This window comes from Anomalospiza imberbis, chromosome 1 (genome assembly GCF_031753505.1).
Source record: "Anomalospiza imberbis isolate Cuckoo-Finch-1a 21T00152 chromosome 1, ASM3175350v1, whole genome shotgun sequence".
In the NCBI taxonomy this organism is placed as follows: domain Eukaryota; kingdom Metazoa; phylum Chordata; class Aves; order Passeriformes; family Viduidae; genus Anomalospiza; species Anomalospiza imberbis.
The window spans coordinates 147,969,369-148,113,547 of NC_089681.1; the positions used below are offsets into that span (position 1 = coordinate 147,969,369).

Below are 144,179 nucleotides of genomic sequence, written 5' to 3' on the forward strand. Positions count from 1 at the left end.
TTGGGGAACAGAGGGATTGGGAACTGCAGGGACACAGGGATTGGGGAACAGAGGGATTGGGAACTGCAGGGACACAGGGATTGGGGAACAAAGGGATTGGGAACTGCAGGGACACAGGGATTGGGGAACAGAGGGATTGGGAACTGCAGGGACACAGGGATTGGGGAACTGCAGGGACACAGGGATTGGGGAACAGAGGGATTGGGAACTGCAGGGACACAGGGATTGGGGAACAGAGGGATTGGGAACTGCAAGGACACAGGGATTGGGGAACAAAGGGATTGGGAACTGCAGGGACACAGGGACTGGGGAACAGAGGGATTGGGAACTGCAGGGACACAGGGATTGGGGAACAGAGGGATTGGGAACTGCAGGGACACAGGGACTGGGGAACAGAGGGATTGGGAACTGCAGGGACACAGGGATTGGGGAACTGCAGGGACACAGGGATTGGGGAACAGAGGGATTGGGAACTGCAGGGACACAGGGATTGGGGAACAGAGGGATTGGGAACTGCAGGGACACAGGGATTGGGGAACAGAGGGATTGGGAACTGCAGGGACACAGGGATTGGGGAACAGAGGGATTGGGGAACTGCAGGGACACAGGGATTGGGGAACAAAGGGACACAGGGATTGGGGAACAAAGGGATTGGGAACTGCAGGGACACAGGGATTGGGGAACAAAGGGATTGGGAACTGCAGGGACACAGGGATTGGGGAACAGAGGGACACAGGGATTGGGGAACAGAGGGATTGGGAACTGCAGGGACACAGGGATTGGGGAACAGAGGGATTGGGAACTGCAGGGACACAGGGATTGGGGAACAGAGGGATTGGGAACTGCAGGGACACAGGGATTGGGGAACAGAGGGATTGGGAACTGCAGGGACACAGGGATTGGGGAACAGAGGGATTGGGAACTGCAGGGACACAGGGATTGGGGAACAGAGGGATTGGGAACTGCAGGGACACAGGGATTGGGGAACAAAGGGACACAGGGATTGGGGAACAGAGGGATTGGGAACTGCAGGGACACAGGGATTGGGGAACTGCAGGGGACACAGGGATTGGGGAACAGAGGGATTGGGAACTGCAGGGACACAGGGATTGGGGAACAAAGGGATTGGGAACTGCAGGGACACAGGGATTGGGGAACAAAGGGATTGGGGAACTGCAGGGACACAGGGATTGGGGAACAGAGGGATTGGGAACTGCAGGGACACAGGGATTGGGGAACAGAGGGATTGGGGAACTGCAGGGACACAGGGATTGGGGAACAGAGGGATTGGGAACTGCAGGGACACAGGGATTGGGGAACAGAGGGATTGGGAACTGCAGGGACACGGGGGTTGGGGAACTGCAGGGACACAGGGATTGGGGAAAAAAGGGACACAGGGATTGGGGAAAAAAGGGATTGGGGAACTGCAGGGACACAGGGATTGGGGAACTCAGGGACACAGGGATTGGGGAACAAAGGGATTGGGAACTGCAGGGACACAGGGATTGGGGAACTGCAGGGACACAGGGATTGGGGAACAAAGGGACACAGGGATTGGAGAACAAAGGGATTGGGGAACTGCAGGGACACAGGGATTGGGGAACTGCAGGGGACACAGGGATTGGGGAACTGCAGGGGACAGGGATTGGGAACTGCAGGGACACAGGGATTGGGGAACTCGGGGGACACAGGGATTGGGGAACTGCAGGGGACACAGGGATTGGAGAACTCGGGGGACACAGGGATTGGGGAACTGCAGGGGACAGGGATTGGAGAACTCGGGGGACCCAGGGATTGCTGCTGCCCGGGGAGCAAAGGACCTGAGGTTTCTAAAGGACCACGCTTTACATGCAGGAAATGTGTGGTCTGAACAACCGAAAGCCCAGAGGTTTCTCAGGAACATTTTTGCACTTTACACAGAAAATGGTGATTATTCAATAAAAGCCCACGCCCCAGCTCTCAGCTCTTTCAGCCAAAATCCCAACCACTTCAAATCTCCAATGACGCAGGCTTGAAGTTATTTCCTTACATCCCCTTTCTTCTCTCCTAAATCAGCCTTCCCAGCTGGATTACACTTCCCAAAGCCTCTCACCCTCTCCAGGGCTGCTTTGCACCTCACACTCCCTGCCAGCAGAGCAGCAGCAGGTAACTCCTTCCTGGCTGCTGGGAGCTCCCACAACATTTGCTTTTGAAGATGAGTCCAGATGCATTTGTGCCAGAAAATTCCAGCTGCAGATGCTCTTGTGGCCCCAGGGATGCAGGGGTGGCCAGAAGCCTCAGCTGCAGCACGGTGACAGTGACGGGGTGTGTGCTTGTCCAGATCAGGGGTGTCCCCACTTAGACAAGGGAAATGGGGAGAGTCAGGAGGACACACAGCTCCTGCCCAGCCGTGTTTGGAGTCTGCAGAGCTGTGTGCTAAAAGGAGCTCACAGGTGCTACAGGTGTCTTGCTTTGGCATTCATGTTGGAGAGAGGAGAGGAGAAAAGAGGCAGGGAAGAGGTGGAAGTAAAGTGAAAAGAAGAGGAGAGGAGAGGAGAGGAGAGGAGAGGAGAGGAGAGGAGAGGAGAGGAGAGGAGAGGAGAGGAGAGGAGAGGAGAGGAGAGGAGAGGAGAGGAGAGGAGAGGAGAGGAGAGGAGAGGAGAGGAGAGGAGAGGAGAGGAGAGGAGAGGAGAGGAGAGGAGAGGAGAGGAGAGGAGAGGAGAGGAGAGGAGAGGAGAGGAGAGGAGAGGAGAGGAGAGGAGAGGAGAGGAGAGGAGAGGAGAGGAGAGGAGAGGAGAGGAGAGGAGAGGAGAGGAGAGGAGAGGAGAGGAGAGGAGAGGAGAGGAGAGGAGAGGAGAGGAGAGGAGAGGAGAGGAGAGGAGAGGAGAGGAGAGGAGAGGAGAGGAGAGGAGAGGGAAGAGAAGGGAAGAGAAGAGAAGAGAAGAGAAGAGAAGAGAAGAGAAGAGAAGAGAAGAGAAGAGAAGAGAAGAGAAGAGAAGAGAGAAGAGAAGAGAGAGAAGAGAAGAGAAGAGATAAGAGTTTTCAATTGGAAAGGATCTACAGGAATCATCCAGTCCAACAGCAGTGTGTGCCCTTGCAGCAAAGATGTAGCTGTATGGTTGTCCTTACACATTGCTGAAATCTCATTTTTGTGTTGAGAATTAATCCTTCTTTTTGATGTGACGCAAATCAGACATCCCTGCTGAAAGCCAGGCATTTATCCTGATAACAACTTTCTCCTCCTTCCAGAATCCTGGGGTGGTTTGGGTTGGAAGGGACCTTAAAGATTGTCTATTTCCAACCCCCTGTCATGGGCAGGGACACCAGAGGAGAAAAGAGAACATGTCTCTGTGATGTTTTTCTTCCCCTGTGCTTTCCACACTCCATTCTGTGGCACTCCCAGCCCACTTTATCTCTGATTTCTGCCCTAGGGCCCACTGGCACTGACCACAGCTCCGATGGAATCTCTCTGGCATCCAGCAGAGCAGCAGCACTTATTTCCCAGTTTTTACATAACTCCCCTTTTGAAAATCCCCATTCCTCGAATGAGATGGGGGTTTTCTGGGCAATGGTTTGTTGTTTTAAACTCGTGGTTGTTTTTCCTTCTGGAGCATGGCATAGGTAATCCAGCCAGACCTTGTCACTCATTGCACAGGATCATTCAATCTTTAAATTTGGAGAAGACCTCTATGAATCAGGAGTCCAGTCTTTAACCCAGCACTGCCAAGCCCACCACTAAACCCTGTCCCCAAGTGCCACATCTACACATTTTTTGACACTTCCAGGGATGGTGACTCCACCACTGCCCTGGGCAGCCTGTGCTAATGCCTGACCACCCTTGTGGTGAAGAAATTTTCCTTAAGATCCAAATTAAACCTCCCCTGGCACAACTTGGGGACATTTCCTCTTGTCCTGTGGCTTGTTACTCCCACTTCATTACCACCTCCTTTTATCTCCCTGCTCTCTATTCATGTGTTTGATCCGCTCGGATGTGTCACTCAAGGAGATCTCCCTGCTCACATCTCTGATTTCAGTCATTCCCAAGGAAAACTCTCTTCTGCTCCTCCTGGAGTTTCAGCTGCAGATTGTTCCTCCATGGCTTCAGAGAGCCATCCCTGACACCCTTCCCTGGTTTGGCTGGGGGACCATCAGTCAGGTGTGGTCTATCCACAGATCCACTGACAAAGGAAGTGATTTGGCAGGGAGCTTCCCTAAGAAAGCAGCAGTGTTTAGCACAGTGCCTTGTTTTCATCTCCCTCCAGCTCCACAGTTCAGTTCACACAAGGCAGTCACCAAATCCTTGTGGGAAAGGGCTCTCCCTGGGGAAGCTGCTTCAGGAAATGATGCTTGGAAAGCCCCTCCAAGCCCACCCAACTTAAGTAGCTGAGCTGGAGACAGGAGGGTTTAGTTCTTTCCAGGGGGCTTTTTGGCATGACTAAAGCATTTTTTCCCCAGATTTTCTGTAAGCAGCACTGGAGCTGAAGGATGAGCAAAGCTGCATTTCAAACCTCTGGTGGAGACAGACATCAGCTGGAGCAGGTAGCAGCAAGGGAAACACTGACCTCAACCTGTCTAGTGGGAGGTGTCCCTGCCCATGGCAGGGCGTTGGGACTGGGTGAGCTTTAAGGTCCCTTCCAGCCCAAACCATTCCACGATTCTGTGAATGACTTTTTGGCCATTCCCACCCTGGGCTGATATGAGATGAGAGAGGCTTCTCCCACCACTGTTTTTCCCAGGGAGGTCATTCTTCCCCTGTACTGGGCACAGGTGAGGGCACACCTCGAGTGCTGTGCCCAGCTCTGGCCCCTCAGTTTGGGAAGGACCTTGGGACGCTCGAGCACGTCCAGAGGAGGCAACGAGGCTGGAGAGGGGCTGGGAACACAAACCCTGTGAGGAACAGCTGAGGGAGCTGGGGGTGCTCAGCCTGGAGAAAAGGAGACTCAGGGGTGACCTCATCACTCTCCACAGCTCCTGAAAGGTGGCTGTGCTCAGGTGGGCTTGGGCTCCTTCTCCAGGAGCTGACAGAACCAGAGGACATGGCCTCAAGTTGCACCAAGGGAAATACAGCTTGGATATCAGGAAAAAGTTTTTCACAGAAAGGGTGATCAAGTTCTGGAATGGCTGCCCGGGGAGGTGGTGGAGTCACCATCCCTGGATGTGTTTAACAAAGCCTGGATGTGGCACTGGGTGCCAGGTTTGAGTTGAGGTGCTGGGGCTGGGTTGGACTCGATGATCTTGAAGGTCTCTTCCAACCTGGTCATTCTGGGAATTGTGTGAAACAGGCACCTGGTGTTATTTTCCCCACTCCTGCATGATTTCCAGCTCAGACAGCCGAGGTTTGATGCAGTGCTTTGAAGCTGCTGCCTCGGCTGGAGATCTGAGGGCAGCTCCAGTACATGACAGCTTGTGTTTCCCATCCTCCCTCCTACCTCAGCCTGACACAGTCATTGTCCCTCCCACCCTGCACTGTGCAATTTTAAATAGAGCATCAGGATAAGCCATGAACTCTTAGGAAAACAGGGCTGTGCTTTCACACAGTTTACAGAGCTGGACTGGGACCATTTAGAATTCAGTCTCTCTCTCCCCTTCCCTTCCTTGAATAGTGGTTTAGGCTACCTGCAAGCTAAAATTGAATGTTCGGAGGCCACATAGAGCTCACTGGTACAGTAGCAAGCTCATTTTCCCATCTCTGTGTTTCTTTCATTACAGCAGTGCAGCTCTTTTATAACAGCCTCAAGGCTGTTGGTTGATAAAAGCAGTAAAGCTGTAGCTGCTGCTCATTTAAAGAAAAAAAAAAGGAAATAAAATAGTAATGACAGAGTTGTTATGCGCTTTGAAAATGCTGTTGAAAAAATGACCTTTTTTTTTCCATTGTTCCAGAGCTCCCTAAGAATAGAGGAGGGGAGCCGAAAGTTTGTAGGAATCGAAACATTGAAGTTTGTTTTGATAAAATATTGGCATTTAAAGAGGCAACTCAGAGCACTTTGACCCATCTCTAATTGCTGCCATTCTCAGCAGGGCTGTGGGAGGTGAGATCTCTTAGAATCCAGAATGGCTTGGGTTGGAAGGGACATTAAAACTCATCCAGTTCCACCTTCCACTACCCCAGGCTGCTCCAAGCCCCATCCATCCTGGCCTTGGACACTTCCAGGGATCCAGTGGCAGCCACAGCTTCTCTGGGCACGCTGTGCCAGGCCTCAGCACCCTCACAGGGAAGAGTTTCTTTCTAATATCTAATCTAAATCTTCTCTCTTTCAGTCTAAAGCCACTGCCCCTTGTCCTGTCCCTCCAGCCCTTGTCCCCAGCCCCTCTCCAGCTCTCCTGGAGCTCCTTCAGGCCCTGGCAGGGGCTCTGAGCTCTCCCTGGAGCCTTCTCTTCTCCAGGTGAGCACCCCCAGCTCTCCCAGCCTGGTTCCATCCCTTGGAATATCTCCGTGGCCTCCTCTGGAGTTGCTCCAGCAGCTCCACATTTTTGGTGTGTTGGGAGCCCCGGAGCTGGTCCCAGCACTGCAGGAAGAGTCTCACAAGGGCAGAGCACAGGGGGAATCACCTCCCTCGACCTGCTGGTGCCAGTTCTTGTGATGCAGCCCAGGATGTGCTCCACTTGCTGGAGGATGAGCTGCTGCTCTCTTTTTTTTGCCCAGGTTCTTAATGATCCAATTTCTGCTTCACTGATAATCACACATCAGTTCTCAGGAGGTACCTGCTCTAAAGCTCAAAATTATATCAGGGAAAAGAACCCACCATTATGACTAATTAGTGGCTCTGCTTCAGCATTTCTGACTGTCTCCAGGATGGAGCTGATACCTATTTTGGTAGTGAGATCCCTAAAAATGGGTGACAGCATACAAACCCAGTGCCTGTGTGATCCAGCCTGTCAGCAAGCACATCAAATTCATTATTTTAAAAAACATCACAACAAAGTGTCACAGCTGACAACCTGGTTATGAAAAAGTTAAAAGAAGAACTTGATTTTTCTGTAAAGATGAAATTCAGAAAATCTGGCTCCCTTTGCTGCCTTGTGGCTGACTCATCGCAGGCAGATAAAAAAACATTTATCCCCCATCACCCAAAGGCTTTCAGGAGAACAAGAGTGATGTGGAATCAAATGAGATAAGGCCACAACCTTTACAGAATAGAAAAGAAAATGTATTATTTGTGGAATGGTTTTACCCCCTGGACAATGAGGTATAGATCATTTCCTTCCCTTTCATACCAGTGAAGGTGAGAAGTGCCTGTGCCCCAACAGCATCCAAGGAACTGAAAGAATTTGAGGAGAAACTGGATCTTGGAGAGACCCAGGTTTAACATCAAATCATTAACTAGAGCCTGACCTTCTCCCTGGCACACTGCAAATGTTAAGAAATGCCTGTCAAGGAATTCTTCTCCTTTTAATTTACATTTTCCATATTGGCTGGGTAACATTCATCAAGTTACACCTTCATCCTGCATCCCATGGGGAACATGGATTTGCAGATAATCTGATTTTTGCAGCTGAGAACGTCTTTGTTTTGCTATCAGAGATGCAGGAGTTCCTTGCAGCAGCTTCCCTTCAGCTCCAACACCCCCAGGGCCCCGTGTGGCTGCAGCTGCCTGGGATGGGCAAAGCTGTCTCCTGGAAAAGCCAGGAACCTGGGATCCCAGATGGGATTTCACTTTTAGGGGAGTCTTGCCCTCATGAATTAAAGGAGAGGCAAAAGAAGAGGGGCCATCCAAGCCAGAAGGAAATAGCCAAGGTTGGGTGGCTCCTCCTCAGCTGCTGGAGCTGCAGAGCACCCCTGCTTTACCATGGTCACCCCATTCCTGGGCACGCCCAGCCAGGAGCGGGAGGATGATAAATGGGAATCACAGAATCAAAGAACAGCCCAGGCTGAAAGAGATCTTGATCATCTGCTCCAGCCTCTCATGGAAAGGGAGCCTAGGGAGAGGCTTTCCATCATTGTCCTGCCTCACCTTGAAATCCTCCAGCCATGGGGACTCCACCACACCCCTGGGGAAGTTGTTCCCATGATTCTCACTGTCAAGATTTCTTGTGTCAAGATAAAACCTTTTCTGGGGCAACTTGTAGCCATTCCTTGTTGTCTTCTCCATGGCTCTGCGGGAAGAGAGAGCCTCCATCCTCTTTGTGGCACCTTTCAGCCCTGGGGCGCTGTGAAGAGGGGCCCCCTGAGCCTCCTCATCTCCAGGCAGCAGGCACCCAACTGCTCCAGTCTTTCCTCACAGGGCAGGTGCTTCCAGCTGGGAAGGAGCCTGCCAGGAGAGCAGAAAGCCACGGAGGTGGCTGAAAGGGGTGGCTAATGGCTTGGAAAACCTTCCCTTCTCCAAAAAAAACCCCAAAAGCAGATGCTGCAGTCACTAACAGGGAGAGGCAGCCGTGCAGGTGTGGGGTCCATTCCTTGGAAAGGTCCAACCCTTTTGGTCCAGCCTGGCCCCCTGTCCCCTGTGCCCCTGGCTGCCCTGTCCCCTCGCCCCCGCACGCCGGACACGGGCAGGGAGCGGAACCGGCACAGGGAATGTGCCTTGTCGCACACCTGCCAGCTTGGCACCACTTCCATTTCTTCTTCTTTTTCCTCCCCCTCCTGGAGATGCAACATTTGTCCACAGTTCTATCTCCTCGTGTACTTGAGCCAAAGCTCAATTTAAAATGATGTTGCTTGAAAAAAGAAGGCGAGCAGCAAAGCTTTTGGAGGAAAAAACGGTTCAGCACAACAGGGGAGGTGTAAGGACATAATTTAGAACTCAACTATTTGAGAAATGCTGATTCCCCTCTTTTATTTTCCTGCGCTGATCACATATTTCTGCATTTTCATGGAAGAAAAAATAATCAGTGACTAGAATTATCATGAATACTTATCCTGTATTCAGGTGTGGAGCCGCCGGTTCCTTTCTCAAAGAAAACTCGGGAATAATCGGGCAATGAGGAAATTGCTTGTGAAGCACCAAAAGAGATTGTTTTTTTACCTGAAGGAAGGCGTTATCCATGGACCTGTGGAGCACAATCCTGGCAGGGGACTCGGACGTCCAGAGCTGTGGTGATGCTCTTCCTTGAGATAATAATGTCATTTAAATTTCCTCTACGGCGCCTTTAAAGGGCAGCACTGCACGGCTGCACCATCTCGTGGTGTGACCGGGCCCTGCATGGCCAGAGCCTTTCAAACACTGTTCTTTTCCAAGACTTTTCCAAGACTGACTCATCAAAGCCAAACGCTGCCACTGCCAGACCACATCAAAGCCAAACGCTGCCACTGCCAGACCATGGCACGGCTTGGAGCACCACAATCCCGAGCCACGAAAGCCCTCCAGACCTTCCTCCCTCATGCTCCTCTTTGGGATGCAACAGTCCAATTGTTTTCCAAGTTGCCTGACCCCTCTGGTTGTCATTCCAAGACCTTTCCAAGATCCAGGTCAGCGATCACCCAGTGGGTGGTTGCTCATCTGAACCTGCTCGGGGTGACTGAGATCTGTTACAGAGGATTCCAGTGAGAGCACGGCTCCGGTCACTAGGGAGAGGAAAAGCCAGAAGGAAAGTAAAGAGTCACAGAGCTCCAGCCCTGTGATGCAGAGCCAAGGGCAGGACCTGTACGTGCTCAGCCTCAGCCCTACTCCTACACAGCACCTGGTCCCTCAGCTGTGACTCTTTTGCAACCAAAATGATTCTGTAATTCTGTCATTAAATGGGTTCTTTAGGTCTTGAGAAAAATCTTCCCTTCTTCTTCTAGATGTACTTGCTTGTGAAGGAAAAAGAAGCACTAAACCCCCCAGAGATCAATTTTATACAAATCTCTGGTTCTCAGTCTTTGAGGGTACAGCAGGCATTATCCAGGGGACTGGGTAGACACTAGAAAGAAAGAAACCTAACAGCATTTATAAAATAATTTTCCTATTAAAAACACACATGAAAATGCCAGGCTTTCACCTTTCTGTGGGTTTGCCTTGCAGCAAATGCTAAACTTGCAAGCACCTTCAGCCTGATCCTTCCACGCAGACCCAACTCGAGACATGTGCCAGGTGAGAAACTGCTTCCCGTGGGCACCTTGACCCCACACAGCTCCAGCAGAAGGCAGCTCCCCCAGCTTCCCCTTTCCCTCGGGGGATGAATGTTTGGCTGCAGACTGGGTGACCCAAGACCTGTGCCTGGTCAGCTGCCCAACATCAGCACTCACAGCAGGCACTGTCACCACAGCCTGGGAGAGGCAGCGAGCCTGATCCACTCTCAGCCCCATTTATCCCTAAAACCCGGGACAGGCAGGTGAGGAAGCAAACTGCTTCAGGGACGCTGTGAATGTCATCATCCAAGGGGTGCTGCATGCAGGGACTGGGAGGGGTTTGTACAGAAACCCCACCAGACACCATCAGGTTTCCTCCTGCCCCCTTACTCTCTCCCACAATCCAGGATCTTTGCTCCTGTTCTCAGCTCCATCTTACAGGCTTCAGTGGCTTTGGGAAAGCAGCCAGGTGGATTTCTCCAAACCTCAGCAGGTTAACCAAAAGGACCAGGAGCTGAGCCTTTCTGCCAAATCTGCTGGCAGAGGAAGAAGGCCTTGGTGCTCAGCAGTCAAGGCTTTAATCTTTACTAAAGCCCACCAGCTCCCAAGAGTTGAGAAGAATGGAATGAGAACTTTCTGGTCTGATTCTCTCAAGTCCTTGCTTCCCCCCACAATGTTTTCCCCAAGGAGAATGGCATGTGGACAGAGAAAGGGGGATTTCTGGGAACAGACTTGAACTATTTGCATTATCAGACATGAAGAGAATGAAAAAAAGAACAGAGTTTATTGTCAAACTGAATCAAAGCATTAAAAAAAAAATTTACAAGCTTACACTGTAAAGAAATTTGGTTTTCATCACAAAAGCTTATTAAAATCAAGGAAAACAACCCATTGTCAAGCCAGCGACTCCCCAGCAACCCAGCCCCGAGCTTTTGAGTGCAACATTTATTGCAAGGCTGGGAATTCAGAGGTGGTGACATCACATTTGTAGGGACAAAAGGATCACCCCTCATTATCTGGAGGGACAGAGGCTCTCCAAGGGGGTGACACGTGTCTGGCTGAGCGGTGACTCCTCTGTTCCCTTTGAGCAGCGGCAGCCTTGTCCTTGCTGGGGTGCAGCCCGAGGGTGAGGAGGCTGGCGAGTGTCAGCTGTGCTCGTGTCCAGCCTTTCCTGCCTTTCCATCCCCACCAGGTCATCAAATCAAAGCCTGGGTGCAAAACGAGCGATGCTGGTTGGGGAGAGCAGCGGGAGGCACCATGGGGGGACACAGACACAGCCTCCACCTCCCAAACTCCTCCTGATCCCATTTGAGCCATGGCCAAACCTCACCTTCGGATGCACTGCCCCGTGCAGTGGGAACTCTGCCCCGTGGAGCCACACTGATCCCTGTGTGTCCCTGCCTCAGAAATGCCCCTGAACACGGCTTCAACCATGGCCAGCCCGCTCCCAGCACAGCTCCTTCCCAACAAAACTCCTGCAGCCTTCCAGGGCTGCCAACCTGTCCAAAGCAATGGGTTACCCACGGATCATTCCTTCTCCAGCAGAGTCAGAACTTTCCTGGGCTCCTGCCAGCATGGCTGGGCTGGTGGGAAATCTGGATGGCAAAGGTTGCTTGCCAGGGAAAACTGCTGGAGGCTGCATCCCACCTGGAACAGCCCTATCCCATCCTGCAGGGAAATTTAGAGAGGCTGGCTTTCCTTCTGAGGCAGAGACAACAAAAAGGCAGGGGAAAAACCATTGGAAAGCCTTCAGGTGCACAGACTGTTGTGTATTCAGTTCTGCAGACACTTGGTTTCTGTCAGCACAGAACAACAGGATTTTTCTCACCACTATAAATGAGCTGTTTTATGAATTTTGAAACACTTGCTTTACCGAATGGGAAAAAAAAAAAAGGCATCTTTATCCTAAGTAGCAGTTAAGGAGATTGGTAAAATTAAAAACAAAAAGAAAACAAAACCAAACCAAACAAAAAAAAAAATCAAAAACCTGACCAACCAGTACAAAGTAAAGGCAGGCCAGGTCATCCAACCATTCACAGGACTAACTAAAAAATATTTTTAATTGCAACTAATGTGCTATCTTGAGCCAGCTGCTAATTCCAACAGGCCTGAGGTTTTCTGCTCATAAAGCATCAATAATATGTGCCTTTTCCTAGAAAGGAAGGCTCTGCCTAAGTCTTACTGTGTCAGATACAAAGTCCCAAAATAGATTTTTCCAACCAAAATAAAGTGTTTTATTCAGATATTCATGTGGATATGGCAGTGATGTTAAGAACAGCTATTCAAGTAGCTGAAGTAAGCCCTTCAAAAGAAGTCACACAGCTTTGAGACTTGAAAAAATTATTGTATGATCTCATCCAAGAGATCTAAATAGCTGGAACATCTGCAAGAGTCGCCACCAATTTATTTAGCAGAGTTCATCAGTAGTTCATCAGCTCTGTTTGCACAAGCAGGTGCCAGGGCAGCCACTGAGGAGTCCCGCACGTGACTGAGAGAGGAGAGGGGGAGGGAGGGTGGGACAGGGATGGGGGATTTTACCCTCCAACAGGGATGTGCAGGAGTGAAGTCCCTGCTGAATCAGGGCAGTGCCTGTTACTGAAAGAGAAGTGCAGAAATGCTTTTTCCCAGAGAAGTATTACATGCACAAGTAACTATATTGTTAAAATTTTTTATTTGTGACAGTAAAGAAACCATTCAATACCTGATAGACAACACTTCTCTCTCCTGCAAACACTCATATGGTTATCTGTAGTGTTTCTCAAGTATTGCTGGATTGTTCATTGCATCAAAGTGTAAACAGCTCCATCATAAGGAAAAAAAAGGGAAAGAAAAAGAGAAAAAGAGAAAGAAAGAGAAAGGAAGGAAGGAAGGAAGGAAGGAAGGAAGGAAGGAAGGAAGGAAGGAAGGAAGAAGGAAGGAAGGAAGGAAGGAAGGAAGGAAGGAAGGAAGGAAGGAAGGAAGGAAGGAAGGAAGGAAGGAAGGAAGGAAGGAAGGAAGGAAGGAAGGAAGGAAGGAAGGAAGGAAGGAAGGAAGGAAGGAAGGAAGGAAGGAAGGAAGGAAGGAAGGAAGGAAGGAAGGAAGGAAGGAAGGAAGGAAGGAAGGAAGGAAGGAAGGAAGGAAGGAAGGAAGGAAGGAAGGAAGGAAGGAAGGAAGGAAGGAAGGAAGGAAGGAAGGAAGGAAGGAAGGAAGGAAGGAAGGAAGGAAGGAAGGAAGGAAGGAAGGAAGGAAGGAAGGAAGAAGAAAGAAAGAAAGAAAGAAAGAAAGAAAGAGAATTTCCATTGCTTACTCCTCTGTTGAGGAGCTCCCAATAGAGCTTTAACAAGAAATAAGAGAGACTCAGCTGGGATTTTACAACATCATGTGAAACAGAAAACTGACAGCTGGTTTTGCATAGTTAGCGCAGAGATTCTGAAGCAATTGCCCCACGCCAGTCTCACCTGCCCCTCCTCGCCCCAAAAAGGCAAAAAAACATCACAGCACCTTGGAATCAGAGGCACAAACTTGTTTTTGTTTTACAAATAGGGCTGTGCGGAACTGTGGTTTATTAGGTTAAAAACAATCTGTCCAACAGAGGGTTACGCCTTCGGAAGTCACAGAGCTACAGATTCTTTTTCTTTTCTTTTTTTTTTTTTTTTTTTTTTTAACATTGAAATTTCAAAAGCTGCAACATCAGCACACACCAGTGTCATTTAGATACTTTATTGTCCCCAACCAGTCTAATCAAAATCATGCTGTAAGAAAAGTGATTGCAAACACTGACAACCAAAAACGTCTCCAGGTGTCGAGTTTCTTCCACGTGTAACTTTTGCTGTTTTAATAAAGATCAAAAGGGCGAAACAAAGAGACAAATTGTTCTTCCAAAGCTACCTAGATGAACACAGCAATATTGTACATTTGCCACCATCTCCCCATGCCCAGCCTGCCACGCCTCCTGGTGTGAACAAGGATTCTGCGCACAGCCCTAAGGTTACAAATGGCAACTTCATTGTTAATGCTTCCGTTGGGTTTCAAAAGGGTCTAAGGCATTCTGCCTTACAGCTTAGTTTAAAAATACCCATACAGGCAAAAAACCGTTTTTTAACCCAACACAGAAAGGACAACAGAACTTCAGGCCAGGCAGCATGTCTTTAGAACGACCAACTGGGAAAAGACTTTTCAATATTTCTATAATATCCAGAAATAGAACTGAAACCCAGGGTTTAGAACAGCCCTGGTGACCTGCATGCAGTAACTGCATTTCAAAATATGCAAGAGATTTAGGAAACAAGGTTTTTTTTTTTTCCCCTATTTGAATTTTTTGTTTAAATCTTGTATTTAAAATACAATCAAATACCCGTATTGCAAATTTTACAAACATTCCACTTGTTCTCTGACTTTATGGACAGAACTCTATTGCTTTTTTAGAATCTAGAAACTCTAAATATATAGCGTATGCATATCCACGCAAACTCAACACTTGAAATTTCAAGTATGATGACAGTGTCAAAATAAACAACTGTGACAGTTGTTGGCCAAATCTGAATACCCAGGGGAGTCCAAACCTGATTGCAGAGCACTCTCAGTTCTACTCCCATATGAACTGGGTGGGTTAAAAAAAATAGGACTGATCAGAACTTACAGAAAATACTCTTAATACTAACAGAGATCAAAGCTGTGCTACGTTTTTTGTCTTTGTATTGTCACCAAGTGTCATTTTAATGCTGTACTAAGTTACAGTAAGTTGGGTTTTTTAAAATTTGGGGGTTTTAAGAGCCAAAATAATACAGTACAAGTATGGTTGTACAGAGCATCATCAGAACCGTTCCTCCAGAGGCTGGTGCAGAAGTTCAGTTGCCCATTCTATGTGGATTTGAAAACAATACAAGACACTTTAATAATATAATCAACATTCATTCACAGACTTAAGGCAACTGGTTCATGAAATCGCTGCTTCCAGAGATGCAAACGGGTGACATGGTTTGTCTCACGTCCAACAGGTCACAACTGTCAAACGGCCCTGTCTCGTGGGTTATTTATTTATTCATTGTCTGTTTGGTCTAATGCTAACGAGAAAAAGTCTTTGAATTTCTTCAGCCATTCCTCTCATACCTGCACGACTAACTACAACCTGAATACTTCCCTGCAAACTGCACTGGGGCCCAGGAGCCACAGGCACAGTTGAAAATACTGCTCAGAGAACAACTCTTTTTTTTTTTTTGGCAGCTTATAGTTTCATTACTCTGGAGTCAAATACAAAATTAAACCATCTTCAACTGAAAGTAAACGTTAATGGACTAACCAGAATCCATACGTCCTTTTTTTGTTTGATTATTTTTTTTTTTGTATTTTAAACAAAGTAGGCTTTTTTTTTTTTTTTTCCTTTTTCATTTTTAAACTCCACCTTTTGTCTTTTTGCTGTGGCACAGATTTTATACAGTACTAAGGTGATGCCAGCTGGTTAAGAAACAAAAGGGTGATGCCCTACAGACTCACGGCTGCGACGGGACTGCCTCCAGCACCGCTGGGCCCAGCCACAGCTGGAGCACAGCTGGGGCACAGCTGCACTGCAAGGGGGCTCAGTTTGATACTGCACCCACCACAACCCACTCGCTGCCTGTGTAGACTGGCCTGCCCCTCTCAGATGGATTTGTTAAGCTGCTTCACCAATGTTTTTGAGACAAGGATCACAAGCCCCAAGTCCATCGCAAAGAAATTTGTTTTTTTTTTTTTCCCCCAAGTCATCGGGACTTCTTGAGGAAAAGAGAAAAGGCAAAGGGGGTCTACAATTCAGAATTTAGCACGAGGCTAATCAGAAGCACCAAATAATCCATTTAGTCTTCTCTGATGACAGCCAAACACAGCTGCACTTTTTATGTTTGCAGATTTCTGCTGTGGACAATAACTGAAAGGTGACACTGGAAAGGGGGAGGGAAAAAAACGTGTGCCTTGTTCTTCAAAGGCATAAAATATTTAAACATCATTCATCTGAAATACCTATGGCACTGCAGAAGATGTTAAGCAGGCTCTCAGATTCAGAGATGAGTCTAACTCAACTCCAAAGCCAGAGGACCAATTTTAGTCTAGGCTAGTAACTTCTGCCCTTCCATCAAGACTTGATACAGCTCATAATCTGCATCTTACACCTTGGGGAAAAAGAAATATAAATCCAAGGTGTGGGCAACAAGCTTCCTGCATTTTCATGTATGAAAGAAAGGAGAGGGCTTAATCTTAATTGAAAAAAAAAATGGAAAAAAAAGAAAAATCCTTTACAGGTCACCTTTAACTGGTATATCAGATGCCAATGGATTAATCCATGGGGGTGGGTTATGAAGCCTGCATTTTATTTATTGCCCAAGTTTGCAGCTTACAGAAAATGTCTCATAGCACAGGCACAGTGGCAAAAACAGTATAACAGCCGATGGTCAACTCCATTTGGTGAGTATACAGTAGCAGCAATTAAAAGAAAAAAGTACTCCAAACAGCTCAATGTAGATCCAGCTTACCCAGATGGGTTGTTTTGAGAAAAGAATCTTAAGCTAATAAATAGATCTCCTCGCCGTTCTCCCAAGAGAATGGTTTTCCAAAAAAGAAGAGGCATGGCAGTTGTGCGTGAGCAGAGACAGCAGAACTTCATCTGTCTGGAATTAAAGGTGCTTTAGGTCTATCAGCCACCTAATTTCCTCAACTCCATCACTCCCTAAATACTCAAACAACTGCAGATATGTTTGAAAACTGTGCCCAAAATCCTCATCAGTGAAACAACCATGTTAATGACCCCAGTTCACCCCTCTCACAACCGCCTGAACCTTCTGAGCATGACAAAGAGTAACACAACTTATTGTCATCGTGGAGACAGGAACCCAGCATCTTGGTTTCAACTTTTTCCTTTGTTATATATTACAGTGCTCTATAAATTTTTTTTTCCTTTTTCCTTTTAAAGCATTTAGACAATACAAGACTAAAAGATGTCTGGAAATACGTCTTATACAAAAATGAATTTTTATCTTAAAATAACATTCAAAAAGGCACTTCATTCTGTAAGAAAAAATTCAGAGTCAGGTCAACTGCTCTAAGCAGGGGGGTAAAATTGTCTGCATAGTGGGAGGGGAAGAAAGGGAGAGAAATTCAACTGCTGAAATACAAGCTTCTTTTTTTGGCATGTTTTAAGAAAAGCTGATCCAGTAAAAGATGTCCGTTTATGAAATTAATTAAAAGAGTCCCATTTAAAATAGCTTTTTTTTTTTTTTCCTTTAAAAAAGTAGTCTGAACACATGACCTTAGGAGTCAGGCTTCTGAAGGCTTAATAGCATCACTCATGATTGTCCTTCGTGTCCAATGTAACAGGAAGATCAAGAGTAGCACTTCTGACAGGGGTGACCTCCCCAAAGCTTACACTTGAAAGAGCTGAAAGAGATGGAGACAGCCTCTAGCAACTGCAATCTAGGAGCAGGAGTCACTCAGAGTTAAGGGCTACCTGTTGCAGAGTTTATGAAGCATACTGTAAACTTCTTCCTCTTTGCTTAGTCCTTCAAAGAAAGGAATAAGATCTAGCAGCTCTGTGTCTGTCATGTCATCAAACCAGGACTGCACAGGCACCTGAAACAAAGCAACCAACAAACACTGAGAGGGTTTCATGATGTAAACGACATGCGAGTTTTGTCTGTGTAGGTGTTCTGTAACCATCATCATCATCCTGCTGCAATAATCATGGCAATTATCTACTCATTAGCATTCAGGTGGTGCAGCAGGTTCAACCCCAAGCCCCAGCAGGACAGCTGACCTTCACCTGCATGTCCAGGTGACCCACATGACCCCACACTGGGCAGCTCTCCTTGCTTTGCCTCCTTGGCATCCAGAACAGACTGGAAGGCAGACACAGGTCATGAAGCTGCACTGACACTTTATTTACAAGCAATTTTTCCCCCCCCCACCTAAGAATTATCAGAGTGAGTCACCAGGCACAGGCAGGCAGCAACAACCCCTTCCAGCATGGGGTTTGGAGGAAATGTTTAACTGCAAGGGCAGAACATTGTTCAGGTAAAAATGTTAGATCTAGTGAGTGGGTTCAGAAAACAACACAGATAATAACCCTTAAATATGCAGGCTGGATTTGGGGGAAGGTGCTCGATGTATCTTCACTATGAGAGCACACTGAGGTCTTTCCAAGACTATCCTGGATCTTGTTACAAGCTCTGGTTTCTGCAGAGACTCCAGCATCAGTCAGCCAGCAGCACTTTTCTATACATGATTAAACCACTCTGACAAGGCCTTTAATTTCAGCTCCCGAATTTCTGCAGCTCATTATTTCCTTGGCACTGATTTTCGAGATACCAAATGATGATCTTGGATCAGGTTTTTAATTTTAACCATGAACATAAATTAGAGCTACAGGTCCTGGTTATTATAAATGGCAGCTTTAAACCATGTGTGGCACCAACCAGAAAAATGTTTTCAGCCCATCACTTAGGGCATCACAATATTAGGATCTGAACCTGAAAGCTGACTGCTGGAAGATAAATAGCTCATGCTACAAAAAAGAAAAAAAAAAAAAAAAAAAAAAAAAGCTATTCTGGAGAGGCAGGACTGTGCAAAGCAGTGCTCTTAATAAAAGATTCCCTACACTGATTTTTAACAGTGCACAAGGAAGGCAGCCTAAAAACATCAAAGCAAACAGTGCACAGCCTGGTTGTCTAAAAGTCAGCAGATCTAAGAGCTCCAGCTTCTCTCCTGGCAGCTAAAGCAGATGTGAGCAGCTGTACTGGCTGCAGCCATGGAAGGAGCACCCCAGACCTCTCCATCAGAGCTCCTGGAGCCAATACAAACACACAGTGAAAATGCACATTGCTCCTCACTGTTCTCCCCTACAGAACTGCTGCCTGCCCTTTAGCCTTATTCCTAAACCTTGATTAACTTGTTGACTAACAGTTCTAATTATGGAGCTATGACAAAAATAATAGAGAGAGGAGTATAACAACACAAGAGGATCTTGATTTTTTTTTCTTTCCCTTATCCACAAATGCAGATCTCAGTAGCAACCAGTAAATCCTTAATTATGTTGTCTAATAAAATATTATTCACACAACGAAAAAAGATGAGAGTACCTAAAGAAGTTCAAGCAAACCATTCTTTTTGCAATCACTACTCCAAAGAACAAAATCTGTGCTGCAGGGCAGCTTTATTTCTTAGAGCTAGGTTGGTTTTTCAGGTTCCACACCACTTGGTATTTCTCCAAACTGCTGGACCTCAAGCCAACAGCCAAAGCTCAGAGCACACGAGCAGTCACGGCTGTGACATTCTGCCAAGATCACTTTGCCCATGTCCTTCACCACTTGGCAGTGAACCCCAGCACCCACTGCAGCCTAAGAAAACACAGAATCTGACACAGGCCAGGGCTCTGAAAAGTCTATTTTCTGAATCACAAAACCTGGGCAAGGGCCAGAGAGATGAAGTTACACCCGAGTACTCGGAATACTTACTGCATTTTCAGGATGGAAGATGTAAGATGCAGGAGAATTATCTACTATAATGACTTTACTCAGCTCACGGCCCAGTCGACTCAGATCCTTCACATAATTCCCTCGGTGGAAAACACAGGATTCTCTAAAGAGCCTTGCCCTGAACACACCCCAGCGATCCAGTAAGTCAGCTACTGGGTCTGCATACTTAAAAATACAAGTCAGAAACATCAAGTCAGCAACGTGCAGATAAGGCTGATTCACAGAGCCAGACAAAGAAGGGACACGAAATAATTTCAGATAAAACACCCTTTTTCTCCATTTTCTTCCCTGCTCCTTGTTAATTAACTCAATTGCCTGCAAACCTGAAGTGATTAATAAAGAGATAAAGCAAAAGTAGGACAATCATCTTTCTAGAGAAGACTAACTTGCACTCTAAATGTTTTCTTTGATTTATTGATTAGGTTTTATTCTCAAGGCCAACTTAGAGTTAACCTGAGAGGTTGATGGATCCAGAGATCTCACCTACCATTACCATAAAACCAGCCAATGCTAATAGAGAATCAATATGAAGCTTTTCCCCAGCTGATTTGTTTCCATGTGCCTCTGAAGATAAACTGCAGTGAACAAATCTGAGCCTGATGTGGGCTCTGCCAAATGATGCCCTTGGAGCAACTGGGTCAGCAAGACTCTTAAGATTACCAAATTGCATAATTAGGCCAAAAAAGATCAGCCAAAGATGTTATTAATAAAAATACTCATGTACAACACCAGGGAAATGCTCATTTTATACATTAGATGATACTTAAGTGAGGCACAGCTTAAAATCCAACAATTTATATTAACTGACCAAGAAGAAGTATCCAAATAAACTTGAACATGATTTAACCACATAGTTGAAAATGGTAGTTATATCTTATCATTGCACAAGAGGAGTTATCATTTTCCTATAATTTAAACCAAGAAAAAAAATGATGTTGAAATCAATAATCTTTTGATTGTGAAATAAGGCACATAATTTCAGTATGAAATTGGGGCAGTATTTAGTATTCTTTCAACGTGACTGAACAGTATGTGGTAAAGAGAATGCAGGGAAAAAGGCTTTATAGAAGATCAAGGTCCTGTCCCCTCCCACTATCTCTACATTAGGCTGGAGGAAAAGCTTGCCATGCTAGAGCACTATTTAGAAATAACCAATATCATTTTACAAACAAGACACCACAAATACAATACACTGAAGGAAGTGAAGAATTCCAGACCACTCTACTACTGTAACATCTACCACAAAAACTACCTACGAGCCACTACTGCTACTGCAGGACCAGAGGGCACAAAATATTCCTGGGGACGTTTCAAGCTTTCCAAAAAGGCCTCATTTTCTAACTCCAGGCTGAAATTGCACCTCAAGAGAGCAGGAACCTTGGTTCCCAATTTCCAGTGAGTTTCTGAGTCACTGGTTGATGGTGCAGACAGGGTTTAATTCGGTGTTTTATTTCATGCCCAGCTTTAATGTGCTGCTTCACTGGCAAGCTATTTGTTCTAATTTCTCACTATAACCATGGTAACTTGTGAGCCTTTCATATTGGCATCATGAGCAATGCATGGAGGCTACATTATGAGACAAGCCCATATGTGATGGTGTTACCATGGAAACACTTACCCACACACTAGCAGACAAAGTACACACTGTCAGACAAAGAAGCAGAAAAGAAGGGGAAAAATTAAGATAGTACCAACTGTGGAAACAATTATCCATAGAAAACCCAACCAAAAGTCCACTGACCAGCACCATAAGGGTTAAAGAGATGAAGGGAGAACAAACCTTGGCTAGACTGGCTGTGAAGAGTACACATTCAAAGAGCTCTCCCATCCTCTGAAGAAACTCGTCCACATGTGGTCGTTTCAATACATAAACCTGGAATGATAACAGCATTTAGGTCAGATGGTGCTCAGGGAAAGAAAAAAAAACCCAAAAAACCAAAACCACTCCTGCAATCCCAGCACTTGAAACAAAAGTTAACAGGGAAGCAGTTCAAGTGAGATGCTGGGGAAAAAGAGAAGTATGCAAGATAAAAGTAGAGATCCAATAATGAGAGACTGGCACGCACGGGCTGCCAAGCCCCTGCTGGTTATGGAACTGCAAACACCGAGCAGCATCAGGAGTGGTGCTCCTCAAAACATCTCATCAAAGGCACAGGGAGACAGGAGGGCTTCTCAAGAATTGAGGATTCAGATCTCTCCACCAAACCCTTTCTGGTGCTGGAAAGCTGAGGAGCTCCACAGAAGGAATAAATCTGATGAAGCCTCTCTGACAGCAGGAATTGCACAACAGGGACCTGTTTTTGTTCTCGGGCTGATTCTTTCATTTCTGAAATTCCAGGTGCTAAGTGCCATAGCTCACTGTGGAGAGTGTTCCAGCCCTCCAGGGAACTTTTTTTCACCGAAAATCTTCCCAGCACCACGCAGAACGTCTAAAAATGCTGGGTTTGAAATTTGACAAAGCCTACAGCATCTTCTAAAGAGGACTTGCCAAAAGATGGCGAATTCCCAGGATTTCTCTCCTCTTCAGCATCCTGCCTTCAGCACTGCCTTTTATCACTGCCTTGGCTGCCTGCTGTCAACAACCTGATTAGCAGAGTATTAAAACCTCCCTGCTTCTCCTTGCACAGCACACAAGATGATTTTGTGCTCACAGAAGATACCAAAACAAGGAAAGTGCTGCTCAGAAAGCTTGGAAACAGCTCACAATATGCTGGGAAGCTGAAGAGGGGAGTCTGCTTGAAAAATATTTATCTGTCTTGTTTGCAGTTAGATTAAAAGTTTGGGAGAAAACATTGGCAGCATTTTATCTTCTTTTGTTTGGCAAATAATCCCTAATACTGGAAATTTCAAGTGGAGAAGTCTGGCATAGAGCTGAATTCAGGAAGAATTGCAAGACGGATGCTATTTCAGGAATTTCATTCTTTGATATGTAAAACTAGATTAATTGTATGTATTTTACTAGATTCCTATTAATAAGAGGTTAAAAAAAATCAAGGTACTCAGAGAAAAAGCCTGAAGGAGAAAAATATGGAAACAGCAGCTTGAACTCAAGTGTAACAATTAAAGCCTTCAGCAAAAGAAGAAGAAAAAGAAGCTGTGTAATTGAAATTGAAAACCTAAAGTTGAAAGTAAAGTTTTTTTAAAAACACATATGATGGAGCTGTACCTTAATGACTAAATCAGAAATGCTAATTTTCCCCTTTATGCAGCATACAGATCATACCATGAAGTCTTTACATCTTTTAAGTTATGTCTATGAAATTTATCTAAACTATTTCTCACCCCATAAACATTACATTCAAACTTTGATATAGATAACAATTTATATCCTAGATTTTTTTTAAACAACCACAGCAGCACCTAACACATCAAGTAATTGTGACATTTTATGGATTAAAGACAGTTAACAGATGTACTTCACCACCACTCTCTTTCCAGATGATTACAGCAATGTTTCCTGTATTTCACCAGGCATAAACCAAGTAATTTCCTCTCTTATAACAATGCAATTAATTTTTCATTTAATTCTTTCTACACAAAGTTGTGCTGTAGTATTTCCTCTCCAAGATTCTACTTTTGAATTTTTTTTAAAGACAGCTGCAGTCCCTCTGCTTTTGGGTATCCTGAATTTCCAACTACCCAGATGGGAGAGGAAAGACAGCAGGAGCCAAGTTAATAATGAAGTTCTTTATTCTTTAGCATTAATTTTATTCCTACACTTATTTTTGAAGGCACAAAAGCCCCCCCCCCCCACCCCCCAGAGTCTTAACATCATTCTTGGAAAGTAAGTGCTGGAATTTAATATTAATTTCCCTTTTAAAGCCCAGTGCTTCCAGCCTCAGCAGAAGAAGTCTCCTCTTTGCTCTCCATCCCTATCTCTGCCCCTGTCAGTGAAGTATTTGCACTTGGAATGTAATTACAAACTCCCTGCCAGGGATCTGAACTTTGCTGCTTGCAACACAACCCACCTCCTCCATCAGGAGCACTCCGTAAATCAAGCCCAGAGCTCTGAGCCACAGCCTGGGCTGCACTGGCCAGCCCTGGCAATGAACACTCCTTTGGCTGTTTTTAGGGCTCCCAATTCTGCCCCTAATTCAGGATTAGCTGTGAATACACAGCATTTTTAGCTGGATGGTCTCCCTTCTGCAGTTGAGGGCTCCTGATCCACCACAGAGCACTCACAGCCTCCTCTGCTTGAGTTTCTCCTGCTGCTTTGCCTTAAATCTTTCCCTGCTGGGATCTGGCCAACAGATTTGCTTCTCATGTTAAATGCCTAATTAATAATAAATGTCATCTCTTAAGATGAAGTCTCACCAAATTTTTCCCTTAATTATTTCCCTCTGTAAAAAGCCCAAATTCCTTCAATTTTTTTTTTTTTTTTTGGCAGAACAACATATCTTAATACTCTGGATAGTTACTCTCCAGAGCTGAAGTTTAAGTTTTCTTTGAGAAGTCCTGCTTTGAGCCTGGAAGCAACTCCAAAATGTGCTGGTATCCTGGGCTACAAAATCTCTTTGGTTTACTTCACATAGAAAGCTTTCTTCAGCTGACAGTGCAGCTCTTTTCTCCTCTTCCTTCTCATTTGGAATTTTTCCCCCTTTACTTTGTTAGTGGCTGGACTTGAATCTCAATGCTGCACGGTTATTTGTGGCTTGGCTTTTTCCTCCATTGCCTGATGTCTTCAGTTGGAATCTCTAGACTAACTGGCTCCTGGCATTTTTCTGAGATTTATACACTGTCTTCAGGGCATTAAAAACTAAAATCCTTTTTTTTTTTTTTTTGTATGTTCACTAATTTTTTTCCTTATCGCAGCAAGAATTCAGAGGAATATAGTATTTTTTTATTATTATTTAAAATGAACCCTACTCAACATTTTAAGCACAAATCAGGCACTAGGCATGTTTCCACAGGATTCTTACAGCTGCTAATGGCAGAACAAGCAATTATCTTTAATTGTTTTCAAGCATTTCATACTTCCACATGAATTTTCTATACCTCAAAGCAGCCTCAACCTACAGAGACTCAGTATTTGTGAAACCCAAAGACAAACCCAGCTCATTTTCAACAAATTTAACAGGACACATAAAATTGCCTTTCAAAACCAGCTTTACAATGAGGAAATCTGCACGTAATGACCAAAAAATCTGCCCATGACAACTCCAGCTCCTGTAACCTCCTGTTTCATGCCTCTTCTGAGCAGTGAGCAGAAAATCCCATGTGTCCCTTGTGGTCCTGGGTCACACAGTTGTGGCCCTGTCCCAGTGCAAGTAACCAAGAATAGGCCAGTTAGAATGGATACAGCCTATCCTGGATTACTTGAACCAGGCCACAGCCTCCTGCAAGAAAATCCATGAATTCTGTGCTTTACAGGAAGGAAATTTATTATTCAAACAGCCTTTCCCCACATCAGAAAAAAAAAAAAAAAAAAAAAAAAAAAAAAAAAAAAAAAAAAATTGCATATTATGTCCAAAGTATATACGCCAAATGTTTTTTCAACTTTCAACAATTAAAAATAAGCAATTAATTTAATTAAATCCCCCCCCCCAAACAAACACTTAAAAATTAGTTTCACACAATAAACAAATTGTATTTAAAAAAAAAATTCAAAATTACACCAAATCAAACTCTTCCTAGCTGCCCTCTTTACTTTTAGACAACAAAAGCAAGGCACAAAGCCACTGGAATTCAATTTTGATGAAACATGAAGGACAGACATTCCCTAAAAACCTTCACCCATTGGAGATTAAAGCTGTATTTGATGCAGTTTGTGGTCTGGGGGCTGTGGTCACTCTGCTCTTGGTCAGTGGAGAAGAGTTAAATCCAAATCCAGAGGAGAGGACGTGTTCCTGCAGAGTTAAATCCAGGTGCCCAACAGGTGGAACATCTCCAGCCACCACTTCCATCCCCAGCAAGCCTCCTCTCAGCTCCAACACACTCCACTGGATTTCCCATTGTCATCTGGCACAGCAGGACCAGCTCTGATCTCCTTTCACCCAGAGCACCAGAGTGGAAGGAGAGGAGTGGCCAGAAGGGTCAGCCGGCACCAGAGCCCCCCTTCTGTACCTGGGCCATCACTCCCAGCACAAAGCAGAGTGCCCTGGTGGCCAAAAGGCCAGTGGCTCCTGGCCTGGATCACGAACGGTGTGGCCAGCAGGAGCAGGGAGGTCATTCTGCCCCTGTACCTGGCACAGGTGAGGGCACACCTCGAGTGCAGTGCCCAGCTCTGGCCCCTCAGTTTGGGAAGGACCTTGGGACGCTCGAGCACGTCCAGAGGAGGCAACGAGGCTGGAGAGGGGCTGGGAACACAAACCCTGTGAGGAACGGCTGAGGGAGCTGGGGGTGCTCAGCTTGGAGAAAAGGAGACTCAGGGGTGACCTCAGCACTCTCCACAGCTCCTGAAAGGTGGCTGTGCTCAGGTGGGCTTGGGCTCCTTCTCCAGGAACTGACAGAACCAGAGGACACAGCCTCAAGCTGCACCAAGGGAAATACAGCTTGGATATCAGGAAAAAGATCTTTATGGAAAGAATGATAAAGTTCTGGAATGGCTGCCCGGGGAGGTGGTGGAGTCATCATCCCTGGATGTGTTTGTTAACAAAGCCTGGATGTGGCACTGGGTGCCAGGGTTGAGTTGAGGTGCTGGGGCTGGGTTGGACTCAATGATCTTGAAGGTCTCTTCCAACCCAATAATTCTGTGGAAGCACGGGATTCCCCCTGGAACTTCATCTGCCCCAGGATGGGCAGCTCTGCAGGGATCCAGAGACCCACAGCAGAAAGAAAGGGAGGTTCCTTCACACTTGATATATTTCCTTCTTAAAATAAAATGACAAATCCTTTCAAAAGATGAAGTAATTTAGGCTGGAGAAAGACTGATGGGAAAGGGAAAAGGGATGTTAGGAAAAGCTGTTTTTTAATATAGGGAAGCTCATTTACCCAAGCACCCTTTAAGATGATAAACTGTCCTCCTCCCTATAAAAAAAACCCAAGAGTCTTTCTGACCTTTGGATTATAAATTATATAAGGGAAAGCAAATTCCCCAAACTAAAGACATCATTTTTTAAGACCTCTGTTGAACTGCAAAAAAAAAACACCAAACAAAACAAAAAACCAAACACAAAACCCAACGAGCATTTACCGTGAAAAAAACTTGTTAGATAAGTCAATCTCAAAACTCTTGCAGGAGTACAGCAATTCCTTTTGCCACAACTTGTATTTTTTGGTGTATGAGATCTGAACAATCTCATATAATTCCACGTTTCTATAGGAATGGGCACCTCTGAAATGGTTTCTCAGTTTGCTTCCACTGGGGTTCTGCCTAAGGCAGAGGTCAAGGACAATGAAAATCTACCTTATCCTGCCTGATAAGGTACCAGGCTCACTGGTAAAATAGGGATATGCATTATGGACACTGTGGTTCCACAATATTTCCCATCTCCTGGGATATTTTGCACAGGTGGAAATATTTCTCAATGTCAGTGATTAATCTTGGAGTTTATAAACTGCTTAAGAAAATGGACACGCATTATACAGATGACAAATCCTGATAAATGACAGAAATTGCTCAGATCAGTTCATTTATGCTCTAAGTGACTACAGAATTACAGGTTTGAAGTGGGAACAGGTTGTCAGAGCTCTACAATGCACATCACACTCAGCCAGAACATCCATTTTTGCCCTTTATCACAGTGCAAAACATAGAAAAAAAAATTCCTGAATGTCAGCAATATTACCAGAGGTATTACACACTCAGGCTTTGCCTATTCTGTGTGCCACATAAATTACATTTATTTTGAGAATTCCTTACAATTACCTTCACTTTTACCATCCAAACGTGCCTGAGGTATTTACCTATTTTAGGGGATAAGAACTTGAAATACAAAGAGTGAAGCAATTTCCTTGAAAATCATGAAGGGACTTTCCAGCAAAGCACAGAGACCAATTTCACCTGACCATCTCTGTCAAAGGAGAAGGAGATGCATAAATCCACACCCTTTGGACCCAGTTGTGGGTTTTTGTTTGTTTGGAGGTTTTTTTGTTGCTATTTTCTCTTTTCCCTCACATGGAGTCATCTCCAAGTGCCAAACTGCACCATTTTTGGTGAAGAATCTCAGAGTTTGCAACAGGGAATGGAAAATAACAGGCTTTTGAAATGTTTGACTATAAAGCCCAAACCTTTTATTGGGATTTGTTTCCAAATGTAAATATGTCACCCTGACAAGCTAAGTGATCACAACTCCAAGGCATTAAAAAATTCACTTTCAAAAGCATTCTGTAAAGTTTTAGGAGAGAGAATTTGTCTGTTCCACAGCACCAAACACAGCTAAAGCCCACATCAAATCAGGTCTGAAAATCACAAATTTCCAAAACATCACTTAAATGTCGTAAGCATCAGCTCTGGTGAAATTACAGGTGGAAGTAACCCAGATATGGATTTTTTCTACATAAAACAGGCACAGTGCGAAAACTGTCACAACAACTATTACTTTAAAGGAAGTTTCAGTCCACTGACTGATACTCAGTAATCATTTTAAGGGTGACAAATATATGGAGAGCTTCCATCACAGGAAATCAGAAAAAATTATGAACTGTCTTTATGACCCACCAATTAGTAAGAGATTAAAATATACAAACCTCTTTGTTCAAGTAGAAATAATCCATAAAGATAATATACAAACAACATTTCAGAATTTAAAGTACTTAAAATTTCTGTTAAATCACACGGAGGGAAGGTTTGCTAACTGTAACACCCAACAGAAGATGTTTCAAACAGTTTACAGAGTTCATGTATCAGAGAGGCTCAATTGACATTAACCTGTTTAATTCATCTCCAGCAAGAACTTCAATGTCTGCCTGAAGAGGGAAAGTAACAGCACTGTAATTTATTTTATTCAACCCTTCAGAAATGATCACTGATTAAGGACACCAATCCAAGATAGATGGAGGGGACTGATTTTCAAATTATGGGCGTTTTGCATTTACTCAAAACCATTTCTTAGAGCCTTAAGTGAAGTGCTTAAAGAGTAAGACAAAGAAATCAGTCTCCTCATGATTTTGTCCAGACCTTTCAAATATGCTGAAGTATATAATAACTCCTATCAGAGGAACTTGAATTACTTACAGGAATAAAAGGGGATAGAAACTGAACATGGATTGCCACAAAAACAGAATAAATGCCTATTCTTCCTTTATACTTTTATAAAATATAAATGACCTTTACCATATGAGCTACCAACATATATTAAAGCCAACCTATGTCCTATTTATGTTGGAGGGAATGAAAAATGCAGTGTTCAAGCAGCTTTTTGTGGGCCCATCCTTACATAATTTCCTGTTTGAAAATGTTTTAAAATTGACAAAGAGTTGAGTATTGAAGTCCTGAGAGAGAGACTCCACCTGAGCACACAGGGATGCCTGTGTGCATTCCAGAATACACAGCTTCCATGCTTTGCAAGAGAAATTATTGGATATAAAGCAGCAAATGGAGGAAGAGAACATTCTGGGACTCAGGACACAATGCTGAAGGAAGAAACAGCACTTACCTGATGTATGGTTCCATCAATTTCAACAGGAACGATGAAATCAGCATTGCTAATTGGCTAGAAAGAATGACAAGGAAATGATCAGCATTAAAAATAGGATGGTTAGATGGAAAATTTCAGGGGCATAAAAGGGAAGAGTACCAACTTCTGAGGAACAAATTAATAATCATTATTGACTACACATATCCACTCTGTGTGTGCTCTTACACGAGTCAGAAGCTCACAGTTATAATTCCAGATGCTGCACTTCCATTTTCTCTCCTATTTTTAAGCTTCATAAAATCTAGCACGCTTCACTGCTGAATAACCCCCACTACCACTGAGTGTGCTCATCAGGAAAACATCTCTTTGGATAAACTCTTCCATCCAGTCTTTAGGGATAAATGACCATCAAGAAAATCAACTGTGTACTGCACACATTTTTCTTGAGGTCATCAATCGGTGACTAAATTAAAAATAGTGGCAAAAGTAATACCTAATGGCCATATTTGAATCAGCAGCTGCAAGAAGACTAAAGGATTCTAAACATGCCAATACCAATCAACCTAATCACATAAAATTGCATTTTCATTCCAAAGAGAAGTGCAGGCACACTCTGCCCAAGTCCTTGAATCTGTTTTCCCAGCCTGTCGAACACAACTTAATTCTCAAGACTCACTATGAAAACTGCTGGTCAAGTAAAATTGCCTTGGAAAGCAGCAAAGTGGCCTTGTAGACAGCTCAGGAGTTCACAATCTAATCTTGGCGAGACAGCAGGGGTAGCTGGGATCAGGCTGCTGCCAATGTTTACTGGCTCAAGTGGACACCACACTTAGGTACAGCTCATGCTGTACTGTGTCCATTCTAAAAAAACAGTCATGTAAACAGGCCTGGAGCTCATTCCATCACCTGCAGCCTGGAAATGGCTGAGACAGAGCTGCCCAATACAGTTTTAACATGACTGGTTAACAGCCAGTACCTTGCATGGATGCTGCCCAGTCTGGAACTGGTGTTAGCAAGCTAAGGCTGGAAAGCATCTTCACTCAGCTCTGTGGGATTTGTACAGGGGATCCCACCTGCTTTTCTGGATCAGTCAGCAGGCTGATCTCAGGAACCACCAAGAAGATGCCCCGAGAGTACCTGTGGGACTGGAAGCAGACTTTAAACTCAGGGAGGCAAAGCTGTGCCAAGAAAGCAGAGAAGCAGCCGAGGTAAAGTGACTTAAGAAGCAGATCACAAACTGGGGAGTCTGAACAGGTGCTCTGTGAAAAAATGGTGGGAAAAGAGGATCCTGCAGTATTAACCTGCCAGCAGCACTTTGATCCCACTCCCTGGATAAACCAGATTCTAATTCCCCTGTCAGACAACCTCCCTGCCAGGAGAGCAAAATGACCACAAAGAATTTATGTGGAGGGAAACACCCTTTCTTAGGAGAAAAGAAACAAAGAAGATGGTTTGATCTGACACCTGCAAATGCTGGGTCTGAGGGCACATGAGAGGCTACGTGGAACCCTCTCATCCTGACCAGCCAGGACTGGCAACAGACGTGTTGCTGACCCCTGTGCTGATGTGATCTGAATAATTCCTCAAATACACACAGAACAATCTATATTTTTCTTATCTAACACTGAGCAATTTCCCCTTTCTGCTCTGGAGAAAGACAAAGGGGAGGCTCCCATCTGTTCCCTACACAAAGCCCCTCAGATAGAGAAGATACTGTGCAGCTCTAACAGCCACAGAGCAGCTACACAGAAGTTCTGATGCTTCACCTTAAAAAGAAACACAAATGAATTGCCAAGAAGCCTCAGCCACCAGTTTTCCAGTGGTTTCCCTTGCAGACTCTGAAGAGGCTTGCACACACTTGAAGGATTTATATATGCATGACTCCCTTCAGCAAGAGAAACACTCTGCAGCAGCAGCAGAAAAAGAATAGGTCACTGCAAGCTGCTGAGGTTTTGAAATCCACTGATAAAACTACAGCTTTTACAGAATTTAATCCCAACAGGAGCAACATCAACCCGATGCCAGAGAAAACCACATTCAGTGTGAGCAACTTTGGCTTTTTCTAACAAATAAAACTCAGCCTCAGACTTTGTCAAACTACTCCCAATTTACTTCTCCCACTTATACTTCAGGTATTGTCTTGCTTTCTTGTTGGCACTGGTGATAAGGAAAGGAGCACAGACTGGAGTTCTGTGCTCCTCAGGGAGGGAAAAGAGGAGAAAAGTCTGCAGCAATTTACTGGGTAAAGGCTTGTGGGCACGTGAAGCATGTCTGTGCCTCCAGTGGGAAGCACAGAGACAGACCCTGGAAGAAGGCAATGCATTTCCACTGAAAATCTTCAGCTCACTTAGAACCTCTTCTATTAAAAACCTCAAACTTTCAGCATTTTAAATGTTCTAAAGGTGTTTCACTGCCAGTTTTGAATAGGACTACATTCCAGGCTTGCATGTGGTCTAATACATTTTATACAAAACCGTGTTTACATCTCCTTGATTTAATTTTTTTTTTTTGCTTTTATTATTGTTTTATGATGGGAATGATAACTATCCTGTCTATCCATTCCTTTTTTACTCTTGCCAAAGAACCACAAACTTTATTCCTTTAATATGCACCTAACATGAAAGACCAGTACCTGCTTAAAGCTTCACAAATATGCAGGGGCATAAAAAGATGAGAATTACCCTCCCTCAGATGTTGCTGCTTTCATAAAGAGCACTTTAAATATTCTGCCTCTCTGGTTGTGTCAAAAAAACATGTAATCTGCATTTGAAATATGAAGCCTATTTCATAACAGAATTACAAATTCTGAAGTATCAGGTGTTTTAAATAAAGCCTTTTGTGCTGAAACTCTCAAATTTATGTATGCTTTTCCAGCTTTTAAGTGGGGACCTACCTAGTTAGAGCAGACATGTCTTAAAGGAAGAAAAATCCCCGAAATACCCCCAAACCCCTACAAAATAAAAAACTACAAAAGTAACTTGATTATCCAGGCAGAGCAGGGTGCACCCAGGTGTTCAAACCCTGCTCTGCTGGAATGCATCATTATTTTTGATGACAATTAATGGTCTTAATTCAGCTGAAGAATTTCCCTTCATGAAACAAAAGCCAAACAGCACCACTGGACAGTGTCAGCCACTAAACAACTGAATTAATTTTCTTCAGCACCTGGTTTTCTCTTTCACTGCCCCAATCACAGGGTTTCATATTGAAATAACACCACTGTCACCCTAAGACTCAAATTCTGCAGAAACTCCAACATCTGCCCAAATCTACTGACCTCACACAAAAAAAGGACCAGCTGTCTTTCCCTCACACAAATCATTATTTCGTGCTGATCATCAAGCAGAAAAATCTTTTGGTTTTTCTTAAATATCTACTCAACATCATTTAAATACCCATTAAATATCATTTGAATGTGGGAGGATTAAAGGGAGCCCTCTAAGAAACACTCTGCAAATCTCAGTCCTACAAGAGAGATTTGCAACTGTGTCAACCATTAAGCATGCATTTCTTTAAAATGATTTTAAAAAAAAAACAAACTAATAACCACCTAAACTGAATCTCATCTTGTTTCAAAACCAGGAAAAAAATCACAGTACAAAATTACCCACAGCACTCAGAAAGCAATCTTGTATTTTTACCTTTCAGGTAACAATAAGCCTCATGCTTCAATTTTATTATACACAATTAGACTTTTAAATTCAGCTTTCCCTTCTTGTTTTTGACTCTTGTTTAAATAGGAAGGCATGGCTCCTCCCTTCCCAATCCAGCTGTGGATTTTATCTCCCTGAAAAGTTCTCTAGAGCAAGCTCAGTCTGGCTACAGAAGACAAATATGGCATTGAGGCTTGGAGGTTCCTGTACACCACCAGAAATTATTCTGTACCATCAGGCACAGCAAAGACAGAGGACAAAATTCTTCATTCCAGTTTGAGGCACAGGAATATTTGTTCTAATATTTCCATATAAGGTTTTCTTCAAGTCAATAAAGAGAGGCTGCTGCCAAATTCTAACCACAACGTGAATTACAAGTTTGCATTTTAAATACTGGCAACGAACAAGTGAAGGATTAAAAAGTGGAGTTGATGCTTCCAGTGAAAAATGGAGAGCAAGCAGCTAGAAGACTGTAAGGGTGGTTAATCTGGTTTGGGAGTAGTAAGGTAACATTATTAATTCTTATAAATTCTCCAATCAGTGTATAAGACCAGCAGATGCTTTATCAGTATTAGATGTACTAATCAGAAATGCTATCAGCACCCTAAGCCAATCTAGACTCTTTGTATTTCTGAAGTCTCCTGATTTCAGCCCTACTTAAACAACAGAAAAAACACCAGTACCTTCATTATTCAGCACATGCTGATCTCTGAAGGGTTACAGAAGCTGCTTCCTGAAGATGACTGACTCACCATCAACAACTAAATGGTATTTGCTTCCCTGCTCTGAAAATGAAACACCTAAAAACCATTACTGTGATCAGGACAGAAGCCTGACCTGGAAAACAACATCCTCCAGCAAGAGAGAAGAGCCCAAAACCTCCTGGTTTAAGGTACATCCAACCCAGCATAAAGCTCTGCTGATTCTCCGTTCTCCTACACTATGGCACCATTTAAACTGCAAAAGCAAACCCCTATTTTCAAAGCAACAAATTTTGCCACCTGTCCAAAACACAGGTCTCTTTGGTGGAACACTTAAAGCCACGAAGTCAGTACCTATTCCAGGCCTTGTTGCAGTCAGGGTGATTTTCTCAAAAAAATAAAATAAATTCAAAAAAGCAATCTCTGTTGTTACTCCCCTGAGAGCTAAATTAGGATGAATAATCACAGGAGAGGCAATGAGGACTCCCAGGCAGAGGATGTAAGAGGAGTTCAAGTGTTAAGAGGCTTAACAGCTCCTGCAGCATTCACCGACAGATTCAAGCTGCAAGAGATCCCTTTTGAATTTACTTACCTTAAATGAACTGTGTACTAAAGTTTCATCTAAATCAATGACCACACACTTCTTCCCATAGTCTGATGCTGTCAGTTCTGGCAGGAGGTATTTAGCTGGTGGCTATACATAAAAAAGAAAAGAGGAAGACAACAAAAAAAAAAGTAAAACCTCTATGGAAGGGGCACCCATCTGTCAACATTACTATTCTAGTAATTACTGGGAGCTGGAATACATGACTTGAAATCCAGTGATTTTCTGGGCTCATCCCAAGTTCATGTATGGATATTAACGGCTCATGCAATTCCAATACCCATAACACACTTTTCTTTTTTAAATTAGAGACTTGTTTAGAACGACCTCCAAAGCACTGGAAATTAAAATGGTAAAACACCACCACTATCTTAAAAAATAATCACAAACCCAGGATATTTGATACAACATCTTTTTCCAGTGGCTCTTTTCCCAATGCCTGGTTTTGGTTGCTGTTGTTATCCTATTTCCAGTCAATGCCGTTTGCAGCCGTATCAGGCTGATGGACATTTACACAAATCATTATTTCTGTTTGACACGAAAAATGCTGAAAATGAGGAATCCACCCTGATGGAAGACAGCATTACTAATTTTATCTTCCAGGACATGTCTTCAATCTTGTTTTTACCACTTAGGAGGGTGGCGATCAACTTCCATGTGAATTATGCTCCCAGTCAAGGTATTAAAACTGCAGTGAAGAACCTCAACTGGGCTCTTCTACTAAAAATGACACCAATCCCACAAATTGACAATTTTTTCTGAAAGTAATGCAGACAGTCTCATATTCTTTGGATCATTTCCCACTTCAACACCCCAGTTTGCAATAGAAACATGTTGCTTTAGATTTTGGTACTGGATACTTTCTGAAATCACAGAAATGGGAGAGAATGATTCCACTTGGAGCTGAAACACTGCTGCCACTCGGGGTTTTTTTTGATGAAAGAAAAGGATTAGCTTTATAGAAAAGCATCAGTAGGGAGAAGCTTAAGACAGAGAGGAAATTAAATAAATTTAGACTTGGATACACAACTCTAACTCCATTATTTTCCTATTTTTTTATCTGTTCACTGTCGCTCTGGTAAGGATTCATTATTTATCATGGGTTTGTTCTTTTCAGTGGCCCTTTGCAGAGGTGCTGGCAGAGATCTGAGGCCACCCCTGTGCAGGCAGGGGTGACACAGGTGAGGCAGGGACACCCTCCAGCAGCCAGGACAGATCATCAACCACTGTCTGAATTCAAGCGTCACCTTGACAGATACTGGCCAATGATGCCTAATGAACTCTTAAATGAAGCACCTAACACATCAGATTCTGGACTTCAATTAAGTGGTTTTAGCTAAAGCAGGAGCTCTTGGGGGATTTTTAGGAGCATTCACTGAAATTTATTACGTTCCTTACAATTAACATTGACAACAGTCCCCTCAGCCACCAAACTGGAAGCTGCCCTGCCTACAAACCTCGTGTCTCAGTGCATTTCCTCTCAGCACACATTTGACAAGGACCTTCAAATGGAAACAGCTTCTGCCTAATGCCTGCAAAGGCTTCCCCCATTCACAGCCACCCAACCAGGCTGGAATTTATACAACACCCTGGCTAGGTTATGGACAGACCCACAGCTGCTTCAGTTCCACCTCTGCTTGTTGGCAGCTAGGACCAGACCTAAAGAATTTTCATTTCTCCCTCCTATTCAAAGCCTAAAAGATATTTAGCAACCCACTCCAGTTTTTCATATTAAGAAGGATCCAAACTTGCAACCTAAATAAAGTAAAAGCTTACTGCAAGAAAAATCCAACCCATTTAAAACCAGTAATCTTCAGAACCCATGTTCCAATACCTCTTGTCTTTGAAGATGAAAAAAGGTAGGAACATCCCAAGAAACCTTAAACATCTTTAAAAAAATAACAGTTCAGTTTATTGCTGTACTCAAAACTCTTATCTCCTTTGAGTTTTTGACTACATTAATCTGCACAGGCAGTTCAAGGCCAGAAATTCCTTCTGCTATGAGAATTCCCTCTCAAACTGAAAATAACTGTATCTGTGGAAAATATATGGAACTCTATATTCTTCCATATAAAAATGCATATATGAAAAATGAGAGCACTGTCTTACCACAGATAACTTTGTTTTTAGCTGCAAACTGTTGCATTTGTCATCAAGAAAAGGATGGACACACACCACGGACTACAAAATGCAAGAACCTTCATCTCTGAGAGCCCAAATTCCCTGAACGCACAGCGAGGTGAGCTGCAACTGTGTTTTTCACCCACCTGCACCTCTGCTTTCTCAAAAGCAGTGGCTGGGAGAGGCACAATTCTCCTGTGGTAGCCACACAGAGATTCTGGTTACTGCTGGAGTTCCTCTCCCTCTCCAGCACTGCTTTAGGAGACCATGTGCAGTCACTGACCTAACTGGATCTAACAAGGGCACAACCAGCTCTTCCACAAGCTTTGGCATCTTCAGTTCAACCTGATCTTGCTTCCTTAAGTTCACTCCTTTGAAGATCAGAATAAATGAATTTTCCATTTCACATATTGCAATTCTGTTGCCCTCAACTGTGAAAACATTCACCCTCTGATAATAGGGAGAAGGAAATTATTCTGAAGCTGAAGCCACTACAAGTTGTGAGGCTGCTAAATAGCTGGTCCAGGACTTGGGAGCAAGGGTGGCATTTTTGAGGCTTTTAGGAACTTGAAAGGATTTGTATGCAAAGTAGCAGCCCATTTGTTTTGCTGTTCAAGCTTTCTGATCTAAAGCAATTTCCACCTGTCAAGGGCAGCAAAGCTTTTAGTCAGAAACAAGAATTACTCAACACCATGTTTTAATTTTCTCACTAATGGAGACATACCCGAGAAGAGTTCTAAATACCAGATTTCCATCACAGTTAACAGTCAATAGTTATGGAGGTTTGACAATGTCTTTTTTTTTTTTTTTTTTTTTTTTACACACATCAGTTTAAAGACAACTGAGATGATTAAGAATATTTAACTGTGGCTAAAAGCAACTCAATATTTACTATGCAACACTCCCCGAAAGGCTGCAGCCTTCCACAGAACTCAGCAGAAAAATCACACTGGTTTGCTCTTCAATTTCAACAAGACACAAACTGTACACAAGTTAAACTAGTCACTGTTTGGGATTTATGCATTCCAGCCAGGTCTCGTGGCTGATCAGCTCAACAGACCTTGTAGTGAAACGACTGCTGCACTGCTTCAGTCCCGTGGAAATAGTATATTCCCTAAGAAAAAAACAAAAAACAAGGGGATGGTGGCGGCAAGAGAACAGGACTTTTGGTTGAAGCATAAACAGCTGGTCAACACAAATCTTGCAGAAATTCACTGTATAGAACAACCATCAGCTTTCCTCCCTGCAGGCCTGTATTTCCCACAGAGACAGGTATCAGAATTAATAAGCTCTTTTTTTCTCTCTCTCTGTACTGGCAGTGTTGTTCAGCCTAAGTGCAGCACATTAATTTACTGTTCCTGTCCTCTGCTCACACTCCGGGGCTAACAGCTTCTCCCAGCAGCTATGTGCAGAAATACTCTCACAGAAGAGAAATTATTCCTACTTAAAACACAGCTGCCAGAAGATGCCAGCTCCTCTTGCGGAGCAGGCAGCTCCCGAAGTTTCTTCTAGAAAAAGTTATGATAAGGATTTAGCTAATGTAGGTGAGGACAAGTGAAAAATATATCCCCGTGCTAAGATTTAACTTCTGCAGGGATTCTGAGGGATAATTTTGGTACCACTTGTTGACAGTGGAATTTTAAGCTGAACAAAGGGGACACTCCAACTCATTTAAGAGTTGTTTAAGAGAAGCTTGACAGCATCTCATTTAAGATGTTGCATAAGCATGGCTTTGTATTTCCACCTACATTCAAAAGAATTCCATCTTCATTCAAAAGAATATAAAATAGTGAAGCTGCTATGGGACTACTTTGATTTGGGGGTTGGAAGGAGATAATCTTTTAAAGTTCCTTCCAACCCAAACCATTGCATGGTTTTATGATTTCTCTACCATATCCTTTCCAAACAAAGCTGGATAAAATCTATGAAAACACAGGCATCCTAAGCTACATTTACATTTTTGATCAGGTCTATCAAAATGTGTCAACTGGGGATGTTTTGGGTTTGCCTTTTTAAAAATTTTGTGTTTATTTCAGCCCTAAAAATAATTAATTTTGCAGTATAAGGAAAAGAATCAATTATGCTGCTGTTTAACCTATGCTTTATCTGGAAACTGTTTTAAAATATGAGCTACAAACAAGGTGAAGTTCATTTCTTAAAAAACTCCAAAGTAATGCTGTTTCTATTTTCTGAAGCACCTAACTTGAAGCTGGAGTATTTCTTGTTTAGCAGTCATCTTTATCAATAACCAAGCAAAAATTCATATTAAGCCAAGCTTTTCAATTCAGTGCAATTAATACAGGACAAATCTGATTGAGCAGAAGATCCATTTCACTGAACCGCACACATAAATGCAAATAAAAGCAATGCAAAACGCACATAAAGCAATGGAAGCTTTCAAACAGGTGACCTCAGCACACTGCCAGGTTTAATACACAATAAAAAGCACAATAAAGCTCCAGAAGTCCTCATATTTTGACTGGAGGCTTCAATTTGGAAGTGGGGAGTGGGCAGAGCACTTTTTAGAGTCACTCAGGAAATCCCTGAACACTTGAACTGACGGCATTTGCAGCCAGCCCTGTAAAAAGTAAATATCCACTGAACTGTGACCAAGCTCTGTGGCTGTTTAGATCTTTCTCCTGGTCTGTACAAGACACTGCAGTTCACACAGCCCCAGTTCTCATCCCTAGGTAGCAGAGAATCAAGAATTAATGGGTCTGAAACACAAAATCAGAGCTGTCTCGGAGCAAACCTCGGGGCTCCAGCACTCAGGACCAACACCCCTCCTAAGACCAGCAGAGCAACACTTCAATTCCATGTGCTTTTCCTAACACAACCCTGCACTTTCCTTCCTAGAACTCCCTCCGTGTGCAGCTCCCTTGTGCCTTTATTTAGATGATGACACAGTGCTGCTGGCTGGTTCCCGAGAGCCAGCAGCACTTTGATACTGGGCAGTAAATGTCACACCAGGGCCACGGCTGCCTGGCACTCCCCTGTCCTGCTGCAAGAAGAAGCATCAGATGGCACTGGAGAAGGGGAAGGAGTGTTTAAAGTCACCTGCTTGCTCAGAACTCTACATCATCACTGCAGGGAAAAGTTGATTTTGCTGCCTTTTTAGTGCTGGGAATGTATGATTGCAAAATGACAGCTGAGCTAAAAAAAAAAAAAAGGAGGGAAAAAAAGATATCCCTTCTTGAATTATTCATTTTCCTACCACTGTCCAAATCTAACAGAGCACTGCTTTAACACTGAAAGACAGTGTTCTAACAAAGCATCTGATTTAATTTCTGTACCTGTCAAAGCTCTACTCATTTATCCTTCCAAAATTTTGTTCTGTTTGAATTCTTGTTCTGTTAGTACCTAGAGTCACTCTTGGGAAAGGTTTTTATTCCAGGTCAGAGCACAGCCAGAACATGTTTCATGTTCAAATAATTCCTAGTGGAGCCACTGCAGTCACCTAACAGAATTTGGCAGCTATGTAAAAAAGAAAAGTAGTTTGGAAATCAGTATTTTCTGATTTACATTTGAGGTTTTTTTCTATTCCTAGACCTGCAGAAATACAAATCACATGCATGTCCATGCCTGTCTGCATACACACCATGCATGAGCCATTCCAGAAATAACAGGTAAGCAATGAAGAGGAATTTCCAACAGCTCTCAAATGCAAGAGAAGCTGTTGGAAGTGGGAAGATGTGCACAGCCACAGGGATCTCCTGCAGCACAGACAGGGGGATTCTTACAGGAGGCTTTGGAATGCTGGGCTACGTGAGAAGGAAGGGAAAGAAGAAAAAGAATGGCATCCTGGGGAGTATCCAGGTCTTTAAAAGCTACCAAATATCTCAAACAAGAGGGCTGGGTCATTATCTCCACACATCAGCACTGCTGTTTTCTGGGAAACTCTGCAATGATTAAATATTGTAAAAAGCAAAGGAGCTCAAAAAAGAAAAGGAAAAAAAAAAGCATTTTCAGCTTTACAAAGCCTAAGCCTTCATCCTTGTAAAAAAAAAGAGCAGCTTTTTGACCAAAAAAGGTTAAAACTAATTAAATTAAAAGCTTCAGTTTGAAGGACTTGACTTGTTTTTTTTTTTCTTCCTTTTATTTAGCTTTGAAAAATAATTCAGATGCCAAACAGCATTCCAAGTTTAATCCAGGGAAGATAAACAGAAATATTAAGGCCCATAAAGCAGCAGCTGATACCAAGAGCATCATCTCAAACAAGTGCAGTAATGAGCAGCAGTCAGTGTGCTCTGTTTTCTTAACATGACTTATTTCAAATAAATTATGCAGTTGCCAACTCTTCTTTTCAACTGGAATACAGGGGAAAATGAGAGGAAAAGGTTTTTGTAATTGTGTCTCACATAATGATGATGAGTCACCTTTTGCCTCTATTAGAAGAAATCATTTTCAGACTACCTCATGTGTTTTCAAAATGCTAAAAATTCAGAAGAAACCCAGATAAAACCCAAACTCTTCTTTCAGTCCCTGCAGAAGACATGCAGCACAATTCACCTCTGGGGATACAACATTACAGACAGAACATAAAATCCCTTTGTTAACATGCAACACAAAACAGACCTGTTAGACGGCAACATAAAATGAATCAAAGCAAAAGTCATGAAAATTATTAAAAGAAAAAGGGATAAAAATACATACACTTGGTATAGGCATGACCTGCATCTGGTCACCCTGGGGAAAAAGAAAAAAAAAATCACTGTAAGGGTAATGGCTTTTAAAGGGAAGAACAAAGGTCTGGAGCAGTAAATGTAGCACTCAAACATTTTAAACCAAAAATTCAAAGTATTCGAGAAACCAGGGTAAAAAAAAAAAAATAAAAACAGGATTTTGCATTTTAGTTGCTGAAATGATCTGTTAGTATACTGGCATTTATGATTTTTAGGAGACTGGACTGATAAAACCCATGCTATGATTAATAAGAGGTGACAATAAGAAAGTACCTGTATTTACTGGAACTTTTTCAGCTTTAAGATCTACTAATGGGTATATTTGTCAATTTTCACTGCAGCAGCAAGAGGCTGAGCCAGAGCCTGGCAGAGGGCAGAACTCCACTCCTTGAACCCAACTTCACTTGAGACAACTGACTTGAAAAAACAGCATTTTCACTTAGGCAACAGCAAAATGTCAGAGAAGGACATGATGATGTTAAATTAATCCAAGGAATCCCACTTTCTCCATCCAGCAGTGCCAGTGCTGTTCCCATGGCCTCACTTCTGCACTGCACTTGGGAGAAGGCAGGAAATTCTTGGCCAACCTGATCTTTCCTTCTCATCCTTGGACATCCAGAAACAAGGACAGCTCCAAAATGGACAAAGCCTGGCTCAACTGGGTAACTCTCACTCAACTCAAACTCTCACTCAAATGTGTAAGATATTTTTGAAGCTGGAACTCTATTTTCTCATCTCTCTAATCCTTCAAAACCAACTTTATTTTCTGGTGGGCACAGGACATTAAAAAAAAAAAAGGAAGCTGATCCTTCTAGCATAGATGCTGCTTGGGTAGATGATTTTATTCTTTAATATTTGGACAACACAGGCTCTGATCTCCAGCAGAGAAACTATTGAAAGGGCTGTTTTCAAATCTAGAACAGCCTCTTCCAGCTGAAGAAGCCTCCTGCTTATTTGTTTTCAAGTCTACCAGTGTTGACACATCACTGACAAACAGAAATAACTCTGTATCATTTTTAAGCGCTCTTTTTTAGTGCTGCTCAGCGGAATTTTTTTACTGAAGTTTGCCCAAAATCCTGAGAAGCTGAAGGAGCAACTAGAGAGCAGCAACTACCATGAGCTATCAAAAACTTGGCACTAGTAAAAAGTACCTGATTTCTAGAAAAACACACACACAGAAGCTGCTAAGAATACAAGTTTTCCTCAGGGTAATAGCAATAAAAAGAAAAATATTATTCAGTACATTAATGTCCTATTAGTGGAACTGGCTTTCATGGGAACCCAAAACCAAAGTTGCTAAAAGACTTGCATTACTGTTTGCCTCATTTTTATCTAAGAATTTCTTAAATTAAATAAAAAAAAGTGGAAACAAGCAAATTTCTTAAGACGAACCCTGGAAATACCTATGCAAAAATCAAAATAGCAGTAAGAGAGATGAGAACAGGAAAAACAAGCGGAAAGAAGTGCAAGAGTCTGCTGGGAAAGCAAAAGTGTTCGTGAACAGGCAAAGGCTTCTTAGAAACAAGCCTGCTCTGGGAAACTTCTTACAAGGTCCTGCCTCATTTCCTAATGCCTTGGAACAGGAAGGGAAATGGGTCACAACAGCAGAGTTTGAAAGAGATGACAGATGACATTTGTTGAAGGCTTTCCACGAGCTCCTGATGTTGGTAACAGAACAAAGCTGTTCCTAGAATGCCAAAATTTCCCTATTGTATCCCTAAGACAACCCAGGAACTGATTTGTCCCCAGCCATTGAAATCAGGTTTTTTTCCATGGGTTTTATTTTTTTCCATGCTATATACAGATGGAATGATAAATCCTATCTTTTCCTTTAGCTGCATAATTTTTAGTTGGAAACAGTAATTTCCAGCACTGTGTTCCTCACTTACCCTGTCTATGGTCACGTGTGGCCTCAGTGAGCACCAACTGACAGACCACAATATTTTGCTTTTTTCCAGAACAGTCTGTACTCAAAGATAAAGAAGCTGTTTCACTTTAGAGAAGAAGCTGACCAAAATAACAGATTTATCCTGTTAGTTTCTTTAGCACAAAGCTTGCTCTGTAGACCATGACAAGTTCTTTTAAAAACAGTAGTACAGTTATCATTTGACACTTAAGTGATGTGACAAACTCTCAAGCTGTCTCTTAACAAAGAAGACTTTTTGGGAGGCAAAGAAGGTGAGAATGAGTGGGCAAAGAGAGGAACCTCATCACTCTCCACAGCTCCTGAAAGGTGGCTGTGCTCAGGTGAGCTTGGGCTCCTTCTCCAGGAACTGACAGAACCAGAGGACACGGTCTCAAGCTGCACCAAGGGAAGTTTAGGTTGGAGATCAGGAAAAAGATCTTTATGGAAAGAATGATCAAGTTCTGGAATGGCTGCCCGGGGAGGTGGTGGAGTCCCCATGCCTGGGTGTGTTTAACAAAGCCTGGATGTGGCACTGGGTGCCAGGGTCGAGTTGAGGTGTCGGGGGCTGGGCTGGACTCGATCTTGAATGTCCCTTCCGACCTGGTCATTCTGGGAATTGGCATGGAGAGGAGATCTTGTTTTCTAAACCCACCTTCTAAACACATCTTGATGGTGACCAACGGAACCAAACACGTGGAATTTTCTTGCTCTGATCAGTGAAGGTTAAGCAGGAGACAAAGCACAATGATTGACATCAATCACAGCTATCTGCCTCCACACTGGAGAGGGATTTCCACCTCTGCTCACAAAGCCTGTCATTAATGATGTCCTCATCACAGAGCCCACACTCCTGCTGCTCCTCGAGGTCTCCAGCATGAAGCAGATGCTACTTTGACCTCAAGAGCGTGCTCCCTACAAGCTGTTTTCCTCATTTTGCTGGGCCATATTCATGTGGGACAGAGAGAAGATCCTTTCCCCTGTACTGTGCTATAAATAGAGATCCCTGGAGCAGGGAAGAGTGTTGGAGACACGACCACAGGGCATCCAGACAGCTTTCCAACATCACCTGGGAGGTGATGGCATCATGCAGTGGGGAGAAGGAACCACAGCTTTTGGAGTGAGGTGGAAAATCAGTGACAGGAAAAGCAGAGGGAGCAGCTGCTGCCCCCAGAAAAATCCTCCTCCTAATTCTGTCTTCTTCCCTGGTGCGTGTGGATCAAGAGCTTCTCCTTTAACCCAGCAAGTATAAAAATCCCTTTCCTCATTCATGCTTCATCTCATTAACTGGAGCCATCTGCCTGATCTGGATCTTGCTGTGAAACAAAAGCAAGGATGACTCCAGTGGAAGTGGGTTGGGAGTGAAATGGCAAAGTGCCCACAGACTTGTCAGGGCTCCCTCACTCACCACAACTGAAAGTAAAAGGAAAAAAGAGTTTGTATCTTGCTTTTCTCACCTTTCTCTATGTGGACTCCCCCTTCAAGTCTGAATGAATGAAACCTGTATCCACAAACACCTCAAAAATCAGGTAACAAACTTACCCAGAAGAAAAAACTTACATGCAGAAAATACAAAAATTGAGTCAAGTTGCTAAATGAAGAACAGAAATTGAGATTTGAATTTATCCCAAAGAAAACAAAACACAATTCTCTCTCCCAGCACTCTAAAGAAAAAAAAAAAAAAAAAAGTGGCTGGAAGGTGTGGGGGAGTTGCCTGCTGCAGAGGAGGCAGGAAAAAAATTATAAAGGAGTTCATGGGGCTGAATATTTTGTGCTTCCAGTGTCACATCTGGCTCAGCATCCGAGCTGCAGGCAGGATGACATACCCACAGATATCACATCTTACAATGTATCTTCTGCTGTGCTGAATAGCTGCTGCATTTGGAGGAAAACAAATATGCCACAGTTTCAGTAAATACAAGTTATTATTGAAAAAAAATGTTGCATTGAAACTTTCAGAGACAGAATGGACCATTCATTACCAGTATTAGAGTCACACTTGGACAAGCAGCTGCTCTGTGAGTAGAAGGTTTCAAAGAGAACTCAATACTTTAAAGAAGTTTTTGGGCTTCTTTTTTCCCCACTTACAGAATAGAATTTATCACTGAAAGGAACTGTTTAATCAAAACCATGCTCAATTTGGTGTTCCTTCCAACCCCATGAAGAAGTGACAGAACACTTGACATGTCAAGCCCCATCAAGTCACATCTGAAGCACTGATTTCATTTTTTTTCCTACTAAAGCCAAATAATACGACAATAAGAATTGTCTCACACATCACACTTACTCTGAAGAAAATTTCAGTGCTGTGTTTTCAACTACTTCATAAAATACCCTTTTCCCACTTTCCCTCCTTTTGAACAGGGCAGCATTTACAAAAATCAAGATTTCGAATTAGAAGGAAGTTGGCTTATCACATCAGCCTTAGGATGTGCCAGAAGCAACACAGAACACCGAATTCCAGTGACACCAGCAGAAGTTTCCCCCATTCCTTTCCTTCCTCTGAAGTCTTTATCACCAGTTTTCATGTACCAACTCCACTGAATGGCAAAGACATAAGGAAAGTACCTCCAAGCCCTTTTATACTCATGTCTAGTGGTGACTGCTTGACATCGTTGTGCAATTTTCCTTGTTCATTTTTTAAGGAAAGGGTCACAGCACATGGATTGACTGGGCCCGGCCAGAAGTGAACAGTGATGTGATAAATAATTAATAAAACATAAAAGAGAGAGCAGATTTAACTAAGTGACCATCTGAGCAGCAGCTCAACAGAATTTAAACAATTCCTACCTGGCAGTGAAACTAACGCAAAAAGAAAAGAGCTCTAATAAAACAGCAGAGGAATTTAAGCAGTGGGTTGTCAGGTTTCATTTTCTTTCCTGACAGGCAATTTTGTCATTCCTGGACATTTCATTTCACCAATTTAGAATCCAAGGCCCACTAGTGCTTCCCCCACCTTACTTATTTTTGACTCTAAACAAGATGCTCAGTGTAACTCCACCAAATTCAAGCAGCCTGCACAGCTCTGAAACAGCTCTCCTGGTAAAAATCACCAGTCCAACAGTGTAACAATATTCAAAAGTCTTCAATGCTCTTTTGATTTCCTTAAAAGATTTTCCTACTTACACTGTGTTAGCATTCAAAATAAAAACAGTATGAACACATACAGAGCTTATTAATCTTAAACACAACATTTAAAATAGCAATGTCACAGACTTATTTTACCTCAAGAACCACCTGAAAGTTCAGCTATATTGATTTCTTCTAAAAAGATATGAATATCTGAGTGCCTTTCATTCAGTTGATGAAAACACTCTTTAATTGAATTATCTTCAATATATTCTTTGAATTTTTTTTTAATCTTGAACATTTTGATCTGGTCATTTTAGGAACGCTGTGATTTGTGTCCTGGTCTTGTGTTCAAGTATTGCACAACTCCAGAACTGCTCACTGAGGCAGCACAGAGTGAGGATGAAAACTTCTGTGGGCACCCATTCAATCTCTCAAGGCATAAGACATATTTAGAAAAGAATTGTTTTGCAAAATGCAATCTGGACACTACTGACTCCAGACCATTTAAACTCATGTTTTTCTACAGAAAAAAAAAAAAAAAAAAAAACCAAAAAAACTTGGTTTTATGTTTTACTTTCTACTGAAGTCCCATCTTCTCTCAGCTGTAGTTCTGCCAGTAAGCCTCACTTCTTCCTCCTTTCCATTCCCCAGCATAGTGGAAAGGAAATTTTAGTAGCTTCCCATCCCTTTTTTTCCTCAGATGAACGTGTGCATACACATTACACACTCCTCAGCCTTCCCTTCAGCACATCCAGGCTAGATTTCCCTCCTTTCACTCAAAATGTCCCTTGGCTAGCAGAAGAAGTCTAAAAATACATGTACAATCCCTCCTCTTGGCAGGCTTTTCAGTGCAATTTACCTCTGTGAGAGCAGTTTCAGCAGGAACTGTTACAGTTCAGACTTTACCTCCACACAGAAATCTCCATCGCTTTCATCTGCTCTCCTTCCCTCTCTGCCACCAAACAGTTCCTTGCTCTCACTCCTGAGCTTTTCAGAATTCAAACACAACCAGCAGAATTCAAGCCAGAATAAAATGGACTGGACAAGGGAAGGAAGGAAGGAAGGAATCAGCTGCATCAGACATGAAAAACTGTGTGAAAAGCAGAAGGATAAAGAACCCAGAGACATCTCCATTTCTGCCATTATTCTCCATCATGGATTCACCTGTATTTGCAATCTCAGAGGACTGGAAACTGTATGGAAAACTTGGCATTGCTATGTTTGCTATATTGAACTGAAATTCTTCAGATCGTAACACAAATGCTTTCAGTGTTATCAGATTTATAAAGAAGAAATTTGCGTTGCATTGTTTGTATTCTATCTGCATTTGCACCTAAAATCTCCATCCATTCATTTGACTCATTAAACAAAACTTATTAATCTGGAAAAATGGCCAAAAGCTGCTATCCCTGGACTCAGCATGTATTGACTGTAAGTGGACTGCTTAGGAAAAAAGTCTTTTGATTTGATTCTATGTCACTGAAAACCCTTTAAAATGATGTTCAGAAGGTTCCTCTATGTTCCAGTGGGACATATTTTAACATTCCTGTAACCAGGAAAGGGAACCAAAGCTGGGGACAACTCAGCCGCTGAAATTTTATGAGAAGTCTCCGTTTTTTTTGGTGTCTTAGTCAGGTTTTAAATGTTGGTTGTTTACAGAATGTGAAGTGCCAACATCCACAACAGAAATATTAGTTTTATATTACAGATGGACAGACAGTATTAGCAATCCACCCTCAAACCAGTAATTTTTTTCCTGTACCTCACAGCTGTTCCTCACGAGGGAAATTTGTTAGGACAAACCTTTGGAAGCAGAATTAATCCTTGCTTACAAAACACCCACATGACAGCAAAACAAGACAAAATCCTGACCTTCTGAAGTCCTCCATTCTCCTCCACCAAAGGAGGCAGAGCACTGGTGCTGTTGGTGGATGGTGGCTCGACATTGTAGTCACGAAAGCAGCAGAATAAGGTGCTAAAGATACTTCGACTCCTCTGCTTCTTCAAGCTGATATTACATTGGGACACTGGGAAAAAAAAACAGAACACACAGCAGAAATATAAATTCATGTGGTACAGACCTGGTTTTCCAGATTACAACAAATGAACTGAAGATGTAGGGCTTCTATACCTAGAAATCTTTATCAAGTCTTAAGATTGCTGAGATTTTCCAGCATATTGAGACCGCTTTTCTTCTTTTTATAACATTTCTTCCCTTGCCAGACTCATACAGTGACGTCCTGGAACTCTGCATAATCACACTGAGACAACACAGAGAGTTTTCCCAAACTCCCAGTAACATCCAAGGTGGATACTGTGGTTACACAAAATAACTCGCTGCTAAAATTCATCTCTGGGGCAAGGAAGCAAAGAGATCTAAAAACCAGAGATGGACTGAATGCCTGCTGTAGTGTTTCTACACAAGTGCACAATCATGTGTGGAGCATTTACAAGTCCTGCAAGGGTCAGGAAAATCTCTGAGATGTTTTTGAGTTTCCTCTGTTACTGTTTGACAGCATTGCTGCAGGACAGAAGACACAACACAGAGGCTGCAGGAACAAGGGTGGTACTAAAGAAACAGCAGCCTTGGCCTTGACTTTCAACTTGCTTATTGGTCTACCAGGATAAAAAGAACCTTAAAGTGGTAAAAAAAAATACATACAGCTGAAGGAAGGAAAGTGTAGCATTTTTAAATAATGAAAACTGCAGTTGAAAACAATTGTTTTGAGAAAAGAAATGTACATAAGGCATCTAGGGATTCCCCTAAGAAAAAAGCTCCTGAATACACATTAAAATAAAAAAAAGAATAAAATAGAAGACTTGGAGAAAAGTTTTAGAATGTTTTAAGTAATACTTCATTTGTTCACCAAGTATTTTAATGATCTATTATCATACTTGTAGTTAATGATTATTTAGAAGTATTTCTTTCCTACTTTGAGTAGGAAATCAACCCCCCAGATCCCAAAGTTAGAGGGTAGGTGAAATTCTTAGTAAGTCCCATCATTGCCATATTTGCCAAAATACTTTTCCACTTTAAGGCAGTGAGCACTGCCCAGGTTCAGCTATTAATTGCTATTAAGAGCAAAGTGTACCAACATCCAAAAGTAAATGGGTTTTATAGACTTTCACCAATTTAAAAAGTGCTCCCATAACAGGATGAAGTCAGAACTGTGCAGAGATTTGTGTGCTTAAGGAAGTGTTTCATTACTTTAAAAAACATCTGTAAACTGAAACCAATGCAGCACCACTTATCAATATTCCAGTCAAACAAGAAACACATGAAGAACTCTGGCCACCAGTGCTACATGTTATAGTAAAAGACTAATTCTCAAAATGTCATATTCTGTTTGCAACAATACAGTTTCAGAAATCCCCAAAGGATACCTGGGCAGTTGGGAAGGATATTTTCAAAGCACTCAGAAAAAATGGTATTGCAAGCACAAGCAAGTTAGTTGCAATATAATCCTGGCAAGGAGAACTCCTTTCCGACATTAAAAATTGAGATATGCTGAAATTAGAACGGGGAGAACAATGCTGCGTGTCCTGCTGCCTGCAGCTACTGCCACAGAAACCTTGCCAATAATTTCTGGTTTGTTTTCAGCCTCTGCTTAAAAATATGAGGGCAAATTATCTCATTTGAATGCAGGCATCAATTACAGCAGGGTGCTTAAATTCCTAACTCACCACCTCAGCTGCACAGCAGATCAATGGGAACGCCAAAACCACTCCAGAACTAATAGTTTATCATCTCTACTTACTACAGAAAGGGACAATAAATTGTCTAAATAGACATTCAAAAATCACTAAAAAAATACTGATTGGTCCAAACCTTCTAAGAATACTTGGATCAAATCATATATTTGAAATCTGGCCACTCCCTTTCACTTACTTACTTAAACATTTTACTAGGAAAAAAATCCTTCATGCTGGTTTTTAGTCTTGACAATTCTGCCATTCATAGCACAGTGCTGTTTCAAATAGGTCTTTCCACTAATTTAAATGTTATTTTAACAGGACTTTCTTTAATAAGCTGTTATAGAGGCTTTACAGTGACTTAACAAATGATAATTTTGGAGGCAGTAAGGAACAGAAGTTTTCAGGTGGCTTTATGTGCTGTGCTACGTTAAAATACAAGCACTGCACACAGAGAAAATGTTTGCACCCATACCTCATTTTTAGCAACTCTGACAGTGTTGTGCATCATGGAAAATAAAATAGTTCCTCCTTCCTCAGTTACCCTGAGCCAGCTGCAATCTGTGTGCTGTTTACTGGATTTGCTTTCCTTGAAGCAGTGACAGCACAAGTTTAACAACTACAAAGGTGCAAAGAAGCACGGATGTTGAATTACCAACACAAGTTCAGGCATTCTGGATGGCAGCACATTTTAAAGAGAAAAAACTGCTGAGCACAAAACCTGGCAATCCTTAAAAAGTTCCTAGGTGAGACCAGGTACTAACAATAATGGAAGGGTAAATTGAGTTATCCAAACTGCAGGTCTGAGCAGCATCCAGCATATGGAATTAAAAAAAAAAAAAATTAAGACTTTCTTCTCTCCCCCTCCATCTGTTAGAAGTTACAACCTCAGTTTCTGGAGCTGATTTCCTCCCCAGACACTCTGAACCATCACTACCCCACCACACTGAACACCGAGGACACTTCAGTGACATTTCCCATCTCAAACCCTGCACATGGAACACGTCAACACCATGTCCCAAAAAAGCCCAGGCTGAGAAACCCCACAATATGAAAATATGTTATCTGTGAAAGCAGAGAAGACTGAGAGCAGCAGTTGTCTGCAGGAGGGTTGAAGAAGGAGCAGGGTGAGGCTGGAGAGCTGCTCTCCCCTCCCACCACCCCAGGTTCACTCCAAGTGCAGTTTAAGATCCTCCTCACCTGAACACACCAAATGTGTGTGTGCAATAATCCTCAACAAATTCCCCTTTCATAGCGTTGCCCCATCACTTTTGGAACCTACACCAACTTTTAGAGCCCAAATCATCATATGGCAGGAAGGTCCACAGCTCAGGCAAGAGTTCAGCTGCTTCAGAACTCTGAGCATCCTTGTTCCTTACCTTTCTGCAGTCCCTAATTCGTATTTCTGAAGCAGGAAAAGAGGGACTGGAAGCACACACAATATCCAGGATGAAAGGAAGAAATTCTACCATGAATTTATACACCCACACACTTTGTTCTCTTGCTTTTCTAATAACTCCTAATATCTTGAGGTTTACAACAATTGAGCATTGGGCTAATGTGATTTTTCAGATCTGATTATAACACCAAGATCTCTTCATTAGAAGGGATTTCAGGCATCACTGCAAATATAAATCAAGAATTCTTATATCTTTCCATGCAGAAAATGTCACATGTATCTACACTTAATTGCATCTGCTATTTTAAAGGCCAGTCATTCAAAGTCATGCTGCCTTCCTACAACTTTTCACAGTTAAATTTTAAATCTCTATACAGATGCACATATAAAGACACACATCTATTTACGTGCACCAACAAATACATAACCTTTTCCCTCACTAACTCTGATCCCTTTATTTCCTTTTCCATGTGGTTTAAGGCCACACTGAAGAGCAGAGTGCACAGATCCAGCACTGCTTCACTCCTGGGGGTCTGCAAGAGCCTTCACTGAAGCACCTGGCCGAATTACCTGAGTTTGTAAAACATTATTTGCAGCCAGGGTCAGAAACAGGAGCACAGTTCTTCCTGTTTAGAAGGGAAGTAACTCTGGTGCAGACTGCCCCCAGTTTAGGGTCTCACCTGTAATTTCCAGATGCCGTTTCTAAGGACAAGCCTCACTGCCCAGGACCCCTGTGCCACCACTGTTTGGAGGGTATGTTAATCCCTGAATTGTCTGGAATCCAAAGACAGTCCCAGAACTGTGCTTAAGGAAGTCTTCTGGCAAGTCTTAACAGACCCACAGCACTGCTAAGGCTGGGGAGGGGCTCAAGGAAAGATAAAGGCAATTTTTAAAATAAATTACTGCAATCACATAAGCTCAAATGGAAGGTATGGAGCCATACTGGGTGGTTTCCAAGAGAACGGGGAGAAAAAGGCCACAACAAACCCCAAGTAATAACACACACAGGTAGAATAACTCAAATATTATAACAGAAGTTAATACAAGAGGTGCTAAGAGAAGTAATCTACAGCATCTTCTCCAAGCTCCTTTCACACACAGGACAGAGGAGGCAGAAGGGCTCTGCTGCTCTCCCACCAGGACACTTCCAGCAGCAGCACAAGTTACACAGCCAAGAAGAAGATTTTCCTCTCATGCACTGTACCCTGAAAAAGTTCAGTCGAGGGCTTCCCCCATCAGATTTTGCTGTAGTGGTGTGAAATTACAAAAGCAGATTCTTGTGCAGCCACAGTACCACAAAGCCCTCGCTGCTGCAGGAAGCCACCTCGGGATGACTGGAAGGCTCCAAGGCCACCCCTCTGCAGCCAGGAGTGAGCTAATTAGAGCTGAATTTTTCCTAATTAAATGAATGCAAGATCCAGTTCTTCCAAATAATACAAACTGGGTAATGAGGAGACTTCCCTGCTTACGGATGAACTCGCTAAATGCAATAAAATGTACATCTGGGCATGGTGAGCTCTCACCATAAGTTTGTTTATAACACAGGATGGAAAGAGGCGAGTAAGAATTAAGTGATATTAAACAAAGCCTTTCTTCAAAGCAAGCAGTTTTAAAATCTATACACGATTAGAAACTGCCCAATTTCTCCAACTTCTTAAGAGGCTGTATCTGATCTTCTCAGAAAAAAGAAATTTTATATCCCACACGCCTCAAAGTTAAGTAGAAAATCATCAACTTGCTGACACAGCTCCTCCTTTTGTGATGTGACCAGGACAGAAATTGTTTTACAACACCTGGTGCCAAATCTGCATGTGATGCCCCCATAACTCTGGTTTTAAAATGCCATTTGCAGTTTATCACTGAAAGGTTTCATCTCCTCTGTAAACTTTGCAGCAAATACAGCAATAAAAGCACTGTCACATACCTGAAATAACCACCCACAACTGGTTTAGCCTTCAAGCATGTAAAGCCCAAGCAAATTGCTCGGCTTAAATTCAGCATGAGAAACCCCAGAATTACCTTAATTTCAACTGAAACTGGCAATCTTTCTCCCCCCAGCAGCACAATTAAGTAAAAGCAAGGTTTTGGGTTTTCCACTGAAATTATTACTTTGAAGGGAGACATCCCATACTAGTTTAGTGAAATAAAAAATCTTTCCAAAACATCTGACTCTCCCTCTCCACCAACCTGTTTCCCAGGCATTCCATTAGTAGTTTGCTCTGGATGGAGTTGATGGGCAAGGAAAAAAGGTTGAATATATAAGGCAGGTGGGGACATGAGGGAAAAATAACCACGTAACTTATCTTTCTTTTTGAGATAATTTCTTTAGGTCAGTGCACTTGAATCTGAAAAAAATGCAACATGATTTAGGAGCTTTTAGGGAATTTTAGGAAAAAACCTGAACATTACTCTTAGTAAATGATTCCACGATGCTTTGGAAAACAAGCTTATGAGTTGCACCTGTATGCTAGGATGAAATAGCTACACAAGAACTGCTTTTCCTGTAACTTACCCTTCTGTCTACTTATTCCAACAGAAGCTATCCAGTGGATATAAGGAAACTACAGTTTCACTTCCATACCTCCCAAAGTCCCCTAAAATACAATTTCACATTATACCTAGGACAAAAATCATCAGGATGGATGTTAATTCATCCATCAATTCAGCTAAAGCCGTATGAAGAAAAAAGAACTCTACCTAACCAAACAAAGCTTTGGAAATGTTCCTGTCACAGCAGCCTAAAGCTAAAAAACCTCCCTTATTTCACCCTACATAAATTATTTATTACAGTCCTCAAATCTGGGTAGATTAAACATCTGCTGTTGGTTATTGGATGCTCATATTTTTAGGATCAAAGGTAGTGAAATTCTAAAGTCACTTTCAAAAGCCACGACTGAGAACTCAGCACTGCTGTCTCTGAAAGGGCTGTGATGCCTCATGAAACATAGCCAGTAAATGTTAAAAACACCAACTGCACACAGAAGCCTCTTAAATGACAAGGAGGGATAAGAAACCATGAAAAGGCTCAAAACAGCACAAGAACCTGATGGATCTCAAGGCAAATTCCAAAACCTTAAAGCTGTTGCTGCACTTCAGCCTTCACATTGTGGTTTGGCTGGACACATATATATGATGGTATAACCTTCATATATGTGTCAGCTTCTCATATAAGCCATGATTTAAACATCTTTTGCAGTATTCCACAAGTGAGGAGAGCTGCTACTAGGCAAGATCATGTAAAAATAAATTCATCTGTCAGAGCCCAACTCTGGCATTTATTCAGTCCTAAAACTGAAGGCAGATCCACTGCTTCAGGGGTATCCACATTTCAGAGCAAAGCTCAAAAGTTAAATACTGCTTTAAGAACCCAATTAACCTGCTGAACCATGTTCTGGGCAAAATACCTTCAAATTCAAATTAAACAGGGCAGATTTTGGCTGCCTCCACCCCTTCTCCAGTGCCTGACAAGCTGACAGGGCTACACTGAGACCACTTCCAGTTCTGAGAAGCAGCACATGTAGATCTGTATCTCCAAAGGACTGAAAAGTAGGGCTCCTGTAATCCAGGAAGGAACTAATTAACAAGCAGCACTTTCATTCTTGTGCCTGTATTGCTGGCCACTGAAACAGCCACTGGGATCAGAAGATGGATGAGGATACAAAGGAGAAGTTAGGAGATGCTCAGCTCCAGTAACTCCCCCAGCAAGAGGAGCCAGGGAGCTGCTGTACCTTTATCTTTGACATAAATACCAGGACAGTTCTTAAAGAGGAGCTGAATGTGCCCATCCAGCCTTGGAGCAGCCAGGATGGATGTGCCCCATTCTTCAAGGATTACCTGTGCACATCTCCTTTTCACACAGGGCTGAAAAACTACTGAACACACTAAAAAAAAAAAGGACATACAACAATTTTTAAAGCACACATACACAGTTCACAGTAAAATCTTTTCCTAGTATTTGCTTTTTTTTTTTGAGAAGAGTGATAGCACTTCATAGCTTCCAGAGCAGCCTGTGAACACACACACTCAAAATATACATATGCTTAAAAAAAGGTAAATTATTACATAAAGTAAGTAAACAATTAAGTAGCCACCCCCCACAATCACCCTTCCATCAGATGACAGTCTGAAAAACGTACAAAGGACCAGAACCACTGAAGACAAAAAAAAAAGATGAAAAATTAAAAGAAGTAACACATTCATTTGACACTACACTACACTCATTTCACACTACACTCAAGGCCAGGTTTGCAGCACTGGAGCTCAGTGCTAGCTGGCAAAAGTGATTCAACTCCAAGTTTTTTGCTTTGAAATCTTTCACTCCTGAAACAAAATTCATGTAGTGTAGAAGTGATGCCTTAAACCAGTTTAAGGGCCAAGTAAAACACAGCAAATAATGAGAAAGTAGCTGCAGTGCCACAAGATTGCCATGGTTTGTAACTGGGTGGTAAACCAAGCTAACTAAGTATGCAAGCAATGCTATGGAGATGTATTATGATATTAAATAAACAGAACTTTCTGCAGTGGCATCATGGAGCCATTTCCCTGTCCCTGCAGCACTTCAAGTGCTTTGTCTCAGCCCAGTAATTTATAAATATTACAGAGCAACAGCCACAGACTGATACATTTACAGCACCAGCACACCATGATGGTTCCCTTTAAAAATGGGGTTTTTTTTTCTGAAAAACAGAGCATTTCAGCCTCTGTGGTGTTTCTTTGCTGTTTGAGCAAGGCTGGAGCTGCTGGATCTGGATATTTTCCCAGCGCCGAGGTTTGGAGCGGCGGTTGAACAGGAAATACTGCGCAGTCTGTGCATGCATTACATTCCTGTCCCGCCCCGAGCAGCCGCCAACAAACAAACCTTTCTTCTAGTAAAAGAAAGAGAGAAAAAAAAATACACTGCACAAAGTTCACCAGCAGATGTGGCCTGTGAATCCAACCCAGCCTTTTCTGCTGATAAAAAGAATTCGATGTATTTGCAATGTTGGTGTAACGTCACGGTTTGGTGGAGCTGGATCAGCAAAGACTTGGCAGCTTAGAGCTGCAAAATCTGCAGTGCTGAGGTTCCCTGAGCTGCTGCACCCACGGCAGAGGCTTTCTCTTGAGGTTTGCCAAATATAAGTAGCAGCTTACAATTAAAAGGATTGTTTTATTTCCATTTTACTCAGCACTCAAGTTCGTTTTCCACCTTCAGCAACACACAGCGCCCAGATCAGATGTTTGCGTATCTCAACTCGATTTCGAATCACTCCAAGGTTGGCCTGTTCGAAAAAAAAAAAAGTCTGGAAAATATTTAGTAATGATTTGTTAAATACTTGGGAAGGAAGACAAAGGAGAAACAAACAAATGGGAACAGGAGCAGCGCATGGGGTCAAAATCGAGTTTGTCAGTCAGGGCTGATCCCCTCCGGCACGGGGAGAGGATCCAAGAGGGAAGGGCAGGGAAGCGAATGTAAACAAGCACGTGTTTATAGAGCAGAAATATGTACAGCATCCGCTCTGCTGCAGCCTCTGCTTACGTGGGACACGCTGGGAAAGGCAGGGAAGAACAATCTGCTCCATCCCCAGCAGCCCAAACCCAGGGGAAAAGCAGGAACAGCAAGGGGCGGCACCTGGAGCGGTCACACAGCCCAGGCAGTAACTGCTACCCCACGTGTTCATGTAACTCACAGCTGGCATCATCATATTCATAATAACAGTATTTTAAAAACTCTTGGAACTGATGCTGATTGGACAAAAAGGGCTAAACCAGCTGAAGAAAAGCCCTTTGGGAGAGTGTTTTCTTACTGCACCGGGTATGAACAGACAGAAGGACGGACACACACACACAGCCTCTGCAGCCCCAGGCCGCATCTTCCTGAAGAATTTATGCCATGAAATTAGTATGAAGTTACTGAAGAGCTGCAAAAACCTCTTTTTCTGTGCTCCACACTGTGTAAAACACCAAGTTACCCATCTAGCCACACAGCTTTTACCCCATCATTGATTTTTCGAGAGGGAGAGAGAGATCCAAACCTAAAGAATATTGCTGCACATGGTACCTAGAATCAGCTCATTTCCTTATCAAATCGGTTCAGTTTAATAAACTGGTCTTTATAAGGGTTTTAATAGGGTTTTCTTTCTCCCCAGTGACCAAAATTCAGAGCCTGGGGTTGTGAAATTAAGCAGAGCTTCTTCCTGCCTCCTGCCACACACAGGCTGACTCAAATTGAAGTGACAGCTTTAGTTCTTTTATTTGACTTGAAAAATGCAAGACAAGTGGTTCACCAAACACAAAGGTCGAAGAAATCCCTCTACTTTCTCCCCAAAAAATACCATTACACCTCCAACCAAAGCCATATCAAAACCTTGCTCATCTGAGAATAAGCTTCATTTAATTTTCCTAAATATAGCCCAAAGATGTTCCCATAGAGACAGCAACATTCTATATGGTACTTTTTGCAGCAAATACTTCAGCAAGACATCAAATCCAAAGCATTAGTCTATTTTTGCAAGCTTTCTCCTCTCTTTCCTAGGAACAGCTCTTCTCTAACAAATTCATCTTGCAAAAATATGTTAAAGGGTGCTCCTCTGCAAAGAAAAGTTTTGTTTCTCCATTTTGCCTTATGAATTTTTCATTCTGTCCTGGGGATATTTTCAGGCCAGGCTACAAGTCTAATTCCTGCCAGGGAAATTCACTCATCCAAAGTCTGCTCCCCAAAAGAGACACAACCCTAAGAGCAAAAAATCAAACTGGGACATCTTTTCTGCAGTTCCTTTGACTTCTCTTTCTAAACCACATTTATTCCTCCCAGTTCACTGGTATTTTGTGGATATTGAGTGCAGGTCTCAAGAAACATTCACCCTGTGAGAAAATACACATCTAAAACGATGCTGCTTCTGGTGGCACGTTCTACAGAACCAAAGCCATTTAGATCATGTAAGTTCTGGAAAAGATTCTTGATGGAGCAGGGAACAATGTGTGATCATGTATGAAATATTTACTTTGTTTATTTGGAAGAAAAATAGAGGTGGCTTAGCTTCAAAAAGACACTGACTTAAACAGAAATGTAGATTTATTCGGTGTCTTTACTGTTTTTCCCCATTCCTCCATGCCCCTCCTCAAATTTCTCTGTATTATGAAACCCAGATACAAAGGAATAAAGAGGAATCACACTCACTTGGAAGAGGAAACTTTCTCCGAATTCAGTCATTAATAGAATCTGAAAGCAACAGCTGTTTCTAACAACTAAAAATACCCTTAAAATCAATTTACAGGCATCATACAGCAAGTATAACTTAGCAGGTTACTTGAATCCAGCCCTTCTGGGAGCAACATAAAAACATCAGGTTTTGATTATAAACTTATTTGTTGCAGGGATTTCTCAAGAAGAGGTCTGGGTTACACAGGGTATCTGCTGGGATGGAATCTCACTTGGAGAAATTGTTGCCAAGGTTGCCAAGCTTCTCCAGCTTTAGCTTTCAGGAAGCAGATTTTACCCTATCTTGGAATACTCTTCATAAATTCTTTTTAAAATATAATTACAATATTTATAGCTATGTAATACAAATGCCTATTACAGAGAGAAAAATGTAATTTTATTTGCTGTTGAATCCACCCTCCTTCCTCAAGCTGTTGAATCCACCCTCACCAGTTAAGCTGGAAAGGATTTTGATCAATTTACGTTTTCAGTAAAACCTACACATCTTCTGTAACTATTTTAGATCTAAGGTAATTACAATATCAACCACTGTGGGTTTTCAGTTCAATTGAAGTGTCACCTGCAGAACAGCAGCTCTGCCAGGTATCTCTGACAAAAAATTGAAGCTGTAACAGAGAATCTATTGTTACACAGAAAGTAAAGAAGTAAGGAAAAAACCCCCACACAGAAGCACATTGCAAAGTCTCATTAATAATTTGCTAAAATATCTTGCATTGCCCTGGTGCTGCATCTCTCCTTCACTTTTCAATTTTTTTTTTTAATATTAACTGTGTTTTCAACTAATCCCAAGAAATAAGCAGGAAAATATTCAACCCTAGCTCTTCTGACCTTGTACTTTGGAGTCATGAGTATTTTTTCCATTCAGCATTCCCAGACCATTAAGAGCAGCACATTCCCACCTGGAAATATCATATTTAGAAAGCTAAAACTAGATTAAGAATGAAACAAAAGATACAGGAAACTGCAAGCTTTGTATGATAAAGTGACTACAGTTTTGACAAAAAATAAAAGCAGTGAAACTTGATAAACTTCCAGCAATTCCTTTCTAGAACAAAGCCACAGTTCACTGCCTGTTGAGAAATTCAGCTAATAAGAAAAATTATTTTAAAAAAATTTTAAGAGGAGGGGATTTTTTAAAAAGCATTTTGGTGTCTTAAACAAGCACTCAGATGCCTCCACCACGCCGACAATTCAGCTGCAGGTTGGAACAGCTGCAGACACATTTAACTGCCTCTCTTCTGACCTATTTGAAATATCCTAAACTTTGTACTAAAGGAATGCACAGGATTTAATGCCCATGCTTCAACTCCTGACAATCCTGTAGCACTGAGAGCAGCCCACTTGCTATTTCACAGAGGAGGCATGAGAAAGTATGAATAACTGAGTGCTGTGTAACTGAGGATATTAAATAACCAGTGTCTTCAGGACTACAAGTTTAGAAACTTTAAAAATAAACTGTTTCCTTAATGATATTAGAGGAAAAAAAAAAAAAACAACAAAACCAGTGCAGTGATTTTTTGCTGCTTACTGGAGCAAAAATGATAATTGTAACTATGTCGATTCATTCTACAAACCCCACTCCTGTTATCCCCAAACAAAGGCCACATATTGACCTTATCAAAGGCAGACTAAAAGGAGCTAAAAAAATTGCACCTGACCCCATTCACAAGGCTGAAACTCTTCCCCTGCTTATTTCTTCAGCATGTGCCTTTGTGCTAATTTTAAGAGAGAATCCAGGCATGAGGCAAGAGAAATTATTCTAATTCTGCATTTTGTCCAAGCAGCCTCTCTTAGCCTACATTCCTGCCCAAGCTGTTCATGCAGAACACTACAGATCAGCTGGTCTCTGCCCAATCTGGCAAAAAAACCCTGCTGTTTTCCTCCAGCACTGATGCAGAGGCAAGGGTGAGCTGTGTATTTAGTACATAATGATGCAACACTATCCCCACTGCTTTGCATCCTTTTCTTTCTTGGCATGAAGACCCAGATTTTCACCATTTACACATTAAACACATCATAGAAGCCTAGAATGGTTTGGGGCTGGAAGGGGCCTTAAAGATCAGCTGGTTCCACAAGGGACACCCTCCATTATGGCAGGCTGCTCCAAGCCCTGTCCAAACTGGCCTTGGACACATCCAGGGATGGGGTGAGAGATCTTACAGCCCTGCTGTTCTCAGAGGTAAAGGAAGCCCATTTCATCTCCTAGGGAGGCAGGAGCCTTGCCTTACCTCCAGCACTTTCAATAGCAGAGATCCCACTTTGGCTCAGGGCAGAGCAGCAGCCCATGAGCTCAGGCAGGAGCCCTGAGCAGATGATGGATCCAGCACGTTTCCTGCTCTTCGCTCAGGTGGGAAAGCCCCGGCATGAGGAGTCTTAAATGCTGGATCACACGAAGTCTGCACTTACAGAAATACCCAAGCACTCAGAGAGCCATGCTGAGTTCTTGCTGCTCCTCCTCTCCCAGCAGGTAAAAGCTCCAAGCTGAGGGAGCCCAGCCATCGCTGACACCAGCATCGCTCCTCTTCTGCCACTTCCAGCTCCCCGTGCTGCTCTCACCACGCCAGCCCGTGCCCCTCTGCAGTCCAGGTGTCTCACTGACCCCACACACAGGTGTTCACACAGCACCCCCTGCCATGAGGGCTGGAACTCAGGCTGAGGGAAACAGGGGTGCAAACCCAACCATTTCTAACTGAAAGCCCTCCGGGTGCCTCCAGGAGCCCCCCAGCTGCGTGCAGCAAAGCTGCACTGAGAAAAGCAGTGCCTAAGACAGTCACACCTGCACAGCTGGGTGTGTTGTTTATCCTGATAGCTTTAAAAATCCCTTTTGGCACAAACAGTAAGTATTATGTTCTGTACCATACCACGGCACAAGCAGTTTGGAAGGCTTTTTTCTGGCTACCGGCTGAGCGCTATCAGTTTGGGCAGAGCCCACTTGGCTCCTTCTGCCCAGCCCCAGCACATTCAATGAATTACTCAAATCTAAACAGATTCTGCATTTGAATTGCTCTCCCAAAGCTCTACAGAGCTGCAGCAGGAAAGCTCTGTATGCTCTGGCATGCCTGCTGCAAAGCAAGATAAATATCTGGCACCTCTCCCACTCCTACATAACCAGAAGGAGGACAAATAGCTGCATTATTGGCTTCATTAGGGCCTGTCTTAGATCTTATTTCTCCTGGTGACATGGAAAAACATGACAAGGGAGACACTGGAAAAGGCTGCTCAAGGAAGCAGTGAATGCCCCATCCCTGGAAGTGCCCAAGGCCCTAGTAGTGTTGGATGGAGCCTGGAGCAACCTGGTCTAGTGGAAGGTGTCCCTGCCCACGGCACGGGAGGTGGAACTGGGTGATCTTTAATGTCCCTTCCAACCCAAACCATTCCGGGATTCTGTGAAATCCATGACCCAACAGGATTTTCCCAGACCAAAATCTATCAAATATCAAGAGTACAAATCTGGAGGTAACCCTTGCAGTACTGCAGGGACAGTCTCCTTTCTGCTGAAGAACTGTACTCATGAGCAGAAATCAAGGCCTGAGTCCCCTCCCACGGGTCCCCGCACACGCAAAGAATTCCAGCCCTACCAAAAAAAAACCAAAAAAAAACCAAAGTAAGGTCCAGTGTGTTCGAGACAGTCACTGCCAAAAACCTCCTGCCAAGACCCAGCCAGCTGCTGGGGGGAAGTCTCTGGGTAATAATGGGTCTTGACACTGAAAAAAAATTGGTTTGTTTTCTTGTTTTAACTGCATCATTATAGCTCCCAAGTAGTTTCTGTGAATATTCTTCTCACCCTCCAGGCAGCTCGGCCACCAGCCCAGCTACCAGCCCAACTGACCACAGCAGAGCTCACAAAAGCCAAGCTGATAAGCACTTGTAGGGCACAATGCATCTCATTTGTCTACACCAGAACCCACCCTAAAAATGCCAATATTGTTTTTCTTCTCTCCCTTGGGAACCCCTGATGAACAGCTCAGCTGTTTGTATTGCAAACATTTACAGTTAAGGGAAAGATCACCCTCCCCCACATCACTGCTTCAGTCCTTCCTGTAAGTCACTGCAGTTGGCCAAGACCAGGAACAGTCCAGCAAAACTTGCTTATCCTAAAAATGCTGCAAAATAACCCCTTCATTTAATCCTCCTGCTTCTGTGCTCAGTGCTACTATTTCCTGACCACTCCACACTACTGATCTGCACATCCAAAATGGAAAACATTGTTCACAAGGAAAACAAAACACAGGACTAGGGCTTAACGTGAGGTTCCACAGCAAGGCTGACCTGGGAGCTCTGGGCAATCAGCAGAGTTCCCTGCACCTCTCAGGTGCTGCTTCCAGGATTCCTGAGGAACCCTGTGAGTTCTCCATGAGGTGCTGCAAGAAAAATGCCACCATACAGAAAATTCTGACGGCAGAACATTTAACGGAGGATTGTTTGCTCCAAGTATTTTGTGTACCAGCTGAAAGACCACAACACAATTCCCAAGGGAGAGAGCTTACACAAACAGGGCAAAGCTTCTGGATGGGCTTTCACAGCAGGTTTTTTTTAACACTCTTCCTTCCTCCTTTCACCCAGAGGTGAAAGTGGAAAGTTTTCTCAGGCAGAGAATGCCTTGGCCACTGAGCATTTAAGCAAACGCATTATCCACAGAACTTGGGGTTGTTTTTTCCTCTCTCATTTTAGGAAATTCAGTTGTTCAGAGGCCTTATTTAATCAGCTGGTGCACACCTACAGCTGAGCCCAAGCACTGAGGCTGTTTCAGCCCAGCCTTTAATGAAGATGAGCACAATTTCCAAACACCCGTGACAAGCCACATGTCAAAACATGCTTCCAGCACCACCTGATAACACCACGAGGTGATTGCTACACTCCTGGGATGTTTGTACCTGCTCTCTGGGCACAGGTTTTAAGTTTCCCACCACTACCTTGCATCTTCTCTTCAATCCCAAAGATTATTGTATTCAGGGTTAACATTAAAAAATGGCAATTTCTATAAATCTGAGACCATCCTCCTGTTCTTCTGCTTATGCTACTCCTGTATCAGCTTGTAATTTACATCACTGAAAGTTTCACAGCAAATATCGAAGGAATGTGGCTCCAAGTATGTATCAAACGGGTGTTTTCTCTTGCAACCCCACGCTTTGGACACTCCCATCAAAAGGAAAGACAATTCAGAAGTTCCAAGTAATGCCAGAAGGCATTAACTGTTCCAAATGACAGCTGGGGACGTGGAATTGAGGCTTCCTAAACTCTGGATCAAGTGGCAAAAAAGACAACACTGCATTGTACTTGTTAATAGGATGTATGTCCTGCAAAGCACAGGGAATAAGGTCAGCCCCACCCATGAAAAGCAGTTCCAGTCCAAAGAGAACTTTGATCCACTTTTCTGCTCCACTCCAAATTTCCATTTTTTGAACAAGCAGCTCCCAAGTCTTTGTGCAACAGCTCCTTGTTCAAAATTTTTTAAACCCAGTGTAAAAACCAACTGCAGAACATTTTCTGCTTCTGTTTTATTCTTAGGTAAGGCACACACGCAGCCTTTCAGTAGGACTTTGGGGCTGAACATGTATTAAAAACTGAGAGGTGCTCATATAATTTAATAGTAGGTTCTAGAGGAGCATTTAGCTTGTAACATCCTAACTTTACTCCCTTATCACACAGAGCAAATATTCCTGCTTTATCCAATGTCTAGAAATGACATTAACCATATCTAGGAAATCCTGCTAGATGAGGTCTTAGCATTTAAATAACAATTTAAGTTAGGCCTTCCGTAAGATATAATTGTGGTGTTTTGATATTACTAATTACTGATATTTTTCTTATTCACAAACTAATTGTTGTGTAAGATTCTAACAAGGCAATGGGAAAAAATAGCTCTAGAGCTGCTTAAACATGCAACTTGTTGTTTTTTTTTTTTTTTTTTTTTTCCTGGAGTCATCTCAGGCAACTAAACCAAGCATGATCTAGGAATGAGAAAGTACAGAGGAAAAAGAACACCAAAAATTATGTCACTTGGCTTATACTTCTTATTTATAGTTGTACCACAGCAGGAAATATAATTACAAACATCAGTGTGCACTGGATATAAAATATTCCACATTGAAAAGATGCAACGTATTATGTAAGACTATATAGCTTCTCCAAATTCCAAAGCTCACACCCATTTTTCCTGCCTTAACAACCCAAAAGTACACACAGATCTGCAGGAATACATGGTGTGCACATACACACATCTGCAAAAGCCAGCTTGAAAGTGGCACAAGTAACAAAAATATGCAGCCCAGCCCTGTATCCAAACCAGAGGCAATAATTCTTAGACATGGAGTTTAAAGCAACTTCAATAAACAATCACTCCGTCATTCTAAAAAGCACATTCTAACTGGAATTACCCTGACTTATTTTAGGAATTGAATTCCTGTAACGTTGTATGAATTATTCAATGATTGTATCAGCTTATTTTCAACCAAATTTTGTTTCCCTGAGGAAATTCCAGCATTGGAAACTGCATGCATCACACCAATATTAGCAAGAGCTACAATCCTTTACATTTTTTCTTTTTTCTATACAGATAATGTATTCTTCAAGCTCATTTCCACCAAGGAGAAGAAAAAAAAAAGCTTTCAGCTTGGCTCTCCTCATGAATAATACATTAAAAATTTAATATTAGAGCACAAATCTGCTTTTTAAGCCTCCAGAAACAGTACTATATTTGCCCTATTACTTTGAAAAGATTCATGTACATATTTAAATAAGGGTAAATCATAAGCTCCCATTCTCCACAATTAAGCTGCAACAAAATATTTCACCATTTATCAGCCCAATTCTGAAACAATTCTGTAAAGCTTTGTAACTGTCATTAAAAAAAATAATCCCTTACCGTATGCACAATAAGGAGTGTAAGACATTTTGTTCCATAGCTCAGTGTTACGATCTGAAGTGGAACAGATTTTTTCCAGCCATTCACAAAACCCCATTTTTTTTTACACGGAGGAAGATCCTGACTTCAAGGAGGCATCTACAGTCCATGTTACTAACAGCAGATGTAAATAAAACCCGAACCCACAAGAAAAAACAGCTGCAAACATGATGTAAGGGAGGAGAGGGAGGGAAACAAGTGCCTGGTGAAAGGATGAAAACTTCTAAGAAGAGGAGAGTCCTTCTAAGAACAGCAACCGCATCGATCCCTGCCACTTGTTCGAGCCCGGACTCCGCAGGCTGAGGGCTCTGCCACAGCCTCGGGCTCCCAGCCCTTCTCAGGCTTGTACAAAAATAAACAAAAATAAACACACTGTGGAGCACGAACCCAGATGTCTCAGGGATCAGAAAGCAGGAGTCCGTTCGTGCTGCGAAAGGAGAAGTATTTTGAAGCGTTCGTGTCTGGCGCGTCGGGAGGCAGCACCGCCAGGGCTCGGCTCCCTGGAGGCTTCAAGCATCTTCTCCAGGAAGCCAGCAGCAAGTTCATGACACTCTGAGGAACTGGACAAGGTGTCCTCTGAGAAAGAGCACACACGCTGCAATCTGCAGCACAAAGGACAAATTTATCCAGCAGAAACTTTGCTTTCACCGTTTAGGGCTGGGCCACCAGCGCAGCCTCAGCACAGAGCGGGACTAAGGGCTGGATTCAATGGTCTTAAAGGTTTGTTCCAGCCTAAATGATTCTAGGATTTCCATGCATTGACTGGTGGAAGCATGAGTCAAATGGGAGAGAAAAAATGGCACAAGAGTTATTTTTATTAAGGTGACTGGAAAAAATGTTATGAACTTGACTGTGTGGCTGCAACTAAGTATTTCAGACAACCATCACCTCCTCCCAACACACTTTCAAAATAACTTATAATTTCTCTTTAAGGAATCATGTTCTACATGAGTTGGGATACTCTGCTCATTAGTACAGCAAAACAGTAGGAAATAAAGTTTTCTTCTTCACCTAATTGATGACAAAATTATCATTAGTGACTCGCATTCAAAGATTTCACTCTGGGTTGGACTTCTAGAAGGCTCTTCACATTCCCCCCAAAAAGCAGATTTAAAGTACAAGACATGGGAATCAGAGACTCTCTCATGCCTCTTCTGCAGAGAATTATCTACAAGCACGGTTTGTTGATCTGTTCCCAGATCACAGATTGTGGAAGTGAGCTGTAAACCCTGTCACAAACACATTTCTAACCCAGCTTTCAAAGGGAAGTGAATTCCAAGCAAGGCTTTGAATCAGCACCGTGATGTTGCTTGGTTTTGCAGTGTCCATGAAAAAGCTCCTACAAATCTGTGTCTCTTCCACTAAAGACCTGTAAATTCCCTGCTTTACTTTTTTCTCCACAAACTTACGCTTTCCTCCTCCTCTGCCAGAATCTTAAGTACAAAATCCGTAAGGAGCTCTTGCACCTAAACCTTCTCAGAAAGCAACTCCTCCTGAGCTTTTAAACCCACAAGGAGCTCCCTCAGCCAGCTCCTGTGCTCAGCTTTGCGCTGCCAGTGACTGTCCCAAAGGTCCCTGGTGTCCCAGAGCAGGAAGTCCCCCCAGGAGCAGCTGGCAAGCAGCACCCTGATCCACACAGCCCATGTTTGTCCATTACCCTTTTCCTTTTGGCTGCTGCCTCGGCTTCGTGAGCTCCTCTCCCCTTATACAGGAAGCTGGGGCCTCAAACTTAATCCTGCACATTCAGTTCTCTGCTCTTCCAGCTACCACTACAAATGTACTCTCCAACAAAAAAAAAAAAAAAGGCACAGAAAGCTCTCACAATCCAATCTTTGCTAAAATTCTCCACGGTGAGATTATTTCTCTTTTTTTTCTTTTTATTTTTTTTTTCCCTAGGAGAAAACTGAAGGAAAGATTAACAAATTCCTGCAGCTGAACAAACACACTGAACATTATTCATCACGACAGAAAGCAGATAACTCAAACATAGAAGGTACAAACAAACTTTGCAACACCACTACGGCCAGAAAATCTAGAATGTCCCAAGATCTTTATTCACAGGTTTCAGTGTTACTCAGCAGGCACTTTCACTCCTGTGGGGTTGGGGAAGCAGCAGCAACAGCACTTGTGGGAAATGGGGAGGAAGATGGAGAAGATGTGGTTGAAAGAAGATTGAGCTTGGCCACAGCAGTCTGGTAACCCAGAGCATCAGATCAAGGAAGCAAAATGAGGAAGGAGTCATCTACAACTCTATTTCATCTCCTTTTTCTCTGAAAGCTGTTGAGTTTCTCTGCCTGCTCGCTCCAAGCCAGCCTCTGGACTGCACCATCAGCCCCTTCCATCCCGAGAACAGTTTCCTTCTCAACCTAAAAGGGTGAACCTTCGTCTCCTGTCTCTTGGCCATTACCACATTGCCAGGCTCACCCCAGTATGTTCCAGGGGGAAAAAACCAAGCAAGCATCATATACTGAAACACAGTGCTTTGTAATGTTATTTGTGTGCGTGTCCCCTCCCAGCAGCTTCCTCAATTCCTTCTTCCTGAACCTCATAGCCTAAAATAGAGTAAAAAAGCCTTCCTGTCATCCTTTCCAATTATTCTGGTGCTTCCTCAATTACTGAGTGTGGGTAAAACTCCTACACCACACATAAAGACATCTGCAATTTGCTTAAATGCATCCATGGCACTTCGGCAGGGCAGGATTGCCGCATCCCAGACTCACCTTTCCTTCAACTGGGATCAGCACAACTCCACCACAACTTTTACAGGTTTCCACTAAATAATTTTACAACATTTAAGATGTACAGCAGCAAACTGCTGTTTACTGTTGTATCGAGAGCCTCATCCAAAGGGGCTGATGCCTCTTTGATGCCTGTGGTTGGCTGAGGAACAGCAGCTACTCGTGGAAATACCAGGGGATGTGCAAAGGGCACCACAAATCAAGGGTGCCTTAAAGCACCCTCCTTAAAATGGAGGTATTCTGCAAAAAACATTTCATATGATGACTAAGTGAAAAGGTGCTTTCTGAAAAGGGACTTTCTGAACAGGCACTGCTTAAAGCACCAGCTGAAGGCATTTCTTCCAGGTTGTAAGAAGTGCTGATTCAAGGTGCTTCCCATGGTAGGAATGAACCTGATGCTTTTAAATCCTCACTCTTTGCGTTCAACTACAGATGTAATGGTTAATAATGGAATAGCAACAAGAGGTGGGAAGAAAGGAAAAGAAGTGACTACATCTGGATTAACTACGTGCAGAGTTCACCACACCAACACACCTTCTCTACATGAAAACCTGTGTGCCACTATCACACTGCTGTGATTTCTACTGGCAAACTCAGTGCTGAAATGCTGTGGTCACAGCAGTCACAGAAACCAGGGGCAGATATGCAAATAAATAAATAAAAATCAGGATACCCCTTCAGAGGACAAAAAGAAGAAATTCTCAATTTGTTCAGCCTTTTATTGCAGGTGAGATTTTCTACTTTGCTTTCTCCCAGCTCCTTGGAAGGCTCTGAACTCCAAATCCAGAGGACAAAGCTTTACACAGCAGCTCAGAGGAGAAGTCTTTCCAAAACAGGGTACAGCAGGACAACTTCACCAATCCTACAAATCAGCTGTCACGTTGGAATGTGTAAACAGACATAGATCTCTTTTTTTTTTAATTATTGCTACGTGTCAGATCTGACTACTACAAATACCTCAGGATTTTCTAAGGTCTAGTAATGCTACCAGCTGTATTGCCGTTGTCAGTTTTTGCAGTGATTTATTCCACAAAAACTTGAAATAATCTGATTAAGTAGTACGAAAAACACGTGATTTATGTTTTGCTCCTCCAGTCCCTTTCTATTTTTAGTGGAAACACCCAGCATGGCTCAGATTTCAGTACCTGCAGATTCAGAGTCTGCTCCACTGCACCAGCCAGGTCATCAGTGAGTGACCAGACCTGGACACTCCCACCTGCCACATCCCTCTAAAGGCTGTGGGCTATTGATACATCTGCAAACATTTCTGCACCCATTTTATAGCAGCTTATATGCAGACCACCATTTTTAGTTTATTCTTAAAAAGCTTCCTTTCAGCTCATGGCAATTGACTCCTTTTTCCTCCCCATGTTACCACGTTACAGAATTAAGTTCAGTCTCTGTGGCACGGTTTATTTTTGAAAAGAAAAATCTGCTGGGTATTATTGGCTTCCTTGGTGTTTTGCACTATTTCTCAACTTTCTGTGTTCCTTTCTGAAAACTGAAATTGGAAATTATGAATAAGGCAGCCTAAGCACTATTTTAGTTCTTAGAGGGTTTTTTTTTAGATGCTTATTTACTCTTCCCAAGGTGTCAAAGGTAACAGCTCACAGTTCTGAAGTTGTACAGTTTCACACCAGCCACTAGGCATCCAGTGATTTAATTTCCCATCTGCTCCCAATTAAAGTCATAGCCAAAGACTGATACAAGCTTCCCCCCACCCCAGACTAATACAATATTTTAGCATCAGAAGTTAGTGACTTCCCTTTCCTGCTAAGCACCAAACCAAATCCTTTGTCTTCTTTTCATTACTACAATACTTTGCCAATCATTTGCCTTCTCCACAGCCACTGCCAAGTGCATGTTCTGGCAAGCAAAAGATAACATAAAAAAGTTATTAAGAAAAAATTTAAAACAACATCCAAAAATATCAGGGAAGCAAAAATATTCTTGCTCAAACCATCCCTATTGGAAACTAGGGCAGATTTTTTGCAGGCTTCCTTCCTTCCTCTTGCACTGGAAAAACTTATCAAGTTAGTGAACTACTATATTTTCTACGCTTCATTTGAACTGGCACAGCCTGTGCCTGTCTCCACAATTAAAAAAAACTGTTAAACTGCTACATCATCTTAAATCCAATTTTCCTTTCAGGTTTGCATCTGAAGGAACTGAGTCACGTCTCCAGCTTCTCAGGGCTTGCTGAAGTTTGCCACCCTGCAGCTCACCGATTTTCATGTTTTTGCTCATTCTCCCTCTGAAGCTCTGGTAAATGTCACCATTTCAGCCACCCTTTCTGAGCCACCTCCCGCTTCTGTCCTGTGGTGCCTCCTTACCTGTGATGCCTTTAGGGATCTCTCTCAGCTGCCCTTCCTGCATCAAAGCCTGCTGGAATATGAGAAGGATGTGCTGGACATCATGCCCTGCTGTACTCCTTCCCCAAGTGTCCATTGCAAAAAAAAAAAAATCACTTTCCCAGCACCCTTGTGGTTGGGATCTCTGCAGCACTCACCTGTTGGAATGCAAGCCCCTCAGGGCACAGACCCAGAGGGAAATCCAGGCACAGGGATTGAACTGAAACCCCTGGAGAAACGGAGATACATGAAGCCACAAAGTGCAACAGAAATATAGACTTAGAATACAGATTTTTAGCTTTTAGTAGAAACTTATACTAAGTGCCTTGAGTGTCTAAAAAGCTGCAGCAGAGAGCAGAGGCCTTTTTGCCCTTAGGCACAGCTCCACCATAGCAGTGGTATTTCCTGAAGCTTGCCCTGCCCCAAACAAAAAGGAAACTCTCACCCACCACAGGGCACCCACCAAGGGCAGGTACTTGAGTGAAGGTTTGTAAGGTTTTCCAAGGAAATCTCTCCACTGCCATGTGGCTGTAGTGACACCAGCAGTGTTCATTTTGCAGCCTGTTCTGCTGGGACACTAAAGTTTTCATGAAACTTGCCCACTGCTGCAGCTTTCTGGTGCTACCATTTATTTGTCAGTTTTGTTATTTCTAACATTTCATCTCAATCCTCCTGTCTTGATAGCCCCATAAATGAAACTCAAATATTAATTACTGTGTCACAGAGACCCTTCACAGGGCTGCTGGGTGCCCCAGCACTCAACAAGGACATAATCCTGAAGGTGAGCAAGGACAGAATTAGGGTACATTGCTGTGATGTCCCACAGCACAGGGCAGCAGCCTTCAAACTGATGTGTCCTGGATCCTCATCACTGCTCCTCTCCTCACCAAGCACATCTTGGTGTCCTTCAGCACGTGCATGAGTCTGAACGCAGACCATGGACAGTCTTTTCTGGCATCTCCAAAGTCCTCATGTGGCTTAAACAACAGCCACAGCATAAGAAGGGCAATGACCTGCTGGAATGAGTCCAGAAGAGGCACAAAGATGCTCCAAGGGATGGAACTAGGCTGGGAGAGCTGGGAGTGCTCACCTGGAGAAGAGAAGGCTCCAGGGAGAGCTCAGATCCCCTTCCAGTGCCTGAAGGGGCTCCAAGAGAGCTGGAGAGGGACTTGGGACAAGGAATGGAGGGACAGGACACAGGGAACACCTTCCCACTGGTAGAGGGCACAGTTAGATGGGATATTAGGAAGAAATTCTTACCTGGGAGGGTGGGGATGCCCTGGCACAGGTTCCCAGAAAAGCTGTGGCTGCCCCTTTTGGAGCCCTGGAAGTGTCCAAGGCTTGGAGCAGCCTGGGACAGTGGAAGGTGGCCCTGCCATGGCAGTAGAGCTGGAACTGGATGGGCTTCAAGGTCCTTTCCAACCCAAGCATTCTGTGAGGCTGTGACTGAAGAGGTGTCCCTGTCACAGGTGAAGGACTGTCCACACCGAAATCCCTTCCAGTGACAGACCCTGCATCTTCCTAATCCCTTCCTTTCACAACCACAGCTTGTACCAAGCACATCTGCCACAGCACACGGCTCACAGTGATCCCTTCTCACCAGTGCACAGCTCAGATATTTAAAACATAAGGGCTGTAACAAATCTTCATGTCCAGATGAAATATGAAAGTTGTATTTTGAGAGGGGCATATTAGTTCTTAAGAGATGAATCTTACTTTCCTACCAAGACAATTTTAGGTTATATTTTTCAGAGTTTAAGAATTGCCAGAGAGGCAGAGTAGCACACAAAAGTGATCTGGAATTCAGCTCAGGTCCCCACAAAAGCACCTCTTGACAGGGTACATTTCCCCTCTGATCCAACACGGACCAGCTCTGCCCAGCTGCTTTTAAGGAAGCTGTCACTGGGACCAAGGCTCCCTTTCACCACACCAAATCCAACTATTTTTGTTCGGTGGGTGTTCTTTTTAATGCTATTTTTGCTTGTTCAAGCATTTAAAAAAATTAATTCTTAACTTAAATGCCTGTGAGAGAGGATTAAAAACAACAACCAACAAACCTTTGTGCAATTTCATAGTGTTTTTAAATGAACTTTTGAGGACATTGTGATGCATTGGTAAAACACACAGGTCTGTACAACACCTATGCATTTCCTTACAGGTAGGAATACTTTAATCAGTATTAAGCACCCTTAGAAGAAAAGATAAAAATTATTTTGTACCTGTCCCAGACTGATTTTTTTTTAAACACACTATTTCTGAGCATCACTTTGTATGTTCAACTGTTTATAACATTAAAAAATTAAGACCTGGAGAGTTCAAGGAGTGCAAGAAAAAAGAAGAAACAGAATGTTCCAGGCCAATGATGACAACTCAGAGGGACATCAATGGATTCCCATCATGTCTCAAGCAATAACCACTGTCACCACACAGCAGAGCTGACAGAGGAGGCCCCCAAACTTAAGAGAGGCTCTTGTAACAACAAATGTTTCTACCACCAAACCCAATCTCCACTATCACTTGACACAGGAATGCTCAAATCTGTTCTGCATATACATTCATACCAAGAAGATGAAGAGAATCACATCTGTAGTGATGAATGAAATGACTGGAGGCACATTTGTCGTGTTCTGTGTCGCTGGTGACACGTTCATCTATCAGGTTTTCAACAGAAGCAACCACCTTTCTTTCCATCATGAGATGCCCTTTTATAGACCCCAACTAAAGCAACCACAACAATTAACAGCCTGTTTGGCACATTTGTCTCTACAAGCGGGTCATGAAGTCAAAAAGAGTAGGGAGAAAAGGATGAATCCTAAGGAAAACTAGTGGCACTTGTAAAGGTGATGGCAAGAGGTCAGACTTGAGAAACTTTCAGCCTGATCCCTTTCTTAAGCAACAGGGCTGTGTGCGTGTAGCCCCTTTTAAGAAGATGTAAGTGCACATTAATAACCCAGTTTTTTTGTAGACAGAGGTGTAAAAATAAATATTGATCTCACTCCAAACACACCATTTGCTTTAGGGAAAGAGAAGCCACCAACTACCAGTGGCAGACAAGGATGGACAACCACCAGGACTGCACCACAAGGCTCCATGCAGAGAAAAGAACCCCATGTGTTTCAGGAACTTCTGAAGCAGCTTTTCTGAAACACTTCAGAGCACAGGCTTGCCAAAAGCTTCTACTCATTGAACTTTAAGTGGAGCACTGCTAGTAGATAGCCCGATGTCCTACATTTTTTGGTACTAGACAATAAAGGAGGTGAAGAGAACATACCACTCATGCAAAGCCAGAAGAGGAACAATCACCATCTGTTCCACGTGGAATCATGTTTTAAAGGCAAAGTCCTATGAAGCATAAAGAATAAAAGAAAGGTTGTGTGGTTTGCCTTCTGCCTAACACAACTGCTGTTTAAACTTAGGTTGTAAAGGGAGCCAAACTCATGGAGGAACAGATGAGGCTGCAGCAGGTTGTGACATCACAGAATCGCTGAAGCACAGAATCGTTCAGTTTGGAAAAGACCTCCAAGATCAGCGAGTTCAACCAGTGACCCAGCACTGCCAAGCCCACCACTAAACCCTGTCCCCAAGGGCCACATCTACATCTTTTTTAAATCCCTCCAGGGGTGGTGACTCCACCACTGCCCTGAGCATCCTGTTCCAATGCCTGATAACCCCTTTGGTGAAGAAATTTTTCCTAATATCCAATTTCAACCTTCCCTGGTGCAGCTTGAGGTCATTTCTTTTGATTCTGTCACTTGATCCCTGGGAGAACAGCTTGATCCCTACCTTCCTACACCCTCCTTTCAGGTAGTCATAGAGGAGAAGAAGGTCCTCCCCTGAACCTCCTTTTCTCCAGGCTGAGCCCCTTGCAGCTGCTCCAGACCCATTCCCAGCTCCATTCCTTTTTCTGGACACACTCCAGCCCCTCACAGTCTTTCTTGTATCAAGGGACCCAAAACTGAACACAGGATGTGAGGTGCAGCATCCCACTAAGAAGAGATTTTCTGTACATGCAAGTGTCTGTTCCATTTAGGTGAAGTGCTTAACTCCATGGATACAACACATGTGGATTAGCTGGGTTTTTTTTTTTTGCATCATGAGGCTCCCATTGGCAGCGGTTTTGCTGAAAATGAGAGCAGAGTGAGTGCACAGAATGATTTCCAGTAACATGTCAAAAATACACTGTCAAAGATTAACTCCTTTAAGTGGTAATCTCCCAAACTGCAGTAGAGTTCCTCTAAAGGGAACTCAATCCATCCACACCAGAGACACAGAGCACAATCTTTTATTAAATATACTGAACAGTGCTGATAAATCAGACAATACTGCTCCCCAAATGATGCAAAACCTGGCTGCATGGGTTCATTTGGTACTAGAAGTCCATGTTTTGAAACATTTGGCAAAATGGACAAATCCACCTCCACAAACATGAGTTTTACTGTAGATGCTTCAGTTTGGGCCTTGCTATCCAGTAACACAGAGCCCCTAATCCACTTTCAGAGATTTTTTTGCTTGTTTGTTGGGGTTTTTTTTCCCCATTTCTCTTGACTAAACTGCAAGAGTATGCCCTGCCTTCCCTTGCCATTTCACTGCACGAGAATAAAGACTGTGTCTTATTATGCAGCTTAATGATATGTTAATCTTAAAGCAAAACACTGAAGGGAAACACTAATACTCTCCCCAAACAAACAAACAATCAATCAGAAAATGTGCTGTTGAGTGTAACAGAGCTGTTTGCCCAAATAATGTGAGAAACCCAAGCAGTAATTAACACAAATTGTTTTGAGAGAATTAACAGCATACAAGCAACCTGCCATCGTGATGATGCGGTTTGGACTTGGCTTCTTATGGACTAGCTGGTGTTACAGCAATAAAACAAAGGACACTGCAAAATGTAAAGCTGAAGCTAAAAAAAGGAGATGTCAGAATTTTATTGAGAGATACAAAGGGAATTTTATATATATTTTTTCTTTGAAGACAGGATTCACAGGGATTTGTAAAATGAGGTACAGATTTTCCACAAGGATATGTAGCCTCTGAATTTTCTGAATCATTTGCACTGAAAAATAATGTTCATGGTATTCTGATAAAATGCTAATAATAATAATAATTATTATTATTATTATAATTCCTCTTGTGGCTGTGAGAACAGCAGGCTGTATGAAGCATGATGTTATTTTATCTCTGCAGGTCCTGTGGTAAAATAAGACCACAGGGTCTTATAGGTGAAAATTAGCACCTTTGAGCAGCAGGAAAATTATCCTACCCACAAAAGCTTAAAAAAAAAAAAAAGAAAATAAGAAAAATAAAAATAAAAAATACAAAGAGCCCTCAGAACTAATGCCACAAAAAAATCCACTACTTAGTCACAACAGTTAATTTTCTGTAACCTCAGAAGGAAGATGTGACTGGCAGCTTCAGCAAATAAGAACAGACAGAAGGGAAGAAAGGTTGAAAATGCTCCCCCAAACCCAAAGCACCAAGGTCTTCTATGCTGCCATTCCCTCAGAACCCAATTTTCTCTACATGAAGCATCCACAGATACCACCTTAGAGCATAACTTCAAATTCTATTTTATAGTGTTATACATTTAGAGGAAAAAAAAAAACCCACCACCATTAAAAATGGAAAAAGTTGTCAGATATAAATTTATTTAGAAGCCACCCATCATTTAAGCTTCTTCACTGAGCTGTTTATGGATCATCATCTCATTTCTGGAGGAGGCCATAATCACCTCGTGCCATTAAAGTCCTCACTCCAATTTTCTGTGGGGCAGGAACACTTTTGCCCAAAGCCTCCTCACATTTCACTCGACACTACGTAAGAGCCATTCTCATACTTACTGAAACGATAAAGACCCAGATGCTGCGTGCTTTACAGAAAACGTACCAAAGTGCCACGCAAAATTGCTGCGGGATATTAAGAACTGCTGAATTTTAAAGCAGAGAATGTGGAATTTCAGAGGTAAAGAATCTCATCTAAATTTTGAATCCAAACTTCACCTGAGTTCAAGGAGGAGGATGAATATACACTATTCGTTTTTCTGGATACGTCACTGGACAAAGAAAAAAGTTGATGGCTGAACAGTTTGTATTTTTCTGAAACACTCATTAATTTGGGTAGAGCATCTCAAGAACCAGCATCTTAAATCTTTATCAAAAGAGGCCTAGAAAAGAGGAATATCCCTTTCAAATGAAGTAACTTAACAATTCTGAGGGGGTTTTGACGCATAGTGTGACTTAGCTGAAAGTGGGATTTTTATTTACTCTAGAAATCCCGAAAAGCTGTGCATGCACAATAGGGCAGCTACTTCCAACAGATAATTGTACTACACCAAAAAAAATGGCTTAGATGAGAGCAAAACAAAAATGTAATTATTTTTTAAGGAGGAATCTATAGCCACAGTATCTTCAGGAAATAAACACAGCCAAGGCAAGTGTGAGGGCAGAATGAAGCACTGGCTTTAAACTGAAAATTACCACAAACAATGTGGAAGAGAAGGATCTTTGCAGATGAATTATATTTAAGTAGACACAGAACTGCCTGAATAAGAGGGAAACACTGGACAAAGAAGCATTTTGTTAGTCCTTCGCACATCTAGGTTAACATTTAAAGCAGATATACAGATTCTGAGGAGGTTATGCAGAACGTGGACTGAGATTGGTGGAGCTACAGACACAGGAGCAGTACAAGAGGCAACAGATCATAGTTGCAGCAGGACAAATTTCCCCTAAATATTAATAATTACTGTAGTCAAACACTCAAATAGGGTTCCAGACAGGCTGTGAAATCTCCATCCTTGGAGATGCTCCAAATTTGACAGGAGAATGCTCAGAGCATCCTCAGCCCTGCTTTGAACAAGGACCTCCAGAAGTCCCTTCCAACCTGAATTCCTGGACAGTGCCATGAGCCTGGAACCTCCTCTCACAGTAACTAACCCAAAGGCAGGCTACAGGTATTTACCTGCAGCTGTTCCATGTGCATACAGGAGCATAAACTAACCCTCAGCTACTCAAAAGAATTATACACGAGTATTTACAATGGCTGAAATAACATTAATGGGTTAAAAACCCCACTGCTTAAAAAAAAATCCCTCTCTAACATTAGTCTGCCAGTCTTGTGTGAACAATAAGCCTTTTCTTTTAAATTCTTTTCTGCAGCAGAAAATTAAAGCTTAGTATTTTTATCTTGAAAACCTATACTGCCAAGGAAGAAAACCTTAAAAGGGCTTGTGTGACACCTGAAAGGTGACTTTTTCTTTAAACTGACATTTACATCACACTGAATTCCTTAAAAGCTTTCCTCCATCTTTCCTCCATCTTTCTCTTAGTTACCTTGCTCTCCTTTTTCTCAGTTTTACTATAGCAATACTGGCTTATCTTCTTTTTCTAGATCCCAGCTTTTCAGGCATCTTCATTCCCTTAAATTACTTCCTGGGACATTAACAGTAAAGGTAGAGCAAGCAATCTCACTGTCTGCCAGTGGAAATAAAATACCACCTTGCTGATCACTGATCACAGAAAAAGGGTGAACAGTGTTAGGGTTTCACTATCTGCTAAATGCCCCGTAAATATTTCCTGAATTTCAAACTTTGATCATGAATCTCACCCTGCCAAGCTCCAGCAGTGAGCCAGATTTCATCCTTAGTGCCACACACCAGCCCCACTAAAATCACACCACGGAGCTCACAGCTGAGTCTGCAGAATGATTTCATCTGGTCCTAAGGGAGAACATCAGGGCAGGAGTTTAACGTTGGCTATAAATTCAACCCCCTCCCAACCCAAAACACAAATAACCTGGGTTAATGCCTCCCCCTGAACCAGAGCTAAGCTTACACAAAGTGCTGTACAGGGGCCAAGGCACAAATACCTGCAGGATGAGACAAGACTCCAAAATATCACAGCTCTAAGTTCACAAGAGGAGAAGGGTGGATATCAGGGAGACAGAAGCCATGGGAACAGCTCTGCCAAGGTTTCCCCACTGCTGCATCTTTGTCTCCATTGACAAGAGCACCTTGAAGATCAAAATAACTGAAAATCCAATGAAATTCATTAAAAACAATATAAAGTCTTAGTTCTAAACAGCTATGAAAATTTCATTTTACTGTAAGTGCAGCAAATTTATGCTTCCAAATACATTAAAAGAGAAATACAGCACATAATAGGACAGTATAGAATTCTTCTAGTGGGATGTAGGCTTTGGTCTTTTTTTTTCCATTAGCAGCTCCCTGGACTATCAAAATTTATGGAAGATAAATCCAGTCAGAATCCAGCGTTCATGTGATCTCCTCCCTCACTTCACAACAGCATCCCGTTTCCCTCCACAGCCAGTGTTGAGTCATTATCTCAGCTGAATCCCCCTCCCTTTTCAGACCTGAGTATTGATTTCCCTTAGATGCATGGGAAAAAGAGCAGGAAATGCTCTTCTTTCAAAAAAGCAGGAAATGAAAAATTTCTAACAAAGACTTTTCCTGAATAATCATGCAAAGCACCTCGATCTTGCAAAAATAATTAAATTCAGAAAAAGGCAATTAAGATTTCACAGCAATGTTGAAGGATAAACATTAAAAAAATGGTGCTACTCACTCAGGAAGGCAGCTGACAAAATCCATCAGAGAAGGGATTAGGAGAGCTGATTATTTTATCTAATTCACTTGCAGCTTTTTGCAACGGGCGATTTGCTACCATCCTATAGAAACAGTGAAAACCATCCAAAAGGCCCCTGGAATAATGCAGCCTTTCCATAAGCCTCTATATTGTTCTCCTCGCTGTGTAACAGACACAAGAAAATTCTCTATAGTGGCAAAACAACGAGCCCCTGCTGATGCTGGGTTCAGGTTTGCTTCTATGGAGCAGAGCAACAGGACTTCGCTGTGACATGAAACTTCCACAAATCACAATTTAAATACTCTGCCTCGAGCTCATCTGTGAGCAAACCACACCATTCCTGCTTGCAATGGGGAGAGCTTTTAAATCTCTTCCATTTTTACTGAATTACTGTAAATTCGCCCAGGTGTTGCGGGTTTGGCAGCGCTGATGGGCTTCCAGCACGCTGAAGCCTCGCGTTACCTAACGCTGCTCCCAACACGGCGTTTCAAAATCTGAAAGTTCATTTTAACAACCACCCCCAAGGCTGCTAAACTTAGAGGAGCAGAACACCACCACCAGCCACTGCATTTCTTCTGCCAAGTTTCCCCCTCTTCTTTCTCCTCCTGTGCAGAGGAGCTAGATGGTGGCACTCTGCAGGTCCATATCCCTAGTTACACTGCGATGGAGCCAAACCCCAGTGCTGACACACAGGGTGACAGAGCTGGTGGCAAAGCTGTCAAATTAGGATTTTGAACTCCATTTAACTTATCTCTGCACAGAAGTCAGTGAAAAATCTGTACAGGCTTCTTCACTGTTAATGGGGTCCCCAAGATTCATGTCGTCCCAAAGCAGACAACTGGGATCAGCTGCATCCTACAGCACCTGCGTTTCCTCCACCAACTTTTAAGACAAACCCACATTATTTATATACACACAGGACAAAGCCACACTTAAAATTTTTATTACCAAGTGTTATTTTATCAAAAAACCCCACCAAAACCAGAAATTATTCAAACACGTGGAACAAAATGAAAGATGCCCTCACCTCAAACTTTATCAACCAAAAAAAAAGGAAAATTCTCCTGTTCCTGAGCACCTGGTAAGGAACAGGCACAGCAATATTTCCTTTTTTCAGATATGGAAATGGCTCCAGCAACCTGGAACCATTGACTCCTGGAACCTGGAACTTTTTGACTGAAAAAGTCCTACATTATTTAGGACCCCTCCGAGCAAGCCAAATGACTGAACTGAAAACACCAATGATGGCAGAAAGCCTTGTCTGGAAGACAATTATTGCCAAATTAGGATGATCGGTGATGAGCAGGACACTGCCTCTTTCAGTCACACATCTGCAGCTGTGGGACAACAGAACATCTGGCTCAGCTTGCCCTGAAAAAGTCTGAAATGGATGGTGAAAAAAAACCACAGTGGTGTTTGTGAATAAACACAGAAAAAAACCCAAACCAAACCAACAAAAAACTCTCCCCAGCGGAGAGGGGAGTTAGTGATGGGCAGGGAGTGCCCTGGGACATCTCCTGGCACCTCGTGGCTCCACACAGGGCAGGAATAATGAGATGTGGTCACTCCAGCAATCAAGAAAAGTGGCATATTTGGCCACTTGGACCAAAAGGCAGCTCAGGGTCTAGAGGCACATTGCTATTATTTCCTGTGAGTGTTCCAAGGGCTGCATTTATCCTCTGGGAAGTGCTATAAATAAGTGGGATGTTTTCCAGAGGGAAGGGTGTTAGTGGTCACTTTTACCCAAACATTGCCAAAGAACTATCTTGAGGTCCAGCATCCAAGCCCTCCCTTCAGCTGACAGGTTTTGTTTCTAGAAGAATTAAAAAGTAACTTCTCTAGCAAATACTAGATGGTCTTTCACTAGAACACAAATCGAGAATTGAATATGTTCATATTCATTTCTCTTGTTCATTTCTTGTTATTTTTTGCTATTATTTACCATGCAACACAACTGATTACAGAGAAATTAATCCATGCAGACTTTGCAAAGAAAACAACAATTTACAGGTGTTTTAGTTGCTTAGTAAACTTGGAATTTGGTGAGTTTTTTAAACGTGTTTTTGGATACTGGGCCCAAACAGTTACTTTATCACCTGAGGAAAATGTTCTCTATCTATTTTCTAACAGCACAATACCATCAAACCTCAATCAGTGTTTGATTGCTTTGAATGAATAAATAGAAAGCAAAACCACAAGAGTTTTCAAAGACATCTGCCCACTGGACTTGGTAGTGATTTCCACCACTGCAACATTTTATCAGCTATTTGAAAATACAGGATGCAGCTTCCCAGACAGTCCCAGTTGCTGTACACATATGGTCCTAATTAAAGCAAGAAAAGGAGTTTATTCCTGTACAACACTTCCTAGCAGCAGCAGCTGCCAATCACCTGATCACTCCGAACGTGTTTTCCACTCAGGATTCCTATGCCTTTGAAACTTATTATTATACAAACGAGAAACCTTTAATGATCTTATTAGCAGAAGAGAAGATAAAGCCATTTATTACTTGAAGGCTTTCATACAAGGATCACCTACAGTGGGACTCCAGAAATCATCTTCAGAACAAAAATTGCAGTACTTTTTTTTTTTTTTTTTTAAGAAAAAAAAAGCCAGCATATATTGGGCGGACAATTACTGGAAAACAGTTTAAAAACAGCACCATAAATTTTGTTTTCCCATCTGACTCCACCTGGTATTTTAAGTGGCCCGTAGAAACATTTTACTTCAGCCTTTCACCATCAGCAATAGAAAAAAAAAATTTTTTTTTTTTTTTTGTTAATTATTATGTGTGTTGTTTGCTAAAAAATAATGAACTTTTACTATGAATTTCTAAAATTATTTCAAGTGAATTCCAACACCCCCTATCCACAGCACAAGGGTAAACAAAGCCTAAACTAAACAGATATTAACCTTAACAGGAATTCAGGATTATCTCAGCACATTCTGCAATGAGTCAGCCCAGACTTGTTTTACTCTCATCTGTCTTTCAGTACCCATTGAAAGCATTTCCAAAATAAAACCAGAGTTACTTCTATGTTTTAGTACAAACATTACTCAGACAAATGCACACTCTTGTACACCAGCATCCCCCCTTCTCAAGGGGCTGGAGAGTGATTTGTTCAGGCTGAGTGCCAGGTCACCGTGCTAAAAATTGTACTGCTGTGTCCTCCTGGTCACCATCATAAGGGCACCTTCCACACTTCCAGGAGCAGTTTCATGCTCACAGCTTATATCCCTGCTAATATCACTGGGAATTTTTTCTGTGCTTTATTCTCGTTTGCTTGACTTTATTCTTGGGTGGGGTTTGTGCTGGTTTTTTGCTTTCTTGGATTTAGGAGCACAGGTAATTATTTTTTATATTGCAAAGCCATAACCAGTATTTTTAGATATACAACTTAAGAAGATTGCAGGTGTTATTTGAGGAGAGTTTGGTGAAACAAATAATTTTGGGTGACGAGGGAAAGAACCAGAACCATCTGGGGGCATCAGAAATTCACCGCTGTGGAAACTGTATTGGAACAGAACCACAACTGCACGTGGTCAACAAAAACCTTTCTACTTCAGGGCTTAATCCAGCATATTACACAAAATGAAATGGCAAAGTTTCATTCTATTTAGGACTTTTCCTGAAAGGACACTTAGAAAAATGATAAAGCAAAACCTCCATCTGATGTCTTCTTTTTAGTTACTAAATGCTACTCTCCATCCCATGAATGGCACCTGGCTGAAGGATCCAGGGATACCTGGTCCTTAGGAATCTGCTGAGGTTGTTCCCTGCATCTGGGCCAGGTTTGCTCTGAAAGCTCATTTTTCTCCTTTTAATATTATTACAGTTTTGTATCATGAGATAGTAACAGTATTTAGCTCTTATGTGTAGGACAAACAACCGATTGATTTAAAGGTGCTGAAAAGAATCCATCACTGCCACAAGTGACATTTTTAAAAACATTCTGCTCACAGAGCTCCCCTGCCTGCCAGAACGATGCTAAACAGGTAATTTATAATGATGTGCAGCAGCACCAGTAAATACAGGCATGGGACCTGAACAGATTCCTATTTCAAAACTGTCAAGTTTGATTTCTAGTTTTGTTCAAATTTTTGTCTTTTCTTCATCATGACATGTTTACCAAAGGGAAAGTGGAGGCAACTGCAGGGTAATATGTTGAGCATCAACAAATATGAAAGATTTAATAGGGAAAAAAACCCCAAACTGTCATAAGAGTAACACTGAATGCTCTTGGTAGCAATACTAGTTAGCATGTAATTAGTGTGTACAATTAGTTATTAGCAACCTTCCCAGCAGAGACAGCAAGAATTTGCGGGAGTGTTTCAGATTTCTTAGAGGGCAGGGGAAAAAAAAGGCATTTGAATTTCAGGGCCAAGTTTGCATTAAGCTGTCAGTTTTATCATGGTAATCTGGAGCCAGAAACATTCATGCATTCAATCCACTCTAAAATTCAGAAGGACACTTCCTGGTTTTTCTTAGCTTTCACTTTCAATCTCCATTAAACTTCACCGTACATCCTTCTTGGACATATTTAATCTCAACACAAGAGTGAATCTTCCAGAAAGACAGGAGATCCTGCAATGTGAGGGAAAAGGAAGCCCATAACTATGCACTCATGATAAACCCGATTAAACAAATCCAGTTAAAATCTCATTCCTTTGTGGATAAGCACAGACCTCTACACAGATGCAAATTGTTTTCCAGTTATGCTGTAAACCCCCTCCTTCTGGGACTTTCCAATTTATGTCAATGTGTAATTAGCAAATGAATTGCTCTGCAGATTGCATTCAGTATTCTTTTCCTTTTCTTTTCTTAATTCCCCAACTAACATAACCTTCCCCCCTTTCTCCACTTCCAAAACTCTCAAAATCATTTTCAACTTGTGGATTCCCAACAAAATCAGCTTCACATCATAAAAAGTAATGAGATCTGGCAGCTGGCCAACAAATGACTTGGCAAAGGTAATCGTCTCCCAACACCCATAACCCAGCACAGGAACACTGTGGGTGAGTTCAGGATAAATACAAGCACAAACACTTGATGTGTTCAGCTGGGCACTTTGTCATGAAGTTTTACCCTTCCTGCCTCTACTGCCCCATCCCTGGAAATGTTCAAGGCCAGGCTGCATAGGGCTTGGAGCAACCTGGTCTAGTGGGAGGTGTCCCTGCCCATGGCAGGTGTTGGAACTGGATGATGTTTAATGTCCTTTACAATCCAAACCATTCTATGACTGATGACACACAATTCATATGCTGAAACACAATCAGTACCTTTATAATACTGGTTTCCAGTACCTTTAAAAGGTTGCATCAGTTATAACAAATGCAAATTGCTGCCAGTCAATCCTGTTTAGGAACTCCCAGATAAACAGCTTTGGAGGCCATTTCTTCACAGGTTATGCAGGTCACCTGTATGAGGCATGAGCAAGTATTTCCTTTAACCCAAATGGGACATTCTGCCTTTCACTCTGAAGCCATGCTGTGCCCTGGGAAGAGGCCTGGAGTACTTACTCTGTTATTCTGGGTTTTTTTCATGCATCTCCTCCCTTGAAATACAGCACAACATCCACTGGAGGTGATAAAAGACTTTTATCTTCCTGAATTTCAACACACAGAACATCTCTTCTTACAGGACAGCTCCAACACCACCCTGGCCAACTTCCCAGGAGACAATCTGTCCCCGCAGTATTGTCCAGGGTTTCTCCTCACTGCACCACCTCAGCCCCAAACATCCACTACAACTTCTCACAGAATCACAAAGCTTGGAAAAGATCTCTGAGACAGAGTCCAACCATTAACCCAGCACTGACACACCAGAATTATCCCTGGACACAGCCACCAAACACCTCAGCCCCTGGAGCTTCAACAGCATCAGAGCACACAGGCAGCTGCCGCAGTCCAGATCTTCTGATGAGAAGATAAAAAGGCAAGAAAGCAAAACAAGGCAAAGGAGAGAATTTTAAAAAACCCCAAAAGGTCAAAGATTAATTCCAAAAATCCCTGTGAAATACATACTTGAAGTGTTTTCTCTGAAATCCTTCACTTTACACTGCATTCATCAAATTGTTAACGCATATCTTTAACCAATTTTACTTGAAAGAAGTCCCATCAGCCCATTTGTAAAAATTTTTAAGGGTTTTATGAAGGCGTAATGAGACACTTTATATTTGTACCCTTCTCTCCAGGTGGTAAATGTTAGACCTTTCTTTGTGCTTGGCTGAAGCAAGTATATAAATGATTAAATATCTTCTAGGAACATGTTGACCTCTCCTCTGCAGAATGCCTCTATCTGACTATCACTAGGAAAAACTGGCAAACCTCACACTGCAAACCAACTTCAAAATCTACACCCACCATTCTGCGCTTTACCGAGGTGGACCTGCTGCAGAAACAACAGGAGGCCACAAAAAAGCTCTGAGAGCTGGAGAACCTCCGGGGTGGAGACAAACAGAGGGTTGGGGGTGTTCACCTGGAGAAGGACTTGGGACTGGAATGCCAGGATAAGGGGGAATGGCTTCAAACTGCCAGAGGGCAGGGTTAGATGGAATATTAGGAAGAAATTCTTCCCTGGGAGGGTGCCCAGAGAAGCTCTGGCTGCCCCTGGATCCCTGGAAGTGTCCAAGGCCAGGCTGGATGGGGCTTGGAGCAACCTGGAATAATGGAAGACGTCCTTGCTCATGGCAGGGGGTGGAACTGGATGGGCTTTAAGGTTCCTTCCAACCCAAAGCATTCTGTGACCCTGTGAAAGCTTTCCTGTAATCAGATCCCTGGTAACCACATGTACGTGCACTCATGGGTAACGAATGCAAGTATGTAAATATTCAGGCATGAAAATACAAGACAGCTTTTGTGGACAGAAATAAAGCAGCACTGTCTGCCAATTGTTAAATACATGCTCAGGATGACTTTGTCTAAAATTTGTATCTTTTAAAAAAAAACTCTTTACTAACATTACTTCAAAAAACAGACCTGAATTCTTCTACACATGCCCACTGTAACGGCACCTTTGTGGCACAATTTCTTTATGGTGATTATGAGGATGGAAACTGATTTATCTACCCCAAAGTGTTCCCAAAGGCAGGAATTCATCCTCAAGAGCTGGAAGCACATCCCTCCCTCTGGTTCCCGGAGGCCAGGGGAGGAGTCCCACACACCAAGGGAACAGCCAAGCTTTGCAAATCATCAAATAAACAAGAAAGTTTCAAATTTTACTGCTGATTACAGCAGGCCAGGAAACAGCAAGGTTCTTTTTACTGCCAATTCCGCTGGGAATCCTGGAGGACAAGTCAGGAAGCAGAGAGCTGCAGGGGTGGGGGAGAGCATGGCAGCGAATAAAAATCAATACTTCGCTTGCTACCAGGAAAATAAGGTTTGCAACAGTGGCAGCAAACAACTGGTCAGCTACCCAGCAGAGAGGACTTGACTTTAAACAATATCACCAATATGCAAACTGTAACTGCAGGCTGAGGTTCATGAAATACTTGCCTCCTACGAACCCTGCTGATATTTTAGAAACATTTTAAAAGTTACATATGCATTAGATTTTGACAGATCCGGAATCCATTATTTGGGGCTGCTCCTCTCTACAAAATAGGTCCTGCAGAGTCTTATTTTCCCATCTGCCAGGCTTTAAATATATTAATAAACATTCAGAAGAGACTAACAGTTTCTTGAAAACATAAATAAAGAAAAAAAAAATCTCATTTCAACCCCCGACACCCTTAGAATCCAAGTCTATCATATATTTATTCAGCTTTAACTCACCATAAATTTTCTAGAGAATAGAATTCTCATTTCTAGTGCAGCCAATCACTTCTAATAATTGGGTTCTTCTTTTTACAAATCATACTTTATTATCTTGTACAAAGAAAACAATAAGTGGCACTTTGCAAGTGATCATTTTGATAACAGGCTGAATAAAGCCTACAAGCTTTAGAACAGGACTTTCTCTGCTCATCTGGTTAAAGTTGGTATTTTTACTGCTTGTATCTGTGCTACACAGTAGCAGCTGGCACTGAAAGGACTGAACTGTACAAGACTCTTAGATTTTTTTTTTCTTGTCTTACAGCAAACATTCCAGAAATACAAAAAAAAAGGCCAAAATTATGCCACAGCAAAGCACATGAACATATTTTCACTCAGATCTATTTAGAAGTTACTTATGCTTTCCATATTCATCCCATCCATGTCCGTTTTATGCCTCAACCTCTCCAAGTAAAAATAAAGCAAGCTCCCCCCTAACTCCAGCAAAAGCAGAACTTACAGAAGATGAACATTTCCAATGTGAAACTCTTGGAAGTGTCTGTGATGACATTAAAGCACAAAAGGCTTCTTTCCTCTGTGCCTGCCTGCAGCTCTGGGAGTTCAGCAAATAATTTAAACCCAGTGAGATGTTTGAGCTGAGCACTGGAAATAGAGCTTACATCAGGAACATCCACTAGAACCAACTCATGGAGACCGAGGAGATGCTGCTGAACGTTTCTGGGGGATTTTTCCAGCCAGGTTTCCACTGCTGAGAGGCATGGGATGGTTTACAGTCCTCACCAGCAATCCAGATGTGATCTTTATAAACATCTAAACAGGCTTGGCCCATTGGAGTTGTATCAGCCCTTCTCTTGTTTCAGCTTGGAAGATTCCATCCCTTTCTGGAAATAATTCTGAGCCAGGATAAGGGGACACACAAAACCACCCAAATGGGTGGGCAGAGACCCTCAGACTTCATCAGGGAGCACCCACTGCCCAGGAGTGCTCAGGGCAGGCTGGCAGCCCATCCCCAACACCAAAACTATTCCCTGTCCCACCACCAGCCTCTGCCTGGGCTCCACAGCCTCCAAAGGCAGAATTTCATACTCTGCTCCATCCCCCAAACAGGCTGGAGCACTCTGGAACCTCTCTGCTCCTTCCTGGTCCTACATACATCCACATTCCTCTGCCCTCCCAGCAAGATATATCCCCCAGGCAGGGAGGAGAAAGAGGGATGAGCCACATTTTCCCTTACTGATTCACACAGTGGGCAAAACCTAAGCAAGAATGTAGATAATTAGACCTGTCTTTGCTTTTCCTTTTTTTTTTTTTTTTTTTTGGTTTTAAAGAAAATGTTAGGTCTTGTTGACAGAAAAACTTCAAATTGTCTAATTCTCTGTTGGCTGGGCAGGAGTAATGAACAAATTCAAACCCTAAGTTATCATTTCCATATCCAGGATTGCCTGAAACTGGATTTTTAATTGAAAATGTAATACTGAGCCCCAACCATGGTGGTCATCGGCGACAACTCAAAATTCAACAGGTATCAAAAGTGCACTTGTTTAGAGAGGGAACTTGTTTATGTATATTTGACATATACATAAAATTGTGGGACAGCTCTAACTTGCAGCCATTTTCACATCGGAATGGTAACTTTTACAGGACAGTCAAGCTCATAAATTAAACATTCCATGATGAGCAAACAAGCTTCCCACAGTAAAACCTATCTATGAGGGCAACAGGAACGTCCTTCACAACAATGACCAAGTCCGGGAGTTTCATTTCTCTTGGCCTTTTGCCTTCTCAGCATTTCAGAGAAAGAAACACAAATGCACCCGTTATCCAGAGGCTTATTTGGAATGTTCAGCTTAAACTCTGAAAGCTGAAGCGTGGCATCGATCACACCGCGTTTTACTGATTATGTCAGAAAATGCTATTTGCATTTCTGAATACTGAATTAACAAAATGTAGGTCAGCTTTGTTGGGTTTCTCTTTTTATTTAAAGGCATGCTAAACTTCTGAACACTTCAGTTAAATCACCACATTGAAACCAGTATGAATTTTAGGTGACAACAGGCACTGTGAAGAAATGACCACACTGCAGGCTATAAACTGACTGAATATTTGATATTCAGGCAAATTATCATTCCCATCTGCCAGTGCACTTCTGCCTCTTAACTGCGACCCTAAATCAAATCTTGGGTTACTACAGGTTACTACAGTCTCCCTGGAACATAAAACCTACTGTATGGCTACTCTGGTTTCATATAACAACTATGTCATTAGTTAATGATTTAAAATTTTACCCTCTGTGAGCAATTCACATTCCAGTGAACTTCTGGAGTGGTTTCCACATATTTATTTTTTTCCTCCCCTTTAAATGCTACTTTGGTGTTAAAATTCTGAAGTCAATATTATAAAAATCTGTTGAGACAATGTCTCAGGATCATTAACATATGTTCAAGTGTTTGAGTACTCTGAATCCTGGTGATGTAATGGCAAAAAAGTACATCCAAAATATTTTCAGCTATATTCAAAATGGTTTTTTATTGAAGAGACAATTAAAGACACTTATTTTGGCTTTTAACTTGAGATATTCAGAACTCCTTATTTAAAATTATAATGAGTATTGCTCTCATTGCTGTTTTTTTCCAACTCTATTTGAAAGAAAAGAAGGCAAAAAAGTTTGTGAAAACATCCCCAGAGACTCACTCACACTGTGATTTAAAAAAAACTCTAATGGTTCAGGTTCCATTGTGAACCTTTTTCATATAATTTATTGCAGAAGACAATTCACATCTGTAGGGACACTGAAACATTCTGTTACTCTAAATAACTGAAAATAGACAGGCAAATTTTAGAGAAGTCAGGAAACATGTAGCTGAAGACAGAAAACAAAACACCACAGCCTGAAGGAGGGACCTGAAGGACTGGACTATTTTTTTACTACTATTGAACCTGGCATTTGGAAACAGCCAAGAATTTGCATCATTTATGAGGATCAAATTAATGCGGGCAGGTAAAAAAAGGGAAATTCATTTCTTTGGACTGAATGCCTGCTGCCCATCCATGACCACGCTCTCAACGTGACACTCGGAGCAGCTCTGTCAGCACTGCTCAGCTTTCTATACATTGAACCAGGCAGATTTTACATTACATTACTATAAGCAATATGAATTAATAAAAATTTAAAAATAAATTGATTTTAAAATAAGTTGATTTTATCTGTACTGATTTATAGAGATCCAGACTTTCAGTTTCTCTTCATACTTTTTATTTATATTTTTCTTAGTTGCTCACATTTACCCCTGATAAAACAAACCTCTTTTCACATACTTAGGTCTCCATTTCAGCTTCAAGTTTGTTAATGTTCCCAATTTCCAGAAGTGACAGGTGACCACAACATAAAATATTTCTTCAAAGAACTACTATTTTTGTTACTTAAAAAACTAACAGAGAATTGAATTCCCCATTAATTTAGTGTTCAAAGTATTGCCAGGCACCTACACATCATCTCCAGTTGGCAGAACCTAAGCTCCTATTTCCCAGAACTAATTTAACAACACAAATAGGGACCAAAATCCTCCAGCAGCACCAACACCACAGGCATTTGAGAACATTACAATAATAACAATAATAAAATATGATTGTAGCAAACCTTCCATGCTCCGCTTTCATCTTGACAGACAACTAAATCCAGTGCACCACCATGTGGCAACAAATTAGGGAATGGTTCACATACCAAGACTGTTTTTTCTACCTTCAAAATTTTTTGCTATTTCTTAAAAAATATATGTTAACAAATCTTTCTTAGTGTTTAAAAGATCTCCTTTAACAAGTTGCCACAGCTTCACTCATCTCTAAGGTTATTTTTTAATACACCTGGACTAGCAAAAAAATGCTAGAGCATTTTTATTTGTAAAACACAGTATTTACCTAGAAACATAACTGCCCCAGGACCAGAGAACAAGCTCTGTTTCTTGCCAGCCTCGCTCCCTCGCATAGGAGAAATCTGGCAAAAGCCTACACTGCACATCGAATTCCTTTTAAAACATAAATACATTTAAAAAATAAATCAAGATAAATGCTGGTCTCACATCTGATTAAAAGCTTAGAAACAATCTTGGGAAAAAAATCAAAACCTTGAAGGTATACACATGCATTATTTAGCAGCTGCTCAGTTACTCTGGAACTGTCTCTCTCCAGCTGAACAAGAAGAAAATAATTTTTATTTTTTTTTCCACGAGAAACACCAACACAAGGTCTCAACAACCCAAAGAAAACCCTGATTCCCAAAGCCACCACATGCCACTTAGTACCCTGGAATTTACTTCTGCAGCCAAATGCTAAATTCAGAGGGGGAAAAAAAACAGCTTTCCATTAAACTGAACAGCCTTGCCTCACGCAGCACAGCTGTATTTCACCTTATCACAAAATTCCAGAATTCAGCCTCAGCTGATTCTGGATTTCATGAAACAGAGACTTAATTCATCATGCCTTAACATATCTGTGAGCCATTTTGTACCGATACACTGAACTAGCAGCAAAGCCTCAGCACAGCCTCTTCTAGGAGCTTTATCTGGACTCCCCAGCTCCGCGCCGGGCTCTCTCTCTCAGCTCACCGGACCAGGCTCTGCTAAAACCCCTCCGAAACCTGACAGAAATGTGGGTGACGATGTGCAGCCACACCAGGGAGGCAGGCAGAGACGCGGGTTCCCACAAGCTCCATACCTCCAGCACTGGGAAAACCTGTCGTGGAAGAGGTTGGAGCAAGCAGCGCTCTCCTTCCAGAGCCCAGGACGGACAGACCCGCGGTTCTCCTGCTGCAAAAGTTGCTCTGGAGTGATGTGAAAGTCTTACCACAGAGCTCATCGTCAATCCAGCCACGTTAAAAAAAAAAAAAAACCAACACACCCCAAAAGCCGAAAAAAAATGGTAATTCACCTCCTGCTTGAAGATGACGCTGGAGTTTCCTCATCTCCAGCTCCAGGTCCCCTCCTTCCCCTCTCCCCCAGCCCAGCCCTGCTAACACGAAGCCTGAAAAGCTCTTTCTCCGCTACGAAGACCATCACGATTTTCTGCCAAAGACAAACCAATAGCAAGAACACAATGCACATTATGCAAGTTACTGCAGAGTTATGCAAGTCCGATGCATATTTTCACTCGCTCTGCCGAGGACTCTGAAGCCACTTGTTTGATGTGGATGCCTTCTCTTATTCCGAGCTGTCAAATCTTCCTCTGCTTGTCTCAACTGGCTTTTTCACACTAAAATTTCAAGCAGTTGCTACGGGTATTAACGAAGCCCTTCCATTACATACAATAATCTAGGCCATTAAAGCCACAACATCTGAGCACAGTATCACTCATGTCTACCCCAAACCAGGTCTAAGGAGCCGTGGCAGGCAGAGCACAGCACCGTATTTACTGTAGATACCCCACGCTCCACGTTGCCAAAACAGAGGAAAGCATCAAAAATCTCTTGAGCCAAACCAGGCCTCGTGGTGGAAGTACCACCTCACAAGCAAAAGGAATTAGAGTTACATAAACACTTCTATGATGAAAAGAAATAATTTTTTGTTCAAACACCCCCCAAACCTGATGGTTTGGGTTTTTTTTTTTTTGATCTACCTCCATACTTCTGCAGTCAGCACTAGCGAAGAAGACACAGATTTCACCTACGGCCTTACAGTCAAAAGTAACTGGGAGCAACTTCTCCAACAATATAGGAGCCCTCACTATTTCCAAGATGAGCCACACAAAAAATGCAAGCTTTTTGGGCACTAAATCCATCAATTTCAGGGGAGACCTATCAATCTACCATTATAGATGACTGCTCAGAGATCTGACCATACCTACCAAGGAACGTAGAGACATAACTCCTTAATTTCTGCCCTTTCTCCCCTATTTACCAGCACTGCCTGCAACAAAGCATAGAAGTGACATCCAAGTAACTTCCCAAAGCCCTGACCAAGCCCCCCGAACCTGAACCCTCCTGCTCACCCACCAGACACAAGCACACAGCCACTTACAGCCCCAAGACTGCTCCAAGCTTCTGAAAGCAAACAAGGTTAAGGGCACTCCTCGACATCCAGAGTTTTGAGGGAAGCAGCTCCTTTGGCCAGGCTGGATTCATCTCATTTGGGAGTAAAACCCAATCCAAGTGTGATGCCTTACGCAAGCAACAACTATTTATCTAAGGAGTTAAATAGAGCCTGCTTTTACAAGTAGCCTCTGTCTCTTTCTGAGAAGCACAAGTAACCTCCAACAAACCTGAAAGCTGCACAGATTCTGAAATGGGAGGGCAGGGAGGAATATATGAAAGAAATCTGGTTTGAAAAAGAAAAAAAAAAAAAAAGGAGAGCGGAAAAGAATTTAAAGTCCTTACAGCGGATATTTCAAAACCTTCCAACACACCCAGCACAGGTATCCCTTCCCTGAAGCAGGGCACTAACTGCACAGGGACCACCTTATGAAGTTACCTCCCCAGACCTCAGGGAACAGAAGCATTTGTTTTAAAATGACTGATGAAATTCAGTATTTAAGCACTTTTAACAAGTTCTCAGCTGCATCCAACAAGCAGTTTCAGAGACCCTTCACGCAAATACCTTCATGCCACGAAGAAAAAAAAACAACAACCAGCCCAAACCCAACAAGCAGTCCTCTATTCCCAGCAGCCTAGAGAGGATTATACGGCCACTGAAGAATGCGACTTGTTACTACGTGCATTTTAAAACAGAAGGGGGAAAAAAAATCATGGAAAAAGACAGAAAGCAGCTCACCTTTATCCTGAGTGCAGGACAGGATCTCCTCCTCTTTGGGGTTAGTCACCTGGGTGATAATGGACGGGTTGTCCATGGAAACAGAGTGAGATTCCACCTGGCTATTTCCCTCTCAGAGGCAGGCTTGTGTGCGGGGCGGGGGGGGCGTTGGTGGGGGGGGGGGGGGGGGGCAGCGGGTTGATTTGTTTGTTTAAAAAAAAAAAATAAAAATCAAGGCGCAGGTTTGTATTTGAAAAAAAAAAAACTATTGAAAAAAAAAAAAAACAAAACAACCAAAACCTCAACAAGCAACTCCTCGAGGAGCGAAACCGAGGGGAAGGGGGTGGGAAGGACGCCAAACGCGATGCCACCGCGGCCTCCTGCCGGCGCCAATTCTGCACGGCGAAGGGAGGGGGGGGGGGAAAGGAGCGCAAAGCCCCCCCCTTACAAAAAAGAGAATTAATCCAATTCACCCTTCCGGGAAGCCCGCCGAGCACTTCCCCCCGAGCCCCCGCCGCCTCCCGAGGCGGGGGAAGAGCCCCCGTCCCTCCGCTCCGCGCCTCCCCCCGCGGCCTCACGCCGCCCCCCGCATCCACCTGAGCCGCCCCTACATACCCCCCCCCGCCGCCCGCCCCCGCGCTTATCTCATCCCCGCGCCCCCCTTCCTCCCGCGGGCAGCGCTCGGCGGAGCGACGCCGGGCCGCCCCCTCCACCTCCACCTCCTCCTCCTCCTCCTCCTCCTCTTCCTCCTCCCCCCGTTCCCGGGTCGCGGGCGAGGAGGGAAGCGCGGCGCGAGGGGAGGAAGGGAGGGGAAAGGGGCCGAGCCGCTCCCCGCGATGCGCCACAACCCGCCCGCCGCCGCTGCCGCCGCCGCTGCCGCCGCCGCGCCCCGAGCCCGTGAGCGCGCCCGGCCCGCCCCGCGCCGGGTCCGGAGCGAGGGGCGGGAGCGGCAGCGCCCGGCCGTGCGCGGTAAACAACGGGGCGGGGCCGGGGTGGGGCCGGGGCGGGGCCGGGGCGGGGCCGGGGCGGGGCCGGGGCGGGGCCGGCAGCGCGCCCCACACAGCTGGGGTGGGGCCGGGGATGGGGCGGGGCTTACAGCGGAGGGCGGGGCCAGGGAGCCGTGAGGGCGCGGGCCGGGCCGGGCCGCCATTTCCCGCCTCGGGCTGCGCGGGAAAAAGGAAATCAGGGCGTCGGAGTTGTTGAGGTGGGAGAAGAGCTGTGGGATCGGCGCCGCGGTGTCAGCCGCTGAGTGCCACGTGAGGGCTTTCCTCAAGCACCTCCCGGGACGGTGATCCCGCCACCTCACCGCCGCGTCCTATTTCTAATCTCTAATGTCTAATCAGCTTTTCTGTGAAGGAATTGTTGCTAATGTCCAAGCGAAACCTCCCCTGGCACAATATGAGGCTGTTCCCTCTCCTCCTGTTCCCTGGGAGCAGAGCCTGACGCCCCCGGCTGTCCCCTCCTGTCAGGAGTTGTGCAGAGCCACAAGGTCCCCCCTGATCCCCCCTTTTTTTCCAGGCTGAGCCCCTTTCCAGCCCCTCAGCCACTCCTGGTGCTCCAGCACCTTCCCAGCTCTATTCCCTTCTCTGGATCTGAATGTTAATGGATACATGGACAGGTGTTAACCATCTGATTAGAAGAGGTGTGAAGTATTTTTACAGGTGGCTGTAAGGTGTCCTTTTCAAAAGCAAGCGTGCAACTCAAATCACAGAACCAGTCCATTTGGAAGTGACCACGGTGGGTCATCTGGTCCCATGTCCCTGCTCCAGCAGAGAGGACCCCAGCAGGGCCATCCCAGAGCACTGGATTGTGTCCAGATGGTTCTGGAATATCCCCAGTACGGCAGACTCCACAGCCTCTCTGGACAATCCCCAGAGCTCGGTCACTGCACAAGAAGAAGTTCTGCCTCATGTCCAGGGGGAACTTCCTGGGATCGTTCCTGCCCGTTCCTCCTGTGCCATTGCTGGAGCCCTCAGAGCAGGGCCTGGTCCCTGCAGATGCTGACAGACATTGGTGAGGGCCCCTCTCAGTGCATCCTCACAAGGCTGACCAGCCCCAGCTCCCTCCGCTTTTCCTCAAAAAAGAGTCCATTAATCTTCCTTGTAGCCTCTGCTGGACCCACCCGGGGGTTCCATGCCCCTCTTGTACTGCAGAGGTACGGATGGCAGGCTTGGCTGCTTCTCTCACAGCAAATACCCTCTTTTTCCTAAAAGGCATGTCCGGCTCTCCAGGAATTCCCAGCACTGCTGGTTGCTGGTGCATGAGGATATAAATTATGGTGTACCTGTCCTGCTCCCACCCTCCTCAGTACCTGCCTTTACCCCCTTTATCCCCTTGGTGGGGAAGGTACATGGGGAAACCCACCCCGCTCTTTTGTGGGGCTGCCAGAGTGTAAAACTAAGAGAAAACCTTTTTAATAGCATGGTGGTGTATTTAACATAAATAAAGAATTTATTTGCCTCCTAGGGAAAAAAAAAAACAAACCAAAGAACTAATGTATATTCAAGCCTCTATTGTAACCTTGCTACACTACAGATAGATATAATTTTATAATTAATTAAATAAATGGGGAAAATCCTTCTGTAGCCGGCATAGACCCAGGCAACATGAATTTTAGTAATATTGGTTACAATTATCTTCTTTTTGCACTAAAACAGGAAAGCACTGAGCATTTGCATTAACAAAATATTTATCAATTTATCTGTGAACAGTTTTACCTAACAGTAACAAAACCATGGCATTGACTCCCCATTGCTGGGAGTGTCCAAGGCCAGGCTGGACGGGGCTTGGAGTAACCTGGGATAGTGGAAGGTGTCCTGCCCATGGCAGGGGGTTGGAACTGGGTGATCTTTAAGGTCCCTTCCAACCCCAGCCATTCTGGGATTCTGTGATTCCTTTCAGCTGCCAAGCTGAGTTGCAGAAATGACCATTTTGTTTAATTCCAGCAATTTAAGCAGCTGTTTTTGTTGTAGCTCTTCCTGGCTGTGAAAGAAGGCTGTGGGCCCAGCCTCGAGGAATTTCTGCTCTGCAGCAGTGCCACATCCAGTTTCTGGAGAAAATGACTTAACAGCTCGGGGGCCTTGTTTCATTCCTGCAGTGAACAGATTTAAACATTTTGCTGCGAGCCTTCAAATCACTGCGTTCTTTTTTCAATGTAGAAGAAGTCATTCCAAATCTACCTGTGCTTTCTGTCTCCAAAACTAACACTCCCTACAGAGCAGTACAGGCAGAGATACCTGTATTGCTGGTTTCTGGGACTTGTATTTTAGGTTTTCCTGTCCTACTCTTATGACAAACACTTGCACGGGGAGTGAGCGCCATGCCACTGCTTGCATTGCATCCAGCTGTGCAAGTTCCAACCTGCTCCTTGGCTTTGGCTTCTCCAGACAAGAGTGTTGCAGTTACAAACAGTCCCTCACAGGCTGGATCAGGCACAGGGGGACAGGAGTTGGTACATGTTGGCTGGTGGAATTAGCCCTGCTGCCTGTGAAGGCTGGGAGCTGCTGCTCCTGAGCTATTATGCAGCTTTATCACGGCTCTGGTTATGTTGTAACCCTGCAAGTGCTTGATCTTTTACCCGCCCAGGCACTGCAGGCATTTTTAATTATCTGAGGGTTAATTTGCATAGGAGCTTTTGCTGAAACAATAAATTCATACCTCTGTTATTATCAGGTATGAGTTTCTGTATCAATATTTATATTTGGGTAAAACCAAAGAAGCTTCCTGCTACCATTAAGACAAAAGAATTGCTTCAGAGCAAGTTCAGGAGTCAGCCAGCACTAAGAACACCTTCCAATTCTTTGCAGGGAAAGGGAAATTGTAATGTGTGGTGGGAGAACAAGGGTTCCAATGTCTCTTTCCTACACAGGGATGAAGAGACAGAAACATCTTGTCTGATGAAAAGCACGTTTTGCAAGGCTTGACAAATACAACGTTCACCTCGAGCCAATGTGGTCTGTGCGATTTTAGTGGTGGTAAGATTGTTTCTGCAGCTCATGTGGTAAAACTCCAGTCCAACAGCTCACTGTGTGTTAATCTTCATCAGAAATTTGGTATTTGCTTCGGTTTAGAGGGGGAACTGCTGTTTGTGGTGATATAAAAGGGGGAAGTAGGGTGAGAGGATGTGCCAGGAGGGGCTGTCTCCCCGTGCTTGTCCCTTTGCTGCTGCCATGCAGCTCCCTCACCCCTCCAGCCTAAGGTGGAGAGCAAAAAAACGAGATACTGACAGCACACAAGGAGCTGTAGAAAGTCCATGCTCTTGCAGGGCAGCGAGAAGCAGAATTGAAGCAGAGTGGAAGCTGTTCTTGTCCTGGCAGCGCTGCTGTAACCTCAGAAACAGGTCCCTTCCCCTGGCCATGGGATCAGCCTCTCCCACTCCCACCGCTCCAGTTCCTGTGCCAGTTATGAGATAGATGTTACAGAATCAAGAGCAATCCATATTGTATCCTTTCTGGTTTTACTTTAGGAACACTCTGAAGTGTGTACAGTATCTTCTATCTATGTTTCTTTGTGTGCTACATGAGCTAAATCCTAAATAATCCCATGGAACAAGGGAATGGTTTCATCTCCCTGTCACAGATCAGAGGTGGAGGTACAGACAAAGCAATACTTAGCAGGGAATTGCAGCACCAGCTAATGGGAGATCCAGGTTTTCATCATGACTTCTGACATTTGTCCTTGCTACTAAAATGTGTCCCTCTCTCAATGCCACAGGATGTTTTATAATGGGGGATGTTTTTAGCAGAACTGTTCTACATTAAAAGGAAGCATTTATTTTCATTGGTATCAGCTCTGTGAAGTCTTGACCCTGGGCCCACAATGGGAGTTTTATCCTTGACTTTAATGGGAGAACAATCAAGGTCTCATGATATTACGTCCTAAAGAAAGGAAAATACTGTAGTTTGTATCAATAAGATAAATGTCTCATACTTAGTGTAAGCGGCTATATTCTTGCAATAAATGGTTTATTAGATTGATTAAATGTCTTAACTTCACCTCAGCTATTAATCACTTTTGGCAGCTGTTTACTGCTTTGTGTACTTTGAAGTAATGGACATTATTCCTTAATTATCTCATTGCAGCTCAGTCATTGTTTCCTAAATAGTGCCATTAGAATGGTAAATTGCAACAGTAAAACAGTGTCAATAGGAAGTTATGAAGTTCCCATTTTATGATGCATTCATAAAGTTAACTCAATCTACTCAAAATGTGGCTGCGATTTCCACCCAGTGACCTATTTGCTATGACAGAAGAGATTCTGATGAGAAAACAGTTGAGCTTTAAGTGTGCTGGGACCCTGCTTTTACCCAAGTAAAACACAGCATATTCCCTGTTGGAATATATGTGCATATCAGAATGTATTAAACTAGTGCTTGTTTGATCACTTTTGGTTTCACTGAGTGCTGTGAATTCTGAGGATTTCATGCCTTTGAATACAATGCATTTATTCCTGTGGAAAAAAACCTGAGAAAACTCCAAGCAGTGCTGTCATTTAGGTGTTACTATTGTCATTCCACAGAAGGATAAGAGAGAACCAAATCAATCAGAAGAAAGGGCTGCTTTTAGTTTTATCTCCAGATCTGGCAGCAAGTCATAACGTAGCAGTTGTACAACAATTTCCATTCTGAGTCCCTTTTTCAGTCAACTGTAACTGTCCTGAACTTTAATGTTATGAGTTGTCTGTTTCAGGCTGAGTTGTTTGGGTGGAATCAGTATTACTGTCAATCTGAGAAAGAGTCATGAAACTGGCTTTCAAGTACTGTAACAGAAATTGTCTCTCTTCTTTCTCCCTAATAAAGGTTTTTAGGGAAAAAATAACATTGGGAATTATGAGTTCTTGTGTCTTTTTTATTCTCCTGGGATTTTTACTGTGCACATGATAGAAAATGTAGTTCCTTACCTTGGGCTAAATTAGTGCTGAAGACAAGGTGAATAGGTTTTTTACTAACATTAACAATTTATGTTTAACCCCAAATTTCCGTAGACTCCTAATCCAGAAGCTTTGATTAAGGAACCCAACTAGAATGAAGCCTGACTGTGCCAGATGTCAGACGCCCCCCAGGAGAAACGATGCCTGAAAAGTGTTCGAGCCAGAGGGAAGCAAACATGTAATTAAAATGCCTGGCTGTAATTTTGGTTCTGGGTTGAATTCAGCTGGTGACCCACAGCTGGAAGGCTGTAAGGGCTCATCACCAGGTGACCTACAAGTGACATATCCAGTTCTACCTAACTGCAAATGCTACACCTTTGCAAGGCAGCCTGCTTTTTTTTATTTTTATTTTTTTTTTGGCAAGCAACCAAATCATCTTCCAGCCTTGTCAAAGGCTAGTGAAGAGTCCCATTCATCTGCTCATTGCATCTTCTAGTTCATCTGGTCAAGTTTAAACTGTCTCCTGCTGCCCTAAGGTGCTCCTCACCCTTCTAGAGCTGGAGGGGAGCTGCTGCCGGGATTCAGCTAGCAGAAACATTTGTAACAAAGCTCTCTCTCAGTGAAACCCAGGTGACTGAAGGCATCAGGTTGTGTTCTTTAGCCCAAATAATTTGTCCTAGAGTAGATCAGAGATTACTCTGAATCTTTCAAACTCCAGAAGCAATAGCACAGGGCCAAAACCCAACCATTTAGGAGACAACAGCAACTTCAAGAAGTGCAACTACTAATTTATCTGCAGCCTTAGACCATATTAATGCTACAGAGAGGTGGTGGATGCCCCATCCCTGGAAACATTCAAGGTCTGGTTGGATGGGGCTCTGAGCAACCTGATCTGGTTGAAGATGCCCCTGCCCATGGCAGAGGGGTTGGACTAGGTGACTTTTCAAGGTCTTTTCCAGCCAGAACCTTTCCACGATTCTACAACCATTTGATGTTGGTGAGAGATGAGAGGTGGAACATGTCAACAGTAGCAGGGCTTCACTTTTGATTGTTCTGCTGTTTCACTTGAGCACAAGAGTGGGACAGGATAAAAGGTGGCTTTGCCCTTATCTGGTTACCTATTGTGAGCACTCTGTTCTCCAGTATTCTGCTGCAGCATTCCTGCTGTAGAGGCTTGGTTTGCATTTCAGTTTCGCTGGTTGTCAGAGAGTTTATCTGTGAAACAGATATAACAACAGCTAATCTCATGTTATGGTTCCGTGGCTGTTTATGACTCCTATTAATAGCAAAAGCCTGAGAGTGGATTTTATAAGGCACTGGGGTAACCAGTTACTGCACATTCCCCTGAGGCTACATAGCATCAAGTGTAGCAGCTTGTCCTTTCCTGACTAGGTCATGCTCATCTTAACTTTGGCATTCCCTATCTTTTGGGGATTTGACTTCGTGCATGCTCTTGGTAATTCTTTCTGAGACATGATTAGGAAACAATTGATTTTGCTCTATGATTTATGCTTACAAAGATTCCAGCTGATTTAAAGGAGGCTCTGTAATTAGGCTCTACCTTGTGTACCAGCTCCAGTGAGGATCTCACAGCACTTAAAAGGGATTGACTGGACTTTCACTGGAGGAAAATAGGATGGGTCCATGATGCTTTGGTAAGTCTTAGAGGTTAATATTTTTAAATGCTTCTAAATGTTCATCATTCTCATTCCAGCTGCTGGTACCCATTTTTAAAAGCGTGTGTTTTATCCCCCAAATGTGGGAAATGTTCTTGTAATACCTGATTCAGTGAGGCACTGACCATTGTCACATATAAAACAGGACAACAAACACCTTCTTACTGATAGATGCAGATGGGGCTGCTGAGTTAATGAGAGCACTGGTTGATACATGCCACGTTAGTGACACAGTTGTGGTTTCCCATGAGGCACAGCAAACACGGGAAGGTATTTGTCTACCAATTCTGGGGGAACCAGCTGATGAGCTGTGAGAAAGTCCTGGCTTTGTGGAGGATGAAACAGGATAAGAAAGTCATGACAAAGGCCTGAAACAGCCCTCGGCAAGGACTTCAGGTCATCTTGGCACACGGGAGCAGTAATTTATTCCAGGAGTCACTGCTGAAATCATTAGTGTGAGCTATGGAATAAAGCAATAGCATGAATAAAGGCAGTAGAATCTGGCCTAATTGAGAAACAGAAAAGGAGGAGTGAGGAACACGAAAGGTCTTGTAAGTGCAATGTCCTGTCATCTGAGTCAACTGATAGTCATGGTAAGTAGCCATCTAATTTATTTTTTAAAGGACTCCTCACAGGAAAAACCTGCTGACTGTTGGAAAAATAAAGTCAAAACGATTAAGAATTGCAATGAGAAATTCTAGTCACTGCCTAATTCTCTGCCTTTCATTTCAAATTGCATAAATGGTAACTTAGCTTTTGGCCTCATGCCTAGAGAAGCACCTGAGAACACATCATTGCATCATCATCAAGAGTCCATTGGCCTTTTTAAATTATGGGCCGGCTGTGGAAAGTGAAGTGGCTTGGTTGGTTAAGGCTGATACTAGACCCTACTAGCAGTGAGTGACTACCAGAAAAAATGCTGGCATGGAAACCACAGGCACTCTTTGAAGCCTTTGGAGCTATGACGCTTCCACTCGCACCATTCGTCTAATTGAAATTTCATTCACATGGCTGCTAGTGGAACCTGAGAGTGTCAGGAATGTGAAAGAGCATTTTTCATGATGTGGTGTGGTCTGTGTGGCTGGAAGTAGAGAAATCAGAGTCAAAGTGGGGAGGTTTGAGTGAAGGAAAGAGGACAGATCTATGAAAGGCGTCTGTGAATTCTGTACACAAGCTATGAGGGGAAAGTGTGGATGGAGGAAATGGTAAGGCAGAGGAAAGGAAAATGGACCACAGAAAAAGGAGGAAATAGGAAATCCTTGAAGAAAAACTCCTAAAGTATCTTGACATTTCAATCCTAGTGTCTTTCCCCTCAGAATTTCAAATGTAGGGTGGTCTTCAGCAGCCGGTTGCTGGAGAGCTGCAAAGAAACCTGGTGACCTTTGTTGGGAAAAGGCGCTTTAGATATTGGAAAAGCAGAGATGATTTAAAGGAGTTCTGTGGCTGTCCTTGGAAATAGTATATTTGTCTTCTCCAATTGTCTCTTTTACTGCCAGTGTAATGAAAAGGAATCCAGTTCTGAATGCACCAAGGGCTCCATATAACTTTGCTTTCCTGAATAGGTAAAGCAACACAGGTGCTGCTTCTTGACTGGTTTCTGGAGATTCCCAAAGCCAGAGGCACTGGCCACCCACCAGTAGTTGGGAGCAATATCTTCCACTTTTCACTGTAGAATTTGTGTTCCAGTAAAAAGACCATGAAAAAATGTTCCCTGATAAATATCTACAAATAACAGAAGTGTCTAAGCCTCAGGAAGAAGCCCTTATGTAGGGTGACCAGGATGAAATTGAGCTTAATAAAAATATATGATTGTGAGATCAAGATAATTCAGTAATCCTGCCAAAACTAGTCTCATTGTGCTGGGTTCTGTACAAAAAGTAGTGGGAAGTGACCCACAGCATAAAGATCTACAGTTTTAAGTGTCAAAGGAAATATAATTTCCTGTGGAAAACTGAAGCATAGAAAGAGTAATTCGACTGCAATTACACAGGGAATTTCTAGCAGGGTTGAGACTACCCAGGCTTCTCCCTCTCCTGTCTGAAGCTCAGGCTACCCTTTAAGAGCTTGAAAACCAACCTGGTAAAGACACAGGAAGGGCTGTGGTGTGTACCCCTCCTGGAAGACAGGCAGTGTCCATCATTCCTGGTCGTGTCCCCCATCCATCAGGAAGAGAAGCCCTGTGTGGATCAGCGGGACGTGGGAGCTCAGCGCTGTGAGCAGACACAAAGGGCTCACGGAGCGTGCACGATGGCCTCATGCAGCCCCAGAGCAATCGTTTGTTAGGAAGGTGCCAAGTGTGAAAACGTAACCCATGCTGGGTCAGTGGGTCAGTGGGAAGCCTCCGCTTGTTTATTTTTGGATTTGCCATGCCAGCAGGATCCCGCTGAACTGGGATTCTCACAGAAGCCATTCCCAACCTAAAGCCTGTCCCAAGCCACCAACTTCATGAGTGCCAGAGCTGTCAAGCACAGCAAAGACGTGGCTGGAGTGGAAGCAAAGAGGTGCAGCACTCTCAGATGAAGATGTGTGGGCAGCAGGCCTGTCACAGCAACAGAGTGCTGAGTGCTCCAGAGACTGATATGCCCTGTTAATTCAATTAATTGCTTCTTCAGCGTGGTTGAGAGATCAGCCTGTGAAGTACAAATATCTCAAGCCAAACATTTTTTTCCTTGTCTGCTGTGGGTAGAGTGTTCTACACATGGCTGTCTGTAAAGTGTTCAGCTGCAGCACCTGCATTTTGATGTTCCCAGGTGATTTTCTCCAGGCTTCACAGGACAGCTATCCTACATTTCACTTCCCCTTGGGTCAGTAAATGAAATATTTTCCTTGCATACTTGTGTTATGTTCAGTTGGGGATATATTTGAGTACAAGTCAAACTGGTGTTTAGAGACTGTGATAAAGCTGGAAAGCAGCATGGCAGTGTGTTGGTCCAAGCATCCCTTGCAAGGCTTTGCCCCTGGCCAGTCATGCAGAAGCTCCATGCAGCAGGAACATTCTCCAACCCATTTGCATGCAGGAAGGGCTTTGAACAGCCTGAATTTTCCCCTTTGCTGAAGGCCCTGTGCAAGATCCACACACTGTTTAGGTTCTTTATGCATTAGCTTTTACCTGAATAGTTAAATAATTAAGACAGTCCACTGGCCAATATACTGATAAATGAATTACTTGGGTTTCCATTGGCTGCTATTTATGTGACCATGTGGTTTATTGTTTGCAAGTTTTTAAACAACTCCAGCTACAAGTGGGACTGGTAGAGTCATGGAGGGATGGTACTTTTTGAGAGAGTTGGGTTTTGACCTGGTGGGGAACCCCGAGCTATCTCCCTGAGGAGGGTTTTGTGGCTCAGCGGTTGGGTTTTATTTGCAGGGTGCCTGGGCCTGAGACAAAACCAACAAGCCGCTCTTAGGACACCTGCTTGACCTATACTGCTTTGATTTAAGGAAATTAAACTCTACCCCATAGAGAAAGAGCTGGAATCCTGCTGCTTTTGGGAATGTTATTTCAATGTACTTGTTCAGTGAGTTGGCCTGGTAGTTTACAATTCAGAAACCCCGGAGCACTTGTGAATTGTGAGGGAAGTACACTATTCATTATCTGCTGTCAGGCATTCATCATGCCAGCGTAAGCTTCAATCCTCTCATCAGGATGCAGAACATTACTTATGACCAGTCACAGGCCATGAATAATGGCTTAACGAAATGAACAGTTCTCCAGCAATTCAGACCCAGGTTTGTTAATCAAAACTATTCAGAGCCAGATTCTGGCACCCCCTCAAACACTCTGAATAACACCTACCCCCAATGCACCCTCTTTGGTTTTAATTGTATTTATAGTTTTTATAGTTTAGCAATTTTTTTTTTTTTTTTTTTTAAAATCTGGTTGACCTCACCCAACAGGCTTAGAGAAAAAGCTGAAGTTTGCCTGCACCAAAATAAGTACTTCTTGTCTCATTTTGCATTAGCACTTGCTGTAGAAAACCACTTTGGCAGTGATGATGAAGCTGCATGTCTTTTCCAGATGGGATTTCCATGCTGGTCAGCAGCTAAGCGCTGCCTAAAGCTAAGTACTGACTTAAACATATCTTCTATTCTTTATGTGGGGAAAGTAAGACAAGTGACATGTTCTTTATGGGACCTCATGCACAGCAGTAAAATGGCATGGCCATATTCATCCATGTGTAGGATTAGGCCGTGTTCTGGTTGGTGTTTCACATCAACAGCAGCTCTCTCTTGTATATTGCCAAACACACTTCAGGCTGCTGGAAAGTGGAATATAGCAGTGTATTTGCAACCCAGTCCCCAAGTATTCCTCTACGAATTCTCAAAACAGCTGGTAGCTCAAACTCTCTTCCCCAGTCGTAGGAGGCGTCTTAATTTTTTTGGTATTCTGAGCTGTGCCAAGGAAGCTGGTACTTCATTTCCAGAACCAGGGATTGATTAAGTTGGAACATTTTTTTACATGGGCAGATAGTGATGGGGCAAGGGAAAGCGATTTTCAACTCAAAGAGAACAGGTTTGGATTAAATATTAGGAAGAAATTCCTTCCTGTGAGGATGGTGAGGCCCTGGCACAGGTTGCCCCTGAAGTTGTGGACTCCCTATTGCAGGAAGCATTTGAGGCCAGGTTGGACTGGTCTTGTGGAAGGTGTCCCTACCCATGGCAGGAGGTTGGAATGAGATGGTCTTTAAGATCCCTCCCCACCCAAACCATTCTATGATTCCATAACTATGATTTCATTAATGGACAGCTTTCTGGGCAGTTGATGTAAGGTAAAGCCATGGAAATATTCAGCTGAGTTTTGTATATCTGATAATGTCTTAGCATTGCAAATCACAACCTTGGCTGTCACTGCACGTATCAGGTTAAGACCCCAGGAGTGGCTCCCCAGTGCTGTTTTGGGGTATGAGACTACCAGCACACGTGGAGGTGAAATGATATGTCCAGGATCCTCAATGCATTCCTACTCTTCTAATATTCTTGGGATGAATCTCCCCATGAGACCCTCAGGGATGTAGTTACCAACTGCCATTGTGGTCAGACTCTTCTATGTGTTTGAACAAAGTTCTTTATTTTATTTTACATATTCATTTTTGAAATGGTTTCCAGGGCATAATCTTCCATAACCAGTTCTTCTTCCTGAGGATCATATTTTGGGAAACAGCCCCAGCAGTTTCACCCCTGGAATGTATTTTCCTATATGATTAAATGTTGGTCCCTTTGTGTGGGTGAATCAGGGTTCAGAATGAGGAAGAAAAAACCCTCTGGATCCATGTCAGAGGATCTCTCTATCGGCAATGTCTGGTGCAGGGGAGGCAGAGTTTGCTCTGGGTATTTTTTTTTTCCACCAGATTACATTTTGATGCACTAGCTGCAAGGAGTGGGAAGGGAAGAAGCAGGGAAAAGAGGGAGAAAAAAGGCTCTCATCCAGAGAAAAACCAGGAGTGCTTATTTCTCCCTCTCCCTCCTCTGCCTTGCATTCACTGCCGTCAACTCTTCATCATCTCTTTCTGCCCCCAGGGGTATAAATGTAGGCATCTGTGGGGGAATAACCCAATACAGGGTTTTGTCTCCTCTTGGAAGTTTTTCAGCAAATTTTAATTTTGGCCATTTCTTTTCTTCAGGCATTGTATGTTCTTTATTTGAGAAAACACAGGAAAAATGCAACCCAAACAACATTTCAGTTTCTCCAGCAAAGTTTCTATTTTGATTTATTGAAAACTTGTCCAACCAGTTATTTATATTTTATCTGTGAAAGACTCAAAAAATTTCATCTGAAACACATTTCCATGGAAACGTCCATCTTTGATGAGATGTCTTTCCTCAGATGTTTCAGCTGAAGAATTTTGTCAGTTCTGGCAGAAAAAAAAAAGAAAAAAAGAGTGGGGGACAGAACAAAGACCAAGCTCCCAGGAAAACATGCAATGCTTCAAGTTAATGGGCTAAAATGTCAGCTGGTAAACTGCCATAAAGCCAGAGAAGTCAACCAGTCGACCCGAGTCAATGGAGCTATGCTAATTTACACAGAGGATGTGGCCTTAGATTTTAATAGAACCAGCCAAGCAAGCTGTTTCTCCACTTACCCATCCTCCTCCCCTTTTAATAAGCTCTCAGTCATACTCAGCCTATCCTTTAATAATTCACCCTTCTCTCTTCATGATCCCTCTTCCCTCTCTGGAGATAATGGGATGGGATTTTCTGCTTGCAGCCCTCACAGAAATATCGTAGACAGGTTAAACTCTGCACAGCTGGCTACTGGCTTCTAACATATCCCTCGTGCCTCTTCCTGGACTCTGATATCCATCTTCTCTTTGGTCTTTGCTTAGCCAGTGCCAGCTGACTCCAGTGCAATTTGCCATATATTACGACGCAGCGCATCGTGCTGTAATCTATGGATCCCGGGATATTGAGGTATTAAGCTCACAGAGCAATCAATTACTTTAATGGGACTTGTGTGTGTCTGGCCACCACTCTGGAAAACAGATCTATGACATAGCTCCAGGACACAATCCAGCCTCTGGACCAAGAGGCTCCTCTACTGCAGAAGATTTTCTAGCTCGGGGCCAAACACAATCGGCAAGACGCACATTATGTTTTTTTTTTTTTTCTGTTGTTGTTCTGTGTAAATACAGTATGAATGACCGTGTGAAACTGCTCCATCCTGTGTAACATGTAGCCGTATGAAATAAATACTCCATGATCACCAGTTACAGAGTTGCAAATTTCTTATCCTGTTTCCTTAAATTTTTAAGACCCACCAGAGTATTTTTCTTAAACTAGTTCTAGTTTCTAGTTTTCCCTCTTTACTGCTTTGGTTAAATACAACAGAGAAGTGTTGATGCAGAAAGACTCCCTTGCAGACCTTAAAAGGCTCAAGCATATTCGAAGATCCTCATTAAAAAAGGAGTGACACCTGATTGTCTCCCATAGAAGTAAATAGTTCTGAGTCCCCAGAGGATGTGAGCCCTTATTTTCAGTGAAATATTTCAAATGCTTCAGTTATTTGTACCTGCTCTTGTTCACGTGGAGGTGTGACGATACCATGCAGAGTCTGAGATGTGTTCTGTGTTGATTTCTCAGACACCCAGAGCACGGAGCAGACCTTTTGCACACCTTTTCCCAGAGTAGCTGAGATGATGTTTGACTGCTCCAGGTACAGAGCTGTAACTGCATCTTCCAGAGAAATAAAAAGTAATGTGTGAGAATGGTTCCCTTACTGAAGCCCTGTGGACTTTGCGTTGATTAAATCAGCGTTTTGGAACGAGAGAAGTGTGATTGATGTCATTTGAATTTCAGCTCAGCATCTTGATTGGCATTTTTGTGTAATGACTTTTCCTTATTTGTTGAATTTAATTGATGGTTGTTGCATTTATTTCCAAAGAACGTTGCTTTAATTAAGAAAAAAATCTCTGCTCTACAGAAATTAATATTCCCCATCTACATGGCACAAAAGGGTGTGTGGCGAACATAGAGAATAATTAGTAGCTGTAGAAGGAGAACTTATGAGAAGATGATTATGAATATGTAATAGAGGAAATAGACTACAAGGAAATTAAACCAATAAATTTATGAGTGAATAATTGACCTCTGAGTAAATATGAGCATTCTCTCCACAGCCACTTGACGTGTTGTTAACCACTCAGTATGTCAGAACATTAACCACCCTTTTAACCAACCAGTTCTTTGCTGTTGGCAACGACTTGCTCTCTGGAGTTGCCTTCCTGTCTTGCAGGGTGATGTGTGCACAATGCCATAAACACACGTGCTGCCAAAGCTTTGGGGTGGGTGGGAGAAAGGTCATGATCTGTTACCCACGTGTAAATCCACCCTTAGCCAAAGGAAATGTTTGCAGGGAATAATTAAATCTGCTGCAAGATTACGCTGTTCAAAATGAGAGCAAAATTTTATCAACCGCCACCAAATGAAGTTAGGTCTTTCCACTGTTAGGGCATCAGCTCAAAGCTGAGGTTTTCAGATCTGATGGGGAAGTTTCTAAAGTTGATTTTCAAAATTTTCAGGATTTCCATTTTCCCTTAGATGTGGTGAGAAATTAGGAATCGTGACTTCAAAAAGTGTAGGCTAGAGATGTCATCCTGTTCCCAGGAAAATCCCAGTGTCCTCCAAATGAGAGGCCTGACAGATGTGAACAGATGCATTGGCCAGGAAAATGAGCCTGATGGTGTTTGTATTTGAGAGGAAGTTTGGACACTCACAGAGCATCCGCGAGTAAGGGCTCACAGATGGAAAACCTGTTGTGTGTGAGTTGTGTGATGTAGTAAGTGGTGCCACAACTCCCTGAAGAAAGACTAGCTTTGAGGATTCAGAAATCATAATGATAAAAGATAAGATGATGACATTTGTTTGTTGAGGAACTTTTGTATTAGAATAGTCCCTGGGGAATGGGGTGTAATGGATGTATATTGAAGATAAAGACTCTTTTCAATCCAGAGAGATAAGCTATTCCATCTGGTTAGGGACCAAATAAATTGTGAAATTACTGCCAGTTTTACACCAAATAAATTGATAACAAAGATGTCATACCAGTGGAGCTTTGAATTTCCTCCTCCTTCCTATTAGCTGGTTAGTGCACCAAAAGTTTTTTTATACCCTAGACTAGAGGGCAAGTAGTAATCTAAAAAATTTAATGATCAACTACAATATGTGACTGATTGAATCAGGAGGGTAGTGTGAAAGATGAGGTTCACTTGCTGGCCTTGGCCTCTCTGTTTGGCAAAGAGAGATAAGAAGACAAAGCTCAGTTTTATCAGAAGTTAACAAATTACTAAGTAGATGAGAATTTCAAATCAGCTCTTTATTTTCTGTGATCCAAGTAATTAATGGACTGTGTTTGGATGTGGTAAAAGACCAAATATAATAAACTGGTTATCAGCCCATCCATCTTTGCTGGAACCTGGAGTGGTGTTGGGACGTGCTATCTGTATCAGGGAAGAACCTTTGGGTTGGGAGGGAGGTGGGCGCTGAGCTCTTTCTCCTGCTTGGAAAGCCCCCATCTCCAAAGCTGTAGTCTATGTGAGCCCACACTCACAGTCCCAAGTCCCACCCTTGTCTGTCCTGCTGAAAGTCAGCAAATGTGGGGAGCTCAGTTTATGAGCTGAATGAATATAAGAATGAAATCAGAAGCTTATCCCAAAGGAAAGAGGTGGATGATATTCTTCTCTTCAGCACAGCCTTCACCAGCAGTAAACACTTTCTTTCTGTGGAAAGAACAACTCTTAAAATAAAAGTAAGAAATCCAGGAAAAAAAAGAGATCCAGTATGGTTTTCCATTACACACTGATGGGAAGATTTTAAAGTATACATCTACAATAGTGAAATAGTTTTGAGCCCCTAGAATATGCTTTCTGTTGTTAGAATTATCCCTGGCACAACTTTTGGCCCAGGTCACCTAGACCTGTCCCAAACAGTCTCCAGCTGGTGTTTGGAAGTTCACATGGTTGAGGGATCTTTCCCTATAGGCAGTCTGGATGGAGCCATCCTTTTCTGGAGGCTGAAGGACTCTGACACAGCTGGACTGTGGCAGTTGGCTTCTGGACCATAAAATGTCCCCTGGTCGAATTTAGTCCACTCCAAGAGGAAGCCAAAACAGACATTCAGGGGAGATCCTTCCACAGCTTCTTCTCCAGCTAAGAACAGCTGGGATAAGATGTAAGAGGGAGAGGGAAGGTGAGAGATTTCTTACACAAATAATCCACATTAAAAATGACAAGACTGTTTGGAAGATCTGACACCACTTGATTTGAAATTTGGTACTTTCTGGAGCATTCTGCTTTTTTTTAGAGTGTTTGTGGAAAATATAAGGCATGATGGAGAGTTGGGATACAGGAATTGAGGGTACATTTTGAGGCTCTGTCATTGTGCCCTGTTTCAAAACAAACAAACAGCAGCAAAGGCTTCAAGGTCAAGTTCAAGCTGGGGGCTAAGACTGAGTTGCAAAAGGAGCGAGCAGCAGTGCAGACTCCAAGAAAACATGCTTATACACTTCTTCTAACAGGTAAACACATATTGGTCTGGCTAGATGAACAAGCTATGTAGAGATGAAGACAGAGCTGTGCAGAACTAGAAATCAGATGCTGGATGAGTTTGATTTTGAAGTTCCTGAGAAGGAACTTCTGCCAAGGAGAGTGTGGCTGTATGGGCAGGGGAAGTTAGAAACTAAGTGGGTATAGAAATCAAAAGATGCAAAGAGATTATCCATAGGAAAAGATTGGAAGAAGTACAGCTTAGCCTTGTTGGACCAAGATTAACAATTTCTAAGTTGTTAGTTACTGTCTTAGATGTTCTGCATCCTAAAGCAGTGTTAAACATAGTGGGCCCATTTCATTTTTACTGACACAAATGAGAAATAAACCTCTCCACTCACTTGAGCTTCTACTGCATGCAAGATCAAAATCAGAGCCAGAGGCATTTGGAGGCTGAAAGAAATGTTTTTGTTTTTGATGTCTATTTTTGCTGCCTCTATTTAGAGCAAACATAGCCAGGGCTGCAAGTGAATGCAGTGTCTCTAAAGAGGTGAGTTACTCCCAGGCAATCTGTAGTGGCAGAATGTGGTACATTATGGGTTTGAAATAGACCATCCTCATTAACTACATGTTGGACCAAACCCTGTTAATTTCTACAGCCCCTCAGGGCTGAATTTAGCCCATTAGAACAAAGTGATAATATCATTGGAAGCTATTTTTGTGCCCTGTGCTGCAAGTTGGGTACTATGATACAGCACAAACTAGCTGAAGCCAAGATGTTTTAGGCTTTGGGACATTAAATAGTTTCTTAGTATTTATCCATGTTTTTCTCAAGGGTTCCAACCAGTACTAATTAGTGTACATAAATGATGGCTGAAATTCAGGGAGAATTTCAGCAGCAGGTGTGTTGGGGGTACTTGTGGTGTCTTCAGATCCAGGTCCTAAAGGGCTTTGAATTGAGCTGTGTGATGTGGTGGGGTTGGTGGGACTTTATAAGTCGTGATTGTGGGAGGCCAGTGATATGGAGTGAAGCAAAACTAGGCAGGATTCCAAGCAAGATTCCTACTGAAGTCACTCTCATGGACCACCTAGGGCTGTCATGTTGTGTGTTGACCCACACCTGTTTTAAATTGGAACACGAGAGATTTAAGCAAGATGTAAGGAAGAAATTCTTCACTGTGAGGGTGGTGAGGTACTGGCACAGAGAAGCTGTGAATTCCCCATCCCAGGAAGTGTTTTAGGCCAGGTTGAATGGAGCTTTGAGCAATCTGGCTTAATGGAAGCTGTCCCTGCCCATGGCAGGGATGTTGGAATTAGATGGTTTTTAAGGTCCCTTCTACCCCAAACCAGTCTGTGATTCTAAAACAGATGGCCAGACCCCTTCCTACAAGGGGAAGCAGTTGACAAACCTTGTCTATGTGCTACTTCTCAAGCCCTACCCTCAACCTGTCATTCCAGTGGTCACTTATCTAGTGGCTTTTGACCGTCTTAAGTTTCTGCTACATGTCCCATGAGCTCAGGACAACCAGGCACTGCTGGGGTTCAGCAACACCAATAGAACTCATCAAACTCGTCCCAAAGGTCCCCAGTGTTCCCAGCTCACTGTCCTTTCCTCCTGCTGAGGTGGGGCAGGTGAAGGTGACATGTGACAGTTTGTTGTTACCTGATGCTCTTCTCCCCGTGGCAGCGCCCGCGATGATTTGCCAGCTCACGGCGCCTGACGCACGCCCGAGCTGGCTTTACACCTGCCGCATAATTGCGCTCTCGCTCGCTTCAAGATCGGGCATGTGAGCTTCAGCCAGGCTGGGAACAGCTCCACTGGAGCAAAAATTCCGGTTAAAGGGACAAGCAGAGCGGGCAGTGAGCTGCTGAGTCATTCCCCAGCCCTCCTCGGATAGCCTGACACCAAGGCAGAGGATCAAAGGTGAGGTGACCTTGTGCATCCCAGGTGAGGCAAAGTCCTCGGCACGGGCTGGAATGTGCATTAGCTCTGGAATGCAGACAGGCAAACACTGCCTCTCTTAGCAGCTTTAGGCAGGGGTCTAAGATCGTCTGTCTAAGGGGAAAAAAGTCCACATGTGTCCAAAACCCAGGGAAGTTCAGTGGAAATACTCCCATCCACTGTGACTCAGGTGCTCAGAGAATATTCTGGGATCTGTTCTTCTGACCAGAGCTGTGGTTAGTCTGGGCGATGCTCAGTTTTGGTCCACTCTGTTTTGAAGCTGGGTGAAGCTCTTGGAAAGCCTCAAAACCTCTCTTTAATTTGCTAAACAGGAAACTTTCATCTCATCCTGTAATTCCACAGTTCTCATTATGATCTCCAAAGAAACATTAAAATGGGTTGTGTTTCAAAGATTATTGTTTCTTATCCCATCTCCAGCACACTCTGTTTATTTCAGTGGACTAAATATCAAGGTTGTTGTTTCTGTGATTAAATCCCTCATTCTGCCCTTGCTGATTTCTATACCCCCTTCTGGCCTTGGTAATTAAACTAAGCAACCTTTTGGCTACTTTTAGAGGATTTTCTGGTAAGGCCTGTTTCACTGCCTTTTCTCCTGGATCCAAAGCAACAAAGAGCCCAGTGCTGTTTGCCACCTCTTCTCCATTTCTCTGAAAGGTGTAGGACAGAGAACACAAAGGTGTTGGCCAAGATGAAAGAAGGACTTCTGGTTTCTGGTTAGATCCCTTGTTTAGTTTTGGGATCACAGGTGCTGCTACATGGTTAAGATTCATCTCTCCTAACTTCAGACTGCTGCAATGTGGACATTTACTTCTGAATAGTCATTCTGGACTCCCTTTAAAGTCCAGCAATGTGCCTCATCCTGAAGTAGACATTTTCAACACTTGCCCTATTGGGCTATGCCCTGAAAACCCCTGCTTGCCTTTCTGGATTCTAGTGGGGTCTACCAAATAAGCTCAGAGACAGACATCTACAGCTGAGATACTCACATTTGGTTGAAGAGCCTCAGGTTCAGAGTCTAGTTTTTACTGGATCTCAGATTTTAAAACAAACCTCTGTTCAGTCTATTTTCCCTTCAGTAAGTCACCTTTGGAGATGGATTTGCCCTCTTTTGAAGATATGATGTGAACTCAATCCCTAAAAGTCTACACATATGGCCCTTTGCAGAAGTCATGCTTTCACAGGTTTCTTGCACTGGGTCATTCCTGTCTTTCCAACCATCCTCTAGGATGTATTTTTAACAGAGGAATATAAATGGGATGCTTGTGCTTCTTTCCATCATTGCTTGGGACACCACCACTGGCCAGTACATCCATGAACAAAGAAGCCACCGGGGCACAAAGCCCAGATGGACTTCCACAGTCCCTGAAGGTACCCTGTAAGAGGGACTTTTGACCAGGGCATGTAGTGTTAGGACAAGAGGGGATAAGACTAAATGGGCAGAGGTCAAGTTTAGATCAGGTATCAGGAAGAAATCCTTCCCTGTGAGGGTAGGGAGGCCCTGGCACAGGTTCCCAGAGAAGCTGTGGCTGCTCCATCCCTGGAAGTGTCCAGGTTGGATGGGGCTCTGGGCAGCCTGGGATAGTGAAGGTGTCCCTGCATAAGGCTGCGGATTGGAATGAGATCATCTTTAAGGTCCCTTCCAACTCAAACCATTTCATGATTCTGGGATGTCCTCAGGAGTGAAAGTACTTGCAGAATAGGAGGGCAGCATCTGGATCATGCCCCATAACACACTGAAGGATCCTTGGGATGAAAGAAACTGCACAAACATAAACTATCTCCATTGATTATAAATGTCAGGGAAAGGGAAATGTGTGATTTAAAGCAGTGCCAGCTCTGGTTTAGCAGCAGATAAGCAGCTCTGGGGCTGTTGGTCAAACAGTGCTGCTCACTCTTCACTGCTCATGTTCAGATGAAATGCAGGGGAAGGATATTTTTTCTATCAATGCCACAGAGATCTGAGTGTTCCTGTATGCCTTTCCTACAGAGATAAAGACATGGACACTGCTGACATGTTACATTCCTCTTATCTGGAGTGATTGTGCAATCCCACTGGTGTAAATCTCCTGCTTCCTAGCATGATGCAAGCAAACTCTGCCTCTGCAAAGACTGGGGGCAGTTTGGCATGGCCCTGCCCCCACAAAGCAAGAGGTGTGACTTGTCAGCAGGAAAATCATGGAAGCCATTCTGCAGGAGGTGACAAAAGGTTGGAAGTTAATGCAGGACTTTCCAAGAAAGCCCCATGCAGTCTCCACAGCAATTCCTCCTGCCGTGTGTCTTATGTAAGGTAACAAGAGACTGACTTGCTCAGCTGGGCAGCCTCCCAAAATCCTGGGCAGGGCTGTCACGCTGCAGGCTGCTGCTACACGATCCATCTTTGGAAATAGAGGCCCATCAGGAGCACTTCCAAATGGTGTATTTCCAGGTCCTGCTGACCTGGGCACTTTGGGAATGATTTTCACCTCATGCAGCTTCAGGGGAATTAAATCAGTGACCAGGTGCTGCTTTGGATGTCCCATGTTAGCAGGGGCATGAGGTTGGTGGGTTCCGGATGGTACCTGTGTGACACCCATGTCCTTCTAGAAGCAACCAGAAGCCAGGTGAGATACACCAGGGCATGCCAAAGGGCTTGAAATGCCTGTATTTAGGCACCTGTCTTCCTTCCTGCCCATCTACACCCTCTGTCTCCACCAGAGCTGGGCTGTTTTTGCAGCAGTGACAGGTTCTTTCAAGGTGGGGTTTAGCCAAACTGTTTTAGACACCTACTTTAGTGAGTCGTTTCCTAAGCACCACGGGCTGTCATAACTAGACTTCTGTGACTGTGAAGGGAGCTCAAATTTAGACATTTACATGCAATCAGCCAAACTCCATCCCAGATCTGGTCTGTCTCACACTAACATTAACTTAATACCAAGAAAACAGCAATCCACGGGCCTGATTTTGCTTGTAATTACAGCAGTGTTGATGAGATTAGGTACAGAACTGCCACTTGGCAGTTGTCCCCCAAAGTAAGCCCTGACAGATCTTCATTATGGTAATGTTTTCATGGCTCCTTTTGTAAAAACAAGAGTTTCAGTTAAGAGTTATTTGTTTGGATTCAAGCCAATTGCGAGCAGCTTCAGTTTTAACAGGGTGTCCCATGATGCTTTCAATTACAACGAGGTGAGTAAGAAACGTTTTGGTTTGCTGGTGATGCTGAAAGATAATTGCACGTGTCTATATTGTTCCTGATCTAATAAAAAAGTTACACTCCATCCCAGAGAAAACATTTCAATTCACTCTTTAAGGATTTTTCACGTTAAGAAGAAAAACAGAGCTAAAGGAAATCTCTGAACAAAGACACATTTCATCGTGAAATCCATCTCAAGCAACTTATGTTTTTTAACTCTAAATGAATTCACTTGGCAAAACTGACAGAAATTCACAGCGTTGCTGCTTTCTTTCACCAGAAAAAGCATTTATCCCACCCAAAACACACTCACACTGTTGCAGCTGCAGTGCTCTAAAATCCACAGGGCTTTGGACCCTTGCTGGCAGGGCTGGGGGGCCTGGGGTGATCCCTGCAGGTTTTTGACAGCAGGCTGACAAAGGGCCCTTGGATGCCTTCCCTCCATGATACTTCCACAAGGTAAATGTTCCTGGTATTATTTGCAACACAGTCATATGTCACAGCAAATGCCAGGTACAATAAGACCCAGACAGCAAAACAGTATAAATAGATGAGGGAATTCCTGGCATTAGTTCTGGAGCAGTTTGGGACTGGAACAAGTGAAAAAATACAATTTTTCATATAGGGAAGTTTCCTGTAAGTAAAAGAAAATCTCCTCCATTTCTCCCATCCCTTCTTTCTCCAGATTTCACTTTTCACCCGGGAGAATCCGACTGCTCCAAGTGAGTCGAACCAGAATTTCATTTTGCTGAAGTGGCCTGATTTGGGATGCAAACCACCTCTGAAAGGCTGACATTTCCCATGGGAGCGGAAATTTTCTGAATTTTGCTCATCCTTGGTTAACTGCTTGCACAGAAATGGCCTAAAGCAAACAAACAGCCCTCTCCTGGAGCAGCCAGCAGAGCAGCCTGGTAAGTAGGTTAATTTGGATGGGGTTCCCGGGTGGCAGCTCCTCGTCCTCTCTCCTGCCCGGGGAAACCTGTGCAGTGATCAGCTCTGCAGACAGGGCAGTGACAAGCCTCCCTTCAAGGCAAAAATAAACTTCCACATTTATAAACTCAGAGATCCTTCCCTGCAGGAGTCATTCCCACCCCAGGGCAGGCTGGTGTGGCCTGACACAGCTCCGCTGGCCTCAACAGAGCACCCCAGAAAAAGGATCACCTCATTCTAGATGTGAAAATATTCCATTTTAGAGCAAAGCCAAGTCCTCAAAGGATTTTTTGGTAGGGTCTACAAAGCAGCTGATAGCCCAGATGGGAATTCATAGCTGTGGTTGGTTGCTGAAAGCCTGCCAGCTGGTGATGCATCCCCATTGGTGAGGTATCAGCATGTTATTGGTGAGGATCAGCAAACGTGCCACGGCTGGGAGCCTGGGGGGATGAGAGATGGACACGTGTGAGAGGCTCTGGATGGAGACAGCTGGTTCCTTCTCATTGCCTCTGCCTCCTTAAAATGACTGCAAGGAGACATCAGCCTCCAGAGCTGCTGAGAGGCTGGGGCAGGGCAGCTGTGGGGAGAGCTGGACCCCAGGTGCAGTTCTGGAAGGTTTTTATCCAGATTTACAGGGCATGGGATTTAGGGTCAAGCAGTTGCCCCTCCTTGCAGCAAAGACAGATGTGCCCTCTGAGCACTGCACTGTGGTCCTGAAGTGTTCATGGCCTGGCATGCCAACCTTCAACCTTCCTGCAGCCTTGCCTTCACTTCTCATCTGGGGAGAGAAGAGTGCCCTGCAAACAATTAACACTCAAAATCCCCCCAGTGAACTAGGGAAGAATTATTTCCTCATTTTTACCTTTCTGGAAGATGACACAGAAATTAATTGACTTCTTCAAGGTCACTCAAAGAGTCAATGGGAGATTTGAAAATGGGACCCAGGAGTCCTGACTGCTGGTCTTTTCTAACCACTAGATACCTAACTTCAATCGCTACAGAACCTGCTCTTAGGCTTTACAATTTTGATTAAATATTCAAAAAAAAAATTGAAGCTTTAAAGAAAAAATAATTCACTACAACTTTAGCAAGTGATGTGTGACTGGGCACAGCCCCTCTGGGAATACAGACACTGTTTAAGAAGAGCTGCTCTGCTCGATGCTCTGCATTACACATGAGGTCCCAGGCTCGATGCCAACAGACACAGGCACAGGTCTGGCTCCTGCCACCACAGGCAGCTCAGGTGGCTGCCAGGGCTCTGCTTGTCCATGTCCAAAAGATGAGGTCCTGAACTGAAGCAGCAGCAAGCTGTGTGTCCACACCTCACGCTGGGCTTTGGTTGTGTTATGTGTTCATGAGCAATCTAGCTGCTGAAGATGAGCAACCAGGGCTCTGAGAGTAAAACATGGAGTTCTGTGAGTGCATCTCCTGCTCTGAGTGCAAGAGCAGAGCAGGGAGTTGGCTCCTGCCTTAAAATCATCCAGTGAGGGCAGAAAGCACCTTCCACCAGGCTCCTCATCCCCTTCCCTGGGCTCCCACCCCGTGGTCCTGCGCTCCCTCAATGCTCAGTGACCCATTTCTGATGTCACCTCATTTCTTCTCCCACCAGTGCACAGAGACCCCCTCCCAGCACCCCCACGGCTCTGTCCTTGGGGCAGCCCAGCCCCCATAGCAAGGACAGTGAAGGGAGTGCAACCAGCCCCTTCCTTTGCTCTTGACTTCTCTGACCTCCCTGGAATCACCACCTCCAGCCCCTCCATCACCATCAACGCAACCCACCCTAACAGCTGGCCCAGCAGCCTGACTCACTGTTACCCTCTAGTGCTGGACCAGCTGGGAGACAGGCATCTCCCTGGGGAACTCAGTGCTCCAGGCAGCACTGGGTTGTCCTCTTCACTCCCAGACACCCAGAATTCAAGTCTTGGCCCCAGTGACTCATTGTAGGGTGCTGACTTTCAGCCCCTGCATGGTTTGCTGAGCCACTTTCTCTGCTCTTACGTGCCAGACGGGCAGATTTGTCACACAGCTGTTGGTAACTTGGACAAGCCCTTTGGTTCTCTTGATTATGTGCCTGCTGTAGGTTTTGTTCTTCCTCCCTTTTTATTTAAGGATCTTCCTGTCATCTTGAGTTATGTTCTCCAGACCTCGTTTGCTGTGGTTTTAGTGGAGGGACCAGTAGCAGGTTTGCCCACGGAGAGGCTGACGGTGAAACGCCTGCCAGGAACAATTAGGGAAAACTTGTTCTGTTGGAAACTCCTTTTTTTTTATAGGGAAAGCACTGTTGGTGAGAGGGACCAGAGTTTTGCACCAGTAAGAGCTCAGACTCAGGAAGATGGTGAAAACATTAAAGCCCTCTTGATTTTTCCCTGCACTCTCTGAGAATATTGACATTGGTTTTCAAGGAACCAGGACTTTCCGTCTCTGTTGGGAAAGGAGGCATTGAACATCTTTAGAGCAGCCTTTGTAGACAGGGCTGAAGACAGCCTGTGGGGCTGTGACCAGAATGCTGGGATCTGGCCAGTGAGGAGCCTTTCAAAAGGGGGAAGGCTTTCCTGGGGGGAGTGGAGAAAAATAATCCCTTGCAGCAACAGCAAAGCTCTAACCTTCCTCCCTCTCTGCTTCCAGGGAAAGAGGGTTAGCATTTTTCCCTAGCAGGATTTGTCAGAGTTGGGCACCCAAATTAGAAGCCTTCTTGCCCTAACCAGGCCACAGCCCTGAATGCCAATGATTCACCACTGGAAATACTGGTAAAGCTACTTTCCTTTTCACGGTTTTCCGTTTCTTTTCTTTCTTAATGAGTGCCGCCAATTCCTTATTTCACACATGCCAACATGGATTATAACTTGCTCCTCTGAAAAGAGGCCAACAGCCACATTGGCCATGGGCTCGACGCTGTGTAATCAAAACCTTTCTCTGGCTCCTGACACATTTGGACCTGTTTTTTTGATAAGCTGAGCTTGTTTATGGCCATGCATGAAACATAGCTTGTGGTTTTCTGTCCTAGTGCATCTTGTTTGACTGTATTTTAGCTTCACCGAGTGTTCCTGATGACAGAATAAACATTGGTATTCGTATAAATCGTTTGCCCTTTGAGATCCTGTGATAAAACACAGGAAAAGTGTCTTGCCTGCACTAATGAACTGAGCAAAGCAAACATCCTGGACGATAGGTAAGGATCATTTGGAAATTTCATGGCCAGAAACAAGGTCTTTGAGTCCGAGCATTTGTGTACACACACCACAAAAACTCACCCCCGTATTTGTGCAATGTATTCAGCAATGCATTCTTGAGTAATGTGTGTGTTCCTGGAAAACATACAGGGCACTGTTCATTTGTCTAATTTGAGGTGTATGGGGTTTTTTTGGGATGCTGTTAAAATCTGAGGCATCCACACAAATCTGGCAGGAAATGATGCAGGCCTAAAGGCTCCCTCCCTTGTGGAGCAGCTGCTGAAGGCTGGGAAAGATAGCCCCAAGACCTTGCAGGGGTGTGAGATATCCATGTGCTGTCAGCAGAGCTGAGCTCCCTGCGTGGTATGAAGGGTAGAGTTCACAGATGGAGACACAGCTGAATTACAGTGTCTGCAGGATGGTGTCCAATGAGCAATGGGTGCCTGTCCCTCCTGTCCATGGACCTCAGGGAGTGATTCCTTTGGCCAGAAGAACAGCGCTGTTGGCTGTATTAGGAGGGACTCAGTTTTCTGAGCACTGGCATCTTTTAATTTGTGAGATGCTCCAGTCTGTCCCAGCCAGCATGCACCATGGATTCCTCTGTTATCTGCAGTGGCAGACATGACAAAGGGCTTAAAGGAGGCCCAAGTCTGGATGACATCAAATTCCAGAGAGATGAAGGTCTCCATAGTTCCTTTATCATGTCAGCCAGCAGGTATGCGTGCAGGTACCCAATGCATCCAAAGAACACTGGGCAGATTGGAAACAGAGATGAGCACCAAAACTGGAGTTCATTCCTCCTAACTAGACATTTATAATACAGTTATGTCTAACGTGGCTGCTCCCAGCTCCTTTTACCATAGGTGGTAGGAAATGTGCACTCCAAGGGTACAATTCATCTGCCCAGTTAGCAGTGTCCTCTAGAGAGTTCAGAATAACCCCTTGGTTCTCCTGAGCACATTGACTAGAACTCTCCGGGGTCTAAATGTGCACATCAAGACAGAGTTAGTGTTGCCTTTTCCCTGTGGATACAGGCATTAATCAGAAGAATTGCACCTTCAGGACATAGACAGTCCACCAATTCCTTTGATAGATATTCTCTGTGAGTGGTAATTGTCTCATCTGAATTTGCCCAGCTCAGTTTATGTCCTGCTCCTCTTCTGCAGATTGAAGGATCCTTCAGCACTGCAGTGAGTCACATATTCTGATCTTCCCATTGATAAAATTAAGAACTGGAGCTGCTCAAGGCTTTGACAGATTGCTTCAAATCCTTGAGAACTGAGATAAGATATTGTTGAGCACATTGTTTCCATCAATGAGGACAAATGGAGTAAATTATTAAGTAATTCCGTGTTATGAGATAACTGCCTTAATAGCATCATCATGGTACAGCCATCTATGACAAATCAGAGCAAAGCTTCGTGCAAGCAACTCGTGAATGGGAGAGGATATGAAGGTGTGTGTGTCCAAAGAGAGTCAGAAGGACCAGAAAAATGGAGGGAGAATATCCAATGGATGTAGTCACAGGAATGCTGTTAGGATTTGCTGAGAACATGGAGAGAAGGGGAGCAATAATTAATTTTACTTTCACATCTTGAGTTATCTGGAAAATGGATTGGAGCTGTGAATTCAAAAACAACCTTCAGGTCTTTTTCATCATTTCTACAGGAAGAAAAAGAACAGGATTGCTCTGCAGAGGTCTTGATCCTACTATAAGTTCTCCTGATGGAACAGAGTTGTTGTGCCTCTGCACAGCGGAGCTGTAGGATGCTACTGAGCATCTCCTCAGCTGTGGGGTGTCTACCTGGTCTAACTCAGAACTCTGATGGTGTAAATAAATTCCTGTGGTACTTACTGACAGGGATTCTGGCCTGCAGCTTGCAAAGGAGCCAGACATTCCCATGCAACATGAATCCCACCCCTGGGGCAAATCCCACTGCCAAATCTGTGAGCAGGAGAGGGACTTCCTTGCTTGGAAACAGTGTCACACTGGAGGGTGGAAAATAAAAGATGACCACGTACTGTCCTGTTTCTGGGCAGAGTTCAGTTGAATTTTAAACAGCCTCCTAACCTCCCCCCGTGACAGCAAATGTCACTTGCAAAGTGTGTAATTTGTGCCTGCAGCCTCGTGTCACTCAGGTCACGTGCAGACGTGTGCTCCCTGCCCTTCCCATCTCTGCTCTGACAGGACGCGGGTTTGGCGGCGCCTGACATCCCAGTGAGGCACCCACACATCTGAGGCCTCTCCATGGCAAGGGTGGGGTGATGGGCTTTGGGGAGGTCTGAATGTCCCCACTGCACCCGTGGTGAGCCCAAATGTCCCCACTGCACCCATAGTGACCTCTGTGCATGCATGGCTCAGGGCACTGCTGGCACCAGGTGTCTGCATTGTCCACGTCACCAGCTGTTGGGCCTGTGAGCCTGCAGGGTCTGCTGAGGGAGAGAGTGCCTGCTTTTCTTGGGCAGATATCCCTTCCTTTGGCCTTGGGCTGGTGTTCTCCCTGGCTGACAGACCGTTCCTCCCTCCCTCGGCGTCGCCGTGTTGGCAGCACAGATGGTGCTCGCAGCACCCTCTTTCCCAGCCTGACCTTGCAGCCATCTCTTCTCTAACTAGAAAGATGACACTGCAGGTTGCTCTGCCTCCTACAAACCCCACCTGTGCTGGGAGGGAGCTGCCAGACCCGTGGGAAGCCCTTGGCACCTCATGTTGTGGCCTTTTACAATGGGAGACCCTTTGCAGGTCCTCAACGTGGCGCTGGCCACACAATGACAGTGTTGGGGTGGGCAGCTATGGTGCTCAGTGTGCTGCACACCTCTGGGCATGCCCTGGTTCATCTCAGCCTTAGGGAAGTGCTTCTTCTGCTGAAATTATTTAAATATCAAAGAAAATCTCTAGCCCTCAACTGTTTGGTCTTTTCTCACAGTGAAACCTCGGCAGAGTTGAGTAACTTCATGGCTCCATCCAGCTAAAAGAGTGTTTAGTGTTTCATCATCTTGGGGAGTGAAACTTGAGCTTCTGCAGTGAACCAGCCCAGCAGATGCCTTCTGAAGCCTGTTTGTAACCTAAGCAGGCACATGGCTCTGCTGGAGGTCAGGGAGATGTCTGTGAGTGTGCCCTGATGAATGAGAGTCAGGAACCACTGGTGGGTGATCCTGTGAGGCAACTCAGTTGCTGACTGAATTTCAAAGACAACATGAACAACATGAATGAAAGGCTCTGTGGCAATCTCTAGAAACTCCTGCCTGGGCTAAGGTCCTATTTACCAACAAAGAATAATGAAATTGTACACCTTTTAGAAGGCACTTCAAGATCTACTTATGCTAAGTCTCTTAGAAAAGCCACATACTGCTATTATTATTTATTCCAATGCCAGAAATGTGTCCACACCTCGTAGTCAATGGATGCCACCACAGAGACCTGACAATTCCATCAGCCAAATGACGTCCATGGAGTAAAAAGGAGTATCCATGCCTCCCTAGCTGTGCAGTGTGCATCTGAGTGAGGCTGAGTGCCTCACTCACGGCTACCCAGCAATATGTGGATGAGGCAGGACTGATTTCAGTGCCACAACCCTTGAGGCTGTGCCTGCACTGAAGGTTAGCAGAGCAAAGCAACCCTTGCAGAGAAGGTCCTGGCCCTGTTTTTTCTCCATGCAGAGCTGTGGTGATGCTGGGCAGTGAGCCTGTGGCCAGTGAGCTTCTTTCTGTAGCCCTCATAACAATATTTTATTCTTTTTTCAGCCCAGTCTGAGCTTCTGCATCCCTGCTGCAACCCAGCCCATGCATGTAAATACCTGTGACAGGGAAAAAAGTTTCCTCTAAAATACTTTCAGGATCTAAAATATTTTTATAGGTTCTTCTACACCCTCTTCTTTTAGGTGAAACATCCACTTTGAACTTCCATTGAGAAAGGAACAAAACATTTCCGTTTGAAAGCCTGAAACCGGGTGAGGGACACTGGGCTTGCCCAGCCCCGTAGTGTGTGAACAGGGAAAGAGCTGGGTCCTCATCAGATCTAACGCCTGTCCTTAATTAGACACGCTTTAATCTGTGGTGATTAAGCAAATGAGGGCTCAGTGGGAAGAGGGAAGGTGCTCGGCACCGTGGTGAGTCATGTCCTTGGTGCCAGCCCGAGGGCGGGAGGAGCGGATGCTCCTGCCTGCAGTCCTCAGGCAGAGCAGGCTGGAAAAGCTTGTCCTGTTGGGGGTTTGGTCAGACACCAAGAGAGGGCTTCACTTTTCATGCATGTCAGCCTCAGGCTTTCCACAAAGGGCAATGAAAAGGGGTTTTGTGTCCCAGGGCTGTGCTCTGCTGGCCCATCGCTGAACTCAGGTTCACCAAACCTTGCGAATCCCCTGGTGGATCTGCTCCTGCTCCCACTGAAAACGTTTGACACCAGATCAGCTGAGATCAGATCTAGACCTGTAGAAGGAAACCAAGGTGGGTTTTTTTTTGTTTGATGAAGTGTTTTTCCTAAAGATAGTTTTTTTAAGCACTTTGACTTTCGTCACTGCATTACTGAACTCCTTCTTTAAAAACCAATGAGTTAAGCAGGGACCCTCTTTGCAAGGCGTTTTTCCTACTCCACTCTGTGCCATAGATTTGCTCATCAATGGGTGCCACTCATAAATAAATCCTCCCTTTGTCCTCTCCTCCTTTAAGCCAACCCAAGGGAACTAGATAGCACTTTAGCAAGCCATTATTAAAGTGATGGTAAATACAAACCCGTGGTGGAGAGCTGTGGTGTAGGAACAGATTGCCCAATTTTCTTAGAGCGACGGAGATGTGCGTGTCATTAATAAAACATCTTGTTGTATGGTTTTTAATTATTTTTCCCATCTCAGTGGGGATCGTTACCTCTGCTCACATGAAAGAGCAGATAACTTGATGAAGGTTCTTGTAATAAGCATTGTTGGAGCCATCATCTGCCAGAGCATCTTGGTAATTTAATTAATGGTTTCTTTAAATTCCAGTGCATAATTGACTTTGGGTTCTTGACTGTGGCTGTTGCTTGGATCCTAATGGGACATCTGTAGGGAAAACAGGAGGGCCAGTGGGGGTTTAATTAATCACAAATGCTCATCAGCCAGGTGAGCTTCAGCGGTGTCACATCCCAGAGGTGCCACTTGGACAACGGCTGCCGTTGCTCAAGGAAACAGGACCTCTTTGCTGGGCATCTGGGCCAGGATCTTCCAGCAATTTACAATGCCATGGATTTAGGAATAGGACTAAACACCTTCTGAGCTAAGATCAGTGGGATTTTTTTTTTTCTGGTGACTTCTCCAAACACTAAACACCACCCTGTGTGACAGAACAAGGTGCCTGTACAGGCAGGGCCAGGAGATCTGATTCTACTAAATATTTTCTGGGACCAGCTGGTATCTTGCTATTTCAGCCCTCAGTCCAGCTAGGACTGGGCCCCAAACCACTGCCCTCACTGGGCTCTTTCTCCTCTACAGAACAGCATGAGAAGACCTTTGTCCCTTGTCCTTGCTGCAGCCCAGCAAATGATTTGCACCTTCTTTCACGTGATTTTATTGTGAGACCCGAAATACTTGGTGCTGTGTTCCCCACTCCCAACTCTGATGCCTGGTGAAGTAATTAAGTGTAGACATTAAAAAGGGCTTCTGAGACTTGTAAATATGGAAGAGATTTTGAAAACATGATCCATGCACAGCTTGAAATTCTTGCAACATGTGAAAAAGAAGTATCCTGCTAAAACAAAAAATACAAAATAATAGTGACATACATCTCGGGAGATGCAAATCCGGAGGAGAGGAAAGGGACCAAGGGGTCTGCTCACACTGCTTTGAGGCCAAAGGGTCATGGCATTAGCTGTGTCAGGACTGTCACTTTGCAGCCAGTAAAGCATTTAGTACAACTGCAACTTGACAGATCCTGAAGCACAAGGCTAATTTCAGTAAATGACAATTGCTAGATGGGTGCACGTCCTCACTGAAGAGGTTAACACTGTTAGCTGAGCAATAAAAGCATTGCTGGAAACCTCACCCTCTCTGTGCCTAGACAGTAAACAGTGAGAAATTCCTCCTTGGAAGGTGTCTGTGCCACAGGAGGCAATGGCTAGAGCTGGGATCTCAAACAGCAAATAAAGCTTTTTACACCCCAGTGACTTAATGACCCATAAGAGCTTTCATAGTTCTCTGCTGTCACCAGTTCTCATGCTTTAGAACAGGAAGAATCCTGGGGTCAGGAAGGGATCTCACCTCCACTGCCACAGGTCCCACAGGTGACCAAGGACAAGGTGCCTCATGTAAAACTCCCCTCTGAAACACCCACTCACCAATGCCTGCTGGGTATTTCATTTTTTCAGCCAAAATATTGAGCAGCTGCTAATTCCAAGATGACAAGTGAGTGGCTCAGAATCATGTAGTTGATTATTTTTGGGAAGCCCCCTGTTACTGTGGTGACAGCCTAGAAGGAGTGAGTTTGCTATCTTAAATGCCTTTGGGCACTTGTATGTGTGAAAATGTGCTGTGTTCCCAGCTTCCCTGGCATCCAGCTGTGGCCCTGAGCCAGTGAAGCAGCACAAAATGATTCCAAGTGATGACTGGGAAGAGGGTGAGCATCACCAGTGGTGCCTGTGGGTGAGTATCTCACCTGTCAGGATAGAGGTGTACAAAATATCCATCTCGTCAGAGATGCTTCCATCACCTTCTTCAATGTGTGCCCAGGGAAATTTGAGCTCTGGACATGTTGGGATGGTGGGAACTCAAAGAGGTTCTCTCTTCCCAAGGTCTTGTCCTTTGAGAACAAGCATCAAGCAAGAATCCCTTTGTGAGTTACCATGGGGGAGCCAGCTTGCAGAACAAGGACTAAATTTAGCTGCTTTTGAGTCACAGAATCCTAGAACAGCTCAGGTTTGAAGGAACCTTAAAGATCATGTCATTCCAACCCCCCTGCCATGGGCAGGGACACATTCCAGTAGACCAGGTTGCTCAGAGCCCCATCCAGCCTGGCCTTGGACACTTCCAGGGATGTCAAGGGAACAGCAGCATCTCTCTCCCTCTCAGGGACCCATGGCTTCTCTCTTGTGTTAACTGTCATCCTCCTCCTGTTTCTGCAAACGCTGTAATTTGAAAATAGAAAAAGGAGAAGAATGAAACAAAACAACTGCTTTAAAAAAAAAAAAAAAGAACCTAAGATATAATTATGCCTCTTGGATGATATTTTCTTTTCTTTTGGAAAAATACTAAACATGTTCACGTGATGCTCTGGTGTACAAGTATCTGCAGCATGTCTCCCTCTTGCTCTCTCTCTTCCTCCCTCTCTTCTGCTCTGTGTTCTGGGAGCTGCCAGCACGTTCTGCACACAGACCCGGTTCAGATGTGAACATTTAGCACTGCTGGGCTTGGATTTAGGGATCACTCCACAAACATCACTCCACGAAATCCATGGAATGCAGTCACGGCACTTTAAAAAATTTACATTTTGAACCCTTTTTTCACCCTAATTTCTGGCTCATTTCTGAGGAGCTTTGCCAGAGCAGAGGCACCAAAGGGCACGGAAGTGTTGAGCTATCCCTGACCCATTTGCCCTAAGGTGGACAAGCCCCGGGAGCTCCCAGAGCAAGGCAGGAGCAATTCCCGGACGGATGCGAGCCCAGGGGTTGGGTTTGCAGGACAGAGCAGCATGGTTTAAGAGAGGTCTAAGAGAATATCAGCCACAGAAGCTTCTGCACTCAGTGGCACAAACAATTCCCCCTCACCCCTGCTCCCATTCCCTGCCGGATCAATCCCGCTGCTGACTGTGCTGTCAAAGCTCTGCGGGAAATTCCTCCGCCGTCCCAGGGAGGCTTCTCCTGACACACTCCTGGGCCTAAAGGACCCCAGGCTTCATTTATTCACTGTTTTCAGACCCAGGACCTGTGCTTTCCCTCTCACTTCTCCCCAGAGAGAGGTTTGCAGCAGCTGAAATTCAAACCCTGCAGCAAATCACCGTGTTTTGCACTAATTTAACACGAAGCTCCGGGTACCTAAACATTTCTCCAGTCTTTGAGCACAAAAGTGGCCTTTTTTTCCCTTTGCCACCATCCTCTCTGCTATTCAAACCCCGTTCCAAAAAATTTGAGGAATGAACCATGTTGCTTGCTGCTTTCTGGCACATTTCATATATTAAGAGCAGTTTTTCTACCATGTTGCAGAAAAAGACTCATCACTGGGCACAGTCCTTAGCAGGCTCTTGGGAACCCAAGCTGGATTTAAGGCTGGTGAGCAAACCTGAAAGATTTGTGTCCCAAAAAACGGAGTTCAAGCTTGGGATGTTTGCAAATCTCAGTTTTGGGGACTTGATCACGGCTCTGATGCTGCCCTGTGGGGTGAAACCCCTGCACAGGAGGCTTCCCAAGGGTTAGGTGACCCCATAAGGATGCAGCCTTTGTAAAAAGATCCTTTTTTTTTCCTGTTAAAAACTGAAGCCTCACATCTATCACAACACTTCTGAGGCATCATTTTCTTTTAGATAACTCTTAACCTGTCAGAAAAATAGATGAAAAAGGAGCAGACCTTTCACCAAATAGGGTGTAGCTCAGTGAAAAGTCAGAGCCAAAAAAAATGGAGATGCCAATAAAAAATAGGAAAAGGAATGTTTCCATCTTTTTAAAAGTATTTTTTTTACCTGTTATTTTAAAAAGGTGCTTAAAATCAACCAAAGGCTCTTCCTTCCAGCTGCAAAGGTGTTGTCCTAAATTATAGCTCCCATGAAAATTCAAGCTGCCTTATCCTCATTGGGTTTTTAAATTGAATTAGTCAGATGAATTAGGAATGCTCTTTGCTTTTCTGTGTTTGGTAGTGGCTGATAAGCCTGCAGCCACAGAGGAGCCTGGGTTTGATCCCAGCTGCTGCCTGGACCTGTGTGTGTAATTGGTTAACCATGTGCAGGAGAGCCCTTCTGAGCCAGGCCCATATTTCCTCCATAAATGATACTTGTGACAAATACCTGGTGTCATTGATATTCCATTAGTTTCCTTCAGTGAAAGATCAGACAGCTTTAAAAAGCCAATAAATTCCCAGAGATTGTCTCTGAAAGGGAGAGAAAAAAGATTCCTTGGCAGGCCACACACCATTAAGCCCAAGCAGTGAGCAGTGTTTTATGGTTAGCACAGCTGAGGTCACTACTTCTGGATGGGTGCAATTAAGATTCACTGAAGCTTTCAAAACCTCACTATTCTTCAGGTGCTGGGGCAAAGACACCTTGTTCAGACAGCAGCAGGCTCAGCTTGGAGGAGGGATGTTCTGCACTGCTGCAACTCCAAGCTGGGCTGGCCCTGGGAGCACCTCCCAGTGCTTAGAGCTACAAACAGCACAGATGCCACTTAAAAAAAAAGAAAAAAAAAAAAAAAAGAGCTTTATGAAGATCCAGGGAAATTTCTTTGAAGCCAGGTATTCTGCTTGCCTTGCAGCCTAGAGGCCATTTTTAAAAGGGATTTTGGAGTGCTATTAAAACTCTGCAGCTGACAATGTGCCCACCTTGTGGTCACCACATCTCTGTCACTCCAGAAAATGTCTCAAAACCACGTGGCTTTCTTTTTTTGTGTGCAGACAATCCATACGTGCAGTATGAAATGGCAGCAGCTTCCTGATTGCCCAGCGTGCTCAGGAAATCTGGATATTGTCAGGTTTTGGGTGCCATTTCCTGACATTTGGGTGTCCTTCCATCCATCTGTCTGTTGAAATTATTTCCCCAGATCTTGCTCTAGCTGCAATCCTTCAGCAGCAAGTCCTTTGTTCCCACTATTCTGCCTATGCCTGAAAAATTTTGTTATTTATGGCCAAAAATATCTTTTAGCCATTTGCACCCAGACTTTGAATTTCAAGAGCCATTGATTAGGTTTTTTTTATTTAAATTTTTTAAAATATAATTTTCTACAGGTAAACTGAATTTTTTTAGCTAAATACCAGAATAAATGAATATGCAGATTTTTTTTTTCTCCAAACACATGCTTTGATGAATGACTCATTCCCTTTGTTACAGGAGAATTGTTGGAGCTCTGGTGTTTTAAGGCTCTGAGCAAGGCAAGGTTGGGAGGAGGAGTTATTGTCTTTTATTAGACTAGATGATATAGTTGGAAAAAAATCAGGCAGGATTTCAGGCATGTGATCCTTTCCTTCAGGTTTGGAGCAGCTTTTGCTGCCTTCAAGCTGACTGCAAGTTAAAAACAATCATTGCAATATTTCACTGGGTTGAGCCAAAGTCAGTGCAGTTGTCCTCAGCTTTTCCTCCTGACCTGGGAAAAGAGTCCTGGAGTTCTGTGCCAGCATCACCTCATGCTAAAGCTCCTTATCATTTCACCCATGAAATGATAGCAGTCCCTTTGAACATATTTACCCACACGTCTGTTTGGCTTCCAGTGGCTCCTTTACACCTGATAAATAAAATCAGTTGGAGATACTGAATGGCATTTCTGCCTTCTTCCTCCCAACATTTGGATGGAAACCCAACCTTCAGGTAATTCCAGTCCCATACAACATTTGCACAGGAAGAAAAGGAGGGAAGGGCAGATGCTGGAATTTAAAACTTCTCTCTGAAATAATTTTGGGCGGAAAAAAAATCCCCAAGTTGACAAACCTCTGAGAAAACCTATTGGGGATCTTCTCTCTCAGCAGATCTTGGGCCTGGAAAACTTTCCCATCTGGGGAAGTGTCCCAGGCTGCAAGACAAGATGTATTCCATTTGCCATCTGTATGGCTGTTGTCCTCTGTTCATTGGGCAGTTTTCTTTATCTGTTCCACAGCCAATCCTCTTTCAGGGGAGACATCTGCTGTTAATGGGCCATTGAGTGTCACTGCAAGACTGATAAGATAAGATAAGATAAGAACTGTAACATCCCATTGGGAGATGCTCCACCCAGAGGGAGGAGCCAAGCATTCCTACCTGGATATAATCTTGAGTTTGGGGACACCAGACTTAGCCTTTTCTGCTGGATTTCCAGGAGGACTGCAGCCATTCCAACTTGGACTGCTACCAACACCCTGACTAAAAAGGGTGTCAGGTTGTATTCTGACTCTGTCAGCGGTTTTTATTTTGTATTATTGCATGTATTTTGTTTTCTTTTTCACTTTTCCTAATAAATTTCATTTCTGACTTAGAGTCTCTCACTGGTTTTGTTTTCAAACCAGAACAGGAAGGAACAGCACGACTGGGAGACACCCTGAGGTCGGGGTTGGGGTAGGCTGTGGCTGGGTGAGTGGAAGCCAAGTGTTTTGCACATCCATGGAGGAAAATTTCCAGTCCCCATCATGACAACCCATTAACAGGAGGCTGTGGGTGATGCTGCCTCCAGGCAAGGTGCTGCCCAATGGATTTTGGGGGAGATAACCAAGCAGATCCCCATAACCCTTAGGGTTTGCACAGGGACTGGTGTTTTTCAGGTGTCTGCTCTGGGCCAAGCCAGGCACTGCCTGTTTGTTTCAGCCTGGCTGGGTGTGGGAATGTTTTTCTCCCCCTCTCCCACTGCATCTGACTCAGAAAATGTTTGAAAATCCCAGGTTTCTGCCATCTCCTGCCTCTCCCACTCTGGGTAACAGGAGGCGGAAGGAGAAGCAAACAAAGGCGTCCTTATGCTCTGGACAGCTGATGGGTCACGAAGCAGCAACTCCTCCTCTTCTCCTGCTGCCCTCCCAGGAATCCAGCATCCCCATTGTCTGCAGCAGTTCCAGGCACGTTAAAGGCCTCCTTGGTGTGGCTGTCACATCCAAGCTGGGGCTGAGGGCTGTTTTTATCAATTATCCAAGCTGCAGAACACATCTGAGCCCTTTGCTGTGCCCGTGGTCTGTGCATTTGCTGCTGGGCTTTGATGGGTGCAGAGGTGACAAAGCCAGGGAAAAAGGCACAGCAGGCATCTCATTACCCTGCTCATCTCCACTTGTGTGCTCACTCCTGTCTCAAAATCATCTTGCAAGTTTGTTTGAGCCAGAGTTTCCCTTTTTTTCAGCGTTTGTGTAGAATCGGGCACTGCAGGAAGAATCATTTAAACTGAAACAGTGCCACTGTCCGAGTCCAAGGGACAGAGGACAGCAGGTGGTTCATTTCCAAAATCCATTGCAAAAGCAGGGACCAGATCTGACCTCATCACGGTCTGCAGCTTCCTTGTGAGGAGAAGAGATGGGACAGGCACTGATCTCTTCTCTGACCTGTGACAGGACCCGAGGGAATGGCCTGAAGCTGTGTCAGGGGATGTTTAGTTTGGATATTAAGAAAAGTTTCTTCCCCCACAGGGTGGTGGGGCACTGAACAGGCTCCCCAGGGAAATGGTTACAGCACCAAGCCTGATGAGACTGGATTTAAATAAAGGGAAAGACATCTGAGGGTCTACACAAGGCAGAACAAATCTGGAACTCCTTTTCCCTGCCTCTCAGGGCTCCCATCTGCATGATCAACCCCTTGCTATTTTGTTTTTTTTTTCAAATAATGGCTCAGATGCATGAGGAACTGCATCAAGCTCCTGCTGCAGCACTGGGGCATTATAAGAACACAGGGAAAAAATCACAGGCTCTAGGTAGAGTCCCTGTGTATGCTCAGGTTGGCACCTGGGAGAGCTGAGGAGAAGCATTTCCAAGTGATGTGCCGGGGAGATTTTTGAAAGTGTTTTCAAGCCCATGACCTTGTCAGTAGAGCTTCTGAACCCTGTGATGGCCAACAAACTTTCATCCCTGTGCGGTGTCCTCATCCTCTTTATATAAACCCAAGCCCCAGGCGAGGGCAGTCGGCCAAGCAAACACAAATTCCTTCCTTCCTTCCTTCCCTGCTTCCACCCTGCGCTCTGCTCAGTGCACGGGCCCGACATGGGGCCTTGGAGAGAAAGGTCAGGACCATTTGGTGTCCTCTTACTTTGGCTAGTGAAAGGGTGCCTCTGGCTGTGCAGCCTTCTAAAAATAAGCCAGGCTTGCAGAGAGGTTTTGCTCTCCATCACGCACAGGACTGAAAGGATAGGAGAGGTAGGAAAGGTGTCAGGCGAGGGAGGTGTCCAAAAGTTGCCTCCCTCCAAACCACACATATGCTTCCTCCTTAGTGTGAGCATCCTGCGTGCTGAGAGAGGGGCAGAGAGGGAAGAAGAGGCCTCAGAAAGCCTCTCTTGCCACTGGCATGGAGTGCAGACCTGCTGGAGGGACCACAAAGGGACCCCTGCCCTGGTGAGCAGGCTGGCAGCAGGGGCTGGGGACACGGACACGATGCCTGTGAGTGGGCAGGGTGCCACCATGGCTGCAGTGGGGACACAGAGCAGTGCCAGCATGCTGAGAGGGTCTTTGAGTGGCCACAGTTTGGAGAGAGAACCATGGGCTGCTCAGAGCAATAACAGCTCCTGCTCAGGGGGGCTGTTGGCTTGGGATAGATACGGGGTAGATTTTGGGTGTAATCCTTTGGGAACAGGTTTGCCTGCCAGAGGCAGCCCCTAGGAAAGGTCACCAAGGGAGATTTTAGGGTTTTAACCCCTTCAGGACTTTGAGGGGTCCAACAGCACAGAGCAGGTTGCAGAGGTGGCCGTAGCACTGATATTTCAGGTCCTGGTGAGGATCTCCAACCACCAGAGCTGGCCAGTATAAACCAGCTCACTTCAGTGCTCATCTCCATCACTTTTTTTTTCCTTTGGCTTACCATGCAAATATGTCCTGTGACAGCACTTCTCCCATGATTTTGAATACTCAATCCAGCTTGATGTTCTACGAAAGGCATTTCTCACTTGACTTTTCCCAGGCAATCCTGCCTCGACCAATTAATTGCTCATCTAAGCAAGCCCACAAAGTGTGATAAAGTCAGCTAGAGACAGCAGAAAAATGTACCAGAAAACCATGGATTTACCCTGGCTTTCAAAATCAGGAGAGTGTTTCCATCATGTTTATGGAGAGCTTGGAAGTTTTCATCCTGAATGCTGCATGTGGGTCCCCTGGGTAGAAGGAGGGGGATTTCCACCCAAAGCAGTGTGAAGAAGGGCAGAAAAATGGAGAGCCAACCCTAGGAGAAGGGCCTAAATCCTCCTGGTGTTGTAATGGATTTTAGTCATTATATGAGCAGTATTATATTTTATGGCTGCCTAAAACAGCTGATAGTGGGATTTGAGAAATCACTGGCCATATATTCTACACTGTAATCAGGAATTAATCTGGCCAACTGCCCACAGCTCTGTGATTGCATCCCTCCAAAGAGCCTTATAGTATTCCTTGAGGTCTGGGTGGATGGCAAACACTGGGAGCAGTCATCAATCTCTGACAAAACAGAGCAAGAGATGGTGACAATAAATAAAGTGGAGGTCAATCCAATTTCCTGTGATGGGCCATTTGTGAGAGGGAAGGGGTTTGTCTGTGTGAGAAGCCCCTGACATTGTCCAGGCAGCCACCCTGTTAACCATCCCCTCCTTCAACAGGTAGGGGTGTAAACGTACCTACCCAAACCCAGCTGGGATTTTACATCCACAACACAAGTGCAGCTCAGGAGCTCTGGAAGTGAATGTCAGGAACACACAGTGACGGCCGTCTGGATGTGTGTAAGCCAAAAACTGGGGGAAAATGGTTAATGGGAGAGGGAACCAAGAGCTCTTCACTCAGTTCCTTCTGGGTAACTGCTGTGCTGTAGATCAAAGGTGCCCGACAGCACAGCAGCACTGGTGCTTACGCTGGAGGACAATTCATCCAGCCTGGCTGAGCTGACGAGTAATAAAAAATAAAAGCCTTGGTGGTAACCTGGGAAGGCTGCCATTTCCCCAGGAAAACAAAAGTTTTTGCTAAAAACCTTCTTGTCCTCTTGTTTTTGACAGGAATCACCAGGAAAGGCACCGTGCTGGGCTGTGATTGCAGCTCTCATCCCAGCTCTGAGCTTGGGCCACACGTTCTGCCTTTCTCTGTCTCGTCTCTGTAAGATGGGGAGATTCATTAATGGCTTTAAGCTGAAAGGAGGTAGATTTAAATTGGATGTGAGATAGAAATTCTTCCTTCTGAGGGTTGTGGGGCACTGGAACACATTGCTGAGGGATGTTGTTGAAGCCCCATCCCTGGAAGTGTCCAAGGCTGGATAGGGCTTGGAGCAACCTGGGATAGTGGAAAGTGTCCCTGCCCATGGCAGGGGTGGAACTGGATGAGCTTTAAGGTCCCTTCCAACACAAACCATTCCATGATTCTATGAATCATTCTTACAAAACATTGCAGGGTTCTCCAGCAAGCATTTGACAACCACAGAATGATCTTGTTAGATGTGAATGTTGGGTTGACTTGGATGATGTCCTAGCCAACATTCATCTCCCAAACAAAACTGAGGTGAGCCAACTTCAGGCTATAAACAATAGCTGTGGTGGGCAGGAAATCATGCAGGTAACACTTCCAATTCACAGCTCAGCCATCGCTTAGAAAACACCTTTGGTCACAAGCAAACAAAACTCCCAAGAGCTGATTTGATTCCTATTTGCTCCTCAGCCACTACATGCTGCTGGAAACCCGTTTGTGTTGTGCTCTGCAGAGAGGGGGGAAGGCAGCCAAGGGAAGCAGTACAAAATCTGCCTCTGGAGGTTCATTTCAAGGGAGCTGCAGGGACTTTCACACACGTATAGAAACTTATTAATAATAAACAGAATCATCTGGAACATTCCTGCATCCCGGGTAGGGGTTAGTGCTTCCAAGTCATGGAAATCTAGCAGATGAGCAAAGAGGGACTGCAAGGATAAACGGGAATGTTGGCGTAGGGCTGTACCCAGACGCTTGGATCTCTGGAGGAGAGGATGGGGAATTGCCTGCCCCTGATTCAGCAGAGCCAGCCCAGAGATCAGAGCCAACGAAGGCTGCTATTGCTGGCAAGAGCAATGAAATTAAAGAGATGTTTCACTATCCATCATCAGGTGTGTCAGTTTTCAACACTTAACGGCTGCGAGTTAAAGCCTTTCTCGGCTGCATTTCCAGTCATTGGCTTTTAATTTCGGGCACAAAGGAGGGAATTACTTTGGAAGTACTGCAGGTGAGATTTCCTCCCTCCTGCCACACATTTCCACGGCAATGCATCAGTAATGAGACTTCATGGGCAGCATCTTCCTCGGCAAAGCAGAATAATTAATTCTGTTCTTTACCTGGCTGCTTGTCCAAAATCGCTCTGGGGTAGTGGGATAGAGACTATGACAGTCCTTTCCTCCGGTTTGTGACAGCCAAATGCCACACACCAGATCACATCACCATCCCTCCTTGCAGAGCTGGGGTGTCTGAGGGGCAGGGCTCTGTGCTGAGATCTCGCCAGGAGTCGGTGCCTTGTGCTCAGTCTCTCCAGATGTGGTCCCAGGCTCTCCTTTGGCATCCCAGGCTGAGGAACACATCCATGGGGCACATGTCAGCTCAGCTCAGTCCAAGCAGAGTTGAAGAAACCCTGCTGCGGCCTTTGCCCTAGGTTCAGCCTCCGAGTGAAGAAATGAACAGAACTGCACAGAGGGTGAGAGCAGCAGCCTATGGAGCATGGGGGGACTGAAGAAAAGAGCCCCCTTGCTTTCACAGCCTCATGAATGTGTGTCAGAGAGAGATACAGGCTCCCTTTTGGCATTTGCCAGACAACAGCAGTTTTTCAAGGCAGCATCATATGGATTTTCCTTTTATAACCATCTCTCTCATGGAAATCCCCATTGGTCCCTGCTATTGCAGCAAAGGAGAATGTCTAATTCGGCTCATTTTCCCCCAGGAAGATCCAGCTGATTATGCAATAGCAATGTGTACCAGCACGTTAATGGTGCTTGGCACCTTCCTGGGCTGCACGGGAGGCAGGGGATATTGCTGTCATTATGGAATTAGTCATGCTGGAAACACGGCGGGGTTTGTTTAATCCAAGGAGAAAAGAAAAAGAATTGGTGGGGTGGGGTGAACAGAGGCAGCTTTCTGAGCCAGACAGAGAGGGAGCCAGGGCAGGACCTGGCACCTTTGCCAACGAGGGGGTGTCCCAGCAGCTCCCCCTGTTCCGGGTGCCTGGGGGTGTCCCAGGCACTGCAGGCTGCAGTTTGGGGGTTTTTCACCATGCAGGACCCCAAGAGCTGGCTGGCTGGATTTTAGCAGGTATAAAAGAGTCAGGTCACCGCAGACCCCCATGGGAGGAGTGGTCTGGAGGGAAAGACCCTGCCTGGCCTTTGCTGACCGAGGGGACACACACAGGTTTCTGGAGAACCCGTGGTCACGCACTGGGGATGCTCTTGCGTTGATGAGGAGAGGAGGGTCCGGGACAGTGCTCCCTGCTCTGCTGTTCTCCAGCTTTCATCGCAGCGCTGCTGCACTGTCTGGAACTCTGCAGGTCCCCTCCGCCTCCCCAGGCCTTTCTGGGGTCAGGCACCATTGTCACACACTTCCCCTCCCACCCTGTCCCCTGGAAATAAGGGCACAGCCTGAGGTGATCAGTCCAGCGACCTGGGTTGGAGCCCTGACCACCCCCTGGCCCAAAGAAGAGCTGTGTTGGCTGCAGGTGCCCCACAAGGTGCATCCAGCTCCTTCTGGTCATTCAGGAGACATCTCTGCAGGGGAGCTTGCAGCAGCTGAGACCCACTCTCACTCTGCTGGCTCTTCATCCCACCTGGGCCCAGGCACCTCTGGCTCACAGCTGCAGCTGTGTGCGAGCCCTCCCCGTGCCACTGTGTGCTCAGCGCCAAGGCACAGCTGGGATTGTGCCAGCTGGAGATTGTCTGCCTCCAGCCTCCTCCTCCCAAGCCAAGATTTAATGGTTTTGCAGCGAACTCGGTCCCCCACCTGTGCCTGCGTAAGTGCTGCTTAGATTTCGTGTGCTGTCAAGGGCCTTCAGCTGCTGCCAGCTCACAGGGCCAGGAGAGGATTGGTCTGGACTAAATTAATGCACAGACAGGTCCCTAAAGCTGCTGTGAGCCACTCAGCCCACAGGAAGCACTGCCACGTGTAATGCCACAGGGAAACAGGCCAGAAGACTTGGCCTAAGGAGAAGGGAAGTCTGTTCCTCCTTCAGCCACACCATATCCCCTCCCATGAGTTTTCCTGCCCGGTGCAAGGTCTTGACAAGGGACATTTTCTACCAGTTGCTTCTGGTGCCACACAAAAATGTCTGCAGCAAGGCTGGCTGTGTGGTGGAGTGTGTCCCCCTCTCTCATCTTCGAGGGATGAGGAGCAGAGCTCCCATCCGCTCTCTCCATCCCTCACTCCTGCTGAGGGGGAAACAAGATGTGGTGGGGATGTGCTCTCCCTGCTGGGTACTGCTAATTAACATAAGAAACAGCACCAGAGGCTATGAGGCATCCAACCAGAGTGTAATTAGCTACATGGGATTTGCTAAGTGTCTCAGCAGCCCGGACAACAAGCAGGGAACCTCAGGGCCAGCCCCTGCCATGGAGCTGCTGTGTGACAGCAGAGCCCCCCGAGGGCTGCTCAGTGCTGCCCTGCCTGCTCCAAGGCTGTGTTGGGATGTGTGGAATGGCCAAGTCCCTGCTCCCTGCCCGAGGTTGCCAGCACAGACATCTCTCTCCTCCTCGCTGCAGCTTATTTAATATTTATGCACCCAAGTGCTCAGGAATATCCTGACAGTTTGTATGCTCAAAAGTCCAGAGCTCTGCCGAGCTATTTCGCTGCCTGTGTTTCCCTTCCCTCCTTTTCTCCTTTGCACTGGGCTCTGCAAAGGTGTTGGCACTGGGTCAGTGTGTTCTCCTGCCTGGGGAAGGGAGCAGGCTCCCCAGCTGGTGCCAGGGTGTCTCCTTGTCACCTCCATCTGCTTCTCCCAGACACAGAGGCAGGGATGCCCTGGTGGGATTTCATCATCTCACCTCCCTTTGCCAGGCCATGGAGATCTAGTGAATGCCAAGAAGAGGGTGTCCAAAAGCTGCCAGGTGAATCACACCTCCAGAAGCACCTGACCTTGCCCACTGAGCACCCAGTGGCATCCACAGGTGTCCACAGTCAGACCCAGACAGGTTGTCACACCCCTCGGGACTTGGGGACTTTAGGGACTGGGAGCCCAAGGTAGAAAATATTTTATGCTGCTTCTGGTCTCCATGGTCACCTTGTGATGGGCTGGATTTAAACATACCTGGTTTAATCTATCCTTTATGAGGATAATAAACCCACCCACTCGGATCTCTGAAGGCTTTGGAAGCCACAGACAAAGGGATCTATCCTCAAGAGGCTAAACCAGAGGCAGTAGGACATGTCCTCTTTTGGATTAGCCAAAAGGGGACAAAAATAGCCTCAATCCCACAGGAAGCCTGAACCTGGGTTGTGATTCATGCCCTGGCTGGCTGCCCACGAGGTTTGCACAGGAATTTGTGAGTGGAGCTGTTGGGCTTCTGGCCCCAGCTACCCTGAGTGCCTGCAGGAAGGATGAACCCTTCCCAAAACATGCCAAGGCTTGGAAGGGAGCATCACATCACGTCTGGCAGGAGGAACCTGCTCCAAACATAATGCAGCTTCTGTTCAAGGCTCCCTTTTCTATTTTTACATGTGTGGAGTGGTGTAAAATGTACTTTTTAATTTTGCTTTTAAAGGAACCCCACATGCAATGAAACACAGAGAAAAAGGACTGGAGCCACGCTGGAAAAGGGGTGATAGGGAAAGAGAAAACAAGGCAGCAACCAAAAATCTGTCACCTGCTGATGATGTTAGATGAGATGTTTGGTCCTGCTGCTGCTCTGTGTGTGCTCTCCTGCTTCCAGTCTGGCAGCCCCTGCCTTTCTTCCAGGAAAAAGGAGTCAAAATGACTCATAGGAATAATGCTGACCCATTGAGCAACACCAGAGGCTTCATGGAGAGGCTCTGGGGTGACTGGGACAAACCCTGTGACAGCTTTGGCACTGAAATAATTCTCTTTCCCAGGGCTTCTCACCTGGAAGCTTTTCCCCAAGGCTTTTTGCACTGATTTTAGGCATCTTCTTCCCTACTCTAATGGAAGAGAAACAGATCTGTATGGCCAGAGAGCAAGAAAGCCCCAAACGAGGGGGAAAAATTATATTCACTTGCTTAATATTTGATAAAATGCAGTTCTGTCTGAGCCCAGGGTGATTTGGTTTAACCACAGTGTGCAGGGGAGATTTTTCCATCACTTTGCAGACAGAGGCTGAGTCTCTTGGGTCATGCTGTTATCTCATGAGCAATCACTCTTGTCCATCCTGGGGTAAATGAGAAAGAGTTTGGGATGAGGGAAGGGGCTCCAGATGCAAGGGAAACCCCAGGGATGGTTTTGAATGGCAACTGATTGCCTGTATTGAGAATTGCCCAGAGGGTGAGATAAAGTGCTCATCTCCTTTGCACACAGAGTGGGAGATTCTTTAATTGTCCACCTCACATCCCCCAAAAATTAATAAAAAAATTTCCTTGGGCAGGAAAGCTTCATCTTTCCCCATTCCCTGTGCTTGCAGTAAACAAAAGCTGCTCCCTGCTGCTTCTCTCTCCTCCCTGCTCTCTGGTGTTTCTCAGCCCTGGCCTCACCCCAGAGCTCTGCAGCTGAAAGCAAAGAAGGTGGGATGGGTCTTTCTGCAGGACAGGTGCCACAGGGGAAGACAGCACATGAGGCTGGGCTGGGACTCACTTTCCAGCTGGAGGCACATCCCTGGGTGGGCTCTCATCTCTCAAACCCTCCTTGTTTCTTCTTTTTTTTTGGAGAGAGAAGCTTCCCCCTCCCTCTGGAGGGTGAGCTCTCACCTGAGGTGAGGGTCACCCAGATGTGGGCAGGACTGTGGCTTGGTATTTTGGTAATTAATGGGCTGAGTGACTGCAAATCCAGTCACTTCTAACCTCAACGAGATCTGTGGGTCTCTGCTCTGCCCTTGGCACTGGGAATTGAGGAGCAGGGACTGGTCACGAGTTACAGCTTCATTTTGCTGAGGATGATGTTGTAGCTCACTGCATTGGTCTAACACCAGGAGAGTCCTGGAAGAGCCTTTTCATCTTGGCTTTTAAGGGCTTTTGTTTCTGTCTTAAAAGCTCATCTGCTGTGTCTATGTCACCTAACCGAGACCAGGGCTGGAGCCTGGGCTCCTGTGATCATCCACAGCATGTGTGCTGTCCCAGCACAGTTAATTCCCCCACAGGAGGTGCCCTGTGTCACTCCCAACATGCAGGCAGGACACTGCAGCCGTTTGGGACAGCAGAAAGGTCAGTCAGCTAAAAGGGTCGGGTACAGACTCACCTCTACATGGGAAAACAGCATCATCCCCAAAGTGAGCCAAGGCCATCATCCCCCTGGCACATTTGCCTGGGCTTTGAGAGTAGGTGGATGTTTTGGGAACAATGACCCAGGACAAAAATTAGCTGGAAAAAACAACCTGGGAGCCAAGCCCAGTGTGTTCCTTAGTGCCTCATCAGCCTCCTCAATGCTGTGTCCAATCTGCCCTGAAAAGCACAGAAAATTTCTCCTCTGGATTAAGCACCAACCATAAAACTCCTGGCAGGGACCTGGCCACCAAGGCTGGCTTTGTCTCCATCACCCATGTCCTAAGTCACTGGTGCTGAGCTCCACTCACACACACCCCTGAATCAGCTTTATTTTTTAGAGTGAAAACACAAACAAGAACTGGAATAAACTGATTTAGGTCCAGGTTGGGTTGTTGCAATGGGATGTGTAGGCATCTCTGCTGGGGCACTGTGGGCAAGGGGCTCATCCCACTGGGCTGGCTGAGACCCTGCAACTCACAGGCTGCTTATGGTCACTGCTCATCCCCTAAATCTTCTCTAAGGGGGAATTTTTGAAGAGGACTGGGGGAAAAGTGCTCTTGTTTGTTTGTTTGTTCCTTCCTCCCATCTCTGGGGAGAGAGAGGATTTTTGGAAGTCGGTCCAACCCCCTTCTTGCCTTGCCTGATACATTTCTCCCCATGCTCACTTTGAGGAGGCGCTCAGGCAAGTGCCTGATGCTGAACCCTGGGATGTGAAGGGAGGCACACTGGGACAGGAAACATTGCTTGGAGGGTGCAATGCCACTCCTACAGCTCTTCCCATTGGGACACACCAGCAGCAGAGGCAGGGATGGGAAGAAGGTGCCCTGAGGAGTGCAGCAGTTGTGGGGATCTGTTGCCCCAGGGTGCTCACAGACTCCCAGGCTCTGCAGCTGATCCTGGGCTCATTCCAAGGGGCTCCATCAGCAGAGCTGGATGCCCTTTCCAGAGCTGGAAAGGGCAGAGGATTATTTTTAAGGAGGCTTTGCCTTGCTGGAGGTTTGTTTGGTGTGAGCAGTGCCCTACACCCTCCCTGCAGGCAGGGCTGCCGCCCTGCACTCCCCAGCAGGTTTGGGGATAAAATATGGAGATTGTGGGTTCATCACTGCCATGCCCCACCTGAGGATGGAGGATCCCTACAGGGAGGCAGGGCCCTGGCACAGAGAAAGGCAGCACAGCCTCACTGCTGGAGGAGGTTTGTTCTCCACACCCTCCAGGGCACTGCATGGCACCCACTGAGCAGAAAGGCTGGGACATTTGGAAGGCTCCTTCCCCCCACTCCTTCCCAAGGGCCCAGGATATGATTCAGCCCATCCCAGAGCAGGGCAGGTGATTCACATCCTCCCATCACCTGTATCTCCTCATCAGCTCCAATGGAGCCTGGGACAGAAGCTGAACTGAGCTGAACTGGGTGCTGGATCCAGCCCTTCATACCCTGGAAAACTGAGCAGCACCTTGGCCTTGCAGGAATTGGAACTATTGGGATAGAGGATGATCTTGCAAGGTGCAGCATGTGCTGGAAAGCCACCAGTTCTGCTGGATTTGGGGCTGCTCTGTGCCCTGACTGCCTCATCCATTTATCCATGCAGCCTGACAGGACATACCCTGTTTAAATCTGCCACCCAGCTTTAATTTTTCATGTTTCTTATGCTGCAATTTTTTTTTCCCTGAGAAATTATTTAGGCAGATGGCTGAGCTTGATATTAATACACTTATTTCAACATTTGCAAAGAGCATCTGTTAGGGAAAAAATCCCCTAAGTTTTGCAGGTTTAAAAAAAATATTTTTTTCATCTTCAACTTGAATTCCAAGAATCTCAGAAGACAACCACCCCTTCTAAGAATGCTGAGAAGTTTCATTTATATGCCAGTAACATGGCACTCCACTGAAATGTCAGTCACTAGCAGATGATTTGGAAGGGGAGAGGGAAATGGATGTGTGACTTGAACTGATCAAGTCTAGACAAAAAAAGGGGAAACTTTGAAAAGCAAGATCCTCAAAGGGTGGCTGAGACGAAGCTGCTGAGAAATTGAATTTTTTCTCTTAGACAAGATCTGACAGTTTGTCTAAATCCCACATACCTCTTTCTTCCTTGGTAAAATAACCTCCTACAATAATTTTAGATTATTAATTTTTGGCCTAGCCACAAAAAAAATAAAACCTCATGATGTGGTTCATCACTGCATGTGAAGAAGGAGCCATTCCCTTCTGTCCAAACCCTCTGGGTCACCTCCCTGTGAAACCCCCCAGTGCCAAAGCTCTACTTCCACCCGAAGGACTGTCCTGATGCTGAGTTATTTTATTTCTCTCTTTTATGACATATGGAGCAAAGTCAAATAGTAAATATCTTTCTGATGTTTTCAGCTGGCCTCCACAGCACGGGGTCTGTCCTGATGAGCTTTAATAACAATGTCTGCCCATCCCTGAGAGCTGTAGGTCAGGCTCAGCTCTTAATCCAGACGTGCATTTGTGTAATTGCCTCAGCAAAAGGCTTTCTCTCTGCTTTAATACCTCATGGGTTTAAGAAGGTGGCTGTTTGTGCCTTCAGGTTTTACTCTGTCCTCCTCATTATTCCCACTCAAGCAGCACAGAGGGTGCAGCCAGGCAACCAAGCCCCGCTTTTTTACTTGTGATGGAGATTGATCTCAGCAGGTCTCAGCTGAAGTGGAGTCACCCACTCCAGCCAAGCTGACTCTGGGCAGTATCTTTGATTTGGAGTCACTCTGGATTTGGAGCTATACACTGCAAGGGCAAGAAGAGCTTTTGAGCTGCACCTCTGACAGGTTTTCCCTTGGTTTGATCCATCCCTGTGTCCAGCATCACTCCAGTCTAGGGTATTGCAGCGAGAGGCAGTGTTATAAATCACAGCATATACATGCTTTAATTATTTTGTCAAAATGATTTATAAGCTCTAACTTACTGGAAAGTACCAGGCTGTACCCGTGGACCAGCCTTTTCTGGTCCTTACCTGTCTTAACTCAGCACCTCTCCCTCCCACATCCCTGCTCAGGGGAAGGTGCTTCCCTGAGTTTGGCAGTGCCTCACCTTGGAAACAGCAGTGGGAGCAGACCTGGCACTGCAGAGATGTTTTCCAGCTCGAGCCAATGTGCCACACACTGCCCCTGCCATCCCCCCCTCCACATTCCCACCCCGGGGTCACTCAGGTTATCCCATAACAAACTTTTCTGGCAGGGTGTCAGCTCAGGCAGA

The 144,179-nt window shown here is 44.2% G+C and overlaps 1 protein-coding gene across 9 annotated transcripts; it reads right to left on the reverse strand.

Moving 5' to 3' along the window:
- Positions 1-13,569: 13,569 nt before the first annotated feature.
- On the reverse strand, positions 13,570-93,289 carry CTDSPL (CTD small phosphatase like). 9 transcript variants are annotated; one of them, XM_068175565.1, is made up of 9 exons: positions 93,112-93,287; positions 47,567-47,721; positions 40,691-40,723; positions 37,098-37,151; positions 33,905-34,006; positions 28,977-29,033; positions 21,221-21,313; positions 19,420-19,605; positions 13,570-17,539 (listed from the first exon to the last, which is right to left on the reverse strand). In XM_068175565.1, exons 1-9 carry the CDS (start codon positions 93,185-93,187, stop codon positions 17,414-17,416), a joined length of 882 nt encoding a protein of 293 aa, XP_068031666.1. In that variant the 5' UTR covers positions 93,188-93,287; the 3' UTR covers positions 13,570-17,413. The 9 variants fall into 9 exon arrangements, with proteins under 9 accessions (XP_068031666.1, XP_068031675.1, XP_068031664.1 ...); XM_068175574.1 differs by lacking the exon at positions 93,112-93,287 and adding an exon at positions 91,277-91,747; XM_068175563.1 differs by lacking the exon at positions 93,112-93,287 and adding an exon at positions 64,850-65,444.
- Positions 93,290-144,179: the final 50,890 nt, after the last annotated feature.

Excerpts from the sequence above, each read along its gene's own strand:
- CTDSPL (XM_068175563.1), bottom strand. The coding sequence starts at position 64,946 with ATGGGGTTTTGTGAATGGCTGGAAAAAATCTGTTCCACTTCAGATCGT. Across the intron at positions 21,314-28,976 it reads TTGATGGAACCATACATCAG|GTTTATGTATTGAAACGACC; the intron begins GTAAGTGCTGTT and ends TTATCATTCCAG. Across the intron at positions 19,606-21,220 it reads TCACAGCCAGTCTAGCCAAG|TATGCAGACCCAGTAGCTGA; the intron begins GTTTGTTCTCCC and ends TGTATTTTTAAG.